Source organism: Puntigrus tetrazona, chromosome 9 (genome assembly GCF_018831695.1).
Source record: "Puntigrus tetrazona isolate hp1 chromosome 9, ASM1883169v1, whole genome shotgun sequence".
Taxonomy (NCBI): Eukaryota; Metazoa; Chordata; class Actinopteri; order Cypriniformes; family Cyprinidae; genus Puntigrus; species Puntigrus tetrazona.
This window is the reverse complement of record NC_056707.1, coordinates 2,089,433-2,231,951: the sequence shown is the minus strand read 5'-3', so window position 1 is coordinate 2,231,951 and position 142,519 is coordinate 2,089,433. Positions and strand designations below refer to the sequence as shown.

General features: G+C 40.9%; 1 protein-coding gene, 1 long non-coding RNA gene and 1 pseudogene across 2 annotated transcripts; 1 reads left to right on the top strand and 2 right to left on the bottom strand.

Annotated features, from left to right (window-relative positions):
• The first annotated feature begins 8,329 nt into the window (after window positions 1-8,329).
• Window positions 8,330-11,424, top strand: LOC122351507. The gene is made up of 3 exons (XR_006251763.1): window positions 8,330-8,404; window positions 8,517-8,658; window positions 10,955-11,424. It is a non-coding gene; the product is annotated as an uncharacterized LOC122351507 (long non-coding RNA).
• A 4,281-nt stretch (window positions 11,425-15,705) lies between these two features.
• On the bottom strand, window positions 15,706-20,446 carry LOC122351506 (annotated as a pseudogene).
• A 9,791-nt stretch (window positions 20,447-30,237) lies between these two features.
• Window positions 30,238-86,447, bottom strand: LOC122351505. Its single transcript, XM_043248592.1, is given in 18 exon segments — window positions 30,238-30,999; window positions 31,271-31,401; window positions 32,243-32,367; window positions 32,817-32,973; window positions 33,474-33,597; window positions 33,599-33,642; window positions 48,331-48,561; window positions 48,679-48,921; window positions 54,047-54,277; window positions 69,135-69,332; window positions 70,897-71,172; window positions 71,313-71,459; window positions 71,656-71,755; window positions 73,094-73,299; window positions 73,451-73,714; window positions 75,349-75,600; window positions 80,383-80,480; window positions 86,220-86,447. Coding segments are annotated over 18 exon segments (3,060 nt in total). The 5' UTR covers window positions 86,327-86,447; the 3' UTR covers window positions 30,238-30,873.
• Between the last annotated feature and the right edge of the window lie 56,072 nt (window positions 86,448-142,519).

The following is a 142,519-nucleotide window of genomic DNA, read 5'->3' as shown; positions in this document are numbered from 1 at the left end:
CAACATAGGTTGCATCAAAGCACTGTACAGTATAAATGACAGGGATGGCGAATGACGAGTGACCAATTTCTTATTAAATGCAGAGACGGTCTCAGCTAATCCAATGATAGCTGTTTTGTAGCTATGTCCCTAACCAAGCAAGCCAGAGGCGACAGCGGCAAGGAAACAAAACCCCATCCATACAGAATGGAGAAAAACCTTTGGGAGAAATCCAGACTCAGTTGGGGCTGCTCTCCTCTGACCAGACGCCCAGCACTTAATCTCCAGGCATTCGCGGGTGCATCTTTTAAAGACGACAAGCACGCCTGGCAAACTCGACACGCAGTGGTCTCGGTTTCTCAGACTCCACGTGACACCCAGGTGTTTGGAAGTGTTGTTACCTGGTGTTAGTGATGGTCACAATCGCTGCCTCGCAGTTCGGGCTTCAGTACTGAGGTGGCGGTTGTGATGAATCATTTCTCGCGGGAGATGGTCATCTCGGAGTGATGGGTGGGCTCTGTCACTTGAAAAAGGAGGCGGAGCTTGTGTTTGCTCGACTGGCGTTCTCATCCTGGCTGCAGACAGGTGGCCTCCATTTCGCTGTGACATAAAGCTTAAATCCTGCAACCAGTGGAGCTGCAGTTGGCAGTCTGGACTTCACGTGGTTTCAGCTGTACCCTCTTGGGCTCCTCCTGATGATCAACACCATAACGGAAGGTGAGCCAGACATTTCTGGAAGTGAAGATCCGTTGCCTGGGCGCCTACTCAGGCGTTGGAATGTACTGATACAGATCTAGAAATGGTGGCTATGCTTGCCCAGGCCGCCGAGGTGATCGGGATCAAGTGAAACCTCCACTGCTTCCTGGGCCCTCGAGGCTGGACGATTGGTATTTAAGGAGTGGCTCGCGCTGGTTCTCAGGGCCCCACCATGGTACCTTTTTTCCCGGAAGTGCATGAGGAGCTTGCTGGGATGTGGAAAGCACCTTTCACCACCGAAACTGCCCCAGTGTAGCTCCCTCCTCCTTCACCACCATGGCAGCGGCACCAGCCAGGAGAGCGTGATCCTCTTACAGTCCCCACCCACAGTGGAGCGGCCAGTTGGGATGCGGCTGTGTCCCATCGCCGCCTCGCTTAGTGCTGTGATCCTGTGCTCCCCATCCCGGCCTGCAGGTGCATAAATGCGGCTCTAAACGGCAGTGGCAAGTGCGGCTTCTGATTGACTTCTGCATCTGCAGCACATGCTTTGGCGTTTGTTGCAGGAGTTCACTAGAGCCAAGGCACTGGAAGGATCTGCACAGGGGTAGTCATGACCCGGAAGTTCGGAAAGAACTCGGTATCGTGATGGACACCTCTTCCTGAGCGACGGAAGGTCTAGCAGCTGGTCTCTGGGACGTGCGATGGCCGCTACGTGCGGTCAGGAAACGCCATCTGTGGCTGTGTCTGAGTCGGCCTGCGCGAGAGTAGACAAGACACGCTCTTGAATGCCCCCATGTCCCAGACCGGCCTCTTGGCGACGCAGTGGAGAACTTGTGCAAGCAGTTCTCCTCGCTGCCCAGAAGCTGAACTGAGGTAAGAAGCATCCTGCCTGGCGTGGCAGCCGCTGCTCTCACCCAGCGCCCGGCCCGGCCCGCCTCAGCTAGCCTCATATCGCCGAGTGCCCCTACTGCTTTCCGGCCTCAGGTGCCAGCCAGCGTGAGAGAGTAGCCCCCATGCAGGCAGCACCGTGAGGCTGCTAGCAGGGGCAACTAATTGTGTGCCTGTCCAGGCTCCTGCCAAACCTGGAGGGAAAGCGCGCCAGGTGAAAGAAGCCCCTCAGATCCGGGAGATGGAGGAGCCGGCCTGCCGGGCAGAGAATGTTGCAGCTACCTAAACCTCGACAAGGGGCGTTCTCTCTGTCTCTGTCCCCAGGCGCACGAGGAGTTGAGCGGGCCAGTTCCGCACCACTCGCACTCTCTTCTTGGGCTGTATACACAGCAGTGGGAAGACTGGGAGGGACCAGACCAGCTGGCCTACCCGCCTCACTTCTGTGAGGATGCGGAAGTAAGAGTTTTCATACACATGGGCCCTTCTCAGACCGACCCACGGCACGCCCGCAGCCGGGTCTCCCTGCACTCCCCCTCACTGCCCGCCGCCCGCACGCCGGGTGGTTCCTCCGAACCGCTAGTTGGGTCTCTGGATGCCCGCTTGAATCTTCTCAGGCTATCCCGGTGGCTCTCACGTTACCTGCGGCTCGGCTGTATGATTCAGGTTCGCCTCCCGCGTCCCCAAGTTCCGGTGGGATCCGCTTATCTCGTCAGTGTGAACCATCTGCCGCGCCCTCTGTCTTGTGGGCGGAGATTGCTATCCTTCTAGTGAAGGCGCGAGCAAAGCCGATTCTCTCCAGCACGATATGAGAATTTGGGGAGCTTGCAGCCCATACTTCATGGAGTGCCAAAGAAGAGGGCGTGTGGGTTACGCACTAAATCTTGGATCTCTGAGTCCTGAATCGAAAGCCACTCCCGTTCAGGATGTTGACACAGAAAGCGCCCATTCAGTTGCGTCCGTCGCCAGGATTGGTTGAAAGAACCCAAATCCGACCGCAAGAAGGACCGCGCGCTTTTCATGTGTTGATTCTTCCCCGCGCCACGGAGCTGTTACTGAGGTTAAGCGTTGGCGAAGCCAGAGCATGTCAGCATAGATCCTACCACTTTGGAGCCCTCCCACCAATAAGCCCACGGCGTCTTCGCCGCAAGTCGTGGAGGTGGCCTCTTTGCTCCACTGAAGAGAGTAAGGCGCTTGCATTCTCAACCAGCTGGATGACTGGCTCATTCCAGCTCAGTCCCGGCCTCGGTTGTGCGAACACAGGGGATCTGGGTGCTGCAGCACCTCAGCCAGTTGGGGTTTTTCCAGGTCAGCCAGGAGAAGGAAACAGAAACTCTGTCCAACGCGGAGGATCTCTTTTCTTGGGATGGGAGCTGGATTCGATCGATCAGATGGCATTGACTCTCACAGAGGAGCGTGCCAGTTCGGTGTTGGAACTGTTGAATATGTTCCAAGAGCAGGGCGGCCAGTCCCACTGGAAATATCTTTCAGAGAGGCTCCTGGGGCGCCTGGCGGCCGCGGCCACGGTGATGCCGCTGGGACCTTCTCTCCATATGAGACCGCCTCAACATTGGCTACCACGACTCAGGTCCTGAGGTGGGGCGTGGCAAAGTGGCACTCACGAGGTTCAAATAACTTGCACCCGGCCTGCCCGCCCAAACTCTTCACTCCCGTGGTCAGACTCTCGTTCCTAGGGCGAGTGCCCCTGGAGCAGGTCTCCAGGTATGCTGTGGAGCCCACGGATGCCTCCACCACCGGCTGAGGGGCCACGTACAACGGGCATGCAGTGTCAGCACATCTCAACTGCAATGGCACATCAACTGCCCTAAAGTTGCTGGCAGTACATCTCGCCTCCTAGGCAGTCTCTAAGAACTGCTTTCAAGGCCAGCATGTACTAGTCTGCACAGACAACATACTGACTGGCTGTGCATACATCAACCAACAAGGTGGTCTACGCCTCCCGCCGTATGTCGCATCTAGCTTCACCACCTCCTCCTGTGGAGTCGAGAAGTTCTGAGGTAAGCCGCCATTCACATTCCAGGAGTGTGCACCAGGCAGCTGGCCGAGGCTGTCACGGAAGCTGGGTACTACCCGGAGAATGGAAACTCCATCCCCGGGCGGTTCAGCTGATTTGGGAACGCTTCCGAGCCACTCAGGTAGACCTGTTTGCCTCCAGAGACTTCCTATTGCCCACTGGCACACAGCTGGCTGCGGGGCCTTTGCAAGTATGTATTTCCCCAGTGAGCATTCTTGCACAGACACTATGCAAGGTCAGGGGAGGACAAGGAGCAGGTCTTGCTAGTAGCAACCTACTGGTGAAGACTTGTTTCCCAGAACATGTGCTCTACGGCATTGTGCCCCTCCTTTTTGGCCGATCCTCTTGAGGAAGGATCTTCTGCCTCAGAGGCGGGCACACCCGCCAGCAGCACGCCCAGACCTCTGGAAACTCCATGTCTGGTCCCTGGATGGGATCTGGGAGGCTCCTGGGTGACCTACCTCAAGGGGATGAATTGATACCATTTCTTTTTCAAGCTAGAGTGCAGTCCTGAGACAGGCCTATGCCTTGAAGTAAAGCTTCACTAGGTAGAGTGGTGTTCTTCCCAGAATTCAAGAAGACCCGGGAATTGCCCTATCAGTCGTGCTTATCTTCTGCAGCAAGGGTTGGAGCGAAGGCTGCCTCTCCCCACCCAAAAAGTCTGACGTGGCTGCAATCGCTGCAAATCATGACCCCATAGATGGGAGGTCTGTGGGGTAAGCATGGCTGGATTATCAGTGTTCTGAGGGAAGCCAGGAGGTTGAATCCCCCTTGGCTCCCAACAGTACTCCTCTTGGGGACCTGTCTGTAGTGCTGACAGCACTGCAGTAAACTCCGCTGAACCCTTGCCAGCAGTTGTGCTAAAGTTCTTTTATCTATGAAGACGTTGCTCCTGCTCGGTACTGGCCTCCATCAAGAGGGTAGGGACCTGCAGGCTTTTTGATGCCGATTTATTGGTGCCTACAGTTTGGGCTCTCGCTGGATTCCCAGGTAACACTGAGGCCACGGCCCGGTTACGTGCTGGCTAGTTCCCACTACCTTCTCAGAGACCAGGTGGTGAACCTTCTGCCGCGCTGCCCCTGGAGTGAGGCAGACTCCAGCCCTGACGCTTTCGCTTGTCCCGCCCGAGCACTAAGATGCTACGTTGACCGGACACAAAGCTTCAGGACCTCAGTCCAGCTCTCGCTTGTCGCAGAGGCCGGCAGAAGGGGAGTGGCCACTTCTCCAAGCAGAGGATGGCTCATTACCACCTAGCCAGTGGACGCCATTACCTAGCCTACCAAGCACAGGGTATGCCCTGCCCCTCAGGTTGCGGGCACACTCAGCAAGTGTTGCATCGCTCCGGGCGGTGGCTCGTGGGCACCTCGCTGACAGATTTGGCAGAGCTGCGGGCTGGGCGACCCTCAACACGCATTGCTAGATTGTATAGTTTACGTGTGGAACTGGAATCCTCCTGTGTTCTCTCCACCTCAAATGGGTAGAAGCACTGAGAGTGCCCGGCTCGGAGTCGCTTGTTAACTGCTCCAGAGCCGCCCATACAGTAGACCTTGTCGAGCTCTCCATTCCCCTCGGCAGCCAGATGTTGCGGAGCATCCGGCGCCAGGCCCTCTCGATGAACTGCGAGAACCGGTGAGGCCTGGGAGCCATGTAAAGTACCCCTAAGAGGACTTTATGTGTGTATTTCACGGCATAGCCTTAGAGCTCCGTCGTTTCCTCGGCAGACCTTCTGCCCACGTCTAAGAGGGTTCAATCACCTCCAATTTTCCATATGCAAACTGAAATACTGGTCCATATGCGATTTGTTCCGAGACCTCCTCTCTGGGAAGGCTGGATCTTCGTGACGCCCCTGTTCACTAGAACGTGGACGCTTCCCAGCCTTCCAGTCTTACAAATGGGTAGTGTTACAGAAGTAGCTGGCTTCTTGTGGATTGGAGCCGGCCTACGCCCCGATAGACTGAGGGGGCTTGTGGGGCTCCTGCAGGACACTGGAAGAGGCAGCGCCCATGGCGCTTTGGTAGATCCCAATTCGTCGGTCATCCGACGTGACTCGGAGTGACTGACTACGAGGGAACGCCTCGGTTACGTATGTAACCCTGCTGTTACCTGAAGAAGGGAACGAGATCGCCACGCCCGTCGCCACGGTGGCTGCACCTCTGCTGAAGGGCGGGTCACTAGCCCGGCCTCAGCTGAAACCTGAAATCATAAGCTGCACCCGCTGTTTATTTATACCGCAGGCTGTGATCAGCGGCAGCTGGATGAGATTCGCGCATGCCAATCTTCTTCAATTGGCTGCTGCTTAGATACACTCAAGTAGATTGGTCTCTCGAGCGAGATCCCAATTCGCCGGTCATCCGACGGGACGTCTCAGCTCCTTCTTGAGGAACGAGGGTTACATACGGTAACAGAGACGTTACTCTTAGGTCAGGCTCCATAATTAATATTATATAAATATACAATATAAAACTCTGGATTTTAAAAATGTTCCTATGTTCCTGAAAGTTAATTTGTAAGTGTCTGCTTAAGCATGAAAACAAATGTAATTATACAATAATGATGTATGTTTGTTCCAGGGCTTTAAAACTGTGTCTTAAACACTAGGGGGCCAAAATGGGAGCAGTAATGTAATTTTTAAAAACCTATTGACATCCTAATAATTAAACAATGTGCTGCATAAGGCAGTGCAGCGTATCAGTGAAAAAAAAAATGTCAAATATTGGGGAAACAATTTAGCCTTTCTGTTTAATAATTAATAAAACTAGCTGAGATTATTGCTTTCACAAGTATAATCCATTGTTAGTTTATGTTAATCTACTGTAGGTAATTAATGTTAAAAGATGGAACTATATTATAAAATGACAGCGATGACGCATCAATATAGGCCAAAATATTTGTGGTGTTGCAACAAATTTTGAGAACTGTGATCTTGTGGAAATGTTGTGAATGCAATGTCCAACCTTCACAAATATTTAAACATTATATTATTATTACACATAGACAACAGGACAATTTATTGATTACATTTTATTAATTCTCTCAGAAGGTAACACACAAATAATTTCTAAATATATTAGCCATTTTATTATCCAATATTAGTGACAGTAATGAAGACTGTAATGCTAACTTTGTCCACCTAGAGAGGCCACAGGACAGGAATTATTTTTAGGTCTTATAGATTTAAATCTGTATATATATATATATATATATATATATATATATATATATATATATATATTATATTACATATTATTATACAATAATAAACAATATTGATTTTAATGTTACATATATTACATAAAACAATATATTAAATATACTTGTCCAGTGACTCGACTGAATTTCTGTTCAATTACATTAAAAATATATATCTTTTAATTTAATGCATAATTTAATACAATAATACTTCCCTTGTAAAGAGATCCACTCTATCGCCAGTATGAGCTACTGGTGCTTGGGTCCAATTGCTTAGGGACAATTTATGCTTGCAGAAATATTTGTAATTGTGTTATCTTCAGTCATTTTTTGTAGACAATATTGTGCACTTTTTTTGTTTGATGAACAACTGATTTGTATGTAAAGTTGAGTCAACCAGGGCCATAACTGCCAGTAGACACTGACGTTGATCACACTCACTAGAAAGGGCTAAATTTTTTCCTCAAATATTCAACATTTTTTAGTACTGATATGCTGTACTCCATTATGCAGTGCTCTATTGTTATTAGGATGTCAAAGGCTTAAAAATTACATTTTAAGCCTAATCTGCTCAGTTACTCCTCTGTGTTCACAATTACAGACACAGTTATGGAAGGAATAAACATGAATCATTATTTTGTTTGTTTTCATGTTCAAGCAGACTCTTGCAAATTAACTATCAAGTTACAAGTGACAGGTTTTATTTGTTTGTTTTTAAACAGGTGTCCTGTTATGGCAGGGTCTTTTCTCTATAGACAAAGAGCTATTTCTATGAACTGGGGGCATATGATCCAGGCCTGGATGTCTGGGGTGGGGAAAATATGGAAATCTCTTTCAAGGTATATAAGCCAAATGTTCATTTGCAGAGTCAATCAATTTTTAATCTGAGATTTAAAGGAATCAGGATTTTTTAATAAAACCATTTGTACATTGTACTATAAATAAATATTGTAACTTTTCAAGTGCACACAGCATTGGATGGTGACAAAAAGCAAACTTGTGTTAATAGTTTGTGGACCAAAATAAATTTGATTTGAGAGCTTTTAAAAGTTTGAAATAATTTTGTAAATTCCCCAATGCTAGCAGGTAATGTGTTATTTGTGCTGTAGATCTGGATGTGTGGAGGTGAGATTGAAATCATCCTGTTCACGTGTCGGCCACATTTTCCCGTGGTGATAACCTCTTACAAGTTCCCTAAAGATCGGGTGAAGACAGTCGAGAGAAACTTGGCCAGGGGTTGCAAGTGTGGCTGGATGACTATAAAGAGCTGTTTTATGGCCATGGCTACCACCATCTGCTGGACAAAAGTATGACTGATATAGGAAATCTGACAGAACAGATTGAACTGAGAAAAAAACTAAAGTGTAAAAGCTTTAAATGGTACTTGGAGAATGTCTACCTTACCCAGACTTAGACGCCCTCTGGTCAAAGCAGAAGGACTGGTAGGTAGTAAATACGCCACTTTACACAACTAATTATTTTATGTTCCAATCTGTAAAATAGAATATGTACTATCTCACAAACAAATTTTTTTTTAGATTTTCAATGTTGGAACCAGAAAATGTTTGGTATTTCAAAAAATGACATTTTATTTTTGATAAATGTGATCTCACAAATAAGGTATATCAAAATCAGACACATTACTTACATGGATATTTCATTTTTGTACAATCTCTCATTAAAAAACACTGCATTATTACTGAAGATGTTTCTGTATTCTCATGCCTTGTAGAGTCAACACTTCAGCTACACTTGGTTAAGGTTGCTTCGTCAGAACACTTCCTGTGGCTCCTCTGGAAAAACAGATTATCATGGAACCATGTGACAACACAAAGCCACATCTCCGCTGGATGCACAAGTCTCGTAAAGGTTTGGTAAGTAGACCACAAAATCTAATATCTAGGGATAGTAACACTGATAAATTAATCAAAAAATGGTGTGAATAGTGAGTCAGAAACAGGATTGTTGCAAATGTTTTAACAGAAATTAGATCACTTTTCTTCCAAGGTTAATATTAAGCTGATTTTAAATAGAGGATACACGAACTGACATAGCCCATGCATAAACTGTTATTTGCTTTTATAATTATTATTATTGTATATTTCAGTTTTGTTGAATAGTTGTTTTTAAAGGCTGTTTTAATTTAACAATATATGTAAACATAAAAATTCTAACTCATTGTTTTCTCATTGAGTGTATGCACACCAGCAGTTTCATTTGGCATCTGTCTGTGGTGCCTAGCAACTATTCAAAACAATGTAAAGACTTCTTACCTGGCGTGTGACCATCTTAACCCTCTACTTTGAGAGTTAGTAGAAATGTAGTAAGGCATGAGTGGTTGTGCATACGTGTGGCAAAATATATGGAAGTTCATAATATATGGATTTCTTTATTGTTTACTCATCAGATGCAATTTGATCTTTGTTTAACTCACAATTATGAATAAATAATCTGACTACATTAATAACACAAATAATTATATTTACATTGAATTCAATCAATCAATCAATCATTTTTATTTATATAGCGCTTTTAACAACACAGGTTGCATCAAAGCACTGTACAGTAGAATGTAAATTCACAGAGCAATGATTCATGCAAAGGTGGAGAAAGTAAGTGAAACCTATATTATCACATGTGAGCTATAGTTAATAAGATACACCCAATGCAGTGATTCAGGTAAAATAATGTTGATGTAAAAATATAACCAACAACTGATCACCATTTCTTTTGGCTTGTCTAGTTACCATAATTCAGTTCAGTAATCAAACAAGAGTCAAGGGTCAAGAGCCCATATTCAAACAAACACTGAACACCATAAAATTCAATCATTGATTGTACTTAGTAGTTTACTACTGTTATTCTTAAAGAATACTTAAAAGTTTTATATACTAAAGAATTCAGCTAATTTAGTCCACTTTTAGTTTTACTTAAGTAGACTTAAAAGTATACTACTTTTAAGGGTGAAAAATTAAAAGTTGTGGTTTTCTGGGCTGATAGGACTACGAAACTACGAGTGTAAGAGTTTGTTCTGGTGTAATAATCAAGGAACTTTGCTGACATACCATGGTCGCAGCAGGCACAGCACCTGAATACAGCCATACCCTCTTGATTGCACAGGAAGCTTGTCTTGCAATTTCATTGCTTTAACAAAGTTTCTTGATTATTACAACAGAAAATTTTAATTTACAAAATCAGGCTTAGTACACTATGAAACTACAGAAGGGTCAAGTTTTAAATAATCTATGCTATGCTGTGCTAAAAGTGCTATTGCCATACCTGGAGATCAGAAGAAATTAAAAAACTGTAAATGTTTAATCCATGAATCGCATTTAGGCATATCTGAGAAATGAACATAAGATCAAATTTAAGATTGTTTCTATGCAACATTTTATCAATGAGGCTCAGAGTATTATTTACTTTTCCAGCCTACTCTGTTATTGATCACTAAATATGAGTAAATTAAATAAAAGGTGTTATTGGTCAAGATTGGTCAGATTGTTTGTCTTTAACTGTGACTTAGATGAAGGTCAGACCATATATATATATATATATATATATATATATATATATATATATATATGTATGTATGTATTATAATCTAAATATATGCTAAAAATACATATATTAGATGATTATGATACTACTGTGCACATTAAAAAAATAAATCTTTAAAATCATGTACTGTATGTTCATGATAAATGCTAAATGATTCAGTGGTTAAGTACATATTGTAGTAGTTAAGGCCACCTTATTTTTGGGACCAACATTTTGTTACCAAACATACCATACCAACAATTAACAGTGCCTTGTTATCCTTCATGAAACTGTTACTACATAACAAAAATATTAAGGCCATTTTATAAAGTAAATTTATTTTCCATTAAGATGCTTAATTCCTGATATCCTGACTTTAAAGTAGTTTTACTGTTGTAATCTGTTGGGACTGTGCAGTACAGTATCCGGAGCTTTACTGTGATTTTGTGGTGTATTTTAACATGGACCAAGAACTGTTTTATGAGGTGAAAGCAGATTTATGAGGTTCTCTTATTAATCATCTTACATTCCGCTGTATGCAGTTTTGATTTATTGTATCAAGATAGGAACTTTGGTCAAATAATGTTTACACATTTAAAGTGAGCAAAGTCTACCATTTTTTTCTTTGTCTAGGCGGAGAATGTGATGATCGAGGGTCATTCCCAACCCATTTGCCTGGAAGCTGGAGTGAAAGCTGACAGCATCTTCCTCAAAGACTGTGATCCTATCAGTACTTTTCAGAAATGGCAGTTTACACACTACAACGCTGAATGAAATGTTCCAGAATATCGCTCACATATTGTCCATAATAGCATTGACATCTGTGCATGCGTTTTTTTTAATAGCTTATAGGTGGTTTGATGAGAGTCCACTTAATGCACTGTGTATGCTACATATGGTTTTTGACACTCTGAATCATTAGGGTTTGAGGTTCAGATCAGGGAATCAGGTCTTCTCTTTTAGTTATTCTAGATAATTTGTATTTGTGTGATTTGCTTGGGAAACACTGGTGTGGATAGCAAATGAAACATGGGGTTTTCTACAACAAAAACATTTAGAAGTACCCATGTGATATTTCACAATAAAGTTATTGTTGCTTGTAACACAAGGATTTAATGTTTAGATCTGGTTTAAGTCATTATGAAATGACTGACTTTACAATCATGTTGTGACATTTTTGCAAGTAAAAAAATTATATATTATTGTTGAAAGTGATGCCTATAAGTGCCTGTTGTAGATGCCAGATGACCCTATCCAATGGCGTGGCAGAATGTTTTCTGCATTTTCTGTTCTTCATGTGCACTCCACTTAATTATAGGATATATGGTCATTTATCTTGACATTTTGATTATGCAATTTAACCCTTCACTTTAGATCCTTTTGTCCTTATTCATTCTGATTCCAAAAAAACCATCTGTGTATGTGGATCTTACAGTCACAAACTTGTCTTAGTCAGTAAACATAGGTTGACATACTACTGTTTGCAATGACCACTACTGATCACGACTACTACTGTTTGCAAACTAGACTAATATTATTATTTATTTATTATTTTAATAGCAGCTTTACATAATGGTGCTATTGATTCCTATATATACAATTTCTACATGTGTATGTCAGCGGAAAAGTCATATCACAGATAGAACCTGAACTGAATATTAAATTAATAATATATAAATGAACATGCTGAGGTTAAAAAATGATGACTTAAGACTAGCACCCTGTTTAACATGCACAAAACCTAATGAAATATCTGAACTAAACTTAGTCAGCATGATTCCATGATGGTGTAATGGAGTTTGGGTTCCAAGCATTGGTTGCAATGGTTTATCAAGCTGAGGTCTGAAAAAGAAAAATTCCAACATTATGTCATTGTTACTACAACAGTTAGGCCCCTATACTAGAAGTTTGTCTGATTCAAGCAGGTTGGAGTGTGCCTAAAAAAAGGGCAACCCTCCTAATACCTCAAGTAAGTTATTGTAATTCCTTTATCCTGAGGTGCGAGTAGTCCAGTCACATTTATTTCTAGAGAGCTTTATACAATAAGGATTGTGTCAAAGCACCTTAACAGTGTCAAATAGGACAAACAATGCAAGTGGACCATAAAAAAAAAAAAAAAGTAATTTTTTAATAAGAGTCAAATTAATTGAATTCTTTAATGATTTGTTAATGATTCTAGTTCGGCTCTTATCCGATCTTTCCAACTAAGCAGGCCAAAGGTGACAGTGGTAAGAAAACCAAAACTCCATCAGTTACAGAAATAAAAAAAAAAACGAAGCAAAACAAACAAATAGCCTTAGGAGAAGGTTTAGTCAGTTCTCATGACAGAAAGGATCAAACATACATTACGAATAGGTTGCTTTAGCCATTTCTTCTAGAAAAGTGCTAATTTTCCTATCCAGAAAAAGAACACTGCAAAGACCCCATCCTGCTGTGAGGATGTTAACTTGTAAAGAATACATAACATGGACTTACTTAGTAGGAAAGTTGCACAAATGGAAATATTACTACACAGTTATTTCATAACTATTTGCTAATTACTAATTTGCCAAAATATGTTTTTGTGTAAATATTGTGATTTCATTAAATGTCATGGTGTTACATTTTGTTACTGGTAAAAAAGTAGGTCTGTGATTACAAAAGGTAGACTGCAGTGTATCATACACTACTGATGTAATGTTATCTTACCTGCTGTTTGGTTATTTATTGTTTATTTATAAGCATAGCTATTCAGTGTTAGGACCCCTGTTAGGATTTTGGTGTTTAAACAAACTACTTTGGTGTTTATCATGACAGCATGTACCTCACTGTAACACACAGTTAACACTGTAGGACTTCAATTCCACATGGGTCTATCTCAGTACATAACACTGTCCAAAAAGAGAGCCAGTAAAGCTACCAAAATTTCTAATGGCAATACAAAAAAAGGCTTGATGAGGAAAGCAGATTTTTTTTTTTCTTCAACAGGACAGAACAAATGGAGATCAAAGATAACTCAAACACTGATTGATCAAATATGCACATATAAATGGCAAATGTAAAGATTATGCTGATAATATGCTCATGATACTTAGCTGTATATTTCATCGCAGACCAGTGATACACACCAAATTGAGAATTTAACAGAATGCATAGTAGATATAAAAAACTGTATGATGAGTAACTTAATGCTAAATGCTAATGCTTAATGCTAAATTCTGAAAAAACGGAGGTGCAATTAATGGACCTAAAAACCCCACATGTAATAATCTAGAACACAGTCTAACACTTGATTGCTGCTCTGTTAATTCTTCATCAACAGTTAGATTTTAAAATCTTATTAATTACCTATAAAGACCTGAATGGTTTAGCTCCTCAATACTTGAGCGAGCTCTTATCACATTATAGTCCTGCACGTCCGCTGCATTCTCAAAACTCTGGCCATTTGATAATACCTAGAATATCAAAATTGACTGTGGTGGCAAATCCTTTTCCTATCTAGCAAACTCGGAAACAATCTTCCTGACTCTGTTCGAGAAGCATACACACTCTGTCAGTTTAAATCTAGATTAAAGGCACATCTTTTAACCTAGCCTACACATAACACACTACTACACTTTTATTATTCAAATTCGTTTAAAGGGATTGCTAGGCTGCATTAATTAGATCAGCTGGAACCGGGAACACTCCTCATAAAACACAATATATTTGTGACATCATAAAAAGAATGACATCTATGCTAATATTAGTCTTGTTTCTTGTATCCAGATTAGATGGTGGATCAGCACCCAGAGATTATGTTCATCAGAGACCAGAACACCTAGATGCGCCCCCATGGACAGATCTGGATCTGATCTGATCTGGATACAAACTGAGAATCAGAATAAGAATGAAACACTTATTAGCATAGATACCATTCTCTTTATACAAATACATTGTGTTTTATAAGGAGTGTTCCTGATTGCGGCTGATCTAATTAATGCAGTCTAGCAATCTTTTAACGATTTGAATAATAGAAGCGTAATAAAGAATAATAGAAGAATAATAAAGAACTTTGTTTTAAATCTAGATTTAAACTGATAGAGTGTGAGTAAGAGCTCAGTTAAGTACTGAAAAGCTAAGCCTTTAAGGCTTTATTAAGCAACAAGATTTAAAATACATATGATATTTTGCAGGGAGCAAGTGCAGTGGGCATATGGTCATACTTCCTGGTTCTAGTAAAGACTCTAGCTACAGAATTTTGGACCAGCTGTATAAAGACCAATAAAGCATTACAATAGTCTAACCTTGAGGTCATAAACGCATGGAATAGCATTTCAGCATTTCACGTTGAGAGCATAGTTTGCAATTTAAATATGTTTTTAAGACGGAAAAACACACTTCTGCAAATGCTAGAAATGTGGCTTTCAAAGAAATATTGCTATCAATTAGCACACCTTTGTTGTGCAAACTGATGATGAAGAAGAATTGACAAAGCAATCATTAAGTGTTAGACAGTGTGTGGGGTTTTAGCTCCAATGATTTTCAGAATTTAGCAGTAAGAAATTACTTTAGAGCAGTAAAATTGCTTTACTTAGTTTTTGTATCAACTATGCATTCTGTTCTCAATCTGACAGTACACAAAATCTCCAGTCTTTCACATGCATCTTAAAGACCGTATTTAATCAGAATGTAAAGTGGGGGAGACACAGCAGTGTTTTGCCTAGACTGGACAAAGAGAATTGTGAAAATGCAAATGTGTCAAGTGATTATTAAATAATAGCACTTCCCAGCTGATGAAGACAGCATTATGTTGAAATTCAATCAAAATGTAAAATGAAACAAAAGAGAATGAAGAACCATGGTCCGTGGTTAGAGGGTGTCTTTCTGTTTCAAACATACATTTCCTGTGTTGTTTGCAGGTGACAAGCAGCAACAGCAAAAGATGATTTTTTATGAGAATACCCCCCCTTTCAATGTTATCATTAAGGTAAGTAACTGAATAAAAATACAATAAATAAAATAAGTAAAGGAAGAAAGAAAAATAAACACATGCCAAGCATTGATCTTCACATTTATTATGTATTAAATATTCTTAATAAATTATTAATATATTAAAATGTAGTTGAAATATATTAAAATGTATTAATATGTGTTGTTATTGTTAAATTATAGTTTAATTTAAATAAACTTTCTTTAACAAGGATCACTTAAAAAAGAAAGAAAAAAGGTGGTATGGTAGCACCTCTCTCAGACCACATCCTGTTATGAATTTCTCTATACCTGCTGTGGTCACAGTCACTCTCATGTCATCACAGTCTTTTCAAGTCAGCACTTCATGTTACACACTCACTGCAGAGCAGCCTTTTTTCATGCAGTCAATGAATTAAAGTTTTGATCTAAACAAAATTACTTCTGACCAAGTATAAATAAAAAATATACTTTAATAGAGTATTGGCAAATACATTGTCTTAAACATTCTATACAATGAATTGTTCTAATTAATGTGAAGCAAAATAATTTTATGCATCACTAGATTGTTGTGGCAGACTGTCAAACCTTTACACTGTTGAACCTTAATATTTAAGTACCTAAAAAAATGAGAGAGATCAATACTCTTTAACCTCACCCTAAAACTACAGTAGCTGCACAATCTGGTTACTATGCAGAGTAAGCTTGCAGGCATAATGAATCATAATGATTACTTGTCATTTAGCAGACACTTGAGTCACAAAAGTATTTTGCACAAACATATTTTCATGGACCCCCTACATATACATTAATTTATATGTTACTCTTGTGGTATACAGATCTCACCTCACATATGATACCTTCATATGTAATACCCTTGTAAATAAATGGGTTCAGACAGCCTACATTCTTTTTAGATTCTTGCTTCTGTAGTTAATCTAAATGAGAATATTGGCTGCACATGCTTAAATTGCATACTTAACATTAAGAAGCAACAAGCCTGCGCAGAGACATTAGTGCTTCCTTTCACCTCTGTGTCTATGCTATAACAGGTATGAAATCTATAGATTTGAGACACAGATATCAGAATGAGATTGTAATTAGGGACAAGATCATGTAGGAACTAGGACATATCAGCTTGCGGCAACTGAAATCTAAACCAGTCAAATAGAGCAGTGGAGGCAATGTAAACAATTCTCTCAATGCATCTGCTTTCCAGCATATACTTTCCAAGGCTTGGTTAATGCCAGTTCTTTATTTCTTGGGTAAAGTTATAATGCTTTGGTCCTTTGGCAAAAAAAAGGCAGAAAATAATACAAAGATTGCTGCAATGCAGTCCGTAATGCTGATGTGAGATTCCACTCTTCTTTTTATCAACATTTTAAGCAAGAAAGTCATAAAAACCTATTAGTTCTTGTATAAAATTCTAGAACGTTTTGAGAACAGAAGTGTTTAATCTATGAATCTCCCACCACTCAAGCTCCTTACAAAGTATTCATCAGATTAGCAGTCATTGGTGTTTCTTTTAGCTGCCCTCTTCTTCCTCTACAGAGTGATTCAATCCAGGTATGAACTTTAGAAGGTGCTTGCGGACACTACCTTTTCTGCCTCTCCTTGGCAGTGTCCCAAACATGGATGAAGGTGAATTTTCCCAGGTCGGGGAGAGTGAACTGTTACTGCTGGTCAGGCTAATGCTGCGTGTTCTTGTCAGGGGTCGCAAAGCTCCTCCTTCCAGCTGAAAGAAACTTCCGTTTGGCTCAGTTGGGCTGAATGGACTTGAGTCATCAAATACTGATGACATAAAGGCTCCATCCTCACTATCATCTGTCATAATGCTGCGGCAGCTGCTGTCACTGGAAAAACGCTGCCCAGAATGTCCAGTTGGAGATGAGAGAGACAGCAAAGAGTCAACAGACGGATGCTGAGCACTCTCATTCAAATTACCTAGAACACAGATAGTGACATATGTAATCCTTGTCCTTTGAGTTATTTAACATCAGCTAAAACATGAGTCTGTTACGCATATGAGTATCAGATAAAAGACACAGATGGCCACAGTGACGGTTTAACTTGCATATTGCTCTTTTTTATTTTGATTGTTTCCATTTTAAATTCAAGTAAGTTGCTTTGGTTAAAACATTTGCTAGTTGACTAAATGTAAATGTAATGTACATTTTTGATTTTTCTCTGTACATTTAACTCAAAATTTTCTAGCGATTTGTTGCATTTAAATTTTTGTCCCAACTGAATGTATCGTTTTTAAGCGGCAACACTGTCCCAATAGAAAAATGTGCAGGGCAATACAGAAATTTAATTGGGTCACTGGAAAACTTTAAATGCAACAGAGTCAATAGAAAATTTTGAATGGGGAGGTGAAATGTTTTTGTTTGTTTTTACAGTGTAGCTTAAAAAAAAAATGTATATGTAGCATTTGCACATGCACAACTATCACACACCATACAAAATTTGGATGATCACTGAGCAAGCTACATCATAAAAAAAAACCAAGGGATGTAAACCTTTAAACATTTATTATTTGTGCATGCATTATTCATGTAAATTAATTTGTTTCAAATTCATATCATGAATCCGACTGTAACTTTCTCAGAGAGATGTATACTCTTCTCTCAGACAGTGGCCACTAACTGTCTGAACAGCTGGTTTTTTTTTCTCACCTCTAGTAAGACGCTTTTCCTGAACTGTGAGAGATTGCAGTTCCACCCATTTCTCACGAAGAGTTTGCTGTGCCAAGGAAAACACAGAAACTAGATCAGCATATATGAGTCAACTTTGTAAACGTGTATGTACAGTATACTTTATGTTGATCAGCAGCATTCATTTAAATGTTTCAGCATGTATGGAATACATTATCTTACAGGCTGCCTGAGACTTCTGAGTAAAGTTTCAGTTTTATGTACATGTGGTAAAGACACACAATCACACAAAATACCCACCTTAAGATAGCGCATCTTTTCTCTAATTCAATTCTCTTCACAACACTCCCACTGACCGTCTCCAACCTTCACACAAAAACACAAGAGAAAAGAAAAGGTCTAGTTAACATAGATATTTATTTGTTTCTTTATTTTAAGTTCTGTTGCATTAGTTACTTCCCATCAACACAAAGTATAAACAAATTGTTAAATTAATTAATTGTTGGTTTGCATCCAGAGAGTTCTGGATGATTGCTAAATGACTGCACAAACTGAAAAAAGTATTTGGCAAAAGTCACATTGGCAAGTCAAAAGAGTTCTTGTTTTAGTGATATTTTTGTCCCTAGATATGCATCAGGGTTGCATTTGTACATTCTTATTAAAAGTAAATATAAACTCCATAATAGAGAGTTAGTAAATGTGTGCTAGTTTGCAAATATTTTCACAGCTATATACTCACTTCAGCATGTTAGCGGACTCTCGAATCAACTCAATTATGTGCTGGTGGGTAGATCCCTCAATACTGACTCCATTTACTGACAATATAATGTCATCTATCAAAGAGAGGGATAAAAAATAAATAAAGAGTAGTGAACATAATGCTGTAAGCAACACTTTTTTTCTAACAGTTTCACATCTAATATGGAATCACAACAGTGAAGTCTTAAAGAGAGAGTCATTTTAATTGCTTTAAAACAGAGAGTTCAAAACAAAGTATATTTTTAAAAAGGTTGACATTTAAAGAGAAATATTAACATTATAAGTAGACCTCAGGAAATATTAATGCATTGAATCAAGCAGTGATCAGACAGATCAGTCCTATCTATTAAAAAAAAATTACATATATGAGAAAGCATAAAATAACAGTCCATAAAGACCAAATAGAGCAAATGGCATGTGAACAGGCTCAGGTTAGATGGGTGGAGTGAGTAATGCTCTAAGAAAAGAATGCCGGAAAACCTGCTCACCAGCAGTCAAACCTGCAGTTTCAGCTGCACTGCCATCCTGCACACTGCAAACAAATGTACACATCTCCACCATACTGCTGTTCTTCACCTTAAGACCATACGTCTGCACAGAGAAACATAAATCCCAATGGAGCATTTAAAATGAACCTGTTATATGGATTGTGGTCATGTATGTACAATCGACAAAAATGGATACAGACAATTAAGCCATATTAAAAATTGTCTGAATTTAGACAGAAAGCACAATATAGCATTTCAAATGCAGAGAGGGGGTCTTAACATTAAGTTAGGGATTAGGTCCACAGTTAATGATGACTAATGAAATAATGAGACACCTATGATTTTTCTTTTCTGTGAAAATGTAAGCTTTATACATCCACTAAAAGTCATTGCCACACTAGATTAAAAGCCATTGCAAAAAAAGTTTGTTCTTTGAAAGTAATTTGTTTGCAAGTAATTTCTATGATATGTTGCTATTGATAATGAAATTCAGAAATCAGCCTACATATACTTCATGAAACATTTTAGTAAGTTCAATTATTCATGTGAAAATGCACTTAAAAAAAAATAAGAATGCATTTGATGCAGTATGAAGTATTGGTTAGGAGTGAAAAACATACCTGAACTTCGAATCCAAAGGCTTCATTGTCTTGTTTCTCCAATATAACCATTGTTCTGTGCAAAACACGAGAAACAGGCACTGTGAAAGGTTTAATGAGGACATCATATATTCAGAATGAAGTGAATCAGTAAATTAGCCTTACCTTTGAGGATCAGTATAATCCACTAGAGTTGTAGAGAATGTTCTGTGCAGCTGCAAAGAGTAATTCTCGGATAAAATAATGATGGGAAACTACAAGGAACTGCAAAGATCCTGCAGAAATGCATGTTTAAACAAGTTTTGAAAAAAAATGTTTATCCATTAACATTACTTAAAGTAATGTTACACCTATAGTTATAAAGTTATAGAATTCTAATCTCTTAGCATTTATGTTGCCATAAAAACAGATATAATAAAAATCCTATCACTGATCGTCACACCTTACTACGTGACAATGTTCCATTTTTGATCTCTTCAGTATTTGAGTTTTTAGCACTGTTGAATGAACGTCGTCGCCACAGTATGTTTTTCTTCTTTTTGAGAGTTGTCGATTATGTAGCTGTCCAGGCTGCTAAGCTGTTTTAAAGGTGCTTTGAAGTTTTTATTGGATGTCATCATGCCTCCTTATTCATTGAACCACACTGTATGCAGCTGCAGGCTTCAGTGTGACTTGTCTGTATAAACAGCGGATATACCCGTGTCACGTGAGTATCAGGAACTAAAGACTTTGAGAATCAGTGTGTGGGTGTATGTTAACCATTTTATATGGTTCCTTTTTCCTCTTCTCTATTCTTTGCCCAGTGTGCTGTGGACAGAAATGGTGCATCTGCTTGTGATTGTTTCCTTGCTTGAACTCCTTTGAGAATTTTGTAGCAGTCTGAGAACAAACACGCATGAAGAACCACAGAAGTATCAAATCTCTTTCCTCTTTCATCTGTTTCCACAGTGCTGAACAGCTTTACCTCTTTTTCTCTCTGTGAACAATCACACTTCTACCTCTTTCTCTCTCTGTGGTGACCTCTCTCTAAACTTTTTACTTTTTACTTTTGTGGTCTACATAGAGGACCTGGCCTTACATGATTCAGTGAGGTTTAATACTTCCAAATAGTATCAGAAACTGAGTTGTCAGCCATTACAAAGGAGTAGTAGTGGTGGGAAGGTCAGGATGTGATGTCCCTAGTGGTGACATTTTTATTGATATATTATTCTCATCATGCCTTATATTTTTATTTTTGACATTATTTATTTATTTTTACACTGCATAAATATCTCAACATTGTAACACATGCTCTCAGACTCTAAATGCAGGAAAGATATTTCATTCATTCATGACCTCAAGATGTGACTATCAAGGTAAATATAACCTTGATCTGAACTACCAACACTAAGCAGATGTATGCTAAATAATGAGAATGTCCTGAGCAGAACCTGATTTTGCTGAGTTCAACGTGTGTTCCTAGTTCAACATCTTTGTTGACCCTGGAACAACATTGTGATTAACCAATCAGATCTGAAGAAGAATCAGAGGCTTACTATCAGTGTTTGTTTCTTGCACATCAGTGTCATTCATCTATCATTTCTCTGATTTTAGGCATTACTCATGGGTGGAAGATCCAAGATGGCAGCACGGTAGGGCGAGCGGATACTTGGGTCCCAAAAATTGTACTTTTATGTCTTTTAATGTCACCTGTTTGTCTCCAAACAAACTCTCAGTCAGTCTACTGCCAACTTACAAGGATATCACTCAAAAACACATCTATGCTCATCAAAGTTTCCGGATATTGGCAACACATGCTTGTCTTGTGGGTGACTACTGAAAAGCTACGAGGCCTTTGCTTACTGCTGAAGCCGGACCCTGAGATCATGGCCTTGTCTACTGGTGCAACCTGCACAAGGCAGCGTCAGAAGCAATGTGAGAGAGAACAGACACGCTGTAAGCGTTGAGGAGTATATGAGCTGGGTTAAAGGCTAACCCCACAAAACTAGCTCTTCCAATGCCCATGTTATCAAATGTTCGCTCTCTGGAAAACAAACTGGACTCATGCTACACAACATGAGGCAAGGGACTGTTGCTATACAGCGCCATCAGTGAACAACAAACAAATAACCCTGGTGGCTTTTTCACAATAACCAGTGACTTCAACCACACAAACCTAAAGGCAGTTTTGTCAAAGTTCTTCCAGCATGTGAACTTTGCAACGAGGGGAAACAACACACTGGACTTTACACAAAGAAAACCGCATACATAGCTGAACCCCGCCCCACCTTGGGTACTCGTACAACATCACTGTTATGCTTCTCCTAGCATACAGACCACTACTCACACTTGCCGAACCAGTTCAAAAGCAGATCACAGTAAGGCCAGACAATGCCACTTCACAGATCACTGAAACCGTGACTGCTTACATCAAAAAGTGCATAGACGATGTGACAGTCACCAAGACCACCATACATGCCAACCAGAAGCCATGGATGACAGCAGAGGTCCGTGGGCTGCTTAAGACCAGAGAAAAAGCATTTAGATCAGGGAACAAGACAGCCCTCAAAACAGCAAGAGCATGGTGTCAAGAAGGCAAAACATCAGTATGCCAAAAATGACAACTTGACAACTATGACAACTTCAGCGACAGTAAAGACACTCGGACCCTGTGGCAAGCCATTCAGACCATCACTTACTACAAGCTTTCACCACAGGTCAGTGACAACAATACATCCTCACAATTTGAGATCCAGAACGACAAACCTGTACAGAAAGTACACACATCTTCAAACGACCAGGTACTCTCAGGTCTCTCTCCAGCCAGAACACCCTATCCAGGATTAACCCCCGCAAGGCTGCAGGCTCTGACAGCATACCTGGTTGTGTGCTGAGAGACTATGATGCAGAACTGACAACTGACAGAAGTTCGAACAGACATCTTCAACACCTCGCTGAGACAGGCAGTCGCCCCACGTGTTTCAAATCTACCTCCATAATTCCAGTCCCAAAGAAGTCACCTGTGTCTCATCCCATAGCACTGACCACAATCATGATGAAGCTTTGAGAGGTTAGTCATGCATCACATCAAGTCCAGTCTTCCACACACGCTAGACCCATTCCAGTTTGCATACCGCCCAAACAGCTCCACGGACGATGCAATAGCCACCACTCTCCACCTAGCTCTTAATCACATGGAACAGAAAGACTCTTATGTAAGAATGCTGTTCATCGACTTCAGCTCAGTATTCAACACAATCTCACAACAGCTCATCCACAAACTAAGACCTCAGTCAGTCCATGTTGGCCGCAACACCTCCAGCACTACCACCCTAAGCACCTCATCTGCAACAACGATGAAACCCATAACAGAGAGGAAGTGGCACAACTGACTGAATGGTGTGGTGCCAACAACCTGTCCTCAATGTGAGTAAAACAAAATCGGTTGTAATGGACTTCAGGAAAAACTCTGTTGACCATCCCCATGACCATCGATGGCTCAACCGTGGAAAGAGTCGGCAGAACTAAATTCCTGAGGTGCAAATCACAGAGAATCTCACCTGGTCCACCAAAGTCACGTCACTCAACAAGAAGGGACAACAGCTCCTACACTTTCTCTGCCAGCTAAAAGGCACGTCTCTCTCACCGATAGTCACCACCTTCTACAGGGGCACTATTCAGAGTGTGCTGACCACCTGCATCACTGTCTGGTATGGGAACTGCAGTGCTGCTAACTGCAAGACACTACAACGGACAGTGAACACTGCCACAAAGATCATCGGTGCCCCTCTCCCTTGCATCTTGGACATTTTCCTTGCACAATGTTCCAACAAGGCCTCCAGTATTTTTTATGGAGCGAAATCAAAATCTGTAATGCAATAAGACAAATTTGAGAGTGAATATCCAAAGGAACAAAATGACTTCAAAAAGAGAGCAAACGACATCCCTCTTTTTTGTCATCTCTCCGACATCTTACGACAGGCTTTTCACCTCTGCTCTTCCTGCTTCCCCTTCTTCTACCCAAAAGACTTGGCTTAAAGTTCATTAAGAATAAGGCATTATATGTCATGTGTCTTGTGAACCTATAGTTCTTTACTTTCATGTTTGGTCTCATTCACTGTAATCGCTTGCATTATGGAAAAGATTAAAAACTTGGTAGAAATGTTCTGTTGAGAAGGAGGTGTGTCCTCCTTTAGGGTCTCTGAAAGTGTTCCAGCCAGGTGTGACCCTGGAGCACAAGAACCTAAACACCAAAAGGTTTTTACAACTGAATTTGGGATTTCTTTGTCTGGTATAGTATTTATATAGTATATAAGGAAAGTAACAAAACATAACAAGGCGTGATTCTGTAGCCAGATCGGCCCGTAGTATGGTGTGTGTCTCCATACACCACACTATGTACTTTCTCAAGACCAGGTATAATGATCTTTTATGTTTGTTTTATTTTGTTTTGTTTATGTACTGCTGATCAGTTGTGCAAATGTTTATGAATTAAACCAATTTGGAACATATTCTTGCCTGGCAAAACAAACATTAATCTTGGCTAACTTATAATGTTGTCTGAAATCATTATTCTAGTAGGTTAGTGACTTCTGTGGTTTTCCGCATTGTTGGCATGCTTGGGTGGAAAGAGCCGGGACACATTTTTGAGATCTTGATTTCTGGCCGATAACTGGCCACTAAGCTTGCTATTACTTAGGGATCGCATAAAAAATTACTCTTTTTGAGTCTATTAAGGAAAGGGCTTCATTAAGGTAAGCGATCTACGGGGTAGCCGCTGACTAAGACCTGGACTAGCCCAGATGTGTTGTGAGTCTGTTCTTGCCAAACAGGTCTCTAAGCAACCCAGACTCCTAACGAATAATAAATGGAAACTAGGAAGTATTATAGTTAATTAATGATCCAAATTTAATCACAACTAGAGTGATCAGCAGTTACAATTAAATATAATATAACTAAAATCACAAAAGACTGAGTCAGATAAAATCACAAGAAGGGTCAGAATTAAAATTGGAAAAGCAAAAGATTAATAAATATAAGTGATTTTTAAAAAACACCAGGAAAAGACCAAACACGCATTAACCTTCGACCAGGGCCTCTCGATTCCGTTCTTCAGGAAAGGGGGGACCCATACAATTTCACATCTCATTTCACTGTATGTCCTCACATGTAGCAGAAATGACAATAAAACTGACTTGAGAGAATCACAGAGGTAAGTATATCAGGTAAGTAATTGATAACAAACCCTTCAGAGTCCATAATAGCGAACAAAAACAGTTCACACATGCAAAGTACCCTATATTCAGTGTATGTCTGTTGAGATGTAAAAAGTAAAAAAAATGTTCAAAGCAAATGTGCCATGTTTAGACTAGAAAACTATGTTGGCATTAGAGGAAGCGCCTTAGCATGGTTTAAATCATATCTATCTGACCGCTATCAGTTTGTAGCATTAAATGAGGAGGTATCATATCAATCACAAGTGAAATATGGAGTTCCTCAAGGCTCAGTGCTAGGGCCGTTACTTTTCAACCTGTACATGTTACCTCTGGGAGATATTATCAGGAGTCATGGTGTTAGCTTTCACTGCTATGCTGATGATACTCAGCTCTATATTTCAGCGCAGCCTGGTGATACACACCAAATTGAGAATCTAACAAAATGCATAGTCGATATAAAAAGCTGGATGATGAGTAACTTCCTAATGCTAAATTCTGAAAAAACAGAGGTGCTAATAATTGGACCTAAAAACCCCACATACAATAATCTAGAACACAGCCTATCACTTGATGGCTGCTCTGTTAATTCTTCATCATCAGTTAGGAACCTAGGTGTGCTGTTTGACAGCAATCTTTCCTTCAAAATTATGTTTCTAGCATCTGTAAAACTGTGTTTTTCCATCTTAAAAATATATCTAAATTACGACCTATGCTTTCAACCTCTAATGCAGAAATATTAATTCATGCGTTTATGACCTCGAGGTTAGATTATTGTAATGCTTTATTGGGTGGTTGTTCAGCACGCTTAATAAACAAACTAGTCCAAAAACGCAGCAGCCAGAGTCCTTACTAGAACTAGAAAGTATGATCACATTAGCCCGGTTCTGTCAACACTGCACTGGCTCCTATCAAAACATCGGATAGATTTTAAAATCTTATTAATTACCTATAAAGCCCTGAATGGTTTAGCTCCTCAATACTTGAGCGAGCTCTTATCACATTATAGTCCTGCACGTCCACTGCGTTCTCAAAACTCTGGTCATTTGATAATACCTAGAATATCAAAATCAACTGCGGGCGGCAGATCCTTTTCCTATCTAGCACCTTAACTCTGGAACAATCTCCCTAACTCCATAAGCAGACACACTCTGCCAGTTTAAATCTAGATTAAAGATCTTTTAACTTAGCCTACACATAACACACCAACACACTTTTTATTATTCAAATCCGTTAAAGGATTTTAGGCTGCATTACTAAGATTTGCTGGAACCGGGAACACTACTCCTAAAATACGATGTACTTGTGACATCGTAAAAAGAATGGCATCTACGCTAATATTAGTTCTGTCTCTTTCTCAATCTGTTTTCACAGTTTGTATCCAGACTAGATGGTGGATCAGCACACAGAGATTATGTTCATCAGAGACCAGAAAACCTAGATACGCCCGTCGACAGATCACCAGATCCTGATGCACACACACACACACACACACACACACACACACACACACTAAGTCATTTACACTATCTGACACAGTTGCGTTTAAAATTGAACTGGAAGTTAAGTGCTGGGGGGCGTCCGGTCAAAGGAGAACTGACCCCAACTGAGTCTGGTTTCTCCCAAGGTTTTTTTTTCTCCATTCTATATGCATGGGGTTTTGTTTCCTTGCCACTGTCGCCTCTGGCTTACTTGGTTGGGGACACTTAACTTCTAGTGATTTAACGTCGAATTGATTACAGAGACCGTCTCTGCATTTAATAAGAAATTGGTCACTCTCGTCATTATACAATTGTAATTCTACATTATACTGTACAGTGCTTTGATGCAACCTGTGTTGTTAAAAGTGCTATAAAAGTGCTCATATAATTGATTGATTAAGGCTGTTTGAGAAAAAAATAGCATTGTCATTATTTTAACTTTTAAGCGGTATTTGTCTGCTTTAAGTGGTTGCACAAGTAAAATTGCAAGATATGAGACTTATATTATAAGTTTATATTATATGCATTATAACTATGAGAAATATAATCATGTGAATGAATGACAAGAATCATGTTCACTATGTGTTATAAATTGTCATACAAAGTTGTAATAATTTAGATTTCTGAGGGACTTCAACTGATTTGACTGTTAAAGAGCTGCACTAATACCCACACTATTTTGAATTCTCATCTCAAGAACCCTCATCAGATGTGACACCATTGATGCATCTTCTGAAGAGACCTGTTGATTCAAGGAAATGTTAGACCAAACCACAGATATGTAACGTATTTTCCAGTGCACACTAAAATCAGCCGAGGGTCACACAGACAAACAACACATGCACTAAAAATGCTCATGCAACTGTTTAACAGTTAGACCGAAACTGTCATATCTGCAGAGTATTGAGGCAGAACTACCTAGTTTAGTCATCAATGTGGATGTTTTAGGGTTAATAGCTAAAGGTAACTTTGTGTCAGAGCACACAAAAGAAATGAGAGAGAAGTTACTTCCTCTAATTCCAACTTAATCTAAAAGGTCAAAGCAATTTAATTTGATTTAGATTTTTAATATTTATTGCAGAACATAAGAATATATTTAAAAGACATAACAGTTATATAAAAAAGTAATATCCAGTTGTTTTAAGTAAAATGATTACTGATAAAAAAGATAAAATTTTAAAGGCAAAATTAAATAAAATTAAAACAAACTATTTCATTTATTAATAATAAAGATTTATAAATAAATAATGTTAACTAATTGGACCTCTGTTTAACAGTCTAGATTTGATGAAAAGATTAGTCATGATTAATCGCATCTAAAGTAAAAGTTGTTTTACATTATGTGTCTTTCATCTGCTGCACTTTCCTTCACCGATCACTGTGTCTACAATGCTTAACATTGCCTGTTTCTTTGTGCTTCTTCAAAAGAGCTTGAACTGCACATCTTGAAACCCCAGTCTGCTTTGAAATCTTTGTCTTTGTCCACTGTGTTCAATCTTGGGATGACATGAAACTGTCTTTCACAACCTCACCTTGGTAGCAGAGTTTGGCTGTTCCTCACCCAGATTTAAGACTCCTACACAGCTGTTTCTGTTTTAGTTTATGACTGCGTTTCTATGATCATTAGCACTTGTTTAGCATAATTATACACCTGACTATAATCCTACAAAATCCCTGACTTTGTGCAAGTGTACCTATTATATATGTACTGTTTATATATAAGCTTTTATTTTGTAAGTTATTATTAAAGAATTAATCACGATTAATTATTGGACAGTACTAAAATATATGCAAAAAATAATAATAATAATAAATAGACTACACAGTCTAAGCTTATTTTTGTTAATTGCTTTCCTAATTAGCTTGACATCACTCAAAGTAAATGGAAATAAAAAAATAACTGTAGTAAGCTTTTTCCCTAAAACAAAAAAAGAAGAAAACAAAATGACAGATGAATAATGAAATGTAGTTTATTGCTCTATGGTTTACAAAATTAAATACTCTTACACAGGAAAAACACAATGCTACTCACAAAAGAAAAAGAAATCATGCCAGTGGACATATATTTAAAAATCTATTCCACCCTCCTAATATAAATGTCTACACTGCATGTTTATAGACATCACTGTAAAATCTCAAACAGTGATATTTTTAGGATCTTAGATTCAATAACTAAATTGAAAATAGTGAGCTACAACATTTCTTAACAGCATTAAGCTGTAATTTTCCTATGTTTTTAAGGATTTGGTTTCCACCAGACATTTCCTTTATTCAGTTTTAAGCATTTAATGCATCTGCAAATGACTGAAACAGGGTAAAACAAGACAGGCATAGTTAATAATAATTTTTGGTACAGATTGAATAAATAATTGAATATGGATGTTTACGCAAAGCATTTAGCAAATTATGTCCATGACTGATGAAAGACTTAAGACTAAAATATAACATGCATTATAGGCATATACTTCATAGAATTTGTAAAGTCCATAAATACAAGTTTTGTTAGTGTCACAACAACAGAGGCAATTTTAACACAAATCAGACATTCAAAGTGATATAATTTACAGACAAGAATGTTCCAGATTACAGCTGTATAACACAAGAACCTCACAAGGCATATAAATCAAACACACATTCAGTTACACAAACACACATTCCTAGTGAACAGCCATAAATCTTATTAAAACAACACAAAAATCACAAAGAGTTAAAGGACAATAATTAGCAGACAAGTAGTTATGCTGTTATGAACTTTAAGAAAGGACAATGCTCCAAAAACTCCCATGACCAAACCTTTTATGTTTGGTTTCAGATATGCTGGGCTATTCCATCATTTGAAATCTAAGTTGAATGTTGATTCCTAAACATTTTGAATGTCAATTACTATTCTTCAGCAGCTTGGAGCCCTTGTATAGTGCAATAAACCACTACTTGACTATTAACAGTATAAAATGTATACTTTCTTCACAGTAATATATTTCACATTGGCATTCCGATGTTCTCTAGATCAGAGGTCTCCAACCTAGAGGATACAACCCATTAACGCACCATGTAGTTGCTACTGGTCACAAGAACAATCTGGGAAAAATGTTTGTGTATTAAATAATTGCCACTAACTAAATTAACAGAGGCCATCATTTCAGAAAACATCAGTTTCTCTCTTGCAGCAGATTCTAAAAACAGACTATAAAACAAACATCCCTTAAAAGTTTCTTTAGTAAAAGAGGTAGAAAAAGTGCACGGAATGGTGAAAATGCACCTACTGATGAGAAAAAGGAAAGCCACCAGAAAATGACTTGTATCTATAGTATGGTTTTGTGGCTATAGACCGTTCACATGCTTTGGAGCATGCGTATTAGCAAATGGGTCAATGAAAGCCACCTACAAATGTCTTCAAACATAGCTGCACTGTGTTATACTTGATGGCTGACCATCTCACTAAAGAAGCTCTTTCAGTAACCACATTGAGACTGAGAATAGATATTAAAGTACAATTTTTAGACAGTCTAAACAAGTCACTTTGGAATGTACTGCAGCTCAACAAATTGACCAATGCTGACAACAAGGAAATACTGCTGGTTTATGTGCAATATATTTCAAGCCAAAGTGCATGAGCATGTGGGTGCGTTCAATGTCAACTAGGACAACTGGGGCAGAGATGTGAAAGTCTACATATCAGGCAAATATTGACACCCCAGTGACACCCAGCTGGTCCACATAAATATTTTCATCTGTCTGTGTTGTATAAAAGGTTGGAGACCGCTGCTCTGAGAAGAATCTGGTTAAAAGGCTTTGGATGACCCCCTCCCCTCCCCACCCCTAAAAAAAAACAAAAAACATAAGGGTTTGGCCCAGACATCTGCTCAGACACAAAACACTTTTTACATTCAGAAATCAAAGGGCTTTCAGAAAAACATCATGTTTCTACAGGTACACAGTACAGTCAAACATAATGAGAGCTGTGTAAAACGGTAGAAAAAATAGTGCCGGAAACCACAATCTGAGCAAAGCTTGGCTAAAAAAAACAAGCTTTGCAGACCACATTACACTTTGACGTCAACACGTGGTCTTACAAAAAAAATTTTTAATTGGTCCTGTTTGTTAGTGTGTGTGTATAGACATTTTGACTTTTTTAACACTGTATAGTTTTAATTTACACCAAGCAAAACATTAATGGCACAAAATGTAACAAGTGCAACTCCAAGCATTTGGCACTAATAGGATCAGTTGAGGTAGCAGTATATCAGTACTCTATCACCATCTATTGACTAAAAAACAAAATACACTCTCTTTCATTAATTCTCCTAATGCTCAGACAGCATAAGATAACATTTCCCTGTTAAACTCCTGGAATCTTTGGCATCTCACCCGAGCATCTGAAATGTGCCATTAACACACAGAAACACAGAAGATGGCAGCTGGGTTATACTTTAACGCCGAGGCAGCTTGGTTACTCTTTAACGTCCTTGATCACAGTTACCTGAGATATAGTCTTCTTGACACGTAGTGCTGTCAGACGAGCAGCTGGATTGGCGTACCAGCACTCCCGCATGATCTTACCCATAACCCTCAGTGCCTGGAATAAACACAGGGTTTTTCTATACTTTTGACTACTTAAATCTTATGTAAACAATGTTTAATATACTGTATGATCCAGTAGGTTTACAATGAGAAGCATTTCCTTTTACTTTGTTCTTTTGAAATGTTTTTAAAAGGAAATGGATGTAGTTGTATAATATCAACCTCCAAAGCATTACATCTATGTAAACTGCTCGATAGACGGCTCATATAAGTAAATGCTACATATTGTCAAATGTCACCTGATGGATAGGTTTAATCACACAAACCTCACAACTCTGCCACTGGTTGAGAATGTTAGGTCGTAGTTTCTGTTCACACACCACCTTCCTCATATCATCCATTGATGGGTCTGATTGCACCTGGTCATAATAAGGCAACTGGAAATCTTCATAAATCCCTGCAGAGCATGAAGCATAGATAAGATTTTCTTTAGAATAACTATTGTTTAGTAATTAGCAGAGTAATAGCATATATATATATATATATATATATATATATATATATATATATATATATATATATATATATATATATATATATATAGTGCATCCTAAATTAGAAAGTTGTGGAAAAGTTATTTCAGTAACTGAACTGAACTGAATTGAAGTAGTTCAAGTCTTGGTTCTTTTAACAAAAAACACCAATTCAACAAATCTCAATAAGTTAGAATACTTCATAAGACCAATAAAAACATGGGTTTATTCTTATGTCTATAAAATATTGTAGTTTAAAATAGCAAAACCACCTCGCATTTCAATAAGATTCTCTTACAACTTCTCACAACGTTTGTTGACCTTTACCACACATAAGGCTAAGTACTTACTATTACATCTTATTGTGCCTAGGGGGCAATGTTTCTGAACACATCCTTATCATCAGACATAAAACAAAAATAAACTGTGGATGACTGGTTTATGTATAAAAAGAGTAAAATATTTTTTATTCAGAGAGAGACAGAGAGATTTTAAGGAAAAAGCCAATCTTTTCCAGTATGACATGAGAGTAAGTAAATAATGACAGAATTTTAATTTTGAAGGGAAATATCCCTTTGAGGAATGTCAGTATGAACTTGTTATATATTTCATGGATTTTTGGAATGCCATTATAGCAAATTATATTAAATTATATAGGGAAAATCATGGTCAAGCAGTCAGATATTACTGAATAATGATAATTAAATCAGTCGACTGCTGCATATATTTATTTGGATCTATACAAGCTTTAACACAGAAAGGCACCTTGGACAGAACATCTGTGTGCAAGTTCCCAGAACACCAGGCCAAGTGAATAGATATCAGCACGCTTAAATGACTCAAAGCTGCTCATGTTTATGGAATCATCCAGGATCTCGGGAGCCATGTACCTGCAGAAACAAACACACTCACATTAGAGTAATGTACCCAACACCACATGAACGCATTAACCTCCATCAAGATGTCCTCATACACCTGAAAGCAAACAATGACGTGTCTTATACAGAGACAGAAACTACATACAGAGTTCACAGAGAAGACCAGAGAATGAACACAGCCACTCACACTAAAGCTATAGCCAAGCACACACAGACACACATACATGCTCTTATCACTCAAGAATCTTGAATACACAAAGCACACAGACATTGATAGTAAATAAAAAGTCTTTAATAGTCAGATTATAGCCCCTGTCTGCACATATAACCAACATTTTTATCCTTTATACATTTACTGAGAAAAAGCTGACTCAAATACAATCACTGGCTCTCTTTAAAATTTTTATGATTAAATACTTAAAGTAATAATGACCTTATGCAAGAAAAAAATATTTTCTAACCTCTTGGTGCCCACTCTGTGGTTAATGGGGATGTCAATAATGTTGGTGTTAGAGTCGTGTTTGACAGCCAGACCAAGATCAGCAATCACAGCAGTTCCATTCTTCTTAACCAGAATGTTCTTAGACTTTATGTCTCTGTGAGCTATGGCTGGCTTCCCTGTCCCAAGAACAATATGCATGTAATAATGTAATAACACTACACATGATACCTGACAAGACATTTTCATGCAGAAAGATAGTCTTTAATGTGAGCAAAGTATATTTAGGAGACAAAATGTTAAAAAGTGACGATTTTATATCATGCTATTTATTTATTTATTCAATTCATAATCAATCTGGTAATACCAGCCGGACAGTGAGGGATGCTTTGCAGACCACTCACTACATTTCAAACAATTATTCTAGAATGGACTTCAAAGACTACCAATGTGTTGACCTACAATCCAGGCGATTAAATGAGTTCTGCTTTGCTGACTTTTCTTGCATATTAATTACATTTATTCCATGATCAGTATTAAACTTGAGATGTAACTACATTTATTACATTAATTGTATGTGTATGTATTTTTCTCCGCAGAGAAACAAGACCAAAAACAAAAAAAATCCAACTGCTGTCTCATTGCCTATTCCCATATCCCTGCTACGTGTGATCAATACCTTGAGTGCCAATAATCTCCATGTGCAGGTGGGCAATGCCGCTGGCAATGGACAGTGCCAGGACTATCATCCCCTCCACTGATACTGTGTATCTGTTCAGGTAATCAAAGAGAGAGCCGTGCTCAGTGATACTCGGACACCAGCCACAGCTGTGTCCATGAGCCATTATCTAAGAAGAGAGAGATAGAGAAATTGCAATGCAAGACATTCAAACAAGATGATTTTAAAAAATAATAATTTAATAATAATTATTCTTGCTGTTTTCATAAGTAAAAAAACAAACAAAAAAAACAAGCAACTTCATTTTGATTTCCCTCAAAAATAAAATCTGGTAGTCCTTGGCAGTGATGCCCCGATCTAGCACAGGTATTAGGGCTAGAGAATGCTATGATATTGCAGCCCAAACCATCACTGATCCACCCCCATGTTTCAATCTGGGCATGCAACAGTCTGGGTGCTACGCTTCTTTGGGGCTTCTCTACACTGTAACTCTCCCAAATGTGGTAAAGACAATGAAGATGGACTCATCAGAGAACAAAACATGTTTTAAATTGTTCACAGCACAAGATTGTCACTGCTGGCACCATTGAAACCGATGTTTGGCATTGGCACAAGTGATCAAAGGTTTGGCTATAGCAGCCCAGCCATGTATATTGACCCTGTGGAGCTCCTGACGGGAGTTTTGGTGGAAAGGTGCACATTTGTGAGGTGCACATTTATTTCTGCAGTGAGTTGGGCAGCTGTGGTTTTATGATTATTGGATACAATCTAGGTTAGCACCCAGACATCCCTTTCAGACAGCTTCCTCTTGTGTCCACAGTTACTGCTGTTGGATGTGGTTCGTCCTTCTTGGTAGTATGCTGACATTACCCTTGCTGTCTGGGTCACAGATGCGCCAGCAAGAAGTGCACCAAGAATTTGTCCTCGTTTAAACTCTGATATGTCATCTATAATGTTGTGTGCATTGCAATATTTTAAGCAAAACTGTGCTATTACTCTGCTAATTAAACCTTCACACTCTGCTCTTACTGACTCTATATAAGTGCTTTCCCCAACATGCACTCTCAGACCAGGACACCCAGAACTATAATTTTTTCAGACCTGATTTTTGGAATGTTACCTAACCTGAATTCAATTGCTGATAGATTGCAACTAGAACTATTTTTCAGCTATAAAATATTGCACTATGACTGAATGCATTATTATATAAAATGTTACACATACTAGGTTATGATTTAATGAATTAAGTCAGGTTTATTTATTAATTGTATTTATAAATTGAAATTGTTAAGTTACTTAAATATTTTCAGGGTTTAAGGATTTATTACATTCTTTAGTATTGAGCTAGGAAATGCTATTACATTAATACTATATTTACATACAATAAATTATAGCACTTTGAGTCATTTTCTCACATATATATATATTATTCTGTCAAATTCCTCAACTTCACTAACAGAAAAGTTGCAATGCTATTGCAATGCTGTTGTAATGCTATTGCTGTTGTTGGAAAACTGAATAAACAGACAGTGGACACAACAAAATAAAATAGACAGTGGAAATGATGTATTAGTTCTGGCAGAGACCCCCTTCTTTGAAATGCAATATACATCTGGTAAAAAAATATACACAATTATTTAGACAACCCAACAGAGCTCATATTTTAAATTCTGTGCAGATTACTTGATATTTAGATGAAAATAAACTCAAGGCCACATTTTATTCCAAACATTATTATTTTATATTAATTGTTACACTGTTATTGTGTTACTGTTATTGTCTGTGGTAGCACTTTGACGTTTGTAAAGTAATAAAAAGAATGTGCAATGCTTTTTTGCTTACACGTACTACTACTAATAGTAAATGTAGTAGCAATATTAATATTAAATAATAGTAGTTAATACAGTAATATGTGCAGTAGACCTACTATTTACTAGTAGTAAAATATGTTGCAAATAATAATTGTATTATATACTATATACATTTTATTTTAACATTTTTATTTTAACGTTTTATTATTTTGTTAGAAAACACATTAAGAATGAAACACATAAGAGCAAGCTAAAATAATGCTATGTTTCGACACTAATTTTAAACAAATCAAACACTAAGCTAGACATAATAGGTTATGCACTACAAAAAAACTAAATTCACTGCTTATTTTATTAAACTATCTATCTAAACTATAATTAAACACTAAAATAATATATAAGTTTGTTGGTGTAATAAGATGTCACATTGATTTAAACCTGGTAATTTTCAGGAATCGCTTTAATAAAATGAATAACCTATATGTCTGATTTTGCTACTTGCTAGAAGTTTTATAATGTTGGAAATGATTACGGTACACACGCTACAAAATAAATGTTCATCCAAACAGCAGGTGGCATTTACTGAAAAAACAATAGGTCTGGAAGTGCTGGTTTGAGCAGAGGTGGAAGCCAGAAAAATGTGCTATATAAAAGTGTATCCACTGGCATAAACTTAACAACCATTCATCACTCTCAGCAAACATATCTGTGAGCTCTATAAAGATGCCCACAAACCCACCGCAATGTCTTCAAGCAGTATCAAATTTGCCATGCTTACAAACACTAGGTGAGAGACAATAATCACAGATTATATAAGAAAGGAAAAGATCAGGTGATTGTTGTTTGGACTTCTAATTAATTACAGTAATTACAGTATCAGAATTACAGCAGTTTCAGCTGTAATGCATACATTAACTTAGCTGAGTACCAAATATGTCTACAGAGCTCTCTCAAAAACTATATAAAATAAACAACAATGTGAACAATGTTACATAACATTACAAAATACACTGACTTGTTAAATAGAGTAATTAAACTGAGTTCAACGAGTGATGTTTTGCTGAAATCACGTTAAGTGGCCAAAAAACTTAATAAAAAGTAAGATGTGAATGTGAGCATGCTAACGTTATGCTTTTGTCACTTCAAAATACAGAGAATGACATTAACCACAAATAAAAAATAACATGATGGATGAAAAGCACAAAAGTCAACAAAACTAAAAACAATAAATGAAGACGTTAAATAATTCAAGTTTCCCTTTACAAACTGGGTTCTTACAAATCAGAATAAACAAAATATTGGAGATGACTGTAGTGACAGACAGGGACAGACTGAACATGTTAATTGTAACAGCCTCGATAGAACCGCAGATTAGCAATAAACAAGCAACTCGACCTTGGAGACAAAGGCCTACAGGTTTAGTGAGAGTAAGGCTGCAACATTTCAACACTTGAATCACTTTTATTTACTTTTATTTTATTTAAACACTTTTAACAACACAGATTGTATCAAAGCATTGATGAGGATAATAAACACGCAACTGTGGGTGCAAATGAAGCAGGACAGTCCATCCACACCGATGCTTACTGAGCATGAAAAGAACTTGAAACTAGGTTAAAACTAGCTAAATGGACTGCATTTTGTTTCTTGCAGAAAGGAAGCGCAAAACATTTTACGATGAAGTGAGCACTGGAAAAGCAAGGCACAAGGACACCCAACTTTATTTCAAACTAATAGTGTTTTATGTAATTGTTGATACAATAAACAGTGAACTCAAAACCAGATTTAAAAATCAGGGTCAGATTTCAAAGAAATTTCATTTCATTTTGCATATGAGTGAACTGTCAAGGAGGATTTAGAAAAATCCACCAGGTTCTGTGCAAGTTAATTCAAAACGTCTGTAGTGCAATAGGCCTTCTATGTGCCTGCAAAACCACGATTGAAAACGCCTCAGACGTCGCGTCGGATGACCGAAGAATTGGGATCTCGCTTTGAGAGACCAATCTACTTTGAGTGTATCTAAACGAGCCAATTGAAGATTGGCATGCGCTAGGTATATCCAGCTGCGGCTGCAGCGCGCCAGGTATTAAACAGCGGGTTTTCAGGTTTTGCACTGTCGCGACGGGACGTGACGTCTCCGTTCCCTTCTTCAGGGAACGAGGGTTACATACGTAACCAAGACGTTCCCTTTTAGTCGGTCACTCCAAGTGACGTCGGATGACTGATGAATTGGGATCCCTACCAAAACGCCATGGACGCTGCCTCTACCAGTGTCCTGTGGGAGCCCACAAGCACCCTCAGTCTATCGGCGTAGGCCGGGCTCGACCACAAGAAGCCAGCTACTTTTGTAAACACTACCCTGGAACACTGGAAGACTGGAACACTGGGGAACGTCCCACGTTCTAGTGAACAGGGACATGCGGAAGTCCAGCCTTCCCGTAGGAGGTCTCGGAACGAATACGCATATGGACAAAATTTCAGTTTGCATATGGAAAATTGGAGGTGATTGAACCCTCTTAGATGGGCAGAAGGTCTGCCGGGGAAACACGGGGCTCTAAGGCTATGCCGTGGAAATACACACATAAAGTCCTCTTGGGGTACTTTACATGGCTCACCGGTTGTCATGGATTCAGCCCAGCCTGCAGCTCTACAAATATCTGTCAGCGAGGCGCCACGAGCCAACGCTCAGGACGATGCAACACTTCTTGTTGAGTGTGCCCGCAACCTGAGGAGGCAGGGCATACCCTGCTTGGTAGGCCAGGGTAATGGCGTCCACTATGCTTGTCCACTATATCCGTGACAAACAAGAGCTGGTCTGAGGTCCTGAAGCTTTGTGTCCGGTCAACGTAGCATCTTAGTGCTCGGACGGGACAAGCAATGTCAGTGGCTGGGTCTGCCTCCTCCAGGGGCACCACCTGGTCTCTGAAGGGGGTAATGGGAAACTTGGGCACGTAGCCGGGCCGTGGCCTCAGTGTTACCTGGGAATCCACGGGCCCAAACTGTAGGCACGAATCGTCGACCGAAACACTCTAGCCGAAGAAATGGTGTCAACTACCCCTTGAAGTAGGTCATCTAGAGCCTCCGCATCCCATCCAGGGACCAGACATGGAGTTTCCAGAGGTCTGGACGTGGGTGCCAAAGGGTCAGAAGATCCTTCCTCAGAAGAATCGGCCAAGGAGGGGCTGTTGCGAGGAGCAAGTTCTGGGAACCAAGTCTTCATGGGCCAGTAGGGTGCTATTAGCGGAACCTGCTCCTCGTCCTCCCTGACCTTGCACAGTGTCTGTGCAAGAACGCTCACTCTCACTAGGGGAAATACATACTTGCGAAGGCTGTGTGCCAGTGCGTCCGTGCCGAGTGTTCCCTCGGTCAGGGAAAAAAAAAAAACTGGCAATGGGAAGTCTTTGGAGAGGCAAACAGGTCTACCTGAGGGGCTCCGAAACGTTCCCAAATCAGCTGAACCATCTGGGGATGGAGTCTCCATTCTCCGGGTAGTGCAGCTCATGACAACTCGTCGGCTGCCTGGTTGCACACTCCTGGAATGTGAATGGCGTGAAGCGACATCAGAAACTTCCGACTCCATAGGAGGAGGAGGTGGCGGGCTAGTTGCAACATACGGCGGGAGCGTAGACCACCTTGTTGGTTGATGTACGCAACGGCCGGTATGTTGTCCATGCGGACTAGTACACGCTGGCCTCGTAGGCGGTCCTTGAGACGGCCTTGGGCGAGATGTACTGCCAGCAACTCTAAGCAGTTGATGTGCCATTGCAGTTGAGGGCCCGTCCAAACCCCTGACACTGCATGCCCATTGTACGTGGCCCCCCAGCCGGTGGTGGAGGCATCCGTGAAACCACAGCATGGGCTGGCCGGTGTTATTTGAACCCGGTGAGTGCCACATTGCCACACTCACCTCGGGACTCGATTGTGTAGCCAATGTTGAAGCGGTCTCATATGGAGTAGTCCCAGTGGCGTCACTGCGGACATGGCTGTCATATGCCCCAGGAGCCTCTGAAAATATATCAGTGGGACCGCCGTCCTGCTCTTGAGCATATTCAAGCAGTTCAACACCGAATTGGCATGCTCCTCTGTGAGGCGTGCCGTCTGATCAATTGAATCCAGCTCCATCCCAAGAAAAGAGATTCTCTGTGTTGGACAGGACAGAGTTTGCTCTTCTCTTGGTTGACTTGAAACCCCAACTGGCTGAGGTGCTGTAGCACCAGATCCCTGTGTTCGCACAACTGAGCCCAGGACTGAGCTAGAATGAGCCAGTCATCCAGTTGGTTGAGAATGCGAACGCCTTGGTCTCTCAGTGGAGCAAGGGCAGCCTCCACAACTTTCATGAAGACACATAGCGACAAGAAGAGCCCGAAGGGTAGGACTTTGTACTGACATGCTCGACCTTCGAACGCGAACCTCAGAAATGGCCAGTGGCGCGGAAGAATCGACACATGAAAGTACACGTCCTTCAGGTGGATCGCTGCAAACCAATCCTGGGGACGGACGCACTGAATAGGTGTTTCTGTGTCAACGGCCTGAACGGTAGCCTTTGAAGTGCTCGATACAGGACTCGCAGATCTAGGATCGGTCGTAACCCACCGCCTTTCTTGGGCACTATGAAGTATGGGCTGTAAAGCCCCTACCTCATATCTGCTGGAGGAACCGGCTTTATCGTGTCCTTCGCTAGAAGGACAGCAATCTCTACACACAAGACAGGGGCACCCACATCGTTCACTGACATATAGCGGATACCACTGAACTTGGGGGGGACGCTGGGTGAACTGAATCGTATTGTCGAGTCGAACGGTTCGCAGGAGCTACCCAGGCATCCAGAGACCGAACTAGCGGCTTGAGCGGAACCACCAATGTGCAGGCGATGGGGCAGCGAGGGGGAGTGCAGGGACCTCAGGAGTGTGTGCAACTCTTACCTGCATCCACGCAGAAGTGAGGCGGGTAGGCCGTTGGTTCGTCCTCCCTGTCTTCCCACTGCTGCATATTAGCCCAAGAAGAGAGCGAGTGTGGTGCAGAACTGGCCCGCTCAACTCCTCGTTCTCCCTGGGGACCCAGAGACAGAGGAAACTGCCCTTGTCAAGGTTTTGGGTAGCACTGACCATGAGGTCAGCAGTGAACAAGATTTTCCACCCGGCAGAGCAGCTCCCTCCATCCCCGGATTGCCCGTCTGAGGGTCTTGCACCTGCAATTTCCTCCAGGTTTGGCAGGAGCCTGGACAGGCTGGGCTACCCAGGGGGCACCCCTCTTTTAGTGCTGAGGCAACAGGGGATAGCCGCTTTGCACACAAACAGGGGGGTAGTGCAGCCTGATTGTGGCAATCCACTCGACGCAGGAAAACGACCTCCGCTGAAACGGCGTACTCCAACACTCGTAGATCGTCTTTGGAGCAAAACAGTCACGCTCGGCTTCGAAGCAAAAAGCTGAATATGCGCTGCACCTGCTGCTTATTTATACCCGCGCTGTGATCAGCGGCAGCTGGATGCGATTAGTGCATGCCAATCTTCAATTGGCTCATTTAGATACACTTCGTCGGTCATCCGACGTGACTCTGAGTGACCGACTGAAAGAGAACCTTTCTTTCTTCAGAGAAACCTTGAATCACCTCCGTTAATACTGTAAAACAATGACCTAGACATACAGTATATGGTATCATTTAGAAGTTTAGAACTTCAACCCTCTTTAAACATAAATCACTTTTGCATTTATGCTACCTAAAATAACCTACTACAGTCTGAATTTGGGGGAAAAATTCACTTCACTTTCTGTGAAGTTGCATGGCGAAGTAATGTGTCTTAATGTGTCTCAGATGTCCCAATCAAGACAGACGATACAGCTGAATGGTGCATTTGCTATTACTTTAGTCTTAACACGCTTGCGTTGCCGAGGATTATGTCATCACATAATTTGCTATATATTTGAAAAGCCCCCTATCACAGCTCTCAAAAGAGATATCGATTGATATCCTAGACCTATCTGTTATTGACTTATGCTTTTCCAAACATGAGGGATGAAAATGGACATGCCCCCAGTGCCCTAGCTGCTTGCTTCATACATAGTTGGATCACATTGGATTGTAAACAAATACAATAGTAATTATGAATTATGTGTTAAAATTTAAGGTCTTCTGTGTAAAATGAGACTATTTCCAGCCATTTAGCCCAAAGTATGATGAAATGGGAAGATTTTGAATTTGTGCATGCCTGATCCCTCAAAAGTAGGCAAATACTCCAGAGGACACTTTGCCTCCCTACAATGAAATATTAATGTACAATGATATACATAAAATTATTTTTTCCCTGTTTACTTTTTAATTGAAAATTTCATTATTTACATGTGTTAATGCTAAACTTATGAACACAAAAAATCTATAAAAAAACAAATTTTTCCAACTCTTTTGGTCTAAAATATGGTCTTTTCTCTGTAAAATTAGACCATTTTTATCAATTTACTCCAAAATATGTGAGTATGGCATTGTTTTAAATTCAGTTATGCAAAAATCTGTAAAAAAAATCCAAAAATGCTGCAGAGCTTAAGGGGTTACAAATATGCATCCTTCAGATGAACCATTATGAATAAATCTCTGGCTTAATTCTAAGACAGAATGATCCTTAGTGTCACAATGTTTAAAGTTTTTGTGTATCCATATTGGATGCAAATTCAAGATCCAACACAAACGAGCATCCTTCTTTGAGACCAGAAATTACCATGAGAAGTCCCTTTGAGAAGGAGACATTTCTTCTATGGCCTTAAAAGGAAAAGTGTATTACTTCAAAGAACAAACAATTACCCTACTAATTATTAACAAGCAGCAAATTCTGAGATTATTAATGATCCATAAGAATGCTGTGTGCTTTGTAGCCTATAGCACCAAGTCAGCAGCTTACCTGAGCTACTTGACTGCCTTGGCTGTCAAGCCAGAGACCTAATCTATGTCCTTAAAGGGTTACGCCACCCTAAAATTAAAATGTTGTGATTAATCACCTGATCCCATGTCGTTCCAAACCAAACTTTCCATTGTGTCTAATACAGAACTGCATACATAGTGTACACTGGATGCTGTCCAAAATGGTTCTTTGGAGACGTTACGGTGCCAAATCTTCTTATAAAGTCATTTTTTTTCTCTCCCTACAAAAAATATTCTTGTAGCTTCATAATATTACAGTTCAACCACTGATGACAGATGGAGCATTCATACAACATCTTTCATACTTTCCTGCACCTTTACAGTCTTAATTGTTTGGTAATGGGACAGTTACAAGCCTCCTGGTTTAATTATTAATTACACATTTTTAATTTTGGGGTGGAGTAACCCTTTAAGGACATCTGCCTGTAACAAATTCATAGTGTGTTAGGCCCACATCTGCCCGACAAGCAGACATATATAAACTTGCAGATCAGTGCCAAACTCTGCAGGGATTTGAAGGCATTGACTGTATCCTACAAGCAGGTGCTGAAACAGATGAGCAGGGGCACTGCAGGAGGGGTAGCATCTCTGGTGTATGGGCATGTCGTGCCCCTTGAGTAACTCATTCACCTTTGATCCCCACTTGTCACTCATCTCTCACCTGTGGCTCCCAGTAGCTGTAGTACTGTATCTGAGAGCACAGCAAGACAGGATGTCCTTTTCAACCTCTGTGCCCATTTCCAACTGTCTCGATTTTGTCATTTCCAACTGTCTTGACTTCTAGATTAAAGCACACATCTTTTAACTTAGCCTACACATAACACACCAACACACCTTTTATTATTCAAATCCGTTAAAGGATTTTTAGGCTGCATTACTTAGGCTGGAACCGCACTACTCTAAAATACGATGTACTTGTGACATTGTAAAAAGAATGGCATCTCGCTAATATTAGTCCTGTTTCTTTCTCAATCTGTTTTCACAGTTTGTATCCAGACTAGATGGTGGATCAGCACCTTTATGTTCATCAGAGACCAGAAAACCTAGATGCGCCCGTCGACAGATCACCAGATCTGATGCACACACACACACGCACACTAAGTCATTTACACTATCTGACACAGCTGTAGTTGAACTGGAGGTTAAGTGCTGGGCGCTGAGAGCAACAGCAAGACACAAAGGATGTCCTTTTGGTTGGGGACAAACCTCTGTGACTACAGCCCATTTCCAAGAAATGTCACTCTCGTCATTTTGTCCTGCCATTGGAGCAAGACGGAGTCTCCCTCACGTGCAAGTCTTGACATCTTAACATTCTCCAGCTCCCGTAAAACCACAAAGTCCTGTGGTGATAGGCAAGAAATTAAAGTGTAATGGTTGTCCATCTGAGTGACTGAGCTGCCCTCTCACTGCTCACCTCCGTAGTAGGAGAAAGGGGCTAGAAAAGGTGACATTATACATCCCTGTCATTATACTGTACAGTGCTTTGATGCAACCTGTGTTGTTAAAAGCGCTATATAAATAAAAATGGATATTGTGGCCCTTTGTGAAACTCGTCTTGCCAATGAAGGTCAGCTCACAGAAACAGGTGGTGGCACCACATTGTTCTGGTGTGGTGATGAAACCGGATGAAACCATGTGAAACCGGTGATGAAACCGAATGAAGAAAAGCACAAGTTTTATGAATATCTCCCTAGTAGTGATATACTCTCATCTGTGAAGCACATCGATAGGCTACTTGACATCACAGGCAAGATACTTGCACAAGTGTTGTAGAAGCACCTGACTGACCACCTGGAACAGGGTCTATTACTCGAGACACATTGTGGCCTCCGCAAAGAGGTTGTACACCATTTTTGTGGATCTCACCAAGGCTTTTAAAACTGTCAGTTGTGAAAGCCTCGTGTTCTGAATGATAGAGAAGATTCAGCAAAAACAGCATCAAGCAAGGGTGTGTGCTGGCACCGACCCTGTTCAGCATGATGTTTTCAGCCATGCTGTCAGATACCATTCAGAACAGTTCCTTGGGAGTCAGCCTGAGACAAAAGGAACAATGGGAAACTGTTCAAGCAGCAAAGACTCCAGGCTGTCACCAAGATAAAAGAGACTGTGCTATAAGACCTCCTCTTTGCTGACGACTGTGCTCTTAATACTGGATCAGAGCAGGAAATGCAAGCCAGCATGGACAAATTCACAGAAGCATGGAACAACTTTGGCCTCCTCATCAACACAAAGAAAACCAAAGTGATGCACCAGTCAGCTCCAAAAGCCAACACCAAGAGCCAACCATCCAAAGCTCAGTGAAGAAATAAAAGCTACATGCAGTAGACCAAATTACACATCACATGATGAAACCAAGATGGCGCCGTTGAGTTCGGCTGCCGTCACGACCGCTCCTGCAAAACTTTTAGTTTTTCTTTTAATTGTTAGTATTTTAGACAGTCTGCGCGGTTTTCTTTATATAAGATGGCTATTATTACATACGACCGAGCCACTCTTATATCTATTGGTGTACAATGCACCCAACTTTCGCCGTTTTTAAACCCGGACCCATGCCGGCCGAGCGAGATCCTGACGAAGACAAAAGGACGCGACCCACACCGGCGTCCACGAGGGAAACGAGCCGGCGTCAGGAACAGGTTGAGGGCACGCTCACACCGCGCTCCACTACCTAGTGTCCTGTTAGCCAACGTCCAGTCTCTGGAAAACAAGCTCGATGACCTCAGGGCAAGGATCAAGTTCCAGAGAGACATTCGGGACTGCAACCTCCTCTGCTTCACCGAGACATGGCTGAACCCAGCGGTACCGGACCACGCCATACAACCGGCCGAGTTTTTCTCCGTTTACCGCATGGACAGAACAATGGAGTCGGGGAAGACACGGGAGGTGGAGTGTGTCTGATGGTGAACAACCGCTGGTGCGACAGCGCGCGGCGTTGTTCCTCTCTCACGCTCCTGCACACCAAACCTGGAACTTCTGACCATCAAATGTCGCCCTTTCTATCTTCCACGGAATTCAGCTCGGTCATAGTCAGCGCCGTTTATATTCCACCTCAGCGGACACGGACGCTGCAATATGGGATTTACACGACCACCTCACAACACACCAGACACAGCACCGGGGCGCTTGCACTCATTGTGCTGGGGATTTTAACAGTGCAAACCTCAAGCGCGCACTGCCGAACTTTCACCAGCACATCACCTGCCCCACCAGGGGCGAAAGGACACTGGATCACTGTTACACACCCTTCAGAGAGAGCTACAAGGCAAAATCATGCCCACCGTTTGGTAAATCGGACCATGCCGCCATTTTCCTCGTACCTGTTTACAAACAGAGGCTGAAACAGGAAGCCCGGTACAGAGGAGGTGTCACGCTGGTCTGACCATTGATGGCCGCTCTGCAGGGCGCTTTGGATAGCGCAGACTGGGCCATGTTCAGGTGTAGCTCCGAGGGCGTCCAACGTGTTCACGGAGGCGGTGGTGGGATTCATCGGGAAACTAGCGGATGACACGGTAGAAAACCGTCATCAGGGCGTTTCCCAACCAGAAGCCGTGGGTAGACAAAACTATCCGCGACTCTCTGAGATCCGCTCCGCAGCCTATAATCGGGGGATTGTCAGCGGGGATATGTCTGAATACAAGGCTGCGTCGTACAGCGTCGCAGAAGCGCGTAAAGGAGGCAAAGAGGCGCTACGGGAGAAACTTGAGTCACAGTTTCAACACAGTGACTCTAGGAGCCTTTGGCAGGGACTGAGAAACATCACGGACTATAAAGCGCCAACCTCCAGAGTGGAGAGCGCGGATGCTTCTCTGGCAGACGAGCTAAACACCTTTATGCTCGTTTGAGGCTGCAGCTAATCACGCTAGCGCCGCTATGATGAAAAGCACGCATGCGCCGAGAGAGCCGGAGAGGAAATCGCGTTCACCATTTGAACCACGGCGTAAGGAGGGCATTCAGGAGAGTGAACACCAGGAAGGCAGCAGGACCTGGCGGCATCACAGGTCGGGTTCTGAGAGCCTGTGCTGACCAGCTAGCACCGTGTTCACTGAGATATTTAATCTTTCCCTGAAACAGTCTGTAGTCCCCTCGTGTTTCAAAGAGTCCATCATTGTTCCTGTGCCGAAGAAACCTCAACCATCTTGCCTTAATGATTACCGCCCTGTAGCTCTGGCGTCTGTAGTGATGAAGTGCTTGAGAGACTCGTCAGAGACTTCATCACCGCATCACTACCGGACACACTCGACCCACTTCAGTTTGCTTACCGCCAAAACCGGTCTACGGAGGATGCCATCACACACCTCCTCCACACAACCACAAGCCACCTGGATTTTAGGAAGGGAACTATGTGAAAATGCTGTTAAGTGGACTATAGTTCAGCGTTCAACACCATAGTTCCCTCCACGCTCACCTCGAAGTTGGAGGTCCTGGGACTCAGCCCATCCCTGCGTCACTGGATCACCAACTTCCTGACCGACAGACCACAAGCCGTCACGGATGGGAAAAACACACCTCATCCTCCCTCACTCTCAGCACTGGAGCCCCTCAGGGTTGTGTTCTGAGCCCCCTGCTGTACTCGCTGTACACACATGACTGTGTGGCCACTACAAACTCCACCACCATCATTAAATTTGCTGGCGACACTGTCGTGGTGGGCCTGATCTCCAACAACGATGAGATGGCCTACCTTCAGGAGATCAACAACCTGGAGAGATGGTGTCAGGAGAACAATCTTCTCCTGAGCGTCAGCAAAACAAAGGAGTTAATAGTGGACTTCAGCACGAAGCAGGTGCGCTCTTACCATCCCATCAAGATCGACGGGACCCCAGTGGAGAGAGTGGACAGTTTCGGTACCTGGGTGTTCACATCACGCAGGACCTGTCTTGGTCCTGTCACATCAACACCCTGGTGAAGAAGGCCCGGCAGCGTCTATACCATCTGAGGCGCTTAAGGGACTTCAGACTCCCATCTCAGGTGCTCAGGAACTTTTACACCTGCACCATCGAGAGTGTCCTGACGGGAAACATCACCTCCTGGTTTGGAAACAGCACCATGCAGGACAGGCGAGCCCTTCAGAGGGTGGTGCGGTCAGCTGAGCGCACCATCCGCACTGAGCTCCTGTGCTGCAGCACATCTACAACAAGCGGTGCTGTACCAGGGCCAGGAAGATCGTGGAAGACCTCAGTCATCCCAACAATGGACTCTTTTCTATGCTGCGTTCAGGAAAGCGCTTTCGTTCCCTGAAGGCAAACACAGAGAGAATGAGGAGGAGCTTCTTCCAGGCCATTCGGAGTCTGAACCAGAGAACACCCAGCACCTAAATACCGGAATTCCCATGTGCACCCCTCTTTCCCAGATACTCGCCACTTACATTTGGACAATTGCACTAGCCACTTTGCACTGGACATTGCACAGCCACTTTACACTTACACTTTACACTTTATATCTTATACTTTATATTTATATTCTATTTTATTTTATTTTTATATTCTACTTTGCACACTTCTTTTTATATATATTTCTTATATTTTATATTTATATATACATTTAAATTTTGTTTCTATTTTGATGCTGGACGGTTGTAAAGAACATTTCACTGCATGTCGTACCATGTATGTATGTGTATGTGACAAATAAAATTTGAATTTGAATTTGATTTGATCTGGGCAGCACTCACTTCCAGACTCTGCATTTGGACCAATGTGTGGGATTGCCATAGAATTAGCCTTGTTACAAAGCTCTATCAGGCAGTAGTGCTATCCACCCTGATCACCTCCTGGGAAATCCTGGCACAAGACCAATCGGCATGGAGCAAGTGTTTGCAAAGTGCCAGCCAAGAATTGCTCATCCAACTGAGTTTGAGAGTTGCCTTCACAACGTGAGTAACAATGACCAACAAACTTATGACAGGATAAAAAAAAGAATATGCTTGACATGTGAATATGACATTGACCATAGGATCACCTATTGAAGCATCATCAAGTAAACCAATGAAAGGAAATTCCTGTGATAAAATCTTACACAAATTTTGTATTACAATAATCATATGGAAATTTGTATGATAATAATTAACTTATTTAACAAATGCAATAAAGGTATGCAAAAAATAAAAAAATAAACATCTTGTATTGTAATGTAATACCTTTGTTATCAGCAGCGATAAAACCCAAAATATTCTCATGACGTAGCATGATGGTCTGATAAATCTCAGCCTCACGAAACCAGGAACGCTCATCTCGTGAAGAGAAGATCTTCACAGCGACGTCCTCCCCCCTCCACTTGCCTCTCCACACTTCCCCAAAGCGGCCCTTCCCAATACTCTCCTGCAGGACAATTGTTCGAGCAATCGTTCTCTGGACCAATAGGGGCAATCCTAAAAGAATATTATGTAAGCGGTGAGTTAAAAGATTAAAAATATAAGCTTAGTAACATTTGACAATTGTCTTTTTTTGTGTGTTTGTTTGTTTTGATGAGCACAGACAGCTCTTACCTGATCCTGAGCCAGAGGTGCTCATGTCATAGATTAGCTCTTTTAGGCATTTGTCAGGTGACACCAGAGTCTGGTCATCCAGGGGTTCCTCTGGATCTTGTTTGTGGGCTTTTATGTGGTTGCACCGCAGGTTTTGTACGGCACACATTCCCAGAATGACACCTACACACACCAGGCACGATGGCACAAGAATTACAGCTGCTAGTTCCAGCTGACTCCACCCAGACCCCTCAGGTGGTGGCTCTATACCAAATACACACACATACATATATGTTGGTCATCTCATGCAATGTTTTAATATGGTTTTGAAATTTGAGAACCATGTAAAATTATGTAACTATACATTTTCAAAAACCCAGGATGGATATAGTGCTGAATCAATACACAACACTTGTGGAGAGAGGTGGCCATCTGAAGTACATATATACCATAAAATGATGCATGACATGGTAGAGCCAATTCGTGTGTGTGAGAGAAAGAGAGTTTTGACAGCTGCCATTTTAAATCATGAGTACTCAAAGTAGACCCATTCCATTTTTTTTCTCACATGGCATATCAACTGCCTGGAGATGCTGGTCATATTTTGAACACTGAAACACTTTCTCCCAGATCACCTTCCTGGGCATCTCAATTTAAATTGAGGCAATTTCAGATCACCATCTCATGATAAATAACGTATTTCTCTTTTGTTGGGTAAATTTACAGGCCCTCTCAGTGACCCATTCTGGCCCAAGTGTTTTTGTACCCTTGTGCGGGGTACATCCCAAAAGTCCCCTTAGTCACAACACAGCCAATCGTGCTGCAGATCTTCAGTCCTCCTCCGTTCAGGGAGCCAGACTCATAGAAACTGCATGGACACATACATCCACAGAGCTGTTCCCCCTAACAGAGGTCAAGTAATTTACAATTATTTCGATAATTGCTTAGTTGGCTGATTATTTTTTCTATTAAACAGATTTTCTTTTTCTTTTTTTTGTTTACAAAAAAACAGATTTTGTGCAATATCCTTCAAACAAATGTCTCAACTATATGCTATGAAAACAGTGCTTACCAATGCATTTCATAACAACACATTCTTGCTGGAATTGTTTGTGGAATTTTTTACTGTAATTGGGTATCTGAAAAAACCACTATAAAGTGAGTGACTATTTTTTACGAGCAATAATTATATTGCTAGAAATAGCCAACAACTGTTTGGGGATGCATCAATACGATACTCAGAATCAGTATCGGGACCGATACAGTCATTTTCTGTGGATAGGGTATCAATTAGACGAAACCAATTCAAAATTTGATATTGTCTGTAATGCGTATAATATTCTGTGTTGTTGTCGAGCCTCACAAAAGGCACAAAAACATTATAAAGCACCATAAAGTTTTCGTGCACTATATATATTTCAGGTGTTCAAAAGCTGTTCCATAACTCAAGGTGAGGTACAGATGAATATTTAAGTCATTAACTTCAAGTACACAAACTCTTCTCTCAGCTGCGGCTGTCTGTCCTCTAATCAGCATTCAAACTGTGCTGCCGCGTTCAGTTACTACAGTCAAAACAATTAAACTCCCTGAACACTTAATAAGAGATTTAAAGCTATCAAGAGATATGCTCAATATAGCACAGCGCAGATACAATACATCACATGTGTGATTAATACATCACACATCATTATATCTTCCCCTTTTCTATGCAGTACATTCTACCAGATTTAGTCCTCCACTTTTTTGTAAATAAAATTGTTTCCCTGGATTTTATAAAACTAACCACTAAATTAGTTTATATTTATATTTCTGTCATAGATTATGATTAGATATTTTTTTAATTTGGAATTTGTTATTAAAATGAAGTTGTCTACATGTAGCAGATTGTAAAACACAAAAGAGAGACTGATGATCAGGTCAACACAGAGAAGTAAATGAATGTTTTTGCGCTGGCTCCTGTCTACTGTGTTGTTGACATGCATGTGCAAGCAGCAGTGCTTATTCAGTAAAGATTTACATTAGGACAGACCTTTATGCAAAAATGTAAATGCTCACGTAAATTTGTGACATTTAAACATAAGGATATAATCCTAAACTGATTTTAATTTTTTTTTGCACTGAAGATGAACCTACAATCTGTCAGGGGCTAACAGGGCAAGTCATTACACTAATGCATTAGTTTAAAGTTTAAAATATAGAATTCCCATTATTTGGGTTGCTTCCTCCGCAGCATCCCATTCCGTTTCCTCCACTATTATAAATTCATTTTGTCCATAGAAATGCGTTATTCAATTTTATGTAGTCAGCTGAAATTAAACATGCACTGTGGGCAGCCCTTCCTGGTCTCTGATGTCAAAGCTGTGATGTCATATATTTGTGTTCTTTTGCATCAAAATGATTGCATATACGGGTCGTGTGGATTTAAAAAGAAAAAAGGTTGCTCTTAAAAAAAAAAAAATTAAAAGCTGCTGCACTAGTCCACCAAGATCCAATCAATTATAGCAAACCTTTCTCCACTTTTGCAGTAAGAGAGGGGTCTGGAACGTGCTGTTCATCACAGTCTTTCAAATAGAAAGACAGACAGGCCAGTACAATAAAATTATAACTAAATATTTTTGACAGCTTTGGCAAAAGCAACATATGGCCTGTCCATCCCAGACCACTATGACCCCATCTGATGACACCATCGGCTTCAGTGTCAGAAGCTTAGGGGAGAAAAGTGAGACAACTGTTTGCGAAATGGACTGAATGTGAAATCTGAACTCCTTCCAGTCAGGCCAAACATTGAAAGACACTGATCATCATCTAAACTTCTGCATCTCAGCCACCAAAGCACCAGAGAAAGAATTAAAATATATATTTTTTTATTATTAATTCTCAAATTTACACTCAACACTTATTATTATTAGTAGTAAAATTTAATTATTAATTATTTACTAGAAACACGTCTATTGCAGGTGTGAGATATGATAAATAATAAGAGATAACTTTTAGCTGCTGTCCTTGAGACAGAGAGTGAGTGAGAAAACTAAGATTCAGTTCTGAACAACACAAATACATTATTGTTTTCAGCAAAAACACATCTAAAATGTATTAAAACTTTAAAGTCCAATAGTTTACCTTACATTTCTGTTATCTTTCACTAGTTGAATTCACTCATTTCACAAAGTCATCTTCAATGTTGAATTTTCAATACAACCAGAATATTTTAGAGAATATCACTTAAGCCACGATTTTTCTAAAATGTTTTCTTTTTTCCCCATTATAATTATTAGCACCATTATAATGATTAGCATTCCCTTTGGTTGAACTTTAAACTTAAAACTTTGCCTATATTGTTGCAATTTTCTTCCTATTAATGCAGCAAAAAAGGGAAAAAAGGTAATAAATAAGTTGCTTTTAGAAGCTGACCCATCTTCTAATTAAGTGTATTTGTGTCTTTAGGTATTTCATAACACATTTTCCATTGCCTCCCCTGTTTACTAAAACAGCGGGTAGACAGTACACTTGGAACACAAATGGCTTTTAGCCAATGAAAGAAACTTCAGTATCTGCAGAGATAAATGGAGAGCAGAGGACGTCAGCACATTTTTCAGAGAGGTGCTCAGCTGCCTACAGGACTAAAAAGTGCCAGACAGTTTCAAATTAAATCTCATAGGCCTTTAAGCATTCAGTAATTCATAAAATCATATTGATATTTAGTGGTGTCTGCTAAAGAAAAGAAAGATCACTATTACTATTGCTCATACTTTAGGCATGCTAATCAATGCTGAATGATATATTCATAAGAGTGAAACAAATATGTTTTAGATTAAGTGAAAAGCACTGTGCTATCGAATCAATTAAAGAACACATCTATCAGCAGCTCAACCATCAGACTATCTGCACACATAATTTATCACATGGAAAAGCTGTCTCATTTTTAAAAGATACTATATCATTGGGTACTGTATCATTTAGGTAGTAAAATGTACACTTTAGATACTGGCATAAACCTATGAGTAAAATACACACCTTTTAGAGGTAAATACGATATAAAAGTGTATACCTTTTTATACCCTTTTAACTAACAACTTTTATAAAAACATTTGAGAATGTATAGTGTGCTCCTGAATAACTTTAAAATATATCTGCACTTGAAAATCAGGGGCAATCTCTAGCACTATTATAGATTAAAAACTTTAACGACGTCATTCTGCACTTCATCTTATCGTTAGATTTTTTGTCTGTAAAAAAAAAAAAAAAAAAAAAAAGATTTTTGGTCTGTTCAAGGTATGACCCAATATGCTGCTATACATTCCAGCATCTCCACTAACCCAGAGAGGACACGTTTGAATAAAGGATGGGTGGAGGATATATGTGTATACGATTAGGTTAAGAGTTACAGTTAGCAGGAAGGTAAATTGCACTAAAAGTTGCATTTTGTTTTACCCTAAAATGATGGGTGTGAATATTTGGCAACATTGCCAGGCAAAAGTGTACATTTTAATGCAAAAATCCAAACTGATCATACACTGTCAATCTTTCAAAACCTGACCGCATACTTTCATTGATTTTATTTTGTACTAACACAATTAAAAACATGCTTAAATGTTTGAAAATTTTAATTTTAATGTTGTGAGATGAGTACTAATAGTTTTGAAATTGTACAACTTGCCAGTCAGAATTGAATGCACCAAAACAACCTATAAATAGCATGCAAATAAACAACCTTTTTTTCATCTGTTCTAATGTTTTAAAGCCTTTCAGATCTTGGTAACAGTGATTTCAGTTCTGTGCCATGTGATGTTACAGACATCACATTTTCTTAAATTTCACAATGCTTGACCTACAACCTGATAAACTCTGGCACTAATAACTGTGAAAATGTATTTGCTCAACAACAGAGGCAGATAATACACTGTTCATTGGCCAAAACTGGAACAGTTTATGGAAAATCACATTTTTAGCCAGTACTATAATTTGGAGGAAACACAAGCAATATGTCTTATGCACATGGAAATAAACATTTACATAAAAATACCCATAAAGGTTGACCACTAATAATGGAGTCCCTAAATGTAGTAATGATGCTATGTGGCTATGCTACTTTGGCTCTAAAATTGTTAGTATTTTAACTAGAATACACACACCTTCGGTTATCTGATAGTAACCCAGCCAGCCTTGTTATAGTGGAAGAAGAGGATCAACACTCCACAAGTGTTGTTATCGAGAGACAAAGACATGATGGTTTTAAGATGCTAATGATTTCCATTTACAGTGCAAAAACTTTTTTGTTCTGCAAACAAAGACTAACAGTGAAAACAAATCCGTTAACAAATACTGAATGCTATATAGCACTCTTTAGAACAAGACAGTTTATGAATAAGATGCAAATGGTCTGTCATACCTGGATTGAGATGTAGCGTCTCATTGTTGCAGAAGTCTGTAAAGCAGCAGTTGCGTTTGGATACATTTCCGGAGCTGTAGCAGAACACCTGACCCTTGAGCTTTGATGGGGACAGGCAAGACTTCACGGCCTCCTCCTTCCCATTTATGAGCATTACTGAGTTCCAACATGCTCCTTCTGCCTCTGTCTCACAGGTGTGGTTTACACACAAGTGACATACACATTTTAAGGCTAAAAAAAAAATATGAACAGATTGATATTTGGCAATAAATAAATACATTTTTATTACATGCTAAAAAATATTTTTATTATTATTTTTATCATTCATTCATTTTTAGTTTTAAACAGTACAATTTACAGCTTGTTTTGTAAAACAGATTATCACCTAATCACCTAATGGCTGCCCTATTGACTCCCTCTGCCAAATTACTAAATCAGCATATTATCACCCACAAAATCTTGCATTTTGTTTGCAGTAAACACTTGGAAAATATGCTCACCAAAAGGGTGAGCTCACCAGAAGTGTGGACTATTGTAATTGACTCCGTCTTTAGAAAAAGACTATAAAGAAAGCTACAGCTCAAACAGGACACTGCTGCTAAGATTCTGACTAGAACCAGAAAATATCAGCATATCTTTACACTGGGTTCCAGTTACATTAATAATTTATTTTAAATTATTTAAACATGTTTATAAATCATTCAGTGGTCTAGGACTTAACAACATTGCAAATATGTTTACCAAATAGAAAACTAACCACTAAAAGCATTAGAATCAATTTAGGTAGAAACACCAAGTGTTCACTCAAAGCCAGGTGAGTCTGCTTTTAGCTATAATGCCCCCTGCAGTTGGAACCAGTTTACAGAGGTCAAGACATGCTGAAACAGTAACCACATTTGAAGACTCAAAACACATCTGTTTAACTGAATGAGCACTGTGCTACATTTGATTAAATACACTTATGTCTTTTTTATTAAGTATTTTTAAACTATTTAATTGCATTTAAAATCTTTATTTTAATCATTGTAATAATGTTATTATTTGCTTTTAAGCCTGGCTTACCTGAAACACAATAACACATTTCTAGAATTTGAATTTGTTAAAGGATTGTTAGGCTGGATTAATTAGGTCAACCAGAACCGACAACTATTCCTAATGTACGTGTTACATCATTAGAATAATACCATTTAAGGCATTAGATTGTTTATTCCCAGGCCATGTAAACTTCATATGAACTAGAAAAGCCACAGAGACATATCTCCTCAAACCCTCATCACAAAGATGGCGATTTTTCTCTTTGTTGCAATTTAGAATTAAATTGTTGGTTTCATTTCGCCAGAGGAGAATGGCACACTATTTTAATACTGTAATACTGAATATATTTTGTAAAAAAAAATGCTATATAAATTATGGCAAAAAAGACAATCTTTTTCTTTTTTTTACAAAAAAGCAACTAGTGACAAATTTAGTGACTTCTTGGACAAACCTTGGTAAATCTCAGTGACTGACTGGTATTGCCATGAGAGCGCAAGCATTTTCCCAGTGTGCACACACCTCTGTGTGTCTGCTTGTGTCTGCTCTGTTCAGCAAGTGGCTGAGAGGAGCAGAGCTTACAGTTCACATATTTATTTATTACGTTGCTTCTAACTCTAATTTTACATGTTAATATAGCCAAAATCATAGGATAGTCATTGTCTATTTCTTATGTGTATTTGATTTCATTAGACAACAACTCAGTTATAAATCAGGATTTTAATCCAGATTAAAATCTTGTAAGGAAGAGCTAGTAGGTGAAATAATGGGCCACATTGCATATTCATTAATTTTCTGACTACAGAAACTTAAAAATACATTAGTGTATAAAAACAGTTCTATTGAGAATTTGGCTGCATTAAAATACATTATGTACTGACGTAATGCTCTGCGAGAGTAATCGCAGACACCTGTATGCCCCCTGCATAAAGTTAAAAATCATCTGACTTTCTTAGAGTTGCTTGGTGAACACTACCATAGATATGCTGTACACATATCTGTTCACCAGCAACTGACAAGTTTTGCTGAAGATCTGTAACGGTATTGTTAAGAAACGGCGACTACTACTTAGAGACTTATTACCTTTAGAAACTAAGAAGATACAGTCAGATAATTCCAGCAATTACATAATTTCCACACAATAAAGACATCCAACCACTCATCCTTTGCAGAGTTGAACAGCACTGCCACCATCAAGAACCACCTTCGTTAAACAACTAAGTACTTACTACTCAATACATTACGAATCATCTTCCCAGCCAGTACAGTTTCACAGCTACTTCAGACTGCTTGTGCAGACAAGTTAAGAGAATGCAACTAGATGTGCCACACCTTTGTTAAGATTGTATCAGCCTCCTTAAATACCACTGCCCTGTCTTACAAGAATAAGAGTAGTGGTTAGCCAGAGATCCACAAGCCGCAGCCTACCAGGTAGAGATATACAATTTAAAAGATGCAGGAGATGCACAAAGGATACCTCCTGAGTGGATCAATCTAAAGAGTGATTATATACATATTCTCTTATATGAGGCATCATATGGCAAGAACAGAGTCGTGATCAACTGTTTATTCCAACTTAAGAAGAATCTCAACAAGTTGCAAAATCATCAGGCATCATAACATTAGCTGCTAAATTCAAACTTGTGTTCAAGTCAAGTGTCAAGTCAAGTGGCTTTTTATTGTCATTTCAACTACATAAAGCTGTGCAGTACATAGTGAAATGAGACAACGTTTCAACTGGACCTGGTGCTACATGAAGTCACACTTACAACAAAATACACAATACAAAATAACTCACATACTGTGTTCACTGGCAATCAGATGTGTTCAGGTGAGTCATTGCTAAAATGCCAAATTTCCCTTATGATCGCTGACTGTATACCTCTTCCTGCAAGTTATTTAGTTAGAAACAACAATATGCAGATGTGTGTTTGAATTTGCAAGTAATATATTCATTTTTACAGTGTAAACAGCCTTTTTATGGGAGTTTTTGAGAGTGCTCTAGACGGTCAGTGAAAATGTTCTTTGATAATGTAAATGTTCTTTGCTCTCTTCATGTAAAATGAAAGTGTTATAAATTTACATTAACTTTAGATCAACTAAAGCACCCAATATAGATCAACTAAAAATCGAGACATTTCATGATATACATCATACTCGTGTCACTTCAAAAATAATGAGTGCATGATGCCCCTGGGGCTAATAACCCCAGTTCAGTAACACCAAGGCCAAAAACACATTGCATTTCCACCGTTATGCAAGAAGCTGTTAAACCATCCCTTTACATGCCATGCAACCATTTCATCAATACAACCATATTTCATCAACTCAGCAATGACAACAAGATTTATCAGAAATAAATCACTGTAACTGGTGAGCACATAAAAACAACCATTTGTTTGCATTTTTGTTGTTTAAATCCAAAATCATCAATGTTTTACCAGTTTTACAATATGAAGTTACACATTGATGCTAATAAATCAATTTGTAAGAATTGAAAATTAGTCACACAGAAATAAAATGGCACTTAACGTTATTACACAAAAGAAAGAGAACTAAAGCTTTCATACTAACATATTCTTTCGCATCAGTTTCGATTTATTTTTTTAGTCACAGAATACATAACATTTAGAAAGAATAATAATTTCTACATATATGCTTTTATCAAAAATACAACCTGACTGAGTAACATTATAGCAGAGGGAGCTTTCAATCAGTCACATCTGCTAAAATTATTTCAGGTTCACTAAAATATTTTAGCCTGCTGTCAATGATCATTCATTGTCTTCAATAAAACTTTTGTGTCATGAGTCAGTTAGATAGTGTTCGTCTGTAATTGACTCTTAGATAATTAGCCACATTTTATGAATAACTGATTTATATTAAGATTTTTACTGACTGAAAAGATGACTCCCAGTCTGCAGAAGCTTGGTAGAAGAAGATTATTTCAGCATGATAACAATGCAAACCACACTGCCAAAATCAGACAAGAGTTTCTAAATATAGTGAAAACTATGACTTGGCCAAGAATTAAATAATAAAACAAACAAACAAACAAACAAACAATCAAAAAAGTATACTGACACAACCCCAGCAGCAAAGAGGGAAAAATGTGTTCAGAAATGTGTAACATTTTTGTTGCATTTAATGAGAATTATATTTTGGGTTTTTTTATACTTAAAAACAAATACTCCAGTTGCACCTATAAATAATGAGGTGATTTTAAATCACTTGGCATTGTGCCCAACACCCAAGCACCATAATCAGTGAGTACAAAGAGACTCTTTCTATCATTGTTGTCTTTTGTCTTGATATTGCCTAACAACAAACAACCTTAAATAAACCAGTGGAATACATAAGTAATCTTGTTAACCTATATTTTTAGAACCCATGGCCGGTTGCTATTTGTGCTGTGTGACAGGAGGTTTTTAGGTTATGTAAGCAGGTTCTTACTCTCAGACTGCAGCTCTATAATGCAGCTTACTATAATCTAAGGCTGTCTGTAACACACCTGCATGGCTGTATATCTGTGTATGCCTCTTTCTGATGCCTTTATTTTCAATTGAAACTTTATAAATGTAATCTAGGAAGACTGATATAATATAATTCTTAATAACTGTAAAAGAAAAACATATATACTATCCCTAATATAGATGTATTTATTTATAATACAATCGTTAAAGTGCAAAGACACTTTAAGCTACAAAGTGACAAAAACTGTTACTTTCATATAGTCTTTCAGAATGCAAACACTACATTTTTTCAATAACCAATTTGGTCATCAAAGGGATGTCAAATACAGCACAAATGCAACCACCCCATCTAACTGAAGCTGCTTTTTCTCCAAAAAAAAAAAAACGTGAAAAACTCTTAAAAACAAGCTCAAACTCTTGAAAACAAGCTCATAAATCTGATGATGCTATCTTAAATATGTTCACAAAACTAAAAGGGGCGGATATTTCAAACATTTGCACATAATAACTCTAGCTACTGTTCAGTATGTGACAACAGCAGCATATAATTGTACTCTGAAGTTAACATTCACAGATCTGTATTTCTCTGTAGCTCTGATATCTAAAAAGGCATTAAAACAACTACCAAGAACCAAATTCATATCACTAACCATTTAGCTAAAAGCCATGGTCATGATAGTTTTGGTCTTGATCACTTGAACTAATTATTATTCTGTTATGTAAGTCTGGGTTTGGGCAAATAAGGCAGGACAAATCAAGAGATACAGTGTATCCTATAAGAATCTAAGTATGAACACAAGGTTCATGATGTGACCATTTAAAAGGGCTTTGACAATGTAAAATGTTTTTTTGTATCTATAAAAGCTCAAATTAGAGTTTAAGCACAGAAGTTCTGTACGCACCTATTGTTATGTCTATGGCAGCCTATAAAACTGTTGATAGGAAAGTTAGAAGCATACAAGTTGACGAGTTGGCAGTTAATAACCATAACCTAACCATATCAAGTAAAATGGTTTAATATTGATTTTAAAATAAAAATAATACATATAAAACCTTTTATGTTCATACATAAAATACAGTGCAGTCAGTACACCAAGTCAAATGTACCATATGATGTCATTTTTATAAACATTTTTTTAATCCTTAAAAACCTGTTTTCAAACTAGACAGTTTGTCCTCTTTTTTATGAAAATTGAGTCAGGTCACGCTCAGAGAATGCTTCCAAAAAAGTATGAAGTCTTTTTCATAGAACATATCATTCTCTTTTAATTCTTTAACAAATTAAAAAAAAATTAGGCTTTGTCTCCACAATGCTTTGGCATATTGAAATGAATCTTAGTATACTTCATAGACAGATAACCCATGATAAGATTCAGCAGAGCACAGTATAAAGTAACTTCTTAATACTTTGACCAAAAGCATTAGACATGCCCTTTACATGGCACATGAAGTCAATTTTTTTTCAATTTTCAATATTCCTTTTTATTATATTTTATTCTGACAGTCTCTGAATTTGTTGTTAAGATTATTGAGAAAACCTCACAAGCCTTTGGCAACAGATGCACTGCTTCTGCTATCCAAACATGATTAAAACAACAAATAGCTGGATACCAATGCTTTCTGTGACCAATTTTGTGGAATTTCCAATTAATTCAGCCCTTTTGAGAAATATTTTGAATCTATGGATAATAATCTCAGCATGAATAAATTCAGCTGATTAAAATACAGTATAGATCATCCAGTCAGCTGGTCAACCCTGCCCATCAAAATACAGTTTTCAACAGGCAACCTTTTTGTCTGTTAACCAGGGTACAAAACTATCTATTTGACACTCCTGGACAGTTTGTCAAATTTAAAATGCCCCTTAGGGCTTGGCAAACTGCAAAAGGTAAGCAAACAAGATATATGAATGCATTTTTATGACAACCTACAATGAAACAACTGCAAACTTATATTGAACATTTATTTCCGCCCCTTCCTACAAAGCTGAACTAAAATGAAAATATCATACTGTAATTGGCCATTTACTCATGTCTTTGAAAAGTAAAGGCTTTTTTAGAACTAATTCACACTGCACCAACAGATGCCAACCAATACAGATACTCACCCGATTACACAACATCACTTCATCATACAGTTTGAACATGTTCAGTCAGTAAAAAACAAGTGCTCTTGGTAAGTGTCTGTTGGTACAGTGTAAATTAGCCTTTAGAGATGTGTTTTCTGAAGTAAGCACTCAAGTCTGTGCTTTTAAGTGGTCTGAAGGCACCTGTGAACACCTGTTTCACCAAGCACTGGTCTAATCTTTTGACTTTAACCAGTTTGTTACATAATGCTCAGAGTCCATCTAAAAAAAGTAAGTTAAGCATAATCATAGCAGAATGAGGTGGTCATTAAGTTCACAGCAGTGTAACGTCACCATAATACAGTAAGCAGATTACGCAACATATTATTATGACTATGAACCCAGCTTTATTTACAGTTAGTTATGTACCGCTTTACTTAAATATACAAATATTTTTCCACTGTTCGTCTAAAAACATTTAATAGAGTACAGAGTGAAATGGTAAAGATGAAACTGTACCTCCAGTGAGTTGCACAAATGTGAAGAGTAAAAGCGCCGCTTCTGAGCACCTGAGATAAGACATGACATCTGTCACTCTCTGCACATCAATACATCCACCTTTATAGACATTATGACTCTGTTCTGCTGCATTTCCACAGTGACTGCTTGCATTGCTCCTCTCAGAATAAACCCCAGAGCAACTAAACACATAGAGAGAGACTTGCTCCGCCTCTTGTGGCTTAATGTAAGAGGATTACAGAGAGAGAAAGAGAGAGACGGAGGGCAGCCGTGGGATGGGGGGTATGGGGGGGAGGTGTTTAGGGAGAGAAAAAGATCAGCAGGGGTGCACCAGAAGCTCAGTTGCCATGACTGGGAAACTCCAATAACCTTAGTAAAGGAACTATAGACCATCATATTCATTAATTTCCAGATTTTCTGCAATCATAGACATTTTAGGACCTAACTGCTTTGACTGGTGTAGAGAGTTTATGGCTTTTAAGTGATAACACATGGACCAACTTTGTATTGTGTCCATAACTATGTATTTCAATTGAAATTAACCATTTAATACAATGCATTTGTGTACAATGTATTTTTTTATATTTTATATTTATATTTAAACACTGTAATCAGATTTTTTAATTATTATTTCTGTAGTTACATCTATAATTACACTGCTAACCTAAACCTGTTCCTACTTTAACCATTTCCCACCTGTGTTCATCGTATTAAACTAATCAACAACAAAAACAATAATAATAAATAATGAGGTGACCTTGTGGTATTTAAAGGGAGTATGATATATTTTTACATGCAAGAGACTTCATCAGTGGCTTAAATATTTAAGAAAAAAAAACATCACTATAGAGTAATATGGAACTCATACAGCCTGCAGGTGGCAACTGGATTTTACTGAACCAGCTATGATGAATCAATATGCAGCACATAAATAAGAGTAAATTGATAAACTATGTGACAGCAGATATATAAAAAAATATAAATTGGATTTATTTATTTAGTTTGTGTGACTTGTTATCGTTTTGTGTATATTGTCATATTAATTGTAATTCAAATTACTGTCCACAATATTATTTTTGGACAGTAAAAAAAATATTGTTTAACCTTTTAAATTAATAAACTTTTTGGTTTTATCTTTTCACAATTAGGTGCAATTTTCACAAATTTTGAGATATTATAAAGTGAACAACAGCTATTTTTCTTTTCTTTTTTTCTTTTTTTATAGCAAGGAAAAGAATGGGGTGTCACACCATATCAACTGTTGCTGCTGATTTTGTCCTCCATTACACTCACAAAAACAAAAGACAGGTAAACACTAAAGCACTATTTTCACATTTTCTGTCCGATTCATCGTCATGTGAAGCATGGCAAAAAATAAAAATAAAAAATAACAGTAACACTAAGCTAAAGATTTTTTTTACATTTATAATATTTTTAAGTTTTAACATTTTAATAGACTACAGTGACATTTAATGGTCAGTAACAATGAACCCGCACCAACAGGCACTGGAACAAAATTGAAGCTGTGGTTATTCCCAAGACATTTATGTCTAAAGAACTACCAGGAATCTAGAAAAAAGTCAGACTACACTCATTCACCCAAAAAAAATATATATATATATAATTAAATAATAATTAAATAAATAATTAATAATTAAAAAACGCAAACAATAAATGCATTATATAAAAAATAAGTGCAAGAAAACGCTGTGTGTTTCATTCTTTTGTATGTATTTTCAGATGTGGAGATATAAATTTAAATATCTCTTTTAAGATTTGCTGAACCTATGTCTTGCCATAACATCACATTAAAAAGTAAAGTATTGGACACTGCATCATAATAACTCCAGCTATCACCTTTGTCTGAAATTTCTCTTGGTGTCCCTGCCCCATGTCAATGACATGTCATAGCTCACAAACAAGATGTCAAATGTTAAGTATTTCCTCAATAACAAAGGCTACAGTTTTGATAAGGCTGCACTTTTCGTGGCATATGTAAACTGCAACAATGACCACAACTCACCATAATCACATCCATGTGCTCAGCATCCTTAAAATACAGCTCACTCTAAAATGACAACATTTGTAAACACACTTCCTATTTTCCCTTTTTTGCAGTTTTTTGACTAACCATTGCTCAACGATTTAAAATATCAAAATATATCACGCCCAGGCCTGATAGCCTGTATGCTTTCAAGCTAGAGTTAAAAATTTTGAATGTGCTTCACTGCCAAGACATGCAAGACAAGCTATGCCCTCCATATGCCAAAACAATTATGTAAAAGATGTAAGAAAATATATTTGTATTAATTACCCAAAGTGTAACGTGTAACGGCTAACAATGTTTAAAGGAGTGCAACCCCGTTTCATTTTCCACCTTAAAAAAAAGTTACATTTGGAGCCTTATTTGCATATTTATATACATGAGAACACAATAATTACAAACACAAATTTGGCACTAAACTAGTAGGAAGAACTTAATTTAAGCTAAATCTCTCTTACAAAATTCTTCCTCTTTTTATTTATTAATTGTTTTAAATAACTATTCCAATAACATTCTATTACATTATCTATAAATACAGATCCTATATGGTCCAAGTACATGTTTTTTGAATAACTGTGCCAATTATTTGATAAAAAACTATTTGCAAATGTGTGTTTCTTGAATTCATGATCTTGTTTATTTAAGTTGTTTTACTCTTTCAGCAACTGTATATACAAACAATATGAAACAAACAAAAACAAATACATAATGCTAAATGTGCAGTGATATACAAAACTTCTCAGATTAACACAGACAACAGAAGGTGCATCCATAACTCACCATTTGTTCATGACAGATTGAGCAATGTTTATTGTGTATTTACACTATAAATGACAATGATAAACAGCCACAATATGAAAATAGCAATTTATTTTCTCTGTAGGATTGCAGTTGAATCATTTGTAGGGTTGCAGTAGTTTTGCTGTATTATGAACTACAACTGTCTGATTAATTGCTGTTTTAATGTGACAGAATGAGATGTATCATAAATCCTATGTGCTAAAAGGAATAACTCCCATTTGAAAAGCAGTCTGCAGTCTTTCAAATGCCAGCTACAACATCTTTGGATGCCAAATATGCCCCACTTTAAGTTGAAAATAAATATGATGTGCCTCTATAAGAGCACTAAGCCCAGATTATCTCTTTTTCCGTTTTTGTTCACCAGATGAGACATCCACTGGGCATGTTAAAAAGGCCTTTAAAGTCTTCCATAAGGAAGTAGTTCATATGTCTGCTTTGAGTTTGTCCAAAGAATTATCAATTTTTGTCAGAGTCTTTTTGATGCGTAATGCTGTAAGTCTGGCTGATGGGTTCTGGTACCAGCATTCCTTCATGAGTTTAACAATTGATGTTAAAGTCTGAAAAAAAAAAAAAAAAAATTTAAATCAAGCAATGGGACGGTTAAAAAAACAAAATGAAAACAGACTTTTCAAAATAATCATTATATTGCAGTAGATATATCCTTGTGACTATTAAAACCTTTTCTTCTTTACATAAGGTCACATGTATTCAAACAATAGATTTTGCCAGGCTGTTATTGAAAATAAGAACTTGTTCTTAACTTGCCTGGTTAAATATAGGGTAAATAAACATTCAATAACAAGAATAACAAACATGGATTTTAATAATATTATGTTTTTCTTTATATGTATTTGTTATATTTAAATTATGACATGTAAACTTGCTGCTATTAATAATGTTTTGAGCCTTTCAGTAAAATTATTTAAAACAATTAAATTAAATACCTTTCAAGTGCAAAGTATTTAATTAATTTATCCAATAATAACACTGCATTTATAAAATAAAACCCACTTCATATTAATTGCCCTTAACTACTATGTACTTATAAATTAATAATTTGGTACAATGTACTTATTGTGTGCATACATGTTTTTATACTGTATCTGTATTTTAAAAAAATATCTATATGTAATTACATCTGTAATACATTTTTGTACTTGCATTCATTATTACACTGTTAACTCATGCCTTAACCCACACTTAAACTTACCACCAAACCTGTCCCTAACCTTACCTATATCCCACCGCAATAGCACAAAAAGTAATTTGCAATGTAACATGAACAGAATAAGTATTTGATTTAAGTACATAGTAGTTAAGGCCACCTAATATAAAGTGTGACCTTTACTATTTTATGTACATCTACATTGACATATTAGTCACATTGTGATTCAACATGCCATACCACCTAGTCGTTTTTTAATCTTTCTCCAGTGATTATAAATTGATTCACAATAAATGCAGCATTCATTTATTTAAAGCTGCAGTCTAAGTTTTGCCTCTTTGTCATCATCTATGTTTGAAAACTTGGTATTGCAGTTCCTTGCGAGAGATATATACCATGCAGTAGTTGTGCTCCAGCTCCAGCATAGATGAATCTAAAGTTTCAAGGTGAACTGTCAGTCACTGCGCCGGTGTATTTACTAATCTACATCTTGGAATATATGACCCAAATAAGAATTTAGTCAGTGGACTCGAGTTTTGTGGATAACTTGAGGATTATTGTGAAACCATCTGTCTGAATTTATTCTGACAGCAACCATTCAAAATTATACAGAAATATTACATATTTTAAATAATTAGTGCTGTCACTACAATTCACAATCACATCCAATATACATATATATGTATATGTATATATATTTCACGAGTTCGCACTTACATACAATTAATCATAGTAACGGTAAAAGTAAGCGTGTTTGGCGTGCTGTCAGGGAGAAGGCTCAGAACTTGGTGGACTACTGAATCCAGAGTTTTTTCCTCTTGTCCGTGAAAGCGGACAGGGCTCGGTGTCCGACCCGATCCCTGAGTGCCCCCCTGAGTGAATTAGGTCTCACCCCTTCACATCTTTATTTGCATCTGTGGCTGACTTTATTTGCCACATTTTATAAAAATGCTCTGTGTCGATCCAGTCAAACAGTCATACCTGTGTGTGTGAGTCTTTTCTACATTGCATTTGTGCTCTAGTACCAGACCTTCTTTTCTGTGTTAAACTTTTTAATTAAGTAAAAGTTGATTGGGGTAATACTGACTGATTAACTTGATTTGTAAAGGTACGCGAGACTGTACTTACCAGGTCTGAGAACCATCTGTTAGGGATGTTTGGTCTCTGTTGGTCTATACAAATCACTTTCTTCATGTCTTCAAAGCTTGGGTCGCTCGGCACTACGTCATGGAATGGGGGCTTGTAATCTTCAACAATACCTTCACAGTCAGTGTACACAAAACACATTTGAAACGCCCCCAGAAAAAAAATAAAAAGATCAGCCATTACTATCAGAAATAATTACACCGGTCATCAAGATAATCACAGATAATCACTGAGCACCAATTGTGCCAACTGTAATATGTCTGTCAGCACAAAATTCAGTTTCATCAAGAATGCCAGCAGTGGTGTCTATATATAAAAGTACTGAAGCTATTAGACCAAAGAGAGCAATAGGAACCCATTTTAGATAGGACACACACAGGGCAGTGAAGACATTACTGTAATAACCCTTTCAATGTGAAAGGCGGCAGAAACCAAATAGCATGTGCACCCATAATCATACAGAGACAAAGTCAAATTAAAATGTGCCGTTTTGGCCCAAGTCATTGTAGTTATAACATCGCACATAGGTTTACAACTGCAAATAAAATCATATCTAACCATAACCATAACTATATACATGAAATAAAAAATACTGAAGTATTTTTTAAGTCAAACTTTTGGCAAAACTAGAGTGATATACATTGAATGGTATGTAAATTTCCAATTCCATTAATAGTGAAGTGGTCTACCAAAAGTAACAAAACAAAGAAAAATACTCTCACATTGACCTCTTTTTTTTAACACAATGGTGTTTTTTTCCATTTGCAGAAATGTCTGTTTCATGTCTTAAAGGGTTACTCCATCCAAAAATAATTTTTTTGTTATTAATTACTTACCTTAATGTGGTTCCAAATACATAAAAGTTTTTGTTGTCTTCGGAACACAATTTAAGATATTTTTAATGAAAATCAGTCATGGTCTAGAAAAGTATGAAAGACATTGTCTGAATACTCCATCTGCCATCAGCTCCGTAAATCAGATATATATCAGCAAGTACTGCATCGTAAAACTAGCTTATATGCCTTATGGGAGTTATCACATGTCCTCTGAAGCAGATTGATGATTTTTTTGTAACAAAAATATTTCTAGTTATAAAATTATAGTGTAAAACAACTAACTGACCGGCTGAGTGCAAATTTACTGTGTTTTGGGATCATGAACAGATCCTTTCTTTCTCCAAAAATTAGAGTTTCTGTCACTTTGGTAAAGATTAGTCCATAAAACTTTGTCCCAAAATATTTTAAGCTCATCTCTGTACTTTTTGGCAAGTTCCAGTGGTTTGCAATGTAAATCTCTTGTCTGTTATTCATTGTTTGATGTTAAACCTAATGTTTTTTAGCCTACAGCAAAAATAAAAGTAATTGAACTTATACTTCCCTCCAAAAAGATGGGACAGTATCTTAATTTGAGTTTTCAATGCTTATCTAAAATCTGGTCATGTTAAGAGAATAATTAAATGTCCATTCATGTATACAATGCCTATACTGAGGTGTTATTTCCATATAACATAAACACAAACATGATATTAAATAATAATTGGATGAACAAGAAACAATAAATAATAATAATAACTCCAATAATAATAAATTCTAAAATTTGGAGCAGAACTGAATTTTTAACTTCCATGTAAATTCAAAAACCTCATAATATAAAACATTAAATTAGAATACCATACAAGCAGCATATCTTTCCATATTTACAAAAGAAGCAGTTATTACACCCCAACTATTACCATCATTACAGCATACCTTTCCAGTTTACACCCAAATGTCAGTCCTCAGTTGGAAACATAACCATCACTGATTATATGCTTAAAGCCATGAATCAAACTTTGTAAAAAACATTTTACCCACTGAAACACAGAAATAATTAGAAAAAAGGAAATCTCAAGGAAATCCTCACATCAAACACCTATTTGGATCCAACAATTTGATTTAAATGTCATACATATACCGTAAATTCTGGACTATAAAGCGCACCTGCATATAAGCCGCATCCGCTCTATTTTTAAAAAAAATAAAAATAAAAAAATAAACAAGCCGGACCTGCATATAAGCCGCATCCGCTCTATTTAAAAAAGTTTTGCTTTTCCCGCTGCCTCCTCCAGCATCTCACCATAGACTCATTGATGCTAAGCTTCCGAGCAGCAGCGCGGTTTCCTTCTCGTATAGCGAGATCGATGGCCTTCAACTTAAAACTTGCATCATACGAACTTCTTCGTGTGGGTTCCATGATGAAGGGGTGAGGATTTGAAAAGATAGAGTTTTACAGGATTGGTCATTTGTCGTCCTTCTATCCGCTTCTACCGACTTATATCTGCTAAAGAGGAACTAGCGTATTCTTCTTGAACTAGCGTATTCTTCTTTGCATTTATTTTGTCTTAGTTTTGATTCTAATTCCGGTTAGAGCGCCCCTAGCGGTGGGAAAAAATCAGCAGAATAGACCTTTGTATAAGCTGCATGGTTCAAAACCTATGAATAAAGTAGCGGCTTATAGTCCAGAATTTACGGTATTATGTAAATGTTATGATGCTTGAAAATGTATATTTAATGCAAATCATTGCCAAGTACTAAGTTACGTTACTTACTCACATGCTTAACTAATCGACAATAACATAGCGATCCATGGTTAGGGAGTACAAACACACCTGTACTGTAGACAGTTTAAATGTTTAGGTCTTGTAACAATTTAACAGGATAATTTTATCTAAGTGACCGAGCACCATGTTTTCCTCCTTGCATCATGTGACTCTATATATTGGAAGCAACTTGCAACAGCAATGATACATAAACACTTAATGACTGACAGACGTGATAGTAAATCAAGTGTGAGGATATACATACCATTACTAATCGTTCTTCTAGCAATTTCCCACAACACAAGTCCAAAGGCCCAGATATCAACTCGTTTGTAAGACTCAAAGCAATCTGTCTGAATGGAGTCATCTAGAACCTCAGGGGCCATGTAGCGCTTGGTCCCAACTTTAGGATTATTCCCTACGTCCAGCTCATTTGTGTCCTGAAAATGCATAACTGCAAGACCTGAAGAAAATAAATGTGTGACCAAATCATTATCACATTGTACAGGATCTATCAGTAGTAGTCTATCAGTGCACAACACACATTAAGCCACATAATACAGTCAATTAATAACCATTTCAGAGGAACTCTACACATATCCCTGGATTATAAACCTATGTGTTTGAACAGAGTTTTTTCATGCATTCTACATTTAAATTGCTATGAAATAGTTTGATGAATCCAGTTTTCTTCTTTTAGAAATCTTTGTAGTCTATATAATTTCCAGATTTTATTTATGATTTGGGAAAGGGGATCTTATTTTAGAAAGCATTTCATTGCACAAATATTTTCATATATCGCTAAGAGCACCATCTAAGATTTATATGATGAGAAAAGAACATTTTCTTTTTAAATGTTGTATTGCACCCTCTTGTGGGGATATACAACAAATCTTTTTCATGACAAGTAAAAAATAAGTAATTTCTTGAGTATTAAGGGGGGAAAACGCTAAGTGAAAACCCCATGCAAACAACATGTTTTCAAATCAATGTTCTAAAAAAACAAGAACACGCTTATTTTGTTGCTGTGCTTTATGTAGTCTCAAGTGCTCTACAAAAACACATCTTGTGTTCCACTTTCTGTGTACAGAAGAGTTTGTGTAGGCTGAAAGCTATCTAATGGGTTTTTCATTAAGGATTATGGGAAACAACTGTGATCTCTTCTAATAACAGCCTGCTGTTACAGAAATGGACTCAGGAACTAAGTGAGTCAGTGAGTGAAGTGAATTTAATAAAGACACATAAATTAAAGTGTCAATACTCCCAGAGCAAATAGCCCGCTTCTGCTTTCTACTTATTTGCGTTTAAAGGGCAACATATTCAACAGGTAAATACGGAGGGAATAAGAATTATTTTCACTATTACAAACTGGACAAGTGACAGAAGTGGGCAACAAAATATTTAGAGATTTTAAAGGTCCCAAAATTCCATTAATTTACCCTCTATAATTTATGATTCACTGCATTAATATAAACATGCACAAATATAAAAAGCATCAAACTTTGTTTTTTTGTTGTTTTTTTTCAAATAAACATTTAGAGTTCCTTCAAGCGTAAAGATAAATGTTGTTAGGTTTAAAGACTGTTGGATTCATTAAGGGGTTTCTGGGGTAACTGAACATTGTAATTGCTTTAGATTTGCTGTCTACATCACAGCTGCTTATCACTTATGCTTGAACTATGCTTGTATTGTATTGTAAGAAAGTAGTTCTAACACAAATGTAATTGACATGCATACTTTAACCAAAATGTGTTATTATTTTGTTTATACCTACACTGATTTTTAAAAATTTAATGCACAACTGAAATTAAATTGTGTAATAATTTAAGTGCAATAATTTAACTTTCTACTGTCAGTTGCAACACAATCTTAGATCACATGGTGTTTTTTTGTTTGCCGATACTGTCCAAAGTACATTTCACGGTAATATTTAAAAAAATAAATTCTAATACAAATGGCATATGAAACAACAAATGGCATATGAAACAACAGCCAATACAGTTGCTACATTCTGAAGCAATTCTTACCAAGGTCTGCAATGCAGCACTGGCCAGTTTTGTTCACTAAAATATTTTTGCTTTTTAGATCTCTGTGAGCAATGGCTGGTTTGCCCTGTGTGCCAAAGATCTCCACATGCAGATGGGCCAGGCCACTGGCAATGGACAGTGCCATCCGCAAACAGGCAGAAGCATCTAGCATGCTGAGTTGCAGGTAATCGTAGAGAGAGCCCATCTCATGAAAATGTGTGATTAGCCACAACTGAGTGCTGGAGTTACGTGATGTCATATCGGATGCAATAAAACCTAAAACAAATACAACATAAAATTATTTAAAGTAAAGTTATGGTTGAGTGAAATTAATACTTTTTTTTTTACAAAACTGAGGTATCTTAAAGAAAGCATTTATAAATTCTATGGGTTTTATAAATGGTTTTATTATTTACCCAGAATGTTCTCGTGTCGAAGCAGGACAGTGTTGTAGATTTCTGTCTCTCTGAACCAGGATTTCTCATCTCGAGATGAGAATATTTTCACAGCCACATTTTCTCCCTGCCACTGACCTCTCCAGACCTCTCCATATCGACCTTTACCTGAAAAAAAAAAAAAAAAAACACACATTTGAAGACATACTGTCAAATGTAAGGTTTTGTGAATAAATGTAACCATACAGTAGTAATTTGGTGTTTAAATAAGTTTAAAATGAGCTGCTAAACTGTACAAAAATCTAAAAATACTTTATGCACACAACATTAGACAAAATAATGCAAAAATGGTGTGAGCACATACCAACACACTCGTTGAGAGTGATCTGTCTAGCTACTGTTCTCTGAACCAGGAAAGGAAGTCCAGAGCCACTTCCAGATGTACAGGAATGATCCAACAAATCCTGAGATAGATAAAAGATAATGAAATATATAGCTGTATGTTCATCTTAATACAATTTGTTCATTTGGACCCTGCAATACACACACTTATACGCTAGAGAGCACTCAATACCAATGTAAGAAGAAAAAAAAACACGGATTATGATAACCATGTTTGCATGTTATGATAATCAAGGAGAGAGACTTTTAAAGAGCAGAATTGCAAACACAGATCTTTAGAATCATTGTCTGAACACATCAATAAACAATTTTAGTGTATCAGAACAGTAACCTAGGCCTCAGAGAACAGATTTTAAATATTTTAATAATATCTAACTGGCACAGACTTTGGTTACACTTTATTTTAATAGTCCAATTTAGACATTCTTTTAACTATAAGTAACTCTGCAACTAATTCTCATTAATTCACAACTACATGTCTACTAACTACATGTCAGCGCAGACTGTTAGGGTAGGTTTAGGGTTAGTAGAATAAGTTGACATAAGTTTCAGACAGTCAGTATATTGTATGTTCTGGACCCATCAAAACACAGTGTTAGAAGACATTAAGGATACAGTCTACTAATGCTCTAATGACAGTTAGCTGACATGCAGTTGCAAAGTTACTTACTGTTAGTATAATATCTAAAGTGGAGTATCAAAATAAAGTGTTACCTAGACTTAATTATTCTCAGGCAAACATTAGAATGCTGAATATTTGCTTTGGTTGCCAAGCACTCCACAGAGATCCTTGAAAATAGCTTGAAATAGATCCAACAACTAAAGAGCCAGCTCAGCAAACACACACTGCAACACTCACAAAAACCCTGCAACTTTTCTGTAGAAATTTGTTAAAGTAGGGTTTGCTGACATTAGTTTCATGAAACATTTCTTCATCTGTCAGCATAAACAAAATCTTGTTGGTATTAGAAACCATTCAAACACAAATGTGAATTCACAAGTGAATTCCAGATGTTACATTTCTGTAAATTACAGAAATGCAATATACCTACTTATTAATAGTCCTTTAAATAGAACCTGCTAAAGGTATAGCTGAAATCAAAAATGAGAATTACCACATGATTTACTTACCACCGAGCTTTTTCAGGCAATACAATCTGTTTATTTTTTTTATATTCTGGATCTAACAGACTCTATAATTACAATGAATTGTGGTCAAGATTGTAAAGCAAAATAAATCCATCCATCATTAAAATACATTAAATCTTCTGAAGTGAAGTTCTACTCAAAAGGCACCCCTTTTAAACCAAGCCAAGCTTTACTTAATATTTTATTCAACATGCTCATGTGATTAATTACCAAACTGATAACAGACTTTGGTATGTGTAAGTTTTTCTCACCGCGAGTGTGCTTTCTCCCACATTAGACGCAATCAGACCATCGATAGTGCCATACTCCGCATCATGAGCGGTCAGATGTTCCATCTGGCGATGGTGAAGACAACGGAAGATCAGGACAGCCACACCAGACAGGAAAATGAGAACGATGACTGGAGCCACAATCACAATGGTCAACGTTGTCACACTATAGTTGGGGCCCTTCACCACTAAGAGACACACATAGATTCAAATTAAACCATTTTAACTTTCTGTTTTGTTCAAATCTAAGCATATGTAAGAAAATTAACTAAAAAAAATAATAAATGTGTATGAATATGGAATGTGGAGGTGAAGGTATGAGAGGTTAACATCTGTTACCTCGTACAGGAAGTCTCACAGTGAGGTTCATGTTGCACAGATGAGCCTGACAGCACTCCACTATCTGGTCAGGTGACGGAGGTGTTTTACAGGTCATTCTGCCCTGTTCATACACCTTAAAACAACCCTTCTGAGAAACTGGTGTCCCATCACTCAGTGTCAAAGAGGAGAAACACTGCTGACCCTTACAGCGGTCCCCCGTTGCACATGATCGACCCTCACACACACACTCGTGCTCTGTAGGGCTCACCCTTAACTCCTCATCTAGATATCAGAGAATAAAAAGAAAAAGAAAAAAAAAAAAAACGTACTGTGTTTTCAAAACATTGAACATTTTATTACAACTGCCTCAATGAAATCTTACTAGCAACCCTTTTCATTTGATTGTCTTAATACAACATTTTAAAATTATTTTTAATGTAGGGGGGAAAATACACTAAGTGCAAATAGTTTTTTGTTCGTTTGTCTTTTTTGCTTGTATTGAGTCACTAAGTGATTGACACTAAGTTGTTGTTTTTTTTTTATGAATATAACTGCCAACTAATGAAAATCCCAAATTCAGTATCTCAGACAATTTGACTACTGTAAAAAGGTTCATTACTGAATACACCTGGTACCACACTCTAATCAGCTAATTAACTCAAAACACCTGCAAAGGCCTTTAAATTGTCTCTTAGTCTTAGACTTGACAGTTGTCCAAAAGACGACCCTTGACACCTTGCACAAGGAGGGCAAGACACAAAAGAGGTTGGCTGTTCACAGAGCTCTATGTCCAAGCACATTAATAGAGAGGCCAAGGGAAGGAAAAGATGAGGTAGAAAAATATGTGTACAATCAATAGGGATAACCACACCCTGAAGAGGATTGTGAAATAAAACCCATTCAAAAGTGTGGGGAAGATTCACAAAGAGTGGACTGCAGCTGGAGTCAACAACCACTACGCACAAACATATGCAAGACATGGGTTTCAGTTGTTGCATTCCTTGTGTCAAGTCACTCTTGAACAACAGACAGCGTCAGAAGTGTCTCGCCTGGGGACTGGACTGCTGGACTGGATCTTGCATTTCCTTTGGAAATCAAGGTCCTAAAGTCTGGAGGAAGAGAGGAGAGGAACAGAATCCACATGGCTTGAGGTCCAGTGTAAAGTTTCCACAATCAGTGATGGTCCACTGTGTTTTCTGAGGTCCAAGGTCAACGCAGCCGTATACCAGGAAGTTTTAGAGCACTTCATGCTTCCTGCTGCTGATCAACTTTATGGAGATGCAGATTTCATTTTCCAACAGGACTTGGCACCTGTCCACAGTGGCAAAGCTACCAGTACCTGGTTTAAGGACCATGGTATCCCTGTTCTTAATTGGCAAGCAAACTTGCCTGACCTTAACCCCATAGAAAATCTATGGAGTATTGTGAAGAGGAAGATGCGATATGCCAGACCCAACAATGCAGTAAAGTTGAAGGACACTATCAGCGAAACCTGGGCTCTCCTAACACCTGAGCAGTCCTACAGACTGATCGACTCCATGCCAAGTCGCATTGTTTCAGTAATTCAGACAAAAGAAGCCCCAACTAAGTATTGAGTGCTTTACATGCTCATACTTTTCATGTTCATATTTTCAGTTGGCTAAGATTTAAAAAAAAATCCTTTCTTTGTATTGGTCTTAAGTAATATTATAATTTCCTGGGATACTAAATTTGGGTACTGGATACTGATTTTCATTAAAAATAAAAATAAAAAAACCATTTGAAATATATCAGTCTGTGTGTAATTAATGAATATAATATACAAGTTTCACTTTTTGAATGGAATTCATGAAATCAATCTATAAAATAATATAAAATAATATAAAGTAGTATAAAATAGTATTATATATTAATATTTATTCCTTTAAATGACTCACCTGTACTTGGCATCTCCACAGTAACATTCATATTGCACAATGTTTCCTGGCAGCAGTGCATCAGTGTGTCCACAGTCTGGGAGTTTTTGCAGTGCACCGTTTCTTCTTTACCCACAATGCATCCTTTCTGCTGGAGGGCTGTCCCGTTCTCGAAAGATAGGGAAGAGAAGCACTGCAGACCAAAACAATGCTGGACACCACTGCATTTTAACCCCTCACACACACACTCAATGTCACCAATGCTGCCTTTATCTGTGAAAAAACACACACAAGAAAAAAAGTCCTTTCATCCACAATTACAAGATGCACAGATTACTAAAACACACGGATATGCCTATTTCTTCAACTACAGCACTTTTATGTCAGAATGCCTACTGTATCTCAATGGCAGCTTCTCAGCTGACACAGAACTCCTTGGATGTATGTGATTAATAGTAAGACATAATTTTTGCTCATGCTATGCTCATGGATGCCCAGTTATACAATGTTTTGAACTAATTTCATAAATCTAAATGCTGTGACTAATGACTGGCATTGTGACTTAAGCCATAAGAAATTACAGTTTATTAGGTGTCCATGCGGCTTTGTTACTACATGGCTGATTATCATGAGTCAAAGCATCACAATCACTACTACTAAAATACAGAAATGTATAATTTATTCATATCATTGTAATCATATAGGCCAAAATCAAAACCATATTATTTGATTCACAAACTATTTATTAGAGACATAAATATTGCTATACAACATAAGTTAATATTGTGTATAAGTGTATAATATAAGTGTATAAGTGTTACCCCTTGCCTACTTAACAGAGGTCTCACTATGGACTATACTATTCTTGGAACAGCTATAATTTTACCGTTTGATGGAAACAGTCAAAATAGCCATCAAAGTTGTAGATACTGAATCCTGACAGCCAAAGAAGTGATGTCAGAATTTTTCTACAAACAATTTTATAAACTGAGCCAAATAAGATATAAAAAAGAAATTGAATTAGCCTTTTTTTTTACATTTAAATAGACGTGGGGCATAAGGTCATGTTATTAAAAATGCTGTATGGAGGTTCAGATTATTCCTCTTGAAATCTGGACCATTTTAAAAAAATGTTTTGCTTAAAATATGTATCTGCAAAAAAAAAAATTACATAATAAAATTGCTATCATGAGAAGTCATTTTGTTACTAGTTAACTTAATCAATTGTCTTACCTTACACCTTCTAATACTTTTTTCCCAATTACAAAATTGTTCTCTGTGAAATGCTATTAGCATTCTGATAAATAATGCTTAATATAGCCTGAGTCATGCATATGACAAAATTAATTGCATTTGTTGCATTGCTGTTTTAACAAAAGTATGCATTTTAACAAAAATATATATCAATTTTGCTGCATGTGGTGTTACTGCTACTGTTGTTAAAATAATCACATCACACTGTCTTCAGTGGGGGGGAGCAAAGTGTCTAGCACTGGAATGTACTGCTTAAGGACCCCTGTTCTCCCTTGTTTGAACTTTTTCCAATCACTGTGATCAAAACAGTCCTGAGGCAGATAGAACTACCTCGGGCCACCTTCTGATGACTTTAGCATTAACATAAACACTCATGTCTTGTCCCAAGCCCAGTTGAGAAAAGAGGAGGGTCAACCACAGGTTGTAAAATCCAGACTGGAAAGCAACTCACAAGTGGCTGAGGAATAGCGAAGATTGCCTCTTAGCCAATCAGCTACTTAGTCAAGCAGCAAAAGCAGCAGGGTTTGAGTTCATGGTGGACCAACAGGCTCCTAAGTGTTGTTGCCTTCCAGCCGATATTGGATAGTCTGGCAGTTCTCACCATCAATGGAATGGTCAGAACCCATATTCCATCTATCTATGCTCTAACCGAGACCACTTCAAACAACACCAAGGATGATTTCTACAGCCAGCTACAAGACACGCAAGGGGCAGCTGCTTCTTCCTATGGCTTCTCCTCCACTTCCTCCGAACGGCAGACAGAAGGGATAAATAGCCTGGTATACCGGCCCGTCAGTGGTACACGTGTGCAGTCTTCGCCAGGACTACGGAGCCCAACAGCTCGCTTCTCTGGCGGCATGGCGAGTCCCTCACGCACCCTTCCCGGACCTACAAGAACACCAGTGTGCATGCACGGGGGAAGAGGAGAGGCACGCTCTGCATTTATCTGCGGTGGTGACGAGGCTCGATCCACTTCAGGTGTGCCTCGTCACGCGCCACCAGACCTGTCCAATACAATGCCCCCTCCTCTCACACACGCCCACTCCCGTCTGGAGCCTGGTAAAGGACGGCAAATAAAGGAATGGGTGATGTTGACACTCAAGAGGAGAGACAGCCGACTCCTCACATTGGGTAAGTGTGAAAGTGAAGTCAACCAATGATAACATAAAAGAAAATGGACAGCACATTTGTAAGCTCTACTGATGAATGACAGCAGCGATGGAAATAATTCTTCAATCAGTTATATAATCATGTTCCACCACAGGGACCAGAGCCAGATCCACCACCCATTCCACCAGCAGAGACTCAATTCCCTGTTGATGAACCAATAATCAATAAAGTAAAGAATGCAATAAGGTCATTAAAGAACGGAAAACTCCTGGTATGGACCAGATCACAGCCCAAATGATCAAGCCCAGTGGATCCTCCAGTCTAGGCTACAAAAGTATTGTAAGTAAACTAGCCGAAAAAAATAAGCAGAGTTATGACCACACCATAGCTGTATTGATCCTAGTGGTAGATTTCAATGCTCACAATGGTCACGCCGAAGTCCATAATAATGGATTGTGACTATTGTCATTCGCCAACAGAACAAAGAAGTCAAAAATGAAAGCTAAACGTGAATTGGAATAGCAACAGACCTGGAAGATGCAGCATCCAAACATGAATACCAGACTCTGTACAAGACCCTGCTTCAGCCTTCTATCAATTTTTGGCAAAATGGTCATGAAAAGAGCAAACCAGTCGAGAAGAACAGGAAGGGTTCTAACCACACCATGGCTGTATTGTTCAAATCTTTGCCATTTGTCAACTAGTGGAAGAACGAATCAGGTGTGGAAAATACCATAATTGTATTTATTGACTTCGATACTGCACACATCTCCCATGTGTATGGTCTAAGAATGCAGACAAAACCAAAGCCCTTACTTCAGATGAATAACCGGCCAACATCCACCTCAATGAAGTGCAGATTGAGCAGGTCCAGGATTTTAAATATCTTGGATTCCTCATGCAAGCGAAGAAGATAGCATTCACTATCAAAGTCAGCAGTAGAGTCAGTCAAGCTACAATTTTGGCTTCATTGAAACGGTGCCTTTGGTCTTGATGCTGATATTGGTTTTCGTCCAAAGTCTGTCTGTTGCAAGGACTGATACTCCCAATTCTCCTGTATGGATTTAAAACTTGGATCATACTCAAAAGTCGACAAGTCCTGAGGCGGATTTTAAGCACCTAGCTCCCTGATTGTCAATGAAATGAGGCAATCCAAAAGAGGTGTGACCATCAGCCATCTATGCAAGAACTAATCTAGAAACACTGTGAAACACAGAAACACTGTGGTTTGGCCATATTTGCTGAATGGACCCTAACTGACTACCAGCATGTTTGGCGAAAGAGATCTACACATTGTGGTGTCCAGCGAACAGCTCAGAAAAAAAATGTGCCTCAAGCATATAGAAGACAACCTGAAAAAACAATGTTTGACTATTGATGAAGCTAGAATGGGAGCAGATCATGAAGGACGCACAAAATCCAGTGGCACCTACAGCAACGCCAGGCCAGCCACCCCATCGCCAACTAAGGACTAAAGAACATAACATAACACAAGAATGGTCAGAACGGCTGAGGTGGGCACAGACTAAGATATTAGGCTGGTGTGGTGATGATGAGAATAACATATAGTAGGGCCAGCACTTTATTGTTAAATATCATTTACCATTACCCATACCATTTCAGAACACTGTAGACCCCAAATATCTGTTGTCATACAAAGTGTGAAAAAATGAATTTTATTGTCCAAAGAGAAGGTTAAATAACATAGCGAGGAGTGTGCTGGTCTGGTCGGGTTAGCCATTAGCCTACTGCAAACTAGCCTCTTTGTCACACTTCTGCTTCCTCTGATACTTATAATACCACCTCCATCAGTCATGTTGTTCAAAGGGGAGAGCAGACTGTAGGCCTTGTACCATTTCATTCTATTCACTGCAGATGAACTAGTCATCTACAGTGCTGATTTAGTTTTTAGGAAACATTTCTTATTATTAACAATGTTGAAAACAGTTTTTGTTTGAGGAAACTTTCTTAATTTTTCAAGAAAAACCATGATCAGCACTTATGCTAGAGATTCCTTCTATGTGCCATACGCTCATATTCGTCCTCCATGAAAATCACTTGATATGTTGCCTTTGCTATGATAATCTCTGGTTGGGCCGCTGTTTTCATGTGGGTGTGTGGTGCTGCTTATAATATTCTTCTTAAATACAATGGTTTTGCCACCATTCATATACTTTTTATAATATCCAACATTTCAACTCTGTGTGCAATGCAGCTCATAGTCACTTTATAATATGTTGGTTAATGTAAAACTTTTTTTGCACAATTCAAGAAGTAACGGTCAATAGGTGCGAAGCCAGAAGTAAAAACTTTTTCTCCTCAAAGAAAACAATGCTGTGGCTGTTAGAGCAAAAACATGCAGTATGGTGTCTAAAATCTAAATTAACTTTTTTTTTTTTTTTTTTAAATTGTTAAAATTTGGAATGTTCATACGGATTAACTATATACAAATCTATAAAGGTATTGTTTTTTTTAGCACACTCTAAATGCGCACACAAACTAGACTTCATATAACGTGTATAACCTCTGTAAGGGTGTTTTGAATGTTTTGGCAAAATACCAGATAATGTTAAAACGCATGTCATTAAAACGACAATTACGATATCCTAAACGATATATATCGCACACCCCTAGCCCAGTGATACACTGAAAATATACAGTGAAACCAATATACTGTGTGTTAAGTCTTACCTTCTATACAGGTAGTAGCTGAAGCCAACATGACCACCAACAGCAGAATCATCTTACTGCTTAGCTTTACAGGCCTGAAGAAAATAGGCATCGCTGACCTAGAAGAAAATTGATTACAATGTTACAAATATCACAAATGTTCACATTTGTTAAATGATCTTTAACCAGTAACATTAAAGGTTAGAATATAAATTAGAATTCCAACTCTAATTTACATTCATTCTTTAAATTATATGAGAACATTTTATGACCACCATATGGGAAACACTGAACTAGTGCTTAGTTAGAAAAGAAAGAGAGATGAGATGCATGCCTCCCCAAAAAATAAGCATTTTCAAACCACAGGGGCAATGATGGCAACACTCTTACAAGCCAGATGAAATATCTTTTTCGATATCTAGAAAACATGCTTATAGCTCCATTGTGCCCAGTCAACAACTGCTCTGATAGTAACAGCCCAGCTGCCTATTCATTTACACCGAGATCACATGCTGCTGCAATAATCAGAGGGCAGAACTCAAAAACACAGCTGGGATTTATGAAGGATGGGGACATAAAGGGAGACTAATGAGTGGGTTCAATTCAGGGAGAAGAAGGGTTGGGTCAACCTCATTTCTGAAGTACTGTTATTGTTCTCTGTGTACAAAAATTCTGCTAATTATTAAATAATAATTAAATCATTTTAATTATAAAATTAAAAAGTAATTACAGTTCCTAGTTATTTCTTACAAATAGTAACTGAGTAACTAAGTTGCATTAAAAAAATAAATAAATAACCAGGGAAATATCTACTATAATATGAACTGAACAATAAAATTAGATGCCTAATAATATTAACCTACAATACAGTAAGGCCGCATTTTATTGTCAGTAAAGGAAATGGTGTTTTCTGTTTATTTATAACGCCGTTATTCCCATCACTGGTGCTAGGACATTGTTATGCAGTTAATAGAGTTAACTGCAAGTATGAGAAATAGAAACTGTGTTCCCAGTAGGAATGGCCATTTATCCATTTGAATAATCAATGTCAAGTATTTGAGGGGACGGGTATTATCATAATGATGATACTGAAACTTTTTTTTTAATTGCAACATACTATTGTTGAAAAAAGAGAAATAAACAAGTAAAGTGAATAGCCAATGGCAATGCTGTAGTAGGGCAGATGATGGTTAGTAATAGCATAAATTAAAAACAATCTTATTTTGTAACATATTTATATAAGCACACTCAAAAATATCTGTGTGAAAAAGTTATTCAATAGTGGATTTTCTAAACAATACATGCGACAATGACACACTTGCCAATTATTGCCCATTCTGTTTATCAAATGAGTTATTTTTAGACTATTTATCTAGATATTAGTTGTTGACTATTTTCATTTAATCAAAAATTCAGATATATTAGATATCCAGTTAGGATAGGTTCCGCCGATAGGTTTTCCATAGATAGGCTACTATGGGAAAAGCAGAGAAACAACAGTAAAAGAGAGTAAGACTTCTTTAAGTTACTGGTAGCAAATACAAATAGACTGGGGACAGTACAGAAATCAGTAACCACACTCTTGAGCCCAACTGAAGTAAGTCTGTTTTCTCCAGTCTTTTTCTACTTCTCAGATATGGCTCTAATTTATTTTTAATCATGCATAATTATCTTGGTTATTTTTAAGACAAATTCAACCTGTCCAGTAAGAAACAGATACAGTCCTGAGAGATCCAGAGGAATTAGATGAATCAAAACAAAGATTGCCCGGAACAGACCCAAAACTTACAGGCATGTCAACACGCAACAAACACATTAAAAGTATAACATGAGCATGACATAACATGCAAGACAGTCATACCTCTCATGCTCAGACATTCAGCCATATGTGTGTCTACACACTAAATGATGGTGTCTAAAATCCCAATCTGGGCTCTGTCAACCAACACTCCATCTCTCTTTTTTAGCCTTATTCTGCTCTCCATCGCACTAGTTTCCTACTCTTACATTGTTCCTGCCACACCGCCAGCTGTTTCTGACAGCCAAATTACAGTGCACAGAAAAATGATTGCTTACCCTTGCTCTCCATCTCTGCTCTCTCAGACAGTGTGGACAAATTACACACTTTACCCGACTATGAAAAACCAGCTGCAGAGTTTCTGAGCTGAAGAAAAGATTAATCTTAAGAAATAAGATAAATCTTAATGTGGACGCCATAACTGTAATAAACCATGTTGCAGTCCATTTAGTGTTTAGCGGTTCCAGACATGTGTAGTGTGAAACAATGTGGTATTAGAATTTTACCAATCATGTGCCGCATAGTCATGAGCTTTGAACAGTCATGGAAACATTGCCTGTTGTATAAACAGCAGTGTCAAATTATGACAGAAACGCATGAAATGAAAAAGAACTGCTGAATTTTAACAGTCCACCAAATAGTCCATTCTGGAAAAATGTATAATATTATATGAGTATGTGATGTGATAAAGTCTTATGTAAAGGAGTTTCACTTTGTGTTTGTCCAATTGATCACAATGACATTGCAAACATGCAAATAAGAATGTGGATTTAAGAATGTTCAAGTATAAGCCCAGTAAAAATGTGAATTCCACTCAAAAGCTGTAGCTCATTTATGTGAATAACCTGTTGAAAAAACACTGACTGTCTGACTCTTTGAGGACACTATGATAACTTATTCCTGTCTAGAACATGCACATGCAGAGACAAGAGAAGAAACACAAACAGTGCACTCCTGGAAGGTCTCTTCCCAATCAGATTAAAGGACCTGAACTGCAGCAAATAATTCTATAGAAATATAAACATAGTAATATTTTCTTTCTGTTGACAGCACTATGTTCACTGAAGTGAACTTCTGTATACTGCTTACATTATATGTATTAATAGCATTAATACTGGACAGTACTGTTGTCTGAACACCTGATGCACAGACATCTTTTGAAGATTTCATCTGATGGTTAATGTGGGTAAAATTTGCCTGGAAACAAAGCTATTGTGATCCCAAACCTCATCATCGAAGAAGAAGAAAGCTGTTTGTAACTGAGGATGAAAATGCATTAGTCTGAATTGCATTTTAATGCATTTCAAAATCTAAATAAATAAATAAATTGCATCATTGACCCCAACATACAGACATTTCATGATCTATGTATGATCTTGTCATATAACTGAAAGCTAGCAGCAATCTCAAATGACTACATTCCAAACACATCAATACATACCAAAACAATTACTCTAATTAGAAGCTCCATTCCACCTACCATACCTGTCAGAACACATCCCCTGCACACAAAAACACAGAATTCATGATCTTTGGAAGGTCCCAGGGAATCAGAGGGCCCCATGTGATATTGGTGAAACACATTGGTAGATGTTCCGATGTCAGTTTGCTGCAAATAAGACCAATGGTGGCAAAGTCTGATTTACTGACAAAACTGCAATGGGCAAAGCAAAAAAATGGAGAGAGACAGCAAAATAAGGGTTAATTAAATAAAAGTAAACATGCTGGATGCTGGCACCCCATACACCACCCGCAAATTAGTCACACAATTCTTAATGTGCACAATGTATTTTGGGAAAAAAGCTTGATGTTTTTATGTACATATACTGTAACCAGTATAACATGATTACATAAAACACAATGACACATAAGTGTATGATAGTAGCCTTCTTAATATCTGGAAATCTTTATTGTAATAGTCTTCCAACAAACAGTCTACGGACTATAAATAACTATAAATCAGTCTACTAATTAGGGGTTTTATACTTGCTGGAGCTGCTTTAGTGATTATGTGTCAGTTGTCTCTCAAAAGGCAGCAGACATTGCTTAAATTGCAATTAATCACAATCCACTACACTGAAGTTACAAAGCATTTTAATATCATCTAGGTATGGTATATGCGACTAGGAGAATGTGGATGGAATCTTGTCATATAAATGGAATTTACTGTATAACACGGAATGTCACAGAATTTGTCAAAGTTTGGAAGAATTAATCAAATGTAGGTCAGTGAATAGACTCAAGCTATGAACTAAGATATCAATCTGTAAATATTACGCCACAAAAAAGACTATTTAAATCCTGTGTGTTCTGCGCATCTCTATATATGTAAATGGCACAGAAGTGCACTTTATTTACTTTATTTACTAAATACAAGTGTGCAAAGCTCGCAATGTTTTCAGCATCTCCCATCTCACAAATGTGGACATAAATACATCAAAAACATACCCAGAACTGCTCTGAGAGTCACTTCATGAGCACTTGACCATTCCATTTTAGTAAAACTATCAGTGTTGCCAGCTTGGAAATGTCCAAATATTGTACCAGAAGCTCAAAATTATTCCATCTGGAAGAAAATGGTCATGCACAAGGTAAACATACAGAATATTGCTGTTTATCTATACCAACAACTTTTAAACAAATCGCAATTATCACAATGCTATGTGTTGCCAGATGTTGAGGGGGTCTGTTTGGGGTACAAAATTGATGCCGTCATGAATCACAATATAGTATAATGAGCGAGTACATCATTAATTCATCTTCCAAACCAACTTTTTGTCTTATCTCTAATCCCATAAAGTGTATTACAAGTGTATTATTAATTGTACATTGGGTAGATGCCTAAATTATTGTACAAATATGATAACTAATATAGGTCTGGCAACACTGAAAACTAGTCATATCATAGACTATCCAAACTTAAAAGGTCCCCATAGCAACCCATCATAAATAAAAGTTAGGTTTAGCTGTTACTACTACTACTACAACAATTACAAAAAAAAATTCAAAGAATAACTGCACAATATGCTATTTCTTCCATGTTTTAATTTTAATTGTAAACTCCTTTGCCAAAAAATAGAGTTTAACACTCATTTAATTCAAAACCCTATCCATACAGAATGAAAACCAGGCTCAGATGGGGCCAGTTCTCCTCTGGCCACAAATTGAAACTTCAATAGGTTATTGAGCCAAGTTTGCCTATAAAAGGCTATTAGTGTTACAGTATCATTAAAATACTGCAATAAAGTTCAATCTTAAAATCGCATGTATTTGCTTATTTAAATGCAGACTTTTGCTAGACAATGCATTTACACACCTAAGAAACCAAACACAGAGAACACTGGAAAAGAATGGTGGATGTATGTCAAAGGGGGAAGGGGACAGAATCACCTTTACGTGATTCTTCCCCTTAGCTGCCATGCTATATTTGTTGCAATCACTGTACATGACACATCCATGTGTTGTGCAAGTCAATATAAGATACTATTTTAAACAAAACGTTCATATGCAAAGTATTGTGATTTCAAAAAGTAAATGATATGGTGTGATCTGTCTGAATGTTGTAATGAGACGTCTGTCTGGTCTTTGTTATGCTGAAAGCTCAGTGTGGAGTTGATGGCTCCAGCAGAGGTGAGAGACGAACCCTTAACTTTCTTCTGCATCACAAAGGCGGCACACTAACAAAGTGTCAACTAGCCGCAATTTTACAGCTACAGTCACCCTACGACCCTCCACAATCCTTTGTACAATGCTTTAACATTTGGCAGTAATCTAGAGCAAACTTGAACGGACGTCTTTCGGATCCTGTATCTGATGGTTTTGACTCGTGTTATACCACACATTTTGATGTTTTCATTCCACATGACCAGGTATACTCTTCAAAGAAAGAGGCTACGTTCCAATAAACTCGTTACAAAATAAGTACATAACTTCTTCTTCATAAATTTAGTTCGAAAACCGAGAAAGTTTATTCTTATTCTTAGTTAATGTATCTAGAAAAGTATAAGCGAATCAGAGACGCGATTCTAGAATAAAGGCAACACAAAAGCATATCTCTTACCTTCGCAATGCGTTAAGAAGAGCTGGAAGATATAATGAACGCGGTGAACGTCGTGAAGCGGACAGCGAACATTCTCCGTCTACATCCACAAACCTCATCAACTTCATGCAATGTTTACGACTGAAAGGGACTCGTGCTGGATCCTTCCTGCTTTCGTGTTTTACTAGCTGTGTGTGCGTGGGACAGGCCTGAAGTAGGAGGAGCGCCCCCACCTTACATATTCACACACTGGCTCCCACTAGGAGAAGGGTATAACTGCAGCCTAGAGATCTCCAAATGGGGCGGGAACTCCAAAACGGGGTACGAGCTCCAAAACAGGGTGTGGCTTCGTCTGATTGACCCAATTCCCCCAACCCCCCAATAAACTTCAGCGCAAACTCCATCCACAGATTATTTTATACATTTTATTGGTTGTCAATCACAGTGTTCTACACTATGCTAGCCACTAAACCTACCCTACACTACACCTGATACTAAATTAAACCAGTTAATTTGCCCTGCACGGCGGGCCTTTAAATGGCTGTAGCAAAAAAAAAAAAAAAACTAACTAAACGATGTAGTTCATTCAGGAGACTGGAGGCCTTCCTTTATTTTCGTTGCATAAAATAAACCCTGATAGCATACGTGCATATAGGAGACCTGTTTGACATCTGCATTTAAATCTGCAAGACTTATTATTTTGCTCATCTACAATAATATTGGACGTATCCTTTTAGATGTAAAATAGACGTATATTAGATGTCTTTAAGATGTTTATGATTGTTACAAACCTCCCCATTGTTCTAGGGGTAAGGGAGGTTGTAACAAAAAATAATAATAATGATAATCACATCAATCCTCTGATCCAGAAAAAATTAAACACAAACAAAATTTAAACAAGGAATTTATTTGTTCCGCTGCGTTCACTCCATGTTAATGGAACAAGCAACACTGGAGCCTAATTAGCAGTTTCGAAAGAAAAGAGAATCCAACATGCAATCTATAGCATGTGTAACCCGTATAACTCAGGTTAATATACATTCAAATAAAGGAGCAATCAGAATCGCTGATGAAAAATAGCGATGGTCTCTTTAAGAGTTAGTGGCAGTAGTGAAGCCCCGCCTATCTTTTGCAGAGCGTGTGCGTCAGAGAATTCTCTTAGACTGAGACGAAGCAGCTACAGAAGCGATCTCCTAATCTTTCCCTGAGCTGTTGTCGGAGAGCTAAGCGGATAAGACGAAACTTGTGAAACTGAGATCAATGCAGACCTGCAGAGCTTAAAAGTGCCACAAAAGAGCTTCCTTCTTGAATATATATATATATATATATATATATATATATATATATATATATATATATATATATATATATATATATATATATATATATAGGCCATATAGTTTCTCAGAATGGGGTCGAAACGGACACGGCCAAGATTGAAGCTCTCAAGACCTGGCCAAGGCCTAGAAACCTCAAAGATCTCAAATCTTTTCTTGGATTCGCTGGATATTACAGGAAGTTCATCCAAGATTTCTCTAAGATCACCACACTTCTTAACGATCTTACTATCGGACACCCCCCTCTGCAAAAAAACCAGAGAAGACAAGAAAAGGAAAGCACATAGTATTGGGATCCTAAAGAGCAGTTTAGGACCAAGGAATGCCAGCATTCAACACAATTATAGAGAAGCTGACTTCAGCCCCAGTCCTAGGATTTGCCAAACCTGGTCTTCTCTATGTGTTATCCTCAGACGCAATCACCACTGGACTTGAGGCTGCTCTTTATATCAAGAGCAGGAGGTCCGAATGAGAGTAGTTGCCTTTGCGAGCAGGGGACTGTCCAAAAGTGAAACAAAGTAAATTAGAGTTCCTCGCAGTCAAGTGGGCGGTTACAGCCAAGCTTAGTGACCATCTATATGGAGGAGAGTTCACTGTAATAACCGACAGCAACTTGCTCACCTATATATTAACATCTGCAAAGCTCATCGCAGCAAGCTGGTTGACATTTAATTTCAAAATTCAATATTGTGCTGGCAAATGAAACCTAGACGCAGATGGTCTCTCAAGATGTCCTCATGACAGGCCTGTGGATGATTTTGTCTTTCAAAAAGAGTACGAAAGAGCAAGTAATTCACTCTTCACCATTTAGCAGAATCAGAACGGCTGACAATTCTGCCAGCAGCAGTGAAAGCTCTCTATGAAATACAGTATGAAGTAGAAAGTATATCAGAGTTTACCTGATGATTCTGAACCGCCTTACTTCCAACCTACTCGAGTCCCTGTCTCCCAGTTTTCGTGCAGTACCTCAAGAGTTCCAGCAGGAGGAAGCCCATGGTCTTCCAGTTCTTCCCCAGATATCTGAAGAAGAGTTGAGAGAATGTCAAAGAGCTGATCCAAAACTCTAGTGCTCTAGTGCAATACACTATACAGTATTTGCTACACATACCCATTAGGGGACATCATTCTCTCAGAAATCTCACACTTACATATACACCCACAGGATGTACCCATGATTTAGAATGTATATAAAACTGACATCTGTAAGACATGTGCCAGATGTTTGTAGACAGCAGAGTTTTCCAGATCAAGAGATCTTTAACAGACACCTTGCAGATGTACACGTGCTATGTGGGAAATGTTTTACAGGATATAAACTGTTTTATAGATTAAAAATGTATATAAGATATAATTTAAATATATAAAGGCATTTAGGCGAAAAAATTGTCAAAGAGATCAAAAAACAAAATGAAACTACTTCAGCAAGTAGTAATCATCCAAAATAAAGTAGGCTGTATATAGCTGTCATAATGTGGTTTGAGAGAAGGAGCACTCAACGAGTAAATAAACTTAAACAGTTTTTAATCCTCTACAAACGAACAAATTAATAACTCGAACAAGTAGGCAGACAGGCAGATCAACTAAACCACACATAAAATAGAAGAGATCCGACCAACAGAACTGAAACAACAGGACTTAAATACACAGTAAATACTTAATAAATGAGACAGAGCTGAACACGATAGACAATTAACTAAATGTAGGTTACACTGACCACATGGCACAAGACAAAACAACAACAAAAGAGTCCATGTGTGAAATATTGCCCCCCTCCTGGAAGGTGCGTCCTCGCACCGAAAAAACAAAACAAAAACTGGAACTTGGGAGGAGGTTCTGTTGGAGGACGGGTCCCCAGGAGGGGGTTCGCAGACAGGCACGACGTGGCACGGGCCCTGGAGGGAGCTCTTGGGGAACAGTCTCTAGGAAGAGACTCAGGACGGCTGGACAGAACCAGCGGGCATTAAGGATAGCTGGACGGAACCAGGAACTCAGGATACAGGGGAGGTGCCGGGTCTAATTCCAGGTCTACATCATCCATCTCTTCTTGTAGTTCCAGCAGCCCCAGATCTATAAACAACTCATCCTCAGCCGTTGTGCAGTGGGCGGAGCTCCACTCCGCACTCTCGCTGTATTCGGCTGTCTCCACCGTGGCGTGCTCTGTAGCCGGCTCACGCACCTGGCCTGACACAGTCGGCTTGGGTCCCGTGGCGCTCCACAACTCTGTCGCTCTCCTCCGGCGATGGCTCGGTGGTCATGCAAGACTCCGCAACTGCGTCATCGGTGGACTCAGGCTGTGGCTCCGCGACGTGGTGAGATGGTGGGCTGGGCTCTGGATCGTGAGTGGGGCTGGTGTCATTGTTTTCGAGTTGGACAGTCATTGTTGAGTTACATGACACCAGCACCCACTCAATGTATCTGGCGAGGGGGTCTCTAGAGGACCGTTCTGGAACAGTTTAGCTTGATTGGAGGTGTTTAGTCTGCGGAAGTAAATCCCACACAGAAAGCTGTGCAGGTAATGGGAGTCATTGGAGAGGAGGAAGAAGGTCTCCGTATAGTCCTCGAGAGAGCAATCCCCCTGCTCCATCGATGAACGGGGAAAACGTTTAGAAAAAACAAAAAAGGGAAAACGCGTACAACATCGGACCTGTTGTGCGGTCCGATCTTCTTTCACAATGTGATGAAATAAAGTCAGTAAGAAAATAATCCTTAAAAAACTCATTGTTTTTTGTTGTTGACAGGAATTTGCTGTTTACTAATGAATGCATCCTTCTCTCTATTTTGCTTTTGTATTGCAGATGAGAAAACAGGCAAGCAGCTAGTTATACAATGCAGTAAGAAAGATGATGATCTAGAGACTTTGGAATCAGAACTAAAACAAGTTAATCTCAAAAATGACCAAGATCATAGAATCACAAGATTTGGTCTACAAAGAAGATCCTTTCAACAGAGATGGTATGAATGTTTTGAATGGTTCTCTATAAACAGAGATGCCACACTCTCCTATGCTTGCAGGATACATGGACAGCATCCAGTATGAAATAAGAAAAATCAGCACTGGAGGCTTTTAATAAAGACAGTAAAGAGCACTTCACTGCTGCTTCACTGCTGTCCAGGCTCAACAGTTTCAATGCAGATTCAATCGCTGATGCAACTAAATGTGTGCTAAAATCAAGAGGTTTGAATAATCACCTCTGTGTGGGTCAAACCTATGATGGGGCTTCAGTAATGAAAGGTGAAGTTGGTGGAGTTCAAGCATGTTTCTGTGAGATGCACATTGAAGCAGTCTATGTGCATTGTTATGTGCATGAACTGAATTCCGTACAGCCTTTGTTCCTCCAAGGGGAAGCTTTGTTCTTCTCATCCTGAGAGGTAAGGCATCTGTGACACCACACAAATGTAAATGTAACCTCCTATTGGGATTGGATGACATGTGAATGTATACACATGTTATCCAGTAACTACAGCTCTAATGTTTGTGTAACTACATGTATGTAACAACACACTGAATGGTAATGTGTGTAACAGGACAGAGGTAACAACATATTTTGCTAAAAGTACAAATGGGGGTAACACATTATAATAACTTTTATCTTATCTTGTGTCTTAACCTTATTTACGAGCTTTAATGCTGTAGTGGACAGCACATACTAAGGCCCAGTTTATGGCTCCTCTCTAACCACTATAGTGGACAAAAGGTTTGCTATATTTTAATCAATCTTTTATTTATATAGCTGTCACAACCACCACACGTTCCCGCAGTCCCATTCATCGTGACTCGTCACCCCCAGTGAACAATCACCAGAGTATTAATCACCATCACCTGCACCAGCAATAACCAGCACCCTGCATATACTTACTTCAACCACTTCCTCTTCGGCTGGTATCGATGTTACATGGGCACTTGTGCCTGGATCATCAATGTTCCGATTCCCCTGTGTTCCCAGGATATTTGCATGTCAGATCTACGGACACATACAAAGCCTAGTTTGAGGAAAGTGAAACTTACTAGTTCTGGACTATGCTATGAACTTGAACTTACCTATTTATCCCTGAAGATACCTGTGTTGAACACGTTACTCACCTGATTCTTCTGTGTTTTGTTTTGTTTCACAATAAAACTCACTAAAACTTATGTCTGCTTCTTCCCTTTTATATGTGGACGTGACAGGATACCAGCCCATCAAAACCCTAACATCAAGTAACGTGCAACAATGGATTTATCCGCAAAACAACAGGAGCAGCTTCCGATCCGTTTGCCAAATTAGTTTCGGCCCTCCGTCAATCGATATCTACCATTAACCAAGTTAACGAAGCCAATGCTACCCCACCACATTCGCAATTCGCCCATGTCACGTCCTGCTGCCTACTCCAGAGATACCAGTAGCTGTAATGTCTTTCTCCTGCAACATTCGCTGTACATAGCCAACGCCCATTACTTTCCCAGCAAAATCTTCAAAATCACTTTTGTGGTTTCTCTCCTCAATGGACGGGCGCTACAGTGGGCGGTGGGGCTATGGAACACCAAAAATCCTGTTTTATCTTCACTCTCTGTGTTCATTGATCATTCATTGTATTCGGAGTCGCTCACACTCCCCTCTCAGTGCATGACAAAATCATTTATTTCTACAAGGCGCCGCTAGTATACATGAGTATACGCTACATTTCTGCACTCTCGCCACCACAAGTGGATGGAATCAAATAGCTCTTTTAGCGGTCTATCGTAAAGGTCTTAAGCCCTCACTGTGCAAACAAATGGCCATCTATGATGATATTGTTAATCTTTTTATTAAGAGAGCCATTAGCGTAGCTCAGCATCTTTCGGCTTGCTCAAGAATCACATATCTACTGCCTCCAACGAAATACAGTACCAAATTACCACCATCCAGGGCTCACCATTGGGTGAAGGCAAAATTACCCACTGTACCCGTGAGGTAACCTTGATTACTCAATCAGAACATCAAGAAAAGATTACCCTCCTGGTGCTACCTTGGGCCACTGTGGATGTAATCCTGGGCAGACCCTGGCTCGTTTAACATCACCCTACCTACTATTGACTGGAGCACAGGGGAGATCAAGGATTGGGGTAAAAACTGTAAGAATCACAGTCATCACTATGTGACACCGCACGCCAAACCTCCCATTCATCCACTCAATCTACATTCCACCACCATCAAAAGCCCAGAAACCACCATCATTCCTTCTGTATATCAACCTTTCACAGACATCTTCAGCAAGGAACGTGCCACCAAATTACCACCTCACCGGCCCTGGGACTGTAGCATCGACCTGCTGCCAGACGCCAAATTACCCCATGAAAAAATCATCCCGAAAATGACGCTATGGAGGAATACGTCTGCAAAGCCCTTCATCAGAGGTTTATCAGACCTTTGACGTTACCAGCTGCCTCCAGCTTTTTCTTTGTGACCAAGAAGGATGGTGGCCTCCGTCCGTTCATTTACTATCGTGTATACTATAAAGTTTGCCTATATTTACATTTAGTCATTTTGCAGACGCTTTTATCCAAAGCGACTTACAATTGAGAGTACAACAGCGATTAATTTTTTTGAGAGACAAACAGACAGAGTAAGTGCTTGTAACACCCAGTCACAGGCAGTGTTCAAATTAGTACATGCCAGAAGGGAAGGAATAAACAAGGGGGAGACGAAGTGAGACAGAGACAGTGAGAGTTTTTTTTTTATTATTTATTTATTTATTTATTTTTATGATGAGGTCAGGTATTGCTGTAAGATGTGAGTTTTCAGCTGTTTCTTAAAGATTGACAGAGAGCCAGCATTCCAGATATGTACGGGAAGATCGTTCCACCAGCCAGGAACAGAGAACGAGAAAGTTCTGGAGAGTGATTTCGAGCCTCTTTGAGATGGTACCACGAGGCGTCGCTCACTAGCAGATCTCAGACTTCTAGAGGGTGTGTAGATTTGTAATAGTGAGTGGAAGTAGACCGGTGCCGAGTCTGTGGTTGTTCTATATGCAAGCATCAGTGCCTTGAACTTGATGCGAGCTGCAATCGGTAGCCAATGTAAGGAGATAAAGAGAGGTGTAACATGGGTTCTTTTGGGCTCATTGAATACCAGCCGTGCCGCTGCATTCTGAATCATTTGTAGAGGTTTTATTGTGTTTGATGGAAGGCCAGCCAGAAGAGCATTGCAATAGTCCAGTCTAGAAATGACAAGGGCCTGGACAAGTAGCTGTGCATCTTGCTCTGTTAGAAAGGGCCTGATCTTTCAGGTTGATGGGGTAATTCTAGAAGAACCTAGCTGGATGGTGAAGTCATGCTGTGTAGTTGGAGTGGCAGGGAATACAAGCAGCTTAATCTTTGTCAGGTTGAGCTGTAGGTGGTACTCTTGCATCCATGCCGAGATGTCCACCAGGCAACCCGAGATCCGAGTAGCTACCGTTGGATCATCTGGACGAAAAGAGAGGTAGAGCTGTGTGTAATCGGCGTAGCAGTGGTAGTAGAAGCCATGAGCCTGTATGATGGGGCCTAGTGATGTAGTGTAAATGGAGAAGAGGAGGGGTCCAAGAACCGATCCCTGAGGAACCCCAGTGACCAGTTGATGTGCTGTGGATACTTCTCCTCCCCAGGCCACCCTAAAAAACCTACCAGTGAGATAGGATTCGAACCAGTGAAGTGGGACCCAGAGATGCCCAGTGATGAGAGGGTAGACAGCAGGATCTGATGATTCACAGTGTCAAAAGCAGCGGATAGATCCAGCAGAATGAGAACTGATGATTTGGATTCAGCTCTTGCAGTCCGCAAGGCTTCAGTGACTGAGAGCAGCGCAGTCTCAGTTGAATGGCCGCACCTGAAACCTGACTGGTTATGGTCCAGTTTGTTGTTTTGCGAAAGAAACAGTGATACCTGGTTGAAAACAATTCTTTCAAGTGTTTTCGCTATGAATGGAAGAAGAGAGACTGGCCTGTAGTTATCAATAAGGGAAGTGTTTAAAGTGGGCTTTTTGAGCAGTGGGGTTACCCGAGCCTGCTTAAATGCTGTAGGGAAGGTGCCTGTGAGGAGAGATGTGTTGATGATGTGCGTGAGTGCCGGCAAGACTGTGGGGGAGATTGCTTGCAGAAGATGAGAGGGTATGGGGTCTAGAGGACATGTTGTTGGATGGCTGGAGAGGAGAAGTTTGGATACTTCTGCCTCAGTGAGGGAGCAGAAGGAGAAAGTGGAGGAATCGGTAGTAGGTCTGCCTATACACTCCCTCTAGTTCCTGCAGCTCTAGACAAACTCCGGGAGGCTTGTGTCTTCACCAAGCTTGATTTACGAAGTTGTGTACAACCTATTCCGTATCCAAGAGGGGGACGAATGGAAAACTGCCTTCATTACCCCTGCAGGTCACTACAAATATCAGGTAATGCCCTATGGGCTCACCAATAGTCCATCAATTTTCCAAAGTTTTATGAACGAGATCTTCTGAGATTACCTCCACAAATTCACTATCATTTATATTGACGATATCCTCATTTATTCTTGCAACCTACCTGAATGCCCTACGTCCAGCAAGTCCTCCAACGTCTCCAGGAGCACCACCTTTCCTTTAAATCCTAAAAATGTGAATTTCACCAATCTACCGTTTCTTTCCTCGGATAAGTGATTTCTACAGACGGTGTACGCATGGAGCCTACCAAAGTGGATGCTGTAACCAGCTGGGAAGTGCCCAAAATGGTCAAGGAAATGCAACGCTTCCTTGGGTTTGCTAATTTTTACCTTAATTTTAAAAATAATTAGTCTTTATTCCGCCCCTTTAACCACTTTACTTAAAGGAAGACGACACTCCCTAACCTGGACACCCGAGGCTCGACAGGCTTTCCAATACTTGAAACAACAGTTCACCACGGCACCCATCCTACGACATCTTAATCCCTCTAAGCCATTCGTGGTGGAGGTAGACGCTGCGGATAGAGGCCTCTGAGCTATTCTCTCTCAATGGTCTAATGACCACTTAGAAGAACGTCGGCTTTGGTGGCTAAGGGGTACGTGGCAGCGGGTCTGGCTGGGTCTTGCCTGCACACTATGGCGGTGTTGCAGGCATATCAAGCTGACCTGCTGAAAGAGGTCGACGAGGGAGAGGGGGTCAAGTCTGATGATATTGCAGAACTGCGTCGGACCGCTGACCTCTGCCTCCGTGCCACAAAGGAGACCGCCCCCACAAAGGGACAGGGTCTGCCTATTGGACGCCCCCCTGCAGCCTTCTGGCCTGTTCGGCGACTCTGTCAACGAGGTCGTCGACAGGTACCAGGAGGCTCGTAAACAGGCGGCGGCGTTCAAAAGTATCCTCCCGCGTCGATCTCAGGGGGCATCGGGACGAGATATGCCCTCACCACATGCCGGCTCCTCGTACAGACGAAGGCAGAAACAGAGCAGGGGGCGAAGCGGCGCTCTGGGCCAGGGACTTCCGGGTCCAAAGATCTGAGGGTCTTTCTGGACAGGAAGTTCTCGGCCAAGAAGCCCTAATGCTAGTGGCCCAGGGCTTCTGAGGGCTGCCCCTCCTGGGGAGGATCAGGTTATGCCTTGTCATTCGGCACCCGTTCCTCCTCAGGGCCCTCAGGGAGTAACTCCGCTGTCTCTGCCCTCGTGCCAGAGCACGGACCCTTCCAGCACGTCTTTCCAGCCGGATTCCCGGACCCCTGAGGGTCCCGTTTACAGCTAGCCTGGTGTATGCGGGCACAATTGTCTCCTGCTCGTGTGCAGTCGATCCTCACGTCAGTCGAGAGAGTCAAGGAAGGCCAGTCAATCACTGTCAAGCAGTATCAGAGACTGCTGGGGCTGATGGCAGCTGCGTCCAATGTGATACCTTTTGGCCTGCTGTACATGAGACCCCTACAGTGGCGACTCAGGACCAAGGGGTTTTCCCCAAGGGGAAACCCACTTCGCAAAATCAAGCGTCATGTCGTGCCTTAGAATTGTGGAGGAAACCTTGGTTCCTCTTCAGGAACTCGAGCTGCGTCACAAACGCTTTGGGGAACGCCTTCGGCGTAAGCCATTCTGAACCACGTGTGAAATCTGTCCAATGGAGAGGAGCGACGTAATGGACGAGATGACGTCGCCGACCAGGAAGTATAAAGTCACGCTCTGCGATGCCGGCACCAGCTTTCTGCTGTTCAGTAAGCGCTACGTGTTATTTTGTCTGTCTATTTGCTGTCTGTTTGTCCAGCTTAAATACTGTATTATGGCTGATAATCAGGGGCTAAAGAGGAAATCTAAAAAGGGTGATCCGTCATGTTTCAAGCGGTGTGCTGATCCCTGCCCTCGTTATATCACGGGTGGGGACACACACAGCTTGTGCGTGGCGTGCCTGGGAGCGGAGCACTGCGAACACTCCGCTCCCGGAGGGCTCTCTTCAAGGAGGGAGCCTTCACCTGCGTTCCCAGAGGTGCGGGACCCGCTGCCGCCGAGGCGGAGCGGCGAACGCACGGCTGGGGATCGCAACTCGATCTGGCGGAGGAGATGGAGACGGGCTCGTCCTTTTTTCCGTCGGAACCCGCCAGATCGGGCGCTCGATCCCGTGTGTCCGAAGCCCGAACCTCGGCTTCTTCGGCCACGGGAAGACGTCCACTCGCGCTCACTCTTCCTCCGAGGAGGTTGATGTTGACGTGGTGGACGATGCGCCATTGCACACGCCCCAGTATGAGGAGCTCTTGGAGGTGGTTACTCGTGCGGTAGCTAGACTTAATATCGATTGGCCCGACGAGCAATTTGCTGAGCCTCAGAAGTCTAAATTAGAGGAGAGATTTCTGAGAGCGAAGCAGCCACCTCTAAGACGGAGCCTTCCGTTCTTCCCAGACCTCCACAGTGAGCTGTCGAGGTCCTGGGGAGGGCCGTATTCCGCTCGCGTTTCCCCCCCCACCGCTGTTAGTTATTATAGCAATGTGGCGGGAGTCGCGTAGTGCGGCTATAAGGCGATGCTCCGGGTAGAACAGTCTCTTGTTACCTATCTGTCCTCCGGTATGGCATCGTCTTGGAAGGCTCCGACCTTACCATCGAAGCCGCTGAGAACAACGTCGGCTTTGGTGGCTAAGGGGTACGCGGCAGCAGGTCTGGCTGGGTCTTGCATGCACACAATGGCGGTGTTGCAGGCATACCAAGCCGACATGCTGAAAGAGGTCGATCTCAGGGGGCATCAGGACGAGAGATGCCCCCACCGCGTGCCAGCTCCTCGTACAGGCGAGCGCAGAAACAGAGCGTCGCCTCTCGTTCCCCTAAAAAAAAAAAAAAAAAAAAAAACAGCAAGGGGCGACGCTCTGGGCCGGGGACTTCCGGGTCTAAAGACCTGAGGGCCTTTTTGGACAGAAAGTCCACGGCCAAGAAGCCCTGAGTGGTTCAGGGCTTCTGAGGGCTGCCCCTCCTGGGGAGGATCAGGTTACGCCTGGTCAGACGGCACCCATTCCTCCTCAGGGCCCTCAGGGAGTAACTCCGCTATCTCTGCCCTCGTGCCAGAGCGCGGAGGCTTCCAGCACGTTTCCCCAGCCGGATTCACCCGAGGGTGCGTCACAGTCAGGGAGCGCGCCACCCCCGCGGGGTTCCCGTTTACAGCTAGCCCGGTGTCTGCCTGCCGGTCAGCCGCTTCAGGCCACCGAGTTACCCGTATCTCACATACCAGAGGTCAGCTTCGAGGGGCTGATTCCCTTAGTAGATTATTTGGCAGCGTGGAAACTTCTGCCAAATGTATCTCACTGTGTCATATGAACATTAGAGAAAGGCTATCGAATTCAGTTCAGTTTACAGCCGCTACCTCATTGTTCCGAAGAAGGACGGGGGGGTTGCGTCCTATCATAGATCTGAGGGTCTTGAACCGCTCAGTCAACAGACTGAAGTTCAAAATGCTTACCAATCAAGCATGTGGTGACTCTAATCAGATCTGAGGACTGGTTTGTCAACATAGATCTGAAGGACGCATACTTTCACATATCCATCCTTCCTCAACACGGGAAGTTTCTGAGGTTCACTTCGGGGGCGTAGCAAACCAATATCGAGTACTTCCGTTCAGCCTAGCACTCTCACCCCGCACATCTACGAAGTGTATGGATGCAGCCCTGGCTCCATTGAGACTCCAGGGCATCCGCATACTCAATTATATAGACGATTGCTTGATATTAGCTTAATCCGAGCAGATGGCAGTTCAACATCGAGATGTTGTTCTGTCTCACATGGGGGAGTTGGGTTTGAGACTGAACGCCATCAAGAGTGTATTGCGTCCCGCTCAGAGGACCACATACTTAGGCGTGGTGCGGGATTCGACCACGATGTGGGCACGTTTGTCTCCTGCTCGTGTGCTGTCGATCCTCATGTCAGTCGAGAGAGTCAGGGAAGGCCAGTCACTCACTGTCAAGCAGTATCAGAGACTGCTGGGCCTGATGGGCAGCTCGTCCAACGTGATACCTTTTGGCCTGCTGCTCATGAGACCCCTACAGTGGTGGCTCAGGACCAAGGGGTTCTCCCCGAGGGGAAACCCACTCCGCAAAATCAAAGTGTCACGCCGTACAGTTCGGGCCTTAGACTTGTGAAGGAAGCCTTGGTTCCTGAATCAGGGCCCAAGGTTAGGAGCTCTATGTCGCCGGACTCCCCTTGCGACAGATGCATCCCTAACCGGTTGGGGTGCAGTGTTGAATGGGCGCCCGGCACACGGTCTGTGGATCACCACCAGAGGTGGCATATCAATCTGCTACAGATGTTAGCTGTATTTCGTGCGTGAAGCACTTTCTCCCAGACCTGAGAGCACAGCAGTGATCTCTTACATCAACCACCAGGGAGAACTGTGTTCGCGCCCCTTGAACAAGCTGGCGCACCAGATCCGGGTGTGATTAAAGGCTCTCACCCCGCACAATTACAAAGTGTATGAATGCAGCTCTGGCTCCACTGCGACTCCAGCACATTCGTATACTCAACTATATCGACGATCGGTTGATATTAGCTCAATCAGAGCAGATGGCAGTTCAACATCGAGATGTTGTTCTGTCCCATATGGGGGAGTGGGGTTTGAGACTGAACGCCAAGAAGAGGTATTGCGTCCCGATCAGAGGGCCATATACCCAGGCGTGGTATGGGATTCGACCACGATGCGGGCACAATTATCTCCTGCTCGTGTGCAGTCGATCCTCACGTCAGTCGAGAGAGTCAGGGAGGCCAGTCAATCACTGTCAAGCAGTATCAAAAACTGCTGGGGCTGATGGCAGCTGCGTCCAACGTGATACCTTTTGGCCTGCTGTACATGAGACTCCTATAGTGGCGACTCAGGACCAAGGGGCTTTCCCCGAGGGGAAACCCACTCCGCAAAATCAAGCATCATGTCATGCCTACATGGAGTAACCTTGGTTTCCGAATCAGGGCCCAGTGTTAGGAGCTCTTTGTCGCCGCATCTTACTTGCGACAGATGCATCCCTAACCAGTTGGGGCGCAGTATTGAACGGGCGCCCGGCCCACGGTCTGTGGAGCGATCACCACCACGGGTGGCATATCAATCTGCTAGAGATGTTAGCGGAATTTCGTGCTTTGAAGCACTTTCTCCCAGACCTGAGAGGTCACCATGTGTTGGTGCACACCGACAACACAGCGGTGGTCTCTTACATCAACCACCAGGGAGGTCTGCGTTCGCGCCCCTTGAACAAGCTGGCGCACCAGATCCTTGTGTGGTCCCAGGACAAAATCTGCTCGCTGAGAGCGATCTACATCCCTGGGCATCTCAATACGGGAGCCGACACCCTGTCGAGACAGGGGTTGAGGCCGGGGGAATGGATGCTTCACCCCGACGTGGTGAAGCAGATCTGGTCGAGATTTTACCAGGCAGAGGTGGACCTCTTTGCTTCTCGAGGGAATGCACAATGTCCCCTCTGGTTCTCTCTAGTTCATCCAGCTCCCCTGGGACTGGATGCCATGTCACAGGCGTGGCATGTACGCATTTCCCCCGATTGCCCTGCTCCCCGGGGTTCTGGCGAGAGTGCGCCAGGACGGAGTCAGACTACTGTTGGTAGCCCCGTTCTGGCCGGGCCGAGTATGGTTTGCGGACCTCATCGGCCTAGTAGACGGTCATCCGTGGGAGATCCCCCTGAGGCCGGATCTACTCTCTCATCATCTACTCTCTCTCAACAATAGTTCACCCTCCCCCGGAGTTGTTGAAGCTGTGGGTGTGGCCCCTGAGGGGGCACAACTCATAGCCTCTGGTCTTTCAGCTGAGGTTGTTGAGACCATCCTCCAATCCAGAGCTCCCTCTACGAGGAGCGTGTATGCCAGGAGGTGGGAAATGTTCACTTCCTGGTGTGGAGATCGCCACTTAAACCCAGTTAACTGCCCAGTAGGTTCAGTGCTGGAGTTCCTTCAGGCGAGATTCTCCACCGGGTTATCCCACTCCACCCTAAAGGTCTACGTGGCAGCTATATCTGCATATCATGACCCTATTGGTGGCCACTCAGTGGGCAAACACCCATTAGTTATACGATTCCTCCACGGTGTGCTGAGGCTGAGACCTCCAGTGCGGACCAGAATTCCCCCCTGGGATTTGGTTGTGGTGTTAGAGGCTCTGTGTAAGGCACCCTTCGAGCCCCTCGAAGAGGTTCCCTTACCGGTCTTATCTTTTAAGACAGCATTTCTCCTCGCCATCACCTCTCTGCGGAGGGTGGGAGATCTGCAGGCCCTCTCAGTGGCCCCTACTCACCTGGACTTTGCCCCAGGCATGTCCAAGGCTTTTTTATACCCACGAGTGGGTTATATACCTAAAGTGCCCTCTGTTACACCACAGCCGATCGTACTGCAGGCCTTCTGTCCTCCCCCCTTCCAGGATCCAGACCAGCGGAAGTTCAACTGCATGTGTCCAGTGCGAGCACTGGACACTTATGTGCGCAGGACTGCGTTTCTGCGGAGGTCGGACCAATTACTTATTTGTTTTGGTCCGACAAATAGGGGTGGCGCTGCTGCTAAGCGGACTGTTAGCAGGTGGATAGTTGAGGCTATCCACCTGGCCTATGAAGCCTCTGCACTCCCATGCCCTCTCGGGGTCAGAGCGCACTCTACCAGGGGTATGGCGGCCTCTAAGGCCTATCTTAGCGTGTCCCCTCGGGACATCTGCAACGCTGCGGGGTGGTCCACGCCCTCCACTTTTGCCCGGTTTTACAACTTGGACATGAGGGCTGCTCCTGGCTCCTCTGTCCTTTCTTGATGGGTGGTCTGAGGACCCCGTTTCAGGCAGGGCCTTGGAAATATGGCGGCGTGGGCATCTTGTTCCCAAAGCGTTTGTGACGCAGCTCGAGTTCCTGAAGAGGAACGTCTCAGGTTACGAATGTAACCATGGTTCCTCTAGGGAACGAGACGCTGCGTCCCGATGCCATACTTCCCGCACCCCTGCCGGTGCTTACTTCACTACGAGGCTGGTGCCGGCATCGCAGAGCGTGACTTTATACTTCCTGGTCGGCGACGTCATCTCGTCCATGACGTCGCTCCCCTCCATTGGACAGATTTTACACGTGGTTCAGAACGGCGCATGCCGAAGGCGTTCCCAAAGCGTTTGTGACGCAGCGTCTCGTTCCCTAGAGGAACCATGGTTACATTCGTAACCTGAGACGTTTTTGGCTTTTGGGAGCAGAAATTATGTTTTTAGTCATTCTGAGCAAATTGACTCAAAACAAGCTTTAAAATGCTGCAAATTGCGTTTCTCAGTGAGAAAACGCTGTTTCATGCATTATTAAGGCAGAATGAGCCTTATAAGTGTGTTTATAGTTTTGAACTCAAAATAAGCTTTAAAGTGCTGCAAACTGCATTTCATAGCGAGAAAACAGTGTAAGGAGGTGAATCAAAATCTGTAAATGCAATGAGACTGATCTGAGAAGGGATATCCAAAGGAACAAAAGGACTTCAAAAAGAGAGTAAACACCCCACCCCTGTTGTGTTTATGACACCCTCTTCACCTCTGCTCTTCCCGCTTCCCCTCCTTCTGCCCAAAAGACTTGGTTTAAAGTTCATTAAGAATAAGGCATTATATGTCATGTGTCTTATGAACCTATTGTTCTTCACTTTCATGTTTGGTCTCATTTGAAAGGTCTCAGTGCGATTGGTGAATTGGTCTCAATTTCAACGTAATCACATATTATGGAGAAGATTAAGAACTTGATAGAACTGTGTTCTGTTGAGAAGGAGGTGTGTCCTCCTTTTGGGTCTCTGAACGTGTTCCAGCCAGGTGTGACCATGGAGCACGGGAACCTAAACACCAAAAGGTTTTTTATAAGTACATTTGGTATCTCTTTGTCTGGTCTGAGTATATAAGGAAAGTGACAAAACACAACAAGGCACGATTCTGTAGCCAGATCAGCCCGTAGTGTGGTGTATGTTCTCATGTACTTTTAAGTTTGTTTTATTTTGTTTTGTGTTATTTTTGTACTGCTGATCAGTTGTGCAAATGTTTATCAATTATACCAATTTGGAAACTGTTCTTGCCTGGCAAAATAAATGGTAATCTTTGTTAACTTATAATATTGTCTGAAATGACTTTTCTAGTAGGTTAGTGACTTCTAAGGTTTTCCGCATTGTTGGCGTGCTAGGGTGAGTCAGATCAACGATCGATGGATGGAGCCGTCTTGAGATCTTGACTTCTGGCCACCAAACTGGCTTAGCATGCTACTACTTAGGGAACGCATAAAAAATTACTCTTTTTGAGTCTATCGAGGAGATGGCTGCATTAAGGTAAGCGATCTACGGGGTAGCCTCTGACTAAGACCTGGACTAGTCCACATGTGTCGTGAGTCTGTTCGGGCTAAAAAAGGTCTCTAAGCGACCCAGACTCCTAACGAACGATAAGTCGAAACTAGGAAATATTATAGTTAATTAATGATCCAAATTTAATCACAACTAGAGGGATCCGCAGTTACCTTTTATAAAATATAAATTAAATCACGAAAGATTGGAATCAGATAAAATTATGTAAAAGGTCAGTACTAAAATTGAAAACAAAAGATTAATAAATATTAGTAATTTTTAACGAGACGCAAAGAAAAGACCGAACACGCATTGACCTTCGACCAGGGCCTCTGGATTCCGTTCTGCAGGAAAAAGGGGACCCTTACAACAGTATGTCATGCATTCTCAAAGCAGAATGAGCCTTATAAGTGTGTTTATAATTTTGGCCATAAAAGGTCATTTTAGAGCTCAAAATACACAATTTGCTTAGTTTTTGTCTTCTAGGAGCAGAAATAATGATTTTAGTCATTCTGAGCAAATTGACTCAAAACAAGCTTTAATGTGCTGCAAACTGCGTTTCATAGCGAGAAAAAGGTATTTCATACATTCTCAAAGCAGAATGAGCCTAATAAGTGTGTTTATAGTTTTGGCCATAAAAGGTCATTTTAGAACACAAAATACAAAATTTGCTTAGTTTTAGGCTTCTAGGAGCAGAAATTGTGTTTTTAGTCATTCTTAGCAAATTAACTCAAAACAAGCTTTAAAGTGCTGCAAATTGCGTTTCTCAGTGAGAAAACGCTGTTTCATGAATTCTCAAAGCAGAATGAGCCTTATAAAAGTGTTTATAGTTTTGGACACAAAGAGTCATTTTAGAGCCAATTATTTAGAACTCAAAATGCACAATTTGCTTAGGTTTTGCCTTCGAGGAGCAGAAATATATTTTTTTGTCATTCTGAGCAAATTGACTCAAAACAAGTTTTAAAGTGCTGCAAACTGCGTTTTTCAGTGAGAAAACGCTATTTCATGCATTCTCAAAGCAGAATGAGCCTTAAAGGTGTGGTTATAGTTTTGGACATAAAAAGTCATTTTAGAGCTCAAAATACACAATTTGCTTAGTTTTAGGGTTCTGGGAGCAGAAAGTTTGTTCTTAGTCATTCTGAGCAAATTGACTCAAACCATCTTTAAAGTGCTGCAAACTCAATTTCTCAGCGAGAAAACGCTATTTCATGCATTCTCAAGGAAGAATGAGCCTTAAATGTGTGTTTACAGTTTTGCCCATAAAAAGTCATTTTAGAGCTCAAAATACACAATTTGCTTAGTTTTAGGCTTCTAGGAGCAGAAATTATGTTTTTAGTCATTCTGAGCAAATTTACTCAAAACAAGCTTTAAAGTGCTGCGAACTGCGTTTCTCAGCGAGAAAACGCTATTTCATGCATTCTCAAGGCAGAATGAGCCTAATAAGTGTGTTTATAGTTTTGGCCATAAAAGGTCATTTTAGAACTCAAAATACACAATTTGCTTAGTTTTAGGCTTCTAGGAGCAGAAATTATGTTTTTAGTCATTCTTAGCAAATTGACTCAAAACAAGCTTTAAAGTGCTGCAAATTGCGTTTCTCAGTGAGAAAACGCTATTTCATCCTTTCTCAAAGCAGAATGAACCTTAAAAGTTTGTTTACAGTTTTGCCCATAAAAAGTAATTTTAAAGCTCAAAATACACAATTTGCTTAGTTTTAGGGTTCTGGGAGCAGAAAGTTTGTTCTTAGTCATTCTGACAAAATTGACTCAAACCATCTTTAAAGTGCTGCAAACTCCGTTTCTCAGCGAGAAAACTCTATTTCATGCATTATCAAGGCAGAATGAGCCTTATAAGTGTGTTTATGGTTTTGGATATAAAAAGTCATTTTAGAGCTCAAAATACACAATTTGCTTAGTTTTTGGCTTCTAGGAGCAGAAATTATGTTTTTAGTCATTCTAAGCAAATTGACTCAAAACAAGCTTTAAAATGCTGTAAACTGCGTTTCTCAGTCAGAAAACGCTATTTCATGCATTCTCAAGGCAGAATGAGCCTTATATGTGTTTTTACAGTTTTGCCCACAAAAGTCATTTTAGAGCTCAAAATACACAATTTGCTTAGTTTTTGGCTTCTAGGAGCAGAGTTGATGTTTTTAGTCATTCTGAGCAAATTTACTCAAAACAAGCTTGAAAGTGCTGTAAACTGCGTTTCTCAGCGAAAACGCTATTTCATGCATTCTCAAGGCAGAATCAGCCTTATATGTGTGTTTACAGTTTTGCCCATAAAAAGTCATTTTAGAGCTCAAAATACACAATTTGCTTAGTTTTTGGCTTCTAGGAGCAGAATTTATGTTTTTAGTCATTCTGAGCAAATTTACTCAAAACAAGCTTGAAAGTGCTGTAAACTGCGTTTCTCAGCGAGAAAACGCTATTTCATGCATTCTCAAGGCAGAATGAGCCTTATATGTGTTTTTACAGTTTTGCCCACAAAAAGTCATTTTAGAGCTCAAAATACACAATTTGCTTAGTTTTTGGCTTCTAGGAGCAGAATTGATGTTTTTAGTCATTCTGAGCAAATTTACTCAAAACAAGCTTTAAAGTGCTGCAAACTGCGTTTCTCAGTCAGAAAACGCTATTTCATGCATTCTCATGTCAAAATGAGGCTTGTGTGTTTACAGTTTTGCCCATAAAAAGTCATTTTAGAGCTCAAAATACACAATTTGCTTAGTTTTTAGCTTCTATGAGCACAATTTATCTTTTTAGTCATTCTGAGCAAATTTACTCAAAACAAGCTTTAAAGTGCTGCAAACTGCGTTTCTCAGTCAGAAAACGCTATTTCATGCATTCTCAAGGCAGAATGAGCCTTATATGTGTTTTTACAGTTTTGCCCACAAAAAGTCATTTTAGAGCTCAAAATACACAATTTGCTTAGTTTTTGGCTTCTAGGAGCAGAGTTGATGTTTTTAGTCATTCTGAGCAAATTTACTCAAAACAAGCTTGAAAGTGCTGTAAACTGCGTTTCTCAGCGAGAAAACGCTATTTCATGCATTCTCAAGGCAGAATCAGCCTTATATGTGTGTTTACAGTTTTGCCCATAAAAAGTCATTTTAGAGCTCAAAATACACAATTTGCTTAGTTTTTGGCTTCTAGGAGCAGAATTTATGTTTTTAGTCATTCTGAGCAAATTTACTCAAAACAAGCTTGAAAGTGCTGTAAACTGCGTTTCTCAGCGAGAAAACGCTATTTCATGCATTCTCAAGGCAGAATGAGCCTTATATGTGTTTTTACAGTTTTGCCCACAAAAAGTCATTTTAGAGCTCAAAATACACAATTTGCTTAGTTTTTGGCTTCTAGGAGCAGAATTGATGTTTTTAGTCATTCTGAGCAAATTTACTCAAAACAAGCTTTAAAGTGCTGCAAACTGCGTTTCTCAGTCAGAAAACGCTATTTCATGCATTCTCAAGTCAAAATGAGGCTTGTGTGTTTACAGTTTTGCCCATAAAAAGTCATTTTAGAGCTCAAAATACACAATTTGCTTAGTTTTTGGCTTCTACGAGCAGAATTAATGTTTTTAGTCATTCTGAGCAGATTTACTCAAAACAAGCTATAAAGTGCTGTAAACTGCGTTTCTCAGTCAGAAAACGCTATTTCATGCATTCTCAAGGAAGAATGAGCCTTAAATGTGTGTTTACAGTTTTGCCCATAAAAAGTCATTTTAGAGCTCAAAATACACAATTTGCTTAGTTTTAGGCTTCTAGGAGCAGAAATTATGTTTTTAGTCATTCTGAGCAAATTTACTCAAAACAAGCTTTAAAGTGCTGCGAACTGCGTTTCTCAGCGAGAAAACGCTATTTCATGCATTCTCAAGGCAGAATGAGCCTAATAAGTGTGTTTATAGTTTTGGCCATAAAAGGTCATTTTAGAACTCAAAATACACAATTTGCTTAGTTTTAGGCTTCTAGGAGCAGAAATTATGTTTTTAGTCATTCTTAGCAAATTTACTCAAAACAAGCTTTAAAGTGCTGCAAACTGCGTTTCTCAGTGAGAAAACGCTATTTCATCCTTTCTCAAAGCAGAATGAACCTTAAAAGTTTGTTTACAGTTTTGCCCATTAAAAGTAATTTTAAAGCTCAAAATACACAATTTGCTTAGTTTTAGGGTTCTGGGAGCAGAAAGTTTGTTCTTAGTCATTCTGACAAAATTGACTCAAACCATCTTTAAAGTGCTGCAAACTCCGTTTCTCAGCGAGAAAACTCTATTTCATGCATTATCAAGGCAGAATGAGCCTTATAAGTGTGTTTATGGTTTTGGATATAAAAAGTCATTTTAGAGCTCAAAATACACAATTTGCTTAGTTTTTGGCTTCTAGGAGCAGAAATTATGTTTTTAGTCATTCTAAGCAAATTGACTCAAAACAAGCTTTAAAATGCTGTAAACTGCGTTTCTCAGTCAGAAAACGCTATTTCATGCATTCTCAAGGCAGAATGAGCCTTATATGTGTTTTTACAGTTTTGCCCACAAAAAGTCATTTTAGAGCTCAAAATACACAATTTGCTTAGTTTTTGGCTTCTAGGAGCAGAGTTGATGTTTTTAGTCATTCTGAGCAAATTTACTCAAAACAAGCTTGAAAGTGCTGTAAACTGCGTTTCTCAGCGAGAAAACGCTATTTCATGCATTCTCAAGTCAAAATGAGGCTTGTGTGTTTACAGTTTTGCCCATAAAAAGTCATTTTAGAGCTCAAAATACACAATTTGCTTAGTTTTTAGCTTCTATGAGCACAATTTATCTTTTTAGTCATTCTGAGCAAATTTACTCAAAACAAGCTTTAAAGTGCTGCAAACTGCGTTTCTCAGTCAGAAAACGCTATTTCATGCATTCTCAAGGAAGAATGAGCCTTAAATGTGTGTTTACAGTTTTGCCCATAAAAAGTCATTTTAGAGCTCAAAATACACAATTTGCTTAGTTTTAGGCTTCTAGGAGCAGAAATTATGTTTTTAGTCATTCTGAGCAAATTTACTCAAAACAAGCTTTAAAGTGCTGCGAACTGCGTTTCTCAGCGAGAAAAAGCTATTTCATGCATTCTCAAGGCAGAATGAGCCTAATAAGTGTGTTTATAGTTTTGGCCATAAAAGGTCATTTTAGAACTCAAAATACACAATTTGCTTAGTTTTAGGCTTCTAGGAGCAGAAATTATGTTTTTAGTCATTCTTAGCAAATTGACTCAAAACAAGCTTTAAAGTGCTGCAAATTGCGTTTCTCAGTGAGAAAACGCTATTTCATCCTTTCTCAAAGCAGAATGAACCTTAGAAGTTTGTTTACAGTTTTGCCCATAAAAAGTAATTTTAAAGCTCAAAATACACAATTTGCTTAGTTTTAGGGTTCTGGGAGCAGAAAGTTTGTTCTTAGTCATTCTGACAAAATTGACTCAAACCATCTTTAAAGTGCTGCAAACTCCGTTTCTCAGCGAGAAAACTCTATTTTATGCATTATCAAGGCAGAATGAGCCTTATAAGTGTGTTTATGGTTTTGGATATAAAAAGTCATTTTAGAGCTCAAAATACACAATTTGCTTAGTTTTTGGCTTCTAGGAGCAGAGTTGATGTTTTTAGTCATTCTGAGCAAATTTACTCAAAACAAGCTTTAAAATGCTGTAAACTGCGTTTCTCAGTCAGAAAACGCTATTTCATGCATTCTCAAGGCAGAATCAGCCTTATATGTGTGTTTTACAGTTTTGCCCATAAAAAGTCATTTTAGAGCTCAAAATACACAATTTGCTTAGTTTTTGGCTTCTAGGAGCAGAATTTATGTTTTTAGTCATTCTGAGCAAATTTACTCAAAACAAGCTTGAAAGTGCTGTAAACTGCGTTTCTCAGCGAGAAAACGCTATTTCATGCATTCTCAAGGCAGAATGAGCCTTATATGTGTTTTTACAGTTTTGCCCACAAAAGTCATTTTAGAGCTCAAAATACACAATTTGCTTAGTTTTTGGCTTCTAGGAGCAGAATTGATGTTTTTAGTCATTCTGAGCAAATTTACTCAAAACAAGCTTTAAAGTGCTGCAAACTGCGTTTCTCAGTCAGAAAACGCTATTTCATGCATTCTCAAGGCAGAATGAGCTTTGTGTTTTTACAGTTTTGCCCATAAAAAGTCATTTTAGAGCTCAAAATACACAATTTGCTTAGTTTTTGGCTTCTAGGAGCAGAATTTAATGTTTTTAGTCATTCTGAGCAGATTTACTCAAAACTCAAACAACAAGCTTGAAAGTGCTGTAAACTGCGTTTCTCAGCGAGAAAACGCTATTTCATGCATTCTCAAGGCAGAATGAGCCTTATATGTGTGTTTACAGTTTTGCCCATAAAAAGTCATTTTAGAGCTCAAAATACACAATTTGCTTAGTTTTTGGCTTCTAGGAGCAGAATTTATGTTTTTAGTCATTCTGAGCAAATTTACTCAAAACAAGCTTTAAAGTGCTGCAAACTGCGTTTCTCAGTCAGAAAACGCTATTTCATGCATTCTCAAGGCAGAATGAGCCTTAAATGTGTGTTTACAGTTTTGCCCATAAAAGTCATTTTAGAGCTCAAAATACACAATTTGCTTAGTTTTAGGCTTCTAGAGCAGAATTTATGTTTTTAGTCATTCTGAGCAAATTTACTCAAAACAAGCTTTAAAGTGCTGTAAACTGCGTTTCTCAGCGAGAAAACGCTATTTTCTCATGCATTCTCAAGGCAGAATGAGCCTTATATGTGTGTTTACAGTTTTGCCCATAAAAAGTCATTTTAGAGCTCAAAATACACAATTTGCTTAGTTTTTGGCTTCTAGGAGCAGAATTTATGTTTTTAGTCATTCTGAGCAAATTTACTCAAAACAAGCTTTAAAGTGCTGCAAACTGCGTTTCTCAGCGAGAAAACGCTATTTCATGCATTCTCAAGGCAGAATGAGCCTTATATGTGTGTTTACAGTTTTGCCCATAAAAGTCATTTTAGAGCTCAAAATACACAATTTGCTTAGTTTTAGGCTTCTAGGAGCAGAAATTATGTTTTTAGTCATTCTTAGCAAATTTACTCAAAACAAGCTTTAAAGTGCTGCAAACTGCGTTTCTCAGCGGCGCTTTTGGATTCATCCATTTCTCAAGGCAGAATGAGCCTTATATGTGTGTTTACAGTTTTGCCCATAAAAAGTCATTTTAGAGCTCAAAATACACAATTTGCTTAGTTTTTGGGTTCTGGAGCAGAATTTATGTTTTTAGTCATTCTGAGCAAATTTACTCAAAACATCTTTAAAGTTTGAGCAAACTCAAAACAAGCTTTCAGTCAGTCAGAAAAAGCTATTTCATGCATTCTCAAGGCAGAATGAGCCTAATAAGTGTGTTTATAGTTTTGGCCATAAAGGTCATTTTAGAACTCAAAATACACAATTTGCTTAGTTTTAGGCTTCTAGGAGCAGAAATTATGTTTTTAGTCATTCTTAGCAAATTTACTCAAAACAAGCTTTAAAGTGCAAACTATTTCTCAGTGAGAAAACTATATTTCATCCTTTCTCAAAGCAGAATGAACCTTAAAAGTTTGTTTACAGTTTTGCCCATAAAAAGTCATTTTAGAGCTCAAAATACACAATTTGCTTAGTTTTTAAAGTTCTAGGAGCAGAAAGAATTTGTTTTTAGTCATTCTAAGCAAATTGACTCAAAACAAGCTTTAAAGTGCTGTAAACTCCGTTTCTCAGTCAGAAAACGCTATTTCATGCATTCTCAAGGCAGAATGAGCCTTATATGTGTGTTTACAGTTTTGCCCATAAAAGTCATTTTAGAGCTCAAAATACACAATTTGCTTAGTTTTTGGCTTCTAGGAGCAGAGTTGATGTTTTTAGTCATTCTGAGCAAATTTACTCAAAACAAGCTTGAAAGTGCTGTAAACTGCGTTTCTCAGCGAGAAACGCTATTTCATGCATTCTCAAGTCAGAATGAGCCTTATATGTGTTTTTACAGTTTTGCCCATAAAAAGTCATTTTAGAGCTCAAAATACACAATTTGCTTAGTTTTTGGCTTCTAGGAGCAGAATTGATGTTTTTAGTCATTCTGAGCAAATTTACTCAAAACAAGCTTTAAAGTGCTGCAAACTGCGTTTCTCAGTCAAAAATACACAATTTGCGCTATTTCATGCATTCTCAAGGAAAAATGAGCCTTAAATGTGTGTTTACAGTTTTGCCCATAAAAAGTCATTTTAGAGCTCAAAATACACAATTTGCTTTAGTTTTAGGCTTCTAGGAGCAGAAATTATGTTTTTAGTCATTCTGAGCAAATTTACTCAAAACAAGCTTTAAAGTGCTGCGAACTGCGTTTCTCAGCGAGAAAAAGCTATTTCATGCATTCTCAAGGCAGAATGAGCCTAATAAGTGTGTTTATAGTTTTGGCCATAAAAGGTCATTTTAGAACTCAAAATACACAATTTGCTTAGTTTTAGGCTTCTAGGAGCAGAAATTATGTTTTTAGTCATTCTTAGCAAATTGACTCAAAACAAGCTTTAAAGTGCTGCAAATTGCGTTTCTCAGTGAGAAAACGCTATTTCATCCTTTCTCAAAGCAGAATGAACCTTAGAAGTTTGTTTACAGTTTTGCCCATAAAAGTAATTTTAAAGCTCAAAATACACAATTTGCTTAGTTTTAGGGTTCTGGGAGCAGAAAGTTTGTTCTTAGTCATTCTGACAAAATTGACTCAAACCATCTTTAAAGTGCTGCAAACTCCGTTTCTCAGCGAGAAAACTCTATTTTATGCATTATCAAGGCAGAATGAGCCTTATAAGTGTGTTTATGGTTTTGGATATAAAAAGTCATTTTAGAGCTCAAAATACACAATTTGCTTAGTTTTTGGCTTCTAGGAGCAGAAATTATGTTTTTAGTCATTCTAAGCAAATTGACTCAAAACAAGCTTTAAAATGCTGTAAACTGCGTTTCTCAGTCAGAAAACGCTATTTCATGCATTCTCAAGGCAGAATGAGCCTTATATGTGTTTTTACAGTTTTGCCCACAAAAAGTCATTTTAGAGCTCAAAATACACAATTTGCTTAGTTTTTGGCTTCTAGGAGCAGAGTTGATGTTTTTAGTCATTCTGAGCAAATTTACTCAAAACAAGCTTGAAAGTGCTGTAAACTGCGTTTCTCAGCGAGAAAACGCTATTTCATGCATTCTCAAGGCAGAATCAGCCTTATATGTGTGTTTACAGTTTTGCCCATAAAAAGTCATTTTAGAGCTCAAAATACACAATTTGCTTAGTTTTTGGCTTCTAGGAGCAGAATTTATGTTTTTAGTCATTCTGAGCAAATTTACTCAAAACAAGCTTGAAAGTGCTGTAAACTGCGTTTCTCAGCGAGAAAACGCTATTTCATGCATTCTCAAGGCAGAATGAGCCTTATATGTGTTTTTACAGTTTTGCCCACAAAAAGTCATTTTAGAGCTCAAAATACACAATTTGCTTAGTTTTTGGCTTCTAGGAGCAGAATTGATGTTTTTAGTCATTCTGAGCAAATTTACTCAAAACAAGCTTTAAAGTGCTGCAAACTGCGTTTCTCAGTCAGAAAACGCTATTTCATGCATTCTCAAGTCAAAATGAGGCTTGTGTGTTTACAGTTTTGCCCATAAAAAGTCATTTTAGAGCTCAAAATACACAATTTGCTTAGTTTTTGGCTTCTACGAGCAGAATTAATGTTTTTAGTCATTCTGAGCAGATTTACTCAAAACAAGCTATAAAGTGCTGTAAACTGCGTTTCTCAGCGAGAAAACGCTATTTCATGCATTCTCAAGGCAGAATGAGCCTTATATGTGTGTTTACAGTTTTGCCCATAAAAAGTCATTTTAGAGCTCAAAATACACAATTTGCTTAGTTTTTAGCTTCTATGAGCACAATTTATCTTTTTAGTCATTCTGAGCAAATTTACTCAAAACAAGCTTTAAAGTGCTGCAAACTGCGTTTCTCAGTCAGAAAACGCTATTTCATGCATTCTCAAGGAAGAATGAGCCTTAAATGTGTGTTTACAGTTTTGCCCATAAAAAGTCATTTTAGAGCTCAAAATACACAATTTGCTTAGTTTTAGGCTTCTAGGAGCAGAATTTATGTTTTTAGTCATTCTGAGCAAATTTACTCAAAACAAGCTTTAAAGTGCTGCAAACTGCGTTTCTCAGCGAGAAAACGCTATTTCATGCATTCTCAAGGCAGAATGAGCCTTATATGTGTGTTTACAGTTTTGCCCATAAAAAGTCATTTTAGAGCTCAAAATACACAATTTGCTTAGTTTTTGGCTTCTAGGAGCAGAATTTATGTTTTTAGTCATTCTGAGCAAATTTACTCAAAACAAGCTTTAAAGTGCTGCAAACTGCGTTTCTCAGCGAGAAAACGCTATTTCATGCATTCTCAAGGCAGAATGAGCCTAATAAGTGTGTTTATAGTTTTGGCCATAAAAGGTCATTTTAGAACTCAAAATACACAATTTGCTTAGTTTTAGGCTTCTAGGAGCAGAAATTATGTTTTTAGTCATTCTTAGCAAATTTACTCAAAACAAGCTTTAAAGTGCTGCAAACTGCGTTTCTCAGCGAGAAAACTCTATTTCATGCATTCTCAAGGCAGAATGAGCCTTATATGTGTGTTTACAGTTTTGCCCATAAAAAGTCATTTTAGAGCTCAAAATACACAATTTGCTTAGTTTTTGGCTTCTAGGAGCAGAATTTATGTTTTTAGTCATTCTGAGCAAATTTACTCAAAACAAGCTTTAAAGTGCTGCAAACTGCGTTTCTCAGTCAGAAAACGCTATTTCATGCATTCTCAAGGCAGAATGAGCCTAATAAGTGTGTTTATAGTTTTGGCCATAAAAGGTCATTTTAGAACTCAAAATACACAATTTGCTTAGTTTTAGGCTTCTAGGAGCAGAAATTATGTTTTTAGTCATTCTTAGCAAATTTACTCAAAACAAGCTTTAAAGTGCTGCAAACTGCGTTTCTCAGTGAGAAAACGCTATTTCATCCTTTCTCAAAGCAGAATGAACCTTAAAAGTTTGTTTACAGTTTTGCCCATAAAAAGTAATTTTAAAGCTCAAAATACACAATTTGCTTAGTTTTAGGGTTCTGGGAGCAGAAAGTTTGTTCTTAGTCATTCTGACAAAATTGACTCAAACCATCTTTAAAGTGCTGCAAACTCCGTTTCTCAGCGAGAAAACTCTATTTCATGCATTATCAAGGCAGAATGAGCCTTATAAGTGTGTTTATGGTTTTGGATATAAAAAGTCATTTTAGAGCTCAAAATACACAATTTGCTTAGTTTTTGGCTTCTAGGAGCAGAAATTATGTTTTTAGTCATTCTAAGCAAATTGACTCAAAACAAGCTTTAAAATGCTGTAAACTGCGTTTCTCAGTCAGAAAACGCTATTTCATGCATTCTCAAGGCAGAATGAGCCTTATATGTGTTTTTTTACAGTTTTGCCCACAAAAAGTCATTTTAGAGCTCAAAATACACAATTTGCTTAGTTTTTGGCTTCTAGGAGCAGAGTTGATGTTTTTAGTCATTCTGAGCAAATTTACTCAAAACAAGCTTGAAAGTGCTGTAAACTGCGTTTCTCAGCGAGAAAACGCTATTTCATGTATTCTCAAGGCAGAATCAGCCTTATATGTGTGTTTACAGTTTTGCCCATAAAAAGTCATTTTAGAGCTCAAAATACACAATTTGCTTAGTTTTTGGCTTCTAGGAGCAGAATTGATGTTTTTAGTCATTCTGAGCAAATTTACTCAAAAAGCAAGCTTTAAAGTGCTGCAAACTGCGCTTCTCAGTCAGAAAACGCTATTTCATGCATTCTCAAGTCAGAATGAGGCTTGTGTGTTTACAGTTTTGCCCATAAAAAGTCATTTTAGAGCTCAAAATACACAATTTGCTTAGTTTTTGGCTTCTACGAGCAGAATTAATGTTTTTAGTCATTCTGAGCAGATTTACTCAAAACAAGCTATAAAGTGCTGTAAACTGCGTTTCTCAGCGAGAAAACGCTATTTCATGCATTCTCAAGGCAGAATGAGCCTTTTATGTGTGTTTACAGTTTTGCCCATAAAAAGTCATTTTAGAGCTCAAAATACACAATTTGCTTAGTTTTTGGCTTCTAGCAGCAGAATTTATGTTTTTAGTCATTCTAAGCAAATTGACTCAAAACAAGCTTTAAAATGCTGTAAACTGCGTTTCTCAGTCAGAAAACGCTATTTCATGCATTCTCAAGGCAGAATGAGCCTTATATGTGTTTTTACAGTTTTGCCCACAAAAAGTCATTTTAGAGCTCAAAATACACAATTTGCTTAGTTTTTGGCTTCTAGGAGCAGAGTTGATGTTTTTAGTCATTCTGAGCAAATTTACTCAAAACAAGCTTGAAAGTGCTGTAAACTGCGTTTCTCAGCGAAAACGCTATTTCATGCATTCTCAAGGCAGAATCAGCCTTATATGTGTGTTTACAGTTTTGCCCATAAAAAGTCATTTTAGAGCTCAAAATACACAATTTGCTTAGTTTTTGGCTTCTAGGAGCAGAATTTATGTTTTTAGTCATTCTGAGCAAATTTACTCAAAACAAGCTTGAAAGTGCTGTAAACTGCGTTTCTCAGCGAGAAAACGCTATTTCATGCATTCTCAAGGCAGAATGAGCCTTATATGTGTTTTTACAGTTTTGCCCACAAAAAGTCATTTTAGAGCTCAAAATACACAATTTGCTTAGTTTTTGGCTTCTAGGAGCAGAATTGATGTTTTTAGTCATTCTGAGCAAATTTACTCAAAACAAGCTTTAAAGTGCTGCAAACTGCGTTTCTCAGTCAGAAAACGCTATTTCATGCATTCTCAAGTCAGAATGAGGCTTGTGTGTTTACAGTTTTGCCCATAAAAAGTCATTTTAGAGCTCAAAATACACAATTTGCTTAGTTTTTGGCTTCTACGAGCAGAATTAATGTTTTTAGTCATTCTGAGCAGATTTACTCAAAACAAGCTATAAAGTGCTGTAAACTGCGTTTCTCAGCGAGAAAACGCTATTTCATGCATTCTCAAGGCAGAATGAGCCTTTTATGTGTGTTTACAGTTTTGCCCATAAAAAGTCATTTTAGAGCTCAAAATACACAATTTGCTTAGTTTTTGGCTTCTAGCAGCAGAATTTATGTTTTTAGTCATTTGAGCAAATTTACTCAAAACAAGCTTTAAAGTGCTGTAAACTGCGTTTCTCAGCGAGAAAACGCTATTTCATGCATTCTCAAGGCAGAATGAGCCTTATATGTGTGTTTACAGTTTTGCCCATAAAAAGTCATTTTAGAGCTCAAAATGCACAATTTGCTTAGTTTTTGGCTTCTAGGAGCAGAATTGATGTTTTTAGTCATTCTGAGCAAATTTACTCAAAACAAGCTTTAAAGTGCTGCAAACTGCGTTTCTCAGTCAGAAAACGCTATTTCATCCATTCTCAGGGCAGAATGAGCCTTTTATGTGTGTTTACAGTTTTGCCCATAAAAAGTCATTTTTGAACTCAAAATACACAATTTGCTTAGTTTTTGGCTTCTAGCAGCAGAATTTATGTTTTTAGTCATTTGAGCAAATTTACTCAAAACAAGCTTTAAAGTGCTGTAAACTGCGTTTCTCAGCGAGAAAACGCTATTTCATGCATTCTCAAGGCAGAATGAGCCTTATATGTGTGTTTACAGTTTTGCCCATAAAAAGTCATTTTAGAGCTCAAAATGCACAATTTGCTTAGTTTTTGGCTTCTAGGAGCAGAATTGATGTTTTTAGTCATTCTGACCAAATTGACTCAAACCATCTTTAAAGTGCTGTAACGTCTCAGGTTACGAATGTAACCATGGTTCCTCTAGGGAACGAGACGCTGCGTCACAAACGCTTTGGGAACGCCGTCGGCGTGAGCCGTTCTGAACCACGTGTGAAATCTGTCAAATGGAGAGGAGCGACATCATGGACGAGATGACGTCGCCGACCAGGAAGTATAAAGTCACGCTCTGCGATGCCGGCACCAGCCTCTGTAGTGAAGTAAGCGCCGGCAGGGGTGCGGGAAGTATGGCATCGGGACGCAGCGTCTCGTTCCCTAGGAACCATGGTTACATTCGTAACCTGAGACGTTCCTCTTCAGGAACTCGAGCTGCGTCACAAACGCTTTGGGAACGAGATGCCCACGCCGCCATAATTCCAAGGCCCTGCCTGAAAAGGGGTCCTCAGACCACCCATCAGAATAAGATAGAGGAGCCAGGAGCGGGCCTCATGTCGAAATTATAGAAAGGGCAAAGTGGAGGGCGTGGACCACCCCGCAGCGTTGCAAATGTCCCCGAGGGGCACACTGCTAAGGTAGGCCATGGAGGCCGCCATATCCCTTGTTGAGTGGGCCTTGAGCCCAAGAGGGCACGTGAGTGCCGAGGCCTCATAGGCCAGGTGGATAGCCTCGACTATCCACCTGCTGAAGTTTGCTTAATAGCAGCACAACCCCTATCTGTCGGGCCAAACGGATAAGTAACTGGCCCGACCTCCGCAGAGACACAGTTCTGCACTACATGTCCAGTACTCGCACTGGACGCATTTGCAGTTGGACTTTAGCTGCCTGGAAGGGGTGAGGACAGGAGGCCTGCAGTACGATCGGTTGTAGTGTAACAGAGGGCACTTTAGGTGTATAACCCACTCTTGGGTATGCAAAAACCTTGGCCATGCCTGGGGCAAAGTTCAAGTAGTAGGGGCCACGGAGAGGGCCTGCGGATCTCCCACCCTCCAAAGAGAGGTGATGGCGAGGAGAAATGCTGTCTTATCCTATAAGACAGGTAAGGGAACCTCTTCGAGGGGCTCGAAGGGTGTCTTACACAGAGCCTCTAACACCACAACCAAATCCCAGGGGAGAACTCTGGTCCGCACTGGAGGTCTCAGCCTCAGCACACCGTGGAGGAATCGTGTAACTAATGGGTGTCTGCCCACTGAGTGGCCACCAATAGGGTCATGATATGCAGATATGACTGGCACGTAGACCTTAGGATGGAGTGGTTAACCCGGTGGAGAATGTCGCCTGGAGGAACTCCAGCACTGAACCTACTGGGCAGTTAACTGGGTTCAAGTGGCGGTCTCCACACCAGGAAGTGAACATTCCTCACCTCCTGGCATACACGCTCCTCGTTGAGGGAGCTCTGGATTGGAGGATGGTCTCGACAACCTCAGCTGAAAGACCAGAGGCTATGAGTCGTGCCCGTCAGGGGCCACACCCACAACTTCAGTAACTCCGGGCGAGGGTGAACTATTGTTCCCTCCGCCTGAGAGAGTAGATCTGGCCTCAGGGGGATCTCCCACGGATGACCGTCTACTAGGCCGATGAGGTCCGTGAACCATACTCGGCCCGGCCAGAACGGGGCTACGCGCAGTAGTCTGATTCCGTCCTGGCGCACTCTCACCAGAGCTCCTGGGAGCAGGGCAATCGGAGGAAATGCGTACAGGCGACGTCTTAGCCACGCCTGTGACATGGCATCCAGTCCCAGGGGAGCTGGATGAACTAGAGAGAGCCAGAGGGGACATTGTGCATTCCCTCGAGAAGCAAAGAGGTCCACCTCTGCCTGGTACAATGCCGACCAGATCTGCTTCACCACATCGGGGTGAAGCATCCATTCCCCCGGCCTCAACCCCTGTCTCGACAGGGTGTCGGCTCCCGTATTGAGATGCCCAGGGATGTAGGTCGCTCTCGGCGAGCAGATTTTGTCCTGGGACCACACAAGGATGTGATGCGCCAGCTTGTTCAAGGGGCGCGAACGCAGACCTCCTTGGTGGTTGATGTAAGAGACCACCGCTGTGTTGTCGGTGTGCACCAACACATGGTGACCTCTCAGGTCTGGGAGGAGGTGCTTCAAAGCACGAAATACAGCTAACATCCCTAGCTGCATGATATACCACCCCTGGTGCTGATAGCCACAGACCGTGGGCCGGGCGCTCGTTCAGCACTGCGCCCCAACCGGTTAGGAATGCATCTGTCACAAGCAAGATGCGGTGACAAAGAGCTCCTAACACTGGGCCCTGATTCGGAAACGTCTCAGGTTACGAATGTAACCATGGTTCCTCTAGGGAACGAGACGCTGCGTCACAAACGCTTTGGGAACGCCTTCAGCGTGCGCCGTTCTGAACCACGTGTAAAGTCTGTCCAATGGAGGGGAGCGACGTCATGGACGAGATGACGTCGCCGACCAGGAAGTATAAAGTGACGCTCTGCGATGCCGGCACCAGCCTTGTAGTGAAGTAAGCGCCGGCAGGGGTGCGGGAAGTATGGCATCGGGACGCAGCGTCTCGTTCCCTAGAGGAACCATGGTTACATTCGTAACCTGAGACGTTCCTCTTCAGGAACTCGAGCTGCGTCACAAACGCTTAGGGAACGAGATGCCCACGCCGCCATATTTCCAAGGCCCTGCCTGAAACGGGGTCCTCAGACCACCCATCAGGAAAGGACAGAGGAGCCAGGAGCAGCCCTCATGTCCAAGTTGTAAAACCGGGCAAAACTGGAGGGCGTGGACCACCCCGCAGCGTTGCAGATGTCCCCGAGGGGACACACGCTAAGATAGGCCTTAGAGGCCGCCATACCCCTTGTAGAGTGCGCTCTGACCCCGAGAGGGCATGGGAGTGCAGAGGCTTCATAGGCCAGGTGGATAGCCTCAACTATCCACCTGCTAACAGTCCGCTTAGCGGCAGCGCCACCCCTATTTGTCGGACCAAAACAAATAAGTAATTGGTCCGACCTCCGCAGAGACGCAGTCCTGCGCACATAAGTGTCCAGTGCTCGCACTGGACACATGCAGTTGAACTTCCGCTGGTCTGGATCCTGGAAGGGGAGGACAGAAGGCCTGCAGTACGATCGGCTGTGGTGTAACAGAGGGCACTTTAGGTGTATAACCCACTCGTGGGTATAAAAAAGCCTTGGACATGCCTGGGGCAAAGTCCAGGTGAGTAGGGGCCACTGAGAGGGCCTGCAGATCTCCCACCCTCCGCAGAGAGGTGATGGCGAGGAGAAATGCTGTCTTAAAAGATAAGACCGGTAAGGAACCTCTTCGAGGGCTCGAAGGTGCCTTACACAGAGCCTCTAACACCACAACCAAATCCCAGGGGAATTCTGGTCCGCACTGGAGGTCTCAGCCTCAGCACACCGTGGAGGAATCGTGTAACTAATGGGTGTTTGCCCACTGAGTGGCCACCAATAGGGTCATGATATGCAGATATAGCTGCCACGTAGACCTTTAGGGTGGAGTGGGATAACCCGGTGGAGAATCTCGCCTGAAGGAACTCCAGCACTGAACCTACTGGGCAGTTAACTGGGTTTAAGTGGCGATCTCCACACCAGGAAGTGAACATTTCCCACCTCCTGGCATACACGCTCCTCGTAGAGGGAGCTCTGGATTGGAGGATGGTCTCAACAACCTCAGCTGAAAGACCAGAGGCTATGAGTTGTGCCCCCTCAGGGGCCACACCCACAGCTTCAACAACTCCGGGCGAGGGTGAACTATTGTTCCCCCCGCCTGAGAGAGTAGATCCAGCCTCAGGGGGATCTCCCACGGATGACCGTCTACTAGGCCGATGAGGTCCGCAAACCATACTCGGCCCGGCCAGAACGGGGCTACCAACAGTAGTCTGACTCCGTCCTGGCTCACTCTCGCCAGAACCCCGGGGAGCAGGGCAATCGGGGGAAATGCGTACAGGCGACGCCTCGGCCACGCCTGTGACATGGCATCCAGTCCCAGGGGAGCTGGATGAACTAGAGAACCAGAGGGGACATTGTGCATTCCCTCGAGAAGCAAAGAGGTCCACCTCTGCCTGGTAAAACCAGATCTGCTTCACCACGTCGGGGTGAAGCATCCATTCCCCCGGCCTCAACCCCTGTCTCGACAGGGTGTCGGCTCCCGTATTGAGATGCCCAGGGATGTAGATCGCTCTCAGCGAGCAGATTTTGTCCTGGGACCACACAAGGATCTGGTGCGCCAGCTTGTTCAAGGGGCGCGAACGCAGACCTCCCTGGTGGTTGATGTAAGAGACCACCGCTGTGTTGTCGGTGTGCACCAACACATGGTGACCTCTCAGGTCTGGGAGAAAGTGCTTCAAAGCACGAAATTCCGCTAACATCTCTAGCAGATTGATATGCCACCCGTGGTGGTGATCGCTCCACAGACCGTGGGCCGGGCGCCCGTTCAATACTGCGCCCCAACCGGTTAGGGATGCATCTGTCGCAAGGGAGGTCCGGCGACATAGAGCTCCTAACCTTGGGCCCTGATTCAGGAACCAAGGCTTCCTCCACAAGTCTAAGGCCCGAACTGCACGGCGTGACACTTTGATTTTGCGGAGTGGGTTTCCCCTCGGGGAGAACCCCTTGGTCCTGAGCCACCACTGTAGGGGTCTCATGTACAGCAGGCCAAAGGGTATCACGTTGGACGCAGCTGCCATCAGGCCCAACAGTCTCTGATACTGCTTGACAGTGAATGACTGGCCTTCCCTGACTCTCTCGACTGACATGAGGATTGACTGCACACGGGCAGGAGACAAGCGTGCCCACATTGTGGTCGAATCCCACACCACGCCTAGGTATGTGGTCCTCTGAGCGGGACGCAATACACTCTTCTTGGCGTTCAGTCTCAAACCCAGCTCCCCCATGTGAGACAGAACAACATCTCGATGTTGAACTGCCATCTGCTCTGATTGAGCTAATATCAACCAATCGTCGATATAATTGAGTATGCGGATGCCCTGGAGTCTCAGTGGAGCCAGAGCTGCATCCATACACTTCGTAAATGTGCGGGGTGAGAGCTTTTAACCACACACGGATCTGGTGCGCCAGCTTGTTCAAGGGGCGCGAACACAGTTCTCCCAGGTGGTTGATGTAAGAGACCACTGCTGTGTTGTCGGTATGCACCAACACATGGTGACCTCTCAGGTCTGGGAGAAAGTGCTTCAGAGCACGAAATACAGCTAACATCTGTAGCAGATTGATATGCTACCTCTGGTGGTGATCGCTCCACAGACCGTGGGCCGGGCGCCCGTTGAACACTGCGCCCCAACCGGTTAGGGATGCATCTGTCGCAAGGGAAGTCCGGCGACATAGAGCTCCTGACCTTGGGCCCTGATTCAGGAACCAAGGCTTCCTCCACAAGTCTAAGCCCGAACTGCATGGCGTGACACTTTGATTTTGCGGAGTGGGTTTCCCCTCGGGGAGAACCCCTTGGTCCTGAGCCACCACTGTAGGGGTCTCATGAGCAGCAGGCCAACGGGTATCACGTTGGACACAGCTGCCATTAGGCCCAGCAGTCTCTGATACTGCTTGACAGTGAATGACTGGCCTTCCCTGACTCTCTCGACTGACATGAGGATCGACTGCACACGAGCAGGAGACAAACGTGCCCACATCGTGGTCGAGTCCCACACCACGCCTAGGTATATGGTCCTCTGAGCGGGACGCAATACACTCTTGTTGGCGTTCAGTCTCAAACCCAACTCCCCCAAGTGAGACAGAACAACATCTCGATGCTGAACTGCCATTTGCTCGGATTGAGCTAATATCGAGCAATCGTCGATATAATTAAGTATGCGGATGCCCTGGAATCTCAATGGAGCCAGAGCTGCATCCATACACTCCATACATGTGCGGGGTGAGAGTGCTAGGCCGAACGGAAGTACTCGATATTGGTTTGCTACGCCCCGAAAGCGAACCTCAGAAACTTCCCGTGTTGAGGAAGGATGATGGTAAGCATTTTGAACTTCAGTCTGTGACTGAGCGGTTCAAGACCCTCAGATCTATGATAGGACGCCACCCTCCCGTCCTTCTTCAGAACAATGAGGTAGCTGTAAAACCGACCTGAATTCGATAGCCTTCCTCTATCATTTGTATGACCCATTGAGATACATTTGGCAGAAGTTTCCACGCTGCTAAATAATCTACTAAGGGAATCAGCCTCTCGAAGCTGACCTCTGGTATATGAGATACGGGTGACTCGGTGGCCTGAAGCGGCTGACCGGCAGGCAGACACCGGGCTAGCTGTAAACGGGACCCCCGCAGGGGTGGCGTGTTCCCTGGCCGTGATGCACCCTCGGGTGAATCCGGCTGGGGAAACGTGCTGGAAGCCTCCGCGCTCTGGCACGAGGGCAGAGATAGCGGAGTTACTCCCTGAGGGCACTGAGGAGGAACGGGTGCCGTCTGACCAGGCATAACCTGATCCTCCCCAGGAGGGGCAGCCCTCAGAAGCCCTGAATCACTCATCTCAGGGCTTCTTGGCCGCGGACTTCCTGTCCAAAAAGGCCCTCAGGTCTTTAGACCCGGAAGTCCCCGGCCCAGAAGTCCCCTGCTGTTTTTTAGGGGGGGAACGAGAGGCGACGCTCTGTTTCTGCGCTCGCCTGTATGAGGAGCTGGCACGCGGTGGGGGCATCTCTCGTCCTGATGCCCCCTGAGATCGACGTGGGAGGACGCTTTTGAACGCCGCCGCCTGTTTACGGGCCTCCTGGTGCCTATTGACGACCTCGTTGACAGAGTCGCCGAATAGGCCAGAAGGCTGCAGGGGGGCGTCCAATAGGCAGACCCTGTCCCGCTCTTTTATATCGGACAGGGTCAGCCAGAGATGCCTCCGCGGCCACACAAGGGATGACATAGACCGCCCCAAAGCACGTGCGGTCTCCCTTGTGACGCGGAGGCAGAGGTCAGTAGTCCGACGCAGTTCTGCGATGTCATCGGACCTGACCCCCTCTCCCTCATCGACCTCTTTCAGCAGGTCGGCTTGGTATGCCTGCAACTCCGCCATTGTGTGCATGCAAGACCCAGCCAAACCTGCTGCCGTGTACCCCTTAGCCACCAAAGCCGACGTTGTTCTCAGCGGCTTCGATGGTAAGGTCGGAGCCTTCAAAGACGATGCCAAACCGGGGGACAGATAGGTAGCAAGCGACTGTTCTACCCGGGGCATCGCCTTATAGCCGCACTCTGCGACTCCCGCCACATTGCTATAATAACTAACAGCGGTGGGGGGAAAAACGCGAGCGGAGTACGGCCTTGCCCAGGACCTCGACAGCTCACTGTGGAGGTCTGGGAAGAACGGAAGGCTCCGTCTTGGAGGTGGCTGCTTCGCTCTCAGAAATCTATCCTCTAACTTAGACTTCTGAGGCTGAGCACTTCGCTCGTCGGGCCAATCGATATTTAATCTAGCTACCACACGAGTAACCACCTCCAAGAGCTCCTCATACTGGGGCGTGCGCAATGGCACATCGTCCACCACGTCAACATCAACCTCCTCGGAGGAAGAGTGAACGCGAGTGGACGTCTCCCCCGTGGCCGAAGAAGCCGAAGTTCGGGCTTCGGACACACAGGATCGAGCGCCCGATCTGGCGGATTCTGACGGAGAAAAGGACGAGCCCGTCTCCATCTCCTCCGCCAGATCGAGTTGCGATCCCCAGCCGTGCGTTCGCCGCTCCGCCTCGGCGGCAGCGGGTCCCGCACCTCTGGGAACGCCGGTGAAGGCTCCCTCCTTGAAGAGAGCCCTCCGGGAGCGGAGTGTTCGCAGTGGTAGCTGCGAACAATGCGGGCAATCAGTCCCCTCGAGGGCTGACGCCGCGTGCTCCGCTCCCAGGCACGCCACGCACAAGCTGTGTGTGTCCCCACCCGTGATATAACGAGGGCAGGGATCAGCACACCGCCTGAAACGTGACGGATCACCCTTTTTAAATTTCCTCTCTAGCCCCTGAATATCAGCCATAATACAATATTTAAGCTGGACAAACAGACAGCAAATAGACAATACAAAATAACACGTGAGCGCTTACTGAACAGCAGAAAGCTGGTGCCGCATCGCAGAGCGTGACTTTTTATACTTCCTGGTCGGCGACGCTATCTCGCCCATGACGTCGCTCCTCTCCATTGGACAGATTTCACACGTGGTTCAGAACGGCTCACGCCGAAGGCGTTCCCAAAGCGTTTGTGACGCAGCTCGAGTTCCTGAAGAGGAAACTGCATTTCTCAGTCAGAAAACGCTATTTCATGCATTCTCAAGGCAGAATGAGCCTTATATGTGTTTTTACAATTTTGCCCACAAAAAGTCATTTTAGAGCTCAAAATACACAATTTGCTTAGTTTTTGGCTTCTAGGAGCAGAGTTGATGTTTTTAGTCATTCTGAGCAAATTTACTCAAAACAAGCTTGAAAGTGCTGTGAACTGCGTTTCTCAGTCAGAAAACGCTATTTCATGCATTCTCAAGGCAGAATGAGCCTTATATGTGTGTTTACAGTTTTGCCCATAAAAAGTCATTTTAGAGCTCAAAATACACAATTTGCTTAGTTTCTGGCTTCTAGGAGCAGAATTTATGTTTTTAGTCATTCTGAGCAAATTTACTCAAAACAAGCTTTAAAGTGCTGCAAACTGCATTTCTCAGTCAGAAAACGCTATTTCATGCATTCTCAAGTCAGAATGAGCCTTTTATGTGTGTTTACAGTTTAATCAATCAATCAATCAATCATTTTTATTTATATAGCGCTTTTAACAACACAGGTTGCATCAAAGCACTGTACAGTATAATGACAGGGATGTATAGTGACGAGAGTGACCAATTTCTTATTAAATGCAGAGACGGTCTCTGTAGTCAATTCAACGATAGTCACTAGAAGTTAAGTGTCCCCAACCAAGCAAGCCAGAGGCGACAGCGGCAAGGAAACAAAACCCCATGCATACAGAATGGAGAAAAAAAAAACCTTGGGAGAAACCAGACTCAGTTGGGGTCAGTTCTCCTCTGACCGGACGCCCAGAACTTAACTTCCAGTTCAATTTTAAACGCAGCTGTGTCAGGTAGTGTAAATGACTTAGTGTGTGCGTGTGCGTGTGTGTGTGCATCAGGATCTGGTGATCTGTCGACAGGCGCATCTAGGTGTTCTGGTCTCTGATGAACATAATCTCTGGGTGCTGATCCACCATCTAGTCTGGATACAAACTGTGAAAACAGATTGAGAAAGAAACAGGACTAATATTAGCGTAGATGCCATTCTTTTTACGATGTCACAAGTACATCGTATTGTAGGAGTAGTGTTCCCGGTTCCAGCAAATCTAAGTAATGCAGCCTAAAAATCCTTTAACGGATTTGAATAATAAAAGGTGTGTTGGTGTGTTATGTGTAGGCTAAGTTAAAAGATGTGTCTTTAATCTAGATTTAAACTGGCAGAGTGTGTCTTCTTCCCGAACAGAGTTAGGAGATTGTTCCAGAGTTTAGGTGCTAGATAGGAAAATGATCTGCCGCCCGCAGTTGATTTTGATATTCTAGGTATTATCAAATGGCCAGAGTTTTGAGAACGCAGCGGACGTGCAGGACTATAATGTGATAAGAGCTCGCTCAAGTATTGAGGAGCTAAACCATTCAGGGCTTTATAGGTAATTAATAAGATTTTAAAATCTATTCGATATTTGATAGGGAGCCAGTGCAGTGTTGACAGAACCGGGCTAATATGATCATACTTCCTAGTTCTAGTAAGGACTCTGGCTGCTGAGTTTTGGACTAGCTGAAGTTTGTTTATTAAGCGTGCAGAACAACCACCCAATAAAGCATTGCAATAATCTAACCTTGAGGTCATAAACGCATGAATTAATATTTCTGCATTAGAGGTTGAAAGCATAGGTCGTAATTTAGATATATATTTTAAGATGGAAAAACGCAGTTTTACAGATGCTAGAAACATGATTTTCAAAGGAAAGATTGCGGTCAAACAGCACACCTAGGTTCCTAACTGATGATGAAGAATTAACAGAGCAGCCATCAAGTGATAGGCTGTGTTCTAGATTATTATATGTGGGGTTTTTAGGTCCAATTATTAGCACCTCTGTTTTTTCAGAATTTAACATTAAGAAGTTACTCATCATCCAGCTTTTTATATCGACTATGCATTCTGTTAGATTCTCAATTTGGTGTGTATCACCAGGCTGCGCTGAAATATAGAGCTGAGTATCATCAGCATAGCAGTGAAAGCTAACACCATGACTCCTGATAATATCTCCCAGAGGTAACATGTAAAGGTTGAAAAGTAACGGTCCTAGCACTGAGCCTTGAGGAACTCCATATTTCACTTTTGATCGATATGATACTTCCTCATTTAATGCCACAAACTGATAGCGGTCAGATAGATATGATGTAAACCATGCTAAGGCGCTTCCTCTAATGCCAACATAGTTTTCTAGTCTATCCAAGAGAATGTTGTGATCGATAGTATCGAATGCTGCGCTAAGATCTAATAGCACTAATAACGAGATAAAACCACGATCAGATGATAGAAGCAGGTCATTAGTAACTCTAATGAGAGCAGTCTCAGTACTATGGTACGGTCTAAAACCTGATTGGAAATCCTCACAGACACCATTTTTTTCTAAAAAGGAATACAGTTGTGAGGATACTACCTTTTCTAGTATCTTTGACAGAAAAGGGAGATTAGAGATTGGTCTGTAATTTACTAAGTCTTTGGGATCAAGATGTGGTTTCTTAATGAGAGGTTTAACTACAGCCAGTTTAAAGGTTTTGGGAACATAACCTAATGACAATGATGAATTAATAATGTTCAAAATAGGATCTATGACTTCTATGAGTTTAGCCCATAAAAAGTCATTTTAGAGCTCAAAATATACAATTTGCTTAGTTTTTGGCTTCTACGAGCAGAATTGATGTTTTTAGTCATTCTGAGCAAATTTACTCAAAACAAGCTATAAAGTGCTGTAAACTGCGTTTCTCAGCGAGAAAACGCTATTTCATGCATTCTCAAGGCAGAATGAGCCTTATATGTGTGTTTACAGTTTTGCCCATAAGAAGTCATTTTAGAGCTCAAAATACACAATTTGCTTAGTTTTTGGCTTCTAGGAGCAGAATTTATGTTTTTAGTCATTCTGAGCAAATTTACTCAAAACAAGCTTTAAAGTGCTGCAAACTGCGTTTCTCAGCGAGAAAACGCTATTTCATGCATTCTCAAGGCAGAATGAGCCTTATATGTGTGTTTACAGTTTTGCCCATAAAAAGTCATTTTAGAGCTCAAAATACACAATTTGCTTAGTTTTTGGCTTCTAGGAGCAGAATTTATGTTTTTAGTCATTCTGAGCAAATTTACTCAAAACAAGCTTTAAAGTGCTGCAAACTGCGTTTCTCAGCGAGAAAACGCTATTTCATGCATTCTCAAGGCAGAATGAGCCTAATAAGTGTGTTTATAGTTTTGGCCATAAAAGGTCATTTTAGAACTCAAAATACACAATTTGCTTAGTTTTAGGCTTCTAGGAGCAGAAATTATGTTTTTAGTCATTCTTAGCAAATTTACTCAAAACAAGCTTTAAAGTGCTGCAAACTGCGTTTCAGTGAGAAAACGCTATTTCATCCTTTCTCAAAGCAGAATGAACCTTAAAAGTTTGTTTACAGTTTTGCCCATAAAAAGTAATTTTAAAGCTCAAAATACACAATTTGCTTAGTTTTAGGGTTCTGGGAGCAGAAAGTTTGTTCTTAGTCATTCTGACAAAATTGACTCAAACCATCTTTAAAGTGCTGCAAACTCCGTTTCTCAGCGAGAAAACTCTATTTCATGCATTATCAAGGCAGAATGAGCCTTATAAGTGTGTTTATGGTTTTGATATAAAAAGTCATTTTAGAGCTCAAAATACACAATTTGATTAGTTTTTGGCTTCTAGGAGCAGAAATTATGTTTTTAGTCATTCTAAGCAAATTGACTCAAAACAAGCTTTAAAATGCTGTAAACTGCGTTTCTCAGTCAGAAAACGCTATTTCATGCATTCTCAAGGCAGAATGAGCCTTATATGTGTTTTTACAGTTTTGCCCACAAAAAGTCATTTTAGAGCTCAAAATACACAATTTGCTTAGTTTTTGGCTTCTAGGAGCAGAGTTGATGTTTTTAGTCATTCTGAGCAAATTTACTCAAAACAAGCTTGAAAGTGCTGTAAACTGCGTTTCTCAGCGAGAAAACGCTATTTCATGCATTCTCAAGGCAGAATGAGCCTTATATGTGTTTTTACAGTTTTGCCCACAAAAAGTCATTTTAGAGCTCAAAATACACAATTTGCTGCTTCTAGGAGCAGAATTGATGTTTTTAGTCATTCTGAGCAAATTTACTCAAAACAAGCTTTAAAGTGCTGCAAACTGCGTTTCTCAGTCAGAAAACGCTATTTCATGCATTCTCAAGTCAGAATGAGGCTTGTGTGTTTACAGTTTTGCCCATAAAAAGTCATTTTAGAGCTCAAAATACACAATTTGCTTAGTTTTTGGCTTCTACGAGCAGAATTAATGTTTTTAGTCATTCTGAGCAGATTTACTCAAAACAAGCTATAAAGTGCTGTAAACTGCGTTTCTCAGCGAGAAAACGCTATTTCATGCATTCTCAAGGCAGAATGAGCCTTATATGTGTGTTTACAGTTTTGCCCATAAAAAGTCATTTTAGAGCTCAAAATACACAATTTGCTTAGTTTTTAGCTTCTAGGAGCCCAATTTATCTTTTTAGTCATTCTGAGCAAATTTACTCAAAACAAGCTTTAAAGTGCTGCAAACTGCGTTTCTCAGTCAGAAAACGCTATTTCATGCATTCTCAGGGCAAAATGAGCCTTTTATGTGTGTTTACAGTTTTGCCCATAAAAAGTCATTTTAGAGCTCAAAATACACAATTTGCTTAGTTTTTCGCTTCTAGGAGCAGAAATTATGTTTTTAGTCATTCTGAGCAAATTTACTCAAAACAAGCTTTAAAGTGCTGCAAACTGCGTTTCTCAGCGAGAAAACGCTATTTCAAGCATTCTCAAGGTAGAATGAGCCTTATTTGTGTTTTTACAGTTTTGCCCACAAAAAGTCATTTTAGAGCTCAAAATATACAATTTGCTTAGTTTTTGGCTTCTAGGAGCAGAATTGATGTTTTTAGTCATTCTGAGCAAATTTACTCAAAACAAGCTTGAAAGTGCTGCAAACTGCGTTTCTCAGTCAGAAAACGCTATTTCATGCATTCTCAAGTCAGAATGAGCCTTATATGTGTGTTTACAGTTTTGCCCATAAAAAGTCATTTTAGAGCTCAAAATACACAATTTGCTTAGTTTTTGACTTCTAAGATCAGAATTTAGGTTTTTAGTCATTCTGAGCAAATTTACTCAAAACAAGCTTTAAAGTGCTGCAAACTGCGTTTCTCAGTCAGAAAACGCTATTTCATGCATTCTCAGGGCAGAATGAGCCTTATATGTGTTTTTACAGTTTTGCCCATAAAAAGTCATTTTAGAGCTCAAAATCGTCTCAGGTTACGAATGTAACCATGGTTCCTCTAGGGAACGAGACGCTGCGTCACAAACGCTTTGGGAACGCCTTCAGCGTGCGCCGTTCTGAACCACGTGTAAAGTCTGTCCAATGGAGGGGAGCGACGTCATGGACGAGATGACGTCGCCGACCAGGAAGTATAAAGTGACGCTCTGCGATGCCGGCACCAGCCTCGTAGTGAAGTAAGCGCCGGCAGGGGTGCGGGAAGTATGGCATCGGGGCGCAGCGCCTCGCTCCCTAGAGGAACCATGGTTACATTCGTAACCTGAGACGCTCCTCTTCAGGAACTCGAGCTGCGTCACAAACGCTTTGGGAACGAGATGCCCACGCCGCCATAATTCCAAGGCCCTGCCTGAAAAGGGGTCCTCAGACCACCCATCAGGAAAGGACAGAGGAGCCAGGAGCAGCCCTCATGTCCAAGTTGTAAAACCGGGCAAAGTGGAGGGCGTGGACCACCCAAGCAGCGTTGCAGATGTCCCCGAGGGGACACCGCTAAGATAAGCCTTAGAGGCCGCCATACCCCTTGTAGAGTGCGCTCTGACCCCGAGAGGGCATGGGAGTGCAGAGGCTTCATAGGCCAGGTGGATAGCCTCAACTATCCACCTGCTAACAGTCCGCTTAGCGGCAGCGCCACCCCTATTCGTCGGACCAAAACAAATAAGTAATTGGTCCGACCTCCGCCGCAGAGACGCAGTCCTGCGCAGACATAAGTGTCCAGTGCTCGCACTGGACACATGCAGTTGAACTTCCGCTGGTCTGGATCCTGGAAGGGGGGAGGACAGAAGGCCTGCAGTACGATCGGCTGTGGTGTAACAGAGGGCACTTTAGGTGTATAACCCACTCGTGGGTATAAAAAAGCTTTGGACATGCCTGGGGCACAGTCCAGGTGAGTAGGGGCCACTGAGAGGGCCTGCAGATCTCCCACCCTCCGCAGAGAGGTGATGGCGAGGAGAAATGCTGTCTTAAAAGATAAGACCGGTAAGGAAACCTCTTCGAGGGCTCGAAGGGTGCCTTACACAGAGCCTCTAACACCACAACCAAATCCCAGGGGGGAATTCTGGTCCGCACTGGAGGTCTCAGCCTCAGCACACCGTGGAGGAATCGTGTAACTAATGGGTGTTTACCCACTGAGTGGCCACCAATAGGGTCATGATATGCAGATATAGCTGCCACGTAGACCTTTAGGGTGGAGTGGGATAACCCGTGGAGAATCTCGCCTGAAGGAACTCCAGCACTGAACCTACTGGGCAGTTAACTGGGTTTAAGTGGCGATCTCCACACCAGGAAGTGAACATTTCCCACCTCCTGGCATACACGCTCCTCGTAGAGGGAGCTCTGGATTGGAGGATGGTCTCAACAACCTCAGCTGAAAGACCAGAGGCTATGAGTTGAGCCCCCTCAGGGGCCACACCCACAGCTTCAACAACTCCGGGCGAGGGTGAACTATTGTTCCCCCCGCCTGAGAGAGTAGATCCGGCCTCAGGGGGATCTCCCACGGATGACCGTCTACTAGGCCGATGAGGTCCGCAAACCATACTCGGCCCGGCCAGAACGGGGCTACCAACAGTAGTCTGACTCCGTCCTGGCGCACTCTCGCCAGAACCCCGGGGAGCAGGGCAATCGGGGGAAATGCGTACAGGCGACGCCTTGGCCACGCCTGTGACATGGCATCCAGTCCCAGGGAGCTGGATGAACTAGAGAGAACCAGAGGGGACATTGTGCATTCCTCGAGAAGCAAAGAGGTCCACCTCTGCCTGGTAAAATCTCGACCAGATCTGCTTCACCACGCCGGGTGAAGCATCCATTCCCCGCCTCAACCCCTGTCTCGACAGGGTGTCGGCTCCGTATTGAGATGCCCAGGGATGTAGATCGCTCTCAGCGAGCAGATTTTGTCCTGGGACCACACAAGGATCTGGTGCGCCAGCTTGTTCAAGGGGCGCGAACGCAGACCTCCCTGGTGGTTGATGTAAGAGACCACCGCTGTGTTGTCGGTGTGCACCAACACATGGTGACCTCTCAGGTCTGGGAGAAAGTGCTTCAAAGCACGAAATACCGCTAGCATCTCTAGCAGATTGATATGCCACCCCTGGTGGTGATCGCTCCACAGACCGTGGGCCGGGCGCCTGCTTCAATACTGCGCCCCAACCGGTTAGGGATGCATCTGTCGCAAGGGAGGTCCGGCGACATAGAGCTCCTAACCTTGGGCCCTGATTCAGGAACCAAGGCTTCCTCCACAAGTCTAAGGCCCGAACTGCACGGCGTGACACTTTGATTTTGCGGAGTGGGTTTCCCCTCGGGAGAACCCCTTTGGTCCTGAGCCACCACTGTAGGGGTCTCATGTACAGCAGGCCAAAGGGTATCACGTTGGACGCAGCTGCCATCAGGCCCAACAGTCTCTGATACTGCTTGACAGTGAATGACTGGCCTTCCCTGACTCTCTCGACTGACATGAGGATTGACTGCACACGGGCAGGAGACAAGCGTGCCCACATTGTGGTCGAATCCCACACCACGCCTAGGTATGTGGTCCTCTGAGCGGGACGCAATACACTCTTCTTGGCGTTCAGTCTCAAACCCAGCTCCCCCATGTGAGACAGAACAACATCTCGATGTTGAACTGCCATCTGCTCTGATTGAGCTAATATCAACCAATCGTCGATATAATTGAGTATGCGGATGCCCTGGAGTCTCAGTGGAGCCAGAGCTGCATCCATACACTTCGTAAATGTGCGGGGTGAGAGCTTTTAACCACACACGGATCTGGTGCGCCAGCTTGTTCAAGGGGCGCGAACACAGTTCTCCCAGGTGGTTGATGTAAGAGACCACTGCTGTGTTGTCGGTATGCACCAACACATGGTGACCTCTCAGGTCTGGGAGAAAGTGCTTCAGAGCACGAAATACAGCTAACATCTGTAGCAGATTGATATGCTACCTCTGGTGGTGATCGCTCCACAGACCGTGGGCGGGCGCCCGTTGAACACTGCGCCCCAACCGGTTAGGGATGCATCTGTCGCAAGGGAAGTCCGGCGACATAGAGCTCCTGACCTTGGGCCCTGATTCAGGAACCAAGGCTTCCTCCACAAGTCTAAGCCCGAACTGCATGGCGTGACACTTTGATTTTGCGGAGTGGGTTTCCCCTCGGGAGAACCCCTGGTCCTGAGCCACCACTGTAGGGGTCTCTCATGAGCAGCAGGCCAACGGGTATCACGTTGGACACAGCTGCCATTAGGCCCAGCAGTCTCTGATACTGCTTGACAGTGAATGACTGGCCTTCCTGACTCTCTCGACTGACATGAGGATCGACTGCACACGAGCAGGAGACAAGCGTGCCTTCGTGGTCGAGTCCCACACCACGCCTAGGTATATGGTCCTCTGAGCGGGGCGCAATACACTCTTGTTGGCGTTCAGTCTCAAACCCAACTCCCAAGTGAGACAGAACAACATCTCGATGCTGAACTGCCATTTGCTCGGATTGAGCTAATATCGAGCAATCGTCGATATAATTAAGTATGCGGATGCCCTGGAATCTCAATGGAGCCAGAGCTGCATCCATACACTCCATACATGTGCGGGGTGAGAGTGCTAGGGCGAGCGGAAGTACTCGATATTGGTTTGCTACGCCCAAAGCGAACCTCAGAAACTTCCGTGTTGAGGAAGGATGATGGTAAGCATTTTGAACTTCAGTCTGTGACTGAGCGGTTCAAGACCCTCAGATCTATGATAGGACGCCACCCTCCCGTCCTTCTTCAGAACAATGAGGTAGCTGTAAAACCGACCTGAATTCGATAGCCTTCCTCTATCATTTGTATGACCCATTGAGATACATTTGGCAGAAGTTTCCACGCTGCTAAATAATCTACTAAGGGAATCAGCCTCTCGAAGCTGACCTCTGGTATATGAGATACAGGTGACTCGGTGGCCTGAAGCGGCTGACCGGCAGGCAGACACCGGGCTAGCTGTAAGCAGGACCCCGCAGGGGTGGCGTGTTCCCTGGCCGTGATGCACCCTCGGGTGAATCCGGCTGGGGAAACGTGCTGGAAGCCTCCGCGCTCTGGCACGAGGGCAGAGATAGCGGAGTTACTCCCTGAGGGCACTGAGGAGGAACGGGTGCCGTCTGACCAGGCATAACCTGATCCTCCCAGGAGGGGCAGCCCTCAGAAGCCCTGAATCACTCATCTCAGGGCTTCTTGGCGCGGACTTCCTGTCCAAAAAGGCCCTCAGGTCTTTAGACCCGGAAGTCCCGGCCCAGAAGTCCCCTGCTGTTTTTTTAGGGGGAACGAGGCGGCACGCTCTGTTTCTGCGCATGCCTGTATGAGGAGCTGGCACGCGGTGGGGCATCTCTCGTCCTGATGCCCCTGAGATCGGCGTGGGAGGACGCTTTGACGCCGCCGCCTGTTTACGGGCCTCCTGGTGCCTATTGACGACCTCGTTGACAGAGTCGCGAATAGGCCAGAAGGCTGCAGGGGCGTCAATAGGCAGACCCTGTCCCGCTCTTTTATATCGGACAGGGTCAGCCAGAGATGCCTCTCCGCGCGGCCACAAGGATGACATAGACCGCCCCAAAGCACGTGCGGTCTCCTTGTGACGCGGAGGCAGAGGTCAGTAGTCCGGCGCAGTTCTGCGATGTCATCGGACCTGACCCCTCTCCCTCATCGACCTCTTTCAGCAGGTCGGCTTGGTATGCCTGCAACTCCGCCATTGTGTGCATGCAAGACCCAGCCAAACCTGCTGCCGTGTACCCCTTAGCCACCAAAGCCGACGTTGTTCTCAGCGGCTTCGATGGTAAGGTCGGAGCCTTCAAAGACGATGCCAAACCGGGGGACAGATAGGTAGCCAGCGACTGTTCTACCCGGGGCATCGCCTTATAGCCGCACTCTGCGACTCGCCACATTGCTATAATAACTAACAGCGGTGGGGAGAAAACGCGAGCGAGTGCGGCCTTGCCCAGGACCTCGACAGCTCACTGTGGAGGTCTGGGAAGAACGGAAGGCTCCGTCTTGGAGGTGGCTGCTTCGCTCTCAGAAATCTATCCTCTAACTTAGACTTCTGAGGCTGAGCAATTCGCTCGTCGGGCCAATCGATATTTAATCTAGCTACCACACGAGTAACCACCTCCAAGAGCTCCTCATACTGGGGCGTGCGCAATGGCACATCGTCCACCACGTCAACATCAACCTCCTCGGAGGAAGAGTGAACGCGAGTGGGCGTCTCCCCGTGGCGAAGAAGCCGGGTTCGGGCTTCGACACACAGGATCGAGCGCCCGATCTGGCGGATTCTGACGGAGAAAAGGCGAGCCCGTCTCCATCTCCTCCGCCAGATCGAAGTTGCGATCCCCAGCCGTGCGCGTTCGCCGCTCCGCCTCGGCGGCAGCGGGTCCCGCACCTCTGGGAACGCCGGTGAAGGCTCCCTCCTTGAAGAGAGCCTCCGGGAGCGGAGTGTTCGCAGCAGTAGCTGCGAACAATGCGGGCAATCAGTCCTCGAGGGCTGACGCGCGTGCTCCGCTCCCAGGCACGCCACGCACAAGCTGTGTGTGTCCCCACCCGTGATATAACGAGGGCAGGGATCAGCACACCGCCTGAAACGTGACGGATCACCCTTTTTAAATTTCCTCTCTAGCCCCTGAATATCAGCCATAATACAATATTTAAGCTGGACAAACAGACAGCAAATAGACAATACAAAATAACACGTAGCGCTTACTGAACAGCAGAAAGCTGGTGCCGGCATCGCAGAGCGTGACTTTATACTTCCTGGTCGGCGACGTCATCTCGTCCATGACGTCGCTCCTCTCCATTGGACAGATTTCACACGTGGTTCAGAACGGCTCACGCCGAAGGCGTTCCCAAAGCGTTTTTTCGCTTCTAGGCGTTTTTAGTCTCGAGTTCCTGAAGAGGAAACTGCATTTCTCAGTCAGAAAACGCTATTTCATGCATTCTCAAGGCAGAATGAGCCTTATATGTGTTTTTACAATTTTGCCCACAAAAAGTCATTTTAGAGCTCAAAATACACAATTTGCTTAGTTTTTGGCTTCTAGGAGCAGAGTTGATGTTTTTAGTCATTCTGAGCAAATTTACTCAAAACAAGCTTGAAAAGGGTGCTGTGAACTGCGTTTCTTTCAGTCAGAAAACGCTATTTCATGCATTCTCAAGGCAGAATGAGCCTTATATGTGTGTTTACAGTTTTGCCCATAAAAGTCATTTTAGAGCTCAAAATACACAATTTGCTTAGTTTCTGGCTTCTAGGAGCAGAATTTATGTTTTTAGTCATTCTGAGCAAATTTACTCAAAACAAGCTTTAAAGTGCTGCAAACTGCATTTCTCAGTCAGAAAACGCTATTTCATGCATTCTCAAGTCAGAATGAGCCTTTTATGTGTGTTTACAGTTTAATCAATCAATCAATCAATCATTTTTATTTATATAGCGCTTTTAACAACACAGGTTGCATCAAAGCACTGTACAGTATAATGACAGGGATGTATAGTGACGAGAGTGACCAATTTCTTATTAAATGCAGAGACGGTCTCTGTAGTCAATTCAACGATAGTCACTAGAAGTTAAGTGTCCCAACCAAGCAAGCCAGAGGCGACAGCGGCAAGAAACAAAACCCCATGCATACAGAATGGAGAAAAAAACCTTGGGAGAAACCAGACTCAGTTGGGGTCAGTTCTCTCCTCTGACCGGACATTCTCAAGTCAGAACTTAACTTCCAGTTCAATTTTAAAGCGCAGCTGTGTCAGGTAGTGTAAATGACTTAGTGTGTGTGTGTGCAGTGTGTGTGTGCATCAGGATCTGGTGATCTGTCGTGGGCAGGCGCATCTAGGTGTTCTGGTCTCTGATGAACATAATCTCTGGGTGCTGATCCACCATCTAGTCTGGATACAAACTGTGAAAACAGATTGAGAAAGAAACAGGACTAATATTAGCGTAGATGCCATTCTTTTTCACGATGTCACAAGTACATCGTATTGTGTAGAGTAGTGTTCCCGGTTCCAGCAAATCTAAGTAATGCAGCCTAAAAATCCTTTAACGGATTTGAATAATAAAAGGTGTGTTGGTGTGTTATGTGTAGGCTAAGTTAAAAAGATGTGTCTTTAATCTAGATTTAAACTGGCAGAGTGTGTCTTCTTCCCGAACAGAGTTAGGGAGATTGTTCCAGAGTTTAGGTGCTAGATAGGAAAATGATCTGCCGCATCTAGCAGTTGATTTTGATATTCTAGGTATTATCAAATGGCCAGAGTTTTGAGAACGCAGCGGACACGTGCAGGACTATAATGTGATAAGAGCTCGCTCAAGTATTGAGGAGCTAAACCATTCAGGGCTTTATAGGTAATTAATAAGATTTTAAAATCTATTCGATATTTGATAGGGAGCCAGTGCAGTGTTGACAGAACCGGGCTAATATGATCATACTTCCTAGTTCTAGTAAGGACTCTGGCTGCTGCGTTTTGGACTAGCTGAAGTTTGTTTATTAAGCGTGCAGAACAACCACCCAATAAAGCATTGCAATAATCTAACCTTGAGGTCATAAACGCATGAATTAATATTTCTGCATTAGAGGTTGAAAGCATAGGTCGTAATTTAGATATATTTTTAAGATGGAAAAACGCAGTTTTTACAGATGCTAGAAACATGATTTTCAAAGGAAAGATTGCGGTCAAACAGCACACCTAGGTTCCTAACTGATGATGAAGAATTAACAGAGCAGCCATCAAGTGATAGGCTGTGTTCTAGATTATTATATGTGGGGTTTTAGGTCAATTATTAGCACCTCTGTTTTTCAGAATTTAACATTAAGAAGTTACTCATCATCATCCAGCTTTTTATATATCGACTATGCATTCTGTTAGATTCTCAATTTGGTGTGTATCACCAGGCTGCGCTGAAATATAGAGCTGAGTATCATCAGCATAGCAGTGAAAGCTAACACCATGACTCCTGATAATATCTCCCAGAGGTAACATGTAAAGGTTGAAAAGTAACGGTCCTAGCACTGAGCCTTGAGAACTCCATATTTCACTTTTGATCGATATGATACTTCCTCATTTAATGCCACAAACTGATAGCGGTCAGATAGATATGATGTAAACCATGCTAAGGCGCTTCCTCTAATGCCAACATAGTTTTCTAGTCTATCCAAGAGAATGTTGTGATCGATAGTATCGAATGCTGCGCTAAGATCTAATAGCACTAATAACGAGATAAAACCACGATCAGATGATAGAAGCAGGTCATTAGTAACTCTAATGAGAGCAGTCTCAGTACTATGAAATACGGTCTAAAACCTGATTGGAAATCCTCACAGACACCATTTTTTTCTAAAAGGAATACAGTTGTGAGGATACTACCTTTTCTAGTATCTTTGACAGAAAAGGAGATTAGAGATTGGTCTGTAATTTACTAAGTCTTTGGGATCAAGATGTGGTTTCTTAATGAGAGGTTTAACTACAGCCAGTTTAAAGGTTTTGGGAACATAACCTAATGACAATGATGAATTAATAATGTTCAAAATAGGATCTATATGACTTCTATGAGTTTAGCCCATAAAAGTCATTTTAGAGCTCAAAATATACAATTTGCTTAGTTTTTGGCTTCTCTGAGCAGAATTGATGTTTTTAGTCATTCTGAGCAAATTTACTCAAAACAAGCTATAAAGTGCTGTAAACTGCGTTTCTCAGCGAGAGAAAATTTATTTCATGCATTCTCAAGGCAGAATGAGCCTTATATGTGTGTTTACAGTTTTGCCCATAAGAAGTCATTTTAGAGCTCAAAATACACAATTTGCTTAGTTTTTGGCTTCTAGGAGCAGAATTTATGTTTTTAGTCATTCTGAGCAAATTTACTCAAAACAAGCTTTAAAGTGCTGCAAACTGCGTTTCTCAGCGAGAAAACGCTATTTCATGCATTCTCAAGGCAGAATGAGCCTTATATGTGTGTTTACAGTTTTGCCCATAAAAAGTCATTTTAGAGCTCAAAATACACAATTTGCTTAGTTTTTGGCTTCTAGGAGCAGAATTTATGTTTTTAGTCATTCTGAGCAAATTTACTCAAAACAAGCTTTAAAGTGCTGCAAACTGCGTTTCTCAGCGAGAAAACGCTATTTCATGCATTCTCAAGGCAGAATGAGCCTAATAAGTGTGTTTATAGTTTTGGCCATAAAAGGTCATTTTAGAACTCAAAATACACAATTTGCTTAGTTTTAGGCTTCTAGGAGCAGAAATTATGTTTTTAGTCATTCTTAGCAAATTTACTCAAAACAAGCTTTAAAAGTGCTGCAAACTGCGTTTCTCAGTGAGAAAACGCTATTTCATCCTTTCTCAAAGCAGAATGAACCTTAAAAGTTTGTTTACAGTTTTGCCCATAAAAAGTAATTTTAAAGCTCAAAATACACAATTTGCTTAGTTTTAGGGTTCTGGGAGCAGAAAGTTTGTTCTTAGTCATTCTGACAAAATTGACTCAAACCATCTTTAAAGTGCTGCAAACTCCGTTTCTCAGCGAGAAAACTCTATTTCATGCATTATCAAGGCAGAATGAGCCTTATAAGTGTGTTTATGGTTTTGGATATAAAAAGTCATTTTAGAGCTCAAAATACACAATTTGATTAGTTTTTGGCTTCTAGGAGCAGAAATTATGTTTTTAGTCATTCTAAGCAAATTGACTCAAAACAAGCTTTAAAATGCTGTAAACTCGTTTCTCAGTCAGAAAACGCTATTTCATGCATTCTCAAGGCAGAATGAGCCTTATATGTGTTTTTACAGTTTTGCCCACAAAAGTCATTTTAGAGCTCAAAATACACAATTTGCTTAGTTTTTGGCTTCTAGGAGCAGAGTTGATGTTTTTAGTCATTCTGAGCAAATTTACTCAAAACAAGCTTGAAAGTGCTGTAAACTGCGTTTCTCAGCGAAAACGCTATTTCATGCATTCTCAAGGCAGAATGAGCCTTATATGTGTTTTTACAGTTTTGCCCACAAAAGTCATTTTAGAGCTCAAAATACACAATTTGCTGCTTCTAGGAGCAGAATTGATGTTTTTAGTCATTCTGAGCAAATTTACTCAAAACAAGCTTTAAAGTGCTGCAAACTGCGTTTCTCAGTCAGAAAACGCTATTTCATGCATTCTCAAGTCAGAATGAGGCTTGTGTGTTTACAGTTTTGCCCATAAAAAGTCATTTTAGAGCTCAAAATACACAATTTGCTTAGTTTTTGGCTTCTAGGAGCAGAATTAATGTTTTTAGTCATTCTGAGCAGATTTACTCAAAACAAGCTATAAAGTGCTGTAAACTGCGTTTCTCAGCGAGAAAACGCTTATTTCATGCATTCTCAAGGCAGAATGAGCCTTTTATGTGTGTTTACAGTTTTGCCCATAAAAAGTCATTTTAGAGCTCAAAATACACAATTTGCTTAGTTTTTGGCTTCTAGCAGCAGAATTTATGTTTTTAGTCATTTGAGCAAATTTACTCAAAACAAGCTTTAAAGTGCTGTAAACTGCGTTTCTCAGCGAGAAAACGCTATTTCATGCATTCTCAAGGCAGAATGAGCCTTATATGTGTGTTTACAGTTTTGCCCATAAAAAGTCATTTTAGAGCTCAAAATGCACAATTTGCTTAGTTTTTGGCTTCTAGGAGCAGAATTGATGTTTTTAGTCATTCTGAGCAAATTTACTCAAAACAAGCTTTAAAGTGCTGCAAACTGCGTTTCTCAGTCAGAAAACGCTATTTCATCCATTCTCAGGGCAGAATGAGCCTTTTATGTGTGTTTACAGTTTTGCCCATAAAAAGTCATTTTTGAACTCAAAATACACAATTTGCTTAGTTTTTGGCTTCTAGCAGCAGAATTTATGTTTTTAGTCATTTGAGCAAATTTACTCAAAACAAGCTTTAAAGTGCTGTAAACTGCGTTTTCAGCGAGAAAACGCTATTTCATGCATTCTCAAGGCAGAATGAGCCTTATATGTGTGTTTACAGTTTTGCCCATAAAAGTCATTTTAGAGCTCAAAATGCACAATTTGCTTAGTTTTGGCTTCTAGGAGCAGAATTGATGTTTTTAGTCATTCTGACCAAATTGACTCAAACCATCTTTAAAGTGCTGTAACGTCTCAGGTTACTGAATGTAACCATGGTTCCTCTAGGAGAGCGAGGCGCTGCGTCACAAGCGCTTTGGGAGCATGCCTTGGCGTGAGCCGTTCTGAACCCACGTGTGAAATCTGTCAAATGGAGAGGAGCCGACATCATGGGCGAGATGACGTCGCCCGACCAGGAAGTATAAAGTCACGCTCTGCGATGCCGCACCAGCCTCTGTAGTGAAGTAAGCGCCGCAGGGGTGCGAAGTATGGCATCGGGGCGCAGCGTCTCGTTCCCTAGAGGAACCATGGTTACATTCGTAACCTGAGACGTTCCTCTTCAGGAACTCGAGCTGCGCCACAAACGCTTTGGGAGCGAGATGCCCACGCCGCCATAATTCCAAGGCCCTGCCTGAAAAGGGGTCCTCAGACCACCCATCAGAATAAGATAGAGGAGCCAGGAGGCGGGCCTCATGTCGAAATTATAGAAAGGAGCAAAGTGGAGGCGTGGACCACCCCGCCAGCGTTGCAAATGTCCCGAGGGGCACACTGCTAAGGTAGGCCATGGAGGCCGCCATATCCCTTGTTGAGTGGGCCTTGAGCCCAAGAGAGCACGTGAGTGCCGAGGCCTCATAGGCCAGGTGGATAGCCTCGACTATCCACCTGCTGAAGATTTGCTTAATAGCAGCACAACCCCTATCTGTCGGGCCAAGCGGATAAGTAACTGGCCCGACCTCCGCAGAGACACAGTTCTGCACTACATGTCCAGTACTCGCACTGGGCGCATTTGCAGTTGGACTTTAGCTGCCTGGAAGGGGTGAGGACAGGAGGCCTGCAGTGCGATCGGTTGTAGTGTAACAGAGGGGCACTTTAGGTGTATAACCCACTCTTGGGTATGCAAAAACCTTGGCCATGCCTGGGGCAAAGTTCAAGTAGTAGGGAGCCACGGAG